This window comes from Fundulus heteroclitus, chromosome 12, assembly GCF_011125445.2.
Source record: "Fundulus heteroclitus isolate FHET01 chromosome 12, MU-UCD_Fhet_4.1, whole genome shotgun sequence".
Taxonomy (NCBI): domain Eukaryota; kingdom Metazoa; phylum Chordata; class Actinopteri; order Cyprinodontiformes; family Fundulidae; genus Fundulus; species Fundulus heteroclitus.
Window position 1 is genome coordinate 1,958,586 of NC_046372.1, and position 143,039 is coordinate 2,101,624.

At 40.3% G+C, this 143,039-nt stretch overlaps 7 protein-coding genes and 1 long non-coding RNA gene across 21 annotated transcripts in view; 3 read left to right on the plus strand and 5 right to left on the minus strand.

The window, feature by feature from the left end:
- Positions 1–1,073: 1,073 nt before the first annotated feature.
- Positions 1,074–18,737, minus strand: trpv4 (transient receptor potential cation channel, subfamily V, member 4). The gene is made up of 17 exons (XM_036143668.1): positions 18,445–18,737; positions 17,478–17,560; positions 15,507–15,964; positions 14,330–14,505; positions 11,194–11,346; positions 10,412–10,552; positions 8,143–8,441; positions 6,437–6,616; positions 6,192–6,350; positions 5,137–5,229; positions 4,950–5,023; positions 4,513–4,678; positions 4,365–4,431; positions 3,957–4,252; positions 3,020–3,147; positions 2,310–2,431; positions 1,074–2,203 (listed from the first exon to the last, which is right to left on the minus strand). Exons 2-17 carry the CDS (start codon positions 17,484–17,486, stop codon positions 2,103–2,105), a joined length of 2,622 nt encoding a protein of 873 aa, XP_035999561.1. The 5' UTR covers positions 17,487–17,560; positions 18,445–18,737; the 3' UTR covers positions 1,074–2,102.
- A 4,388-nt stretch (positions 18,738–23,125) lies between these two features.
- Positions 23,126–28,208, minus strand: gltpa (glycolipid transfer protein a). Its single transcript, XM_012863483.3, has 5 exons — positions 27,995–28,208; positions 24,211–24,269; positions 23,996–24,129; positions 23,738–23,888; positions 23,126–23,658 (listed from the first exon to the last, which is right to left on the minus strand). Exons 1-5 carry the CDS (start codon positions 28,095–28,097, stop codon positions 23,476–23,478), a joined length of 630 nt encoding a protein of 209 aa, XP_012718937.1. The 5' UTR covers positions 28,098–28,208; the 3' UTR covers positions 23,126–23,475.
- A 1,279-nt stretch (positions 28,209–29,487) lies between these two features.
- Positions 29,488–38,063, plus strand: LOC105926937 (trichoplein, keratin filament binding). Its single transcript, XM_012863482.3, has 13 exons — positions 29,488–29,590; positions 29,944–30,138; positions 32,500–32,710; positions 32,788–32,844; positions 33,177–33,245; positions 33,537–33,710; positions 35,299–35,411; positions 35,490–35,556; positions 35,641–35,813; positions 36,752–36,833; positions 36,936–37,121; positions 37,211–37,354; positions 37,443–38,063. The coding sequence occupies exons 2-13, from the start codon at positions 29,948–29,950 to the stop codon at positions 37,473–37,475; spliced, it is 1,500 nt and encodes a 499-aa protein (XP_012718936.2). The 5' UTR covers positions 29,488–29,590; positions 29,944–29,947; the 3' UTR covers positions 37,476–38,063.
- A 676-nt stretch (positions 38,064–38,739) lies between these two features.
- git2a (G protein-coupled receptor kinase interacting ArfGAP 2a) lies at positions 38,740–63,874 on the minus strand. Of its 10 annotated transcripts, none has more exons than XM_021316958.2 (22): positions 63,494–63,874; positions 58,032–58,165; positions 57,754–57,869; positions 55,485–55,590; positions 54,553–54,639; positions 54,297–54,427; positions 54,090–54,184; positions 51,080–51,125; positions 50,748–50,753; positions 50,616–50,667; positions 50,464–50,536; positions 50,265–50,362; positions 50,076–50,187; positions 48,170–48,288; positions 47,916–48,065; positions 45,287–45,535; positions 44,465–44,551; positions 42,068–42,150; positions 41,740–41,931; positions 41,383–41,514; positions 40,905–40,968; positions 38,740–40,225 (listed from the first exon to the last, which is right to left on the minus strand). In XM_021316958.2, exons 1-22 carry the CDS (start codon positions 63,543–63,545, stop codon positions 40,013–40,015), a joined length of 2,397 nt encoding a protein of 798 aa, XP_021172633.2. In that variant the 5' UTR covers positions 63,546–63,874; the 3' UTR covers positions 38,740–40,012. The 10 variants fall into 10 exon arrangements, with proteins under 10 accessions (XP_021172633.2, XP_021172638.2, XP_021172635.2 ...); XM_021316962.2 differs by having other exon boundaries at positions 40,104–40,225; positions 41,354–41,514; XM_021316963.2 differs by lacking the exon at positions 45,287–45,535.
- Positions 63,875–69,701: 5,827 nt separating this feature from the next.
- On the plus strand, positions 69,702–82,404 carry ankrd13a (ankyrin repeat domain 13A). Of its 2 annotated transcripts, none has more exons than XM_036143669.1 (15): positions 69,702–70,258; positions 73,835–73,970; positions 74,235–74,359; positions 74,448–74,493; positions 74,676–74,819; positions 74,920–75,109; positions 76,295–76,361; positions 76,445–76,526; positions 76,605–76,666; positions 76,760–76,890; positions 77,003–77,160; positions 77,271–77,384; positions 77,473–77,642; positions 77,768–77,832; positions 81,229–82,404. In XM_036143669.1, exons 1-15 carry the CDS (start codon positions 70,151–70,153, stop codon positions 81,425–81,427), a joined length of 1,797 nt encoding a protein of 598 aa, XP_035999562.1. In that variant the 5' UTR covers positions 69,702–70,150; the 3' UTR covers positions 81,428–82,404. The 2 variants fall into 2 exon arrangements, with proteins under 2 accessions (XP_035999562.1, XP_012718997.2); XM_012863543.3 differs by having other exon boundaries at positions 69,704–70,258; positions 77,271–77,391; positions 77,482–77,642; positions 81,229–81,351.
- A 1,842-nt stretch (positions 82,405–84,246) lies between these two features.
- LOC118564759 lies at positions 84,247–86,826 on the minus strand. The gene is made up of 2 exons (XR_004932027.1): positions 86,576–86,826; positions 84,247–86,488 (listed from the first exon to the last, which is right to left on the minus strand). It is a non-coding gene; the product is annotated as an uncharacterized LOC118564759 (long non-coding RNA).
- Positions 86,827–96,626: 9,800 nt separating this feature from the next.
- Positions 96,627–108,697, minus strand: slc6a4b (solute carrier family 6 member 4b). The gene is made up of 13 exons (XM_036143672.1): positions 108,457–108,697; positions 107,588–107,722; positions 107,209–107,428; positions 106,906–107,044; positions 105,686–105,820; positions 104,539–104,642; positions 102,531–102,658; positions 102,235–102,347; positions 101,293–101,424; positions 100,992–101,091; positions 100,791–100,891; positions 98,848–99,015; positions 96,627–98,761 (listed from the first exon to the last, which is right to left on the minus strand). Exons 1-13 carry the CDS (start codon positions 108,656–108,658, stop codon positions 98,651–98,653), a joined length of 1,788 nt encoding a protein of 595 aa, XP_035999565.1. The 5' UTR covers positions 108,659–108,697; the 3' UTR covers positions 96,627–98,650.
- Positions 108,698–118,616: 9,919 nt separating this feature from the next.
- sgsm1a (small G protein signaling modulator 1a) overlaps positions 118,617–143,039 on the plus strand; it is a 39,583-nt gene continuing 15,160 nt past the window's right edge. For 3 of the 4 annotated variants that reach the window (XM_021316956.2, XM_012863588.3, XM_021316957.2), the window contains exons 1-11: positions 118,617–118,709; positions 118,831–118,874; positions 130,397–130,472; positions 137,338–137,500; positions 137,712–137,864; positions 137,962–138,029; positions 139,239–139,384; positions 139,735–139,872; positions 141,549–141,673; positions 142,258–142,325; positions 142,452–142,615. In XM_021316956.2, the coding sequence (XP_021172631.2) occupies positions 118,691–118,709; positions 118,831–118,874; positions 130,397–130,472; positions 137,338–137,500; positions 137,712–137,864; positions 137,962–138,029; positions 139,239–139,384; positions 139,735–139,872; positions 141,549–141,673; positions 142,258–142,325; positions 142,452–142,615 (1,164 nt within the window). In that variant the 5' untranslated portion in view covers positions 118,617–118,690. The remainder of the gene's footprint in view (positions 118,710–118,830; positions 118,875–130,396; positions 130,473–137,337; positions 137,501–137,711; positions 137,865–137,961; positions 138,030–139,238; positions 139,385–139,734; positions 139,873–141,548; positions 141,674–142,257; positions 142,326–142,451; positions 142,616–143,039) is intronic. The other variant, XM_036143673.1, reaches the window with a different exon arrangement.

The following is a 143,039-nucleotide window of genomic DNA, read 5'->3' on the forward strand; positions in this document are numbered from 1 at the left end:
AAATTTCGCAAATTTAGTTGTGTATATTTCAAAATTTTTCTCATTATGTATGCAGATTTATGCAGTTGTTTTCTTATATCGCTGATTTAAAATTAGATTTACTGTTGATTTTATACGTACAGTAGGTACTAACGATGGCAGATTCCTCATCTGTGCAGAAGCAAATAAAGAGTCAGCTTCATGGTTTATAAAATCCATCACTGTTTACTGTACTGAGCAGCAATGTCAAAATGAGACACAAACATATAGACATGTCGGAGAAATGTACAGATCTGTGTCCTTAGACGGTAGTAAATCTTTAAAAAAAAACTAAATACATGTCACGTTGCACAATGATGCATATTTAGCCCTGCATGTAGTTAATGCACATTAAGGAAAATGGGAAAAATGCTGCTCAAGGCACAACGCCAACTGAGATGAAAACACTGCAGCAAATTGGGGGGAAGTATACAATGGTACGGACTAAGAGTTGATTATGCAAATACCGCAGCTGCAAAGGAACAATAACTCTGCAAATTCAAAGACAAGCCACGACACGAAGGGCTATTGTCTTGATTTGCATATTTGCTTGACAACTATAACCTGCCCGTGTTGTTCAGGATGACGTCTTTGTTTTCATGTAATAATGCACACATCAGAAATTGGCATAGTGCATTGTTTCAGCTCAAATGACAGCTGTTCTGCCCGAGCTGCCAGTTCAAGCCTGCGCCTTTCATAGGAGTGTACTTCAATAATACAATATAAAAATGGTTTTAAAAAAAAAAAGCAGGTATGCTGCATAAAATAGATATATCCTATTTATATTTACTGAAACCTCCCGCCGACAAAACATTCTAGGTAGCATGCAGAGAACAACCTCAAAGCTAAAGTTTTTAATATAACGTAGGCCAAGCCGCATCTGTTTGCAGCCTCCATCTTTGCTAAATAACGCTCTTGGAAAAAAAATTATCTCGCAGTGTGCTTATAGCTGCAAAAAAATGTTATACAAATGTGCTAATGCAGTGATAATCTGTTTATGCTTTCAGTTATTAAAAAAAGCTATAAAGTTGTTTACTTTCAGAATACAAAAACGCTGAACTGATCTGATTTCCCTGAGTGATCGCCCACTGATGTCAGATATGCAGGGCTGTACAGAACATTACGTATTTAGGGTTGTTCTCCTCCCTACAGGGTTTAAAAAAAATGAATCAGCAAACTGTAGCTCATCTTCTTAGTCTTACAGCAAAAAATGTATGTACAATATCTCAGAGTTTCTTTTCCCTTATAACTGCATGTTCAATTTCCATCTGCAGGATGGACAGATGGAATAAAATGTATATATAAAATATATATATTAAATATATTACTCTCCATTCTTCCTATGAACTTCTGGCATGATTTATGTGCAAACTGGGAGACTTTCTGATCCAAATATCCCCTGAGGTTTAAAGGGGACACATCATGCTTTTCAGTTCTTCCTTTTTACATTTAAATCATTCAGTTGTGGGCTATATAAAGTGGAACTGCAATCCTTTGGTCTGAATTCCTGATTAATTTAGCTCCAAAGGCCCCTCTTTTTCCCCTGTTCTGAGATGCGTCTTAGAGCAACTTGTTTTGCTGCGGCTCATTCAATCTAAAGGAGGCACTTGACACCCCGCCCCCTCCAGGTCGCAGAGCGCTCCACTCCACCCCATTCGACCATTTATGTAGGATGCTGGGGGACGGTGTAATGAACGACTGAACACTTATCCACTTGTAGCTTTGGCATCCTTCAGCTTGGACTACTAAATCACTCAAAGAAGTAAAAATTGTGGCTTCACAAAACTAGTAAGATGGAAATCCATGACCATGTTTAGCAGTTCTGCAGCAAACGTTATGGCGTAATTGTTCAAAAACATAATAGAAAACAGTGAAACCTGAACGGTTTGGAAACTATGCCCCAAACAGAATATAAAGATATCTACGCAGCACTTGGACAGACTACATTCAGCTTTTCTGCCCTCCTAGAGACTAAGTACATAAAATGTTTTTTTATGGTTTAAAAAAGTAGATTTTGCTATGTTATTAGCTGGTGGCTTTGAGGTGTCTCCTTATTCTAAGAGTTAACGTGTCCTCTTCAGGCTTCAGTGTCTTGGCGTCAGTGGCTCCATCTCCACCACTAGATCATTAGAACGAGGACTTCTACTTAACTCCACCGCCCGCGGGACAACAGTGGACCAGCGATCTGAGGGGAAAAGAAAGATAAAATCTTTCATTTGTAGGTGGTCTACATGAATGGAAACTGTCATACTTTATGTGAATGCATTAAATCACAGCCGTAAAGATCTCACCTCTCCTCAGGCCTCTGGCGCTTTGTCGCAGCCCGTTGGTTTGGCTCGTCTCAGTCTTGCCTGGATCCTCGCTGATTATTGCCAGGTTCTGATTCCAGTGGCACCAGTTCACCTCGTCCACCCTGTCGGGACAACACACCCTTCTGACTGACAACAATCTATTCTGTAGTAGACCAACAAAAAAGTAGAGCATAAGTTCAAAGTAGAAAGTAAATGGGAAAAAAAGATGGAAGAATTTGCACTTTGTCACAAGCCATGTAGGGGAAACAGATGCTTTGGTCAAATGAAACCAAAATCTGATTTTTGGTGCAACGTGAACTCTATGTGTGCAAAGTGAAGCATAGTGTATCACAGTATCATGCTGTGGGGATGTTTTCCTCAGCAGGAACAGGAAGCTGGAGTTGATGAAACGATGCCAAGGGTAACCCTGTAAGAAACCTTGATACGGGGGTAGTTCAGTTTTATTGGGGTAGTTTAGATAGCAGCACATTTATGTGTTAGAATGGTCAGGTCACAGTCCAGACACAAGCCTGTGTTTCTTTTTAGATTTTCATTTTTAAAAATGTTCCTACCACATCACAATTTGGAGCTTATTGTGTTTATCTGACATAAAATCTCCAGAAAATACATTTATAAAAACTGTAGCGACAAAATCCATTGAAAAGCGTGAAAACTTTAGCAAGTTTTGAACGTGGGTATGGACTTAATACCTGAAACACCATCGTCGATCTGGTGACCCATCCACGTTCTTCCCCACGGTCACCATCTCTCCAGCTCGAAAAGACTTACGAAGACACACTGGGAATGAACGCTCAATGTCCAAGATAGTCGTTGCCCACTGTGGGTAAAGCATTTAAACACCTCAGCTGAAGAAACATGTCAGTAACAGGAATTCGGTCTAATAAATTTGACATATTTTCCTATGTCATCACAGTGACCTTTGTAAAATTTGCTGGCTTTGTTTTTTTTTTTTCAGTTTTTGCATTAAATTGCGCTCTGGTAATAAATTGAAATACTCCCTGTTAAATCAATAATAGAATTTAAAATTCTCCTTTTCACGTATAAAGCCCTTAATAATCAAGCTACATCATATATCAGAGCTCTGATTACCCTGGATCCACCATTATCATTTAACATAGAAAGTATTCCTGGATCAATGTGTGCTTCTGTGCTTTTTTGTCTCTGCTCTGTCTTCTGTAACCCCCAGTCATCGAGGCAGATGATCGTTCATACTGAGCCTGGTTCTGCTGGAGGTGTTCCTCCCTGTTAATGGGGAGTTTTCCTCTCCACTGTCGCTTCATGCTTGCTCAGTATGAGGGATTGCTGCAAAGTCATCAACAATGCAGACGACTGTCTACTGTGGCTCTGCGCTCTTTCAGGAGGAGTGAATGCTGCTTGTCAAGACTCGATGCAATCTACTGGGTTTTCTTAGATAGGCATTTTACTTTGTCAAGTGCCTTGAGATGACGTGTATCATGAACTGGCGCTATATAAAAAAAATTTAATTGAATGGAACTTTGTCGACAGGAACTGTAGTTTTCATTTGAATCTAGTCGGAAACACGGCAGGATTCCTCTTTTCAGAGTCAATCTAACATTTGCAAAAGTAAAAAGAAGGTTTTGTTAAAATAAAGGCATGCTTTGTCACCTGAAGCTTCCAGATCTTCTTGCTCTCCTTGGACACCTGCCCCACCGTCTCCCCCATCAAAGCAATCAACATGTTGAGTAGCAGCACAAAGGTCAGGATGATATAGGTGACTAAGAGGATGAGAAAGACTCCAGGATATAGAGCACTGTGGATCATGTCCAAATCTCCCATCCCGATGGTCAGTTTGAACAGGTCCAGAAGGAAAATGCTGAAAGTGTCGGGCTTCCTGCAGCTTGGGTACGTGGGACACTCCCCAACACATTCTGTAGGACAAACTGGCAACAGGGACACCAAGGCTGCAGGATGGAAACAGAAAAAGCTGCTTTATATGTCTGTCCAGAAATATGAGGCTGCAAAGCTGTTAGCATGAAGCGTGAATGGAAAGTGGGGGTCTAGATCTTAGCTCACCTGAAGCATACCCGATCATGAAGAGCACATAGACCAGCAGGAATCTGAAAAGGTCTTTAAAAAGAATCTACGAAGCAAAAAACAAGAGCCGGTAAGTAATCAACCAGATACAGAGTGTTTGGACAGGTTCCAGTGTTTATTATCTGACCTTCTGTATCATGATGCTGTAGGTACCAGTGAGCTTCAGGCCTCTGGTAAAGTAAAGCGTGTTCATCCAACCCAGGACGAGTGCAAACACCATCACAGAGACGTATGCCTTAATGCCAGACAGGTAGAGAGCAGCAGTGACTATAATCAGGACAGCGTAGATTAAGCTGCAGAAGCAAGGGGAAAAGGCTTGTCAGTGTATAAATTGTGACTGTAGGAAGCCGTGGCTTGTGAAAATATCAAATATCACAGCTGATGATTCAAATCAACACGAGTCAAAGTGATGCCAGACACCCTCAAATATATAAAAGTACCCAAATACCAAGAAGTCTTGAGTAAATCATTGGATGACTTAATTAAAAGAATATTAAATTGGCCTTGGGTAAAACTCTTCAAGAGACACAAGATAAGATGCAAAGAAGGAGGAAGGTGACTCACAACAGCAGCTGAAAGGATCCATCAAAGACTAAAGATTTCACCTCAGGACATTTTTTCAGGAAGACATTCTTAACCTGCAAAGATGGAGAAATAAACCGGCGAAACATTTCATCAGCGAGGCTCTGTTACAGGTAGGATCAAGGTCTGACACAGTAATGCAGAGAATAAATAAGGTATGGTAACTTACATTTGTGAGGAAAAAGAAGATCGCCGATGCCAGTGTTACGATCTCCCCTGTCATCCGTAAATAGTCGGAGGAGGTATTGTAGGGGTAAGGAGGCTTCCAAGGTAAAGACGAAAAATAACAATGAATGACGTTTCACAAAGATTATATTCAGTCACTGGTAGGAATCTCTACACAAACCCGTGGGATAAAATTACATTCACACTCACACACGTCTGAAAGTTAAACAGGATAATGAGTGAAAGTCTCTCTTTTCACTAAATGTGTTAACTGATAATGAGTTGAGATTATAGCAGCACTACTACTAAATTGTCATAATACAGGGTCTGTAGCTGGTCAACCTATCTTAGTATTAGTTTGAAACCTTTGTGAAAATACTATTTATTAGTCATTACTTGCAACAGCTTTTTCCTACAACTTCAATATTTATGCAAACTAGCAGCTTATGTATGATATACTGGGGCTCTCAAATGTACACATATATTAAAATGCCAGAAACAAAAAAAGAGTGCAATCATCTGGTTCCCTAAATGGGCACTAAATTAAAATACTTTGTTCAACGATGATTTGATTTAATCCCAGCCTTCAGGCTTTTTCCGCTCATACCTCCCATCGGTTATAATGAAGCTGATGAACATGAAATAATGTTCAGCTGTTGTAGCGAGATTTTGTTTATTTCAACATGGTGGGGTTTAAACATGATAACATAAATGTGGAAATCATTGCTATTTTAATATTGCCCAATTGCAGCAACCTGGTAAAAAAAAAAAAAAAATCTGCCGTGGACGAATTCAAATCAAAACTGCTGGTGAAAATACTTTTATTGTTCTTATTCCCTTGTTTAATTATCTCATCTGCAATGTCTGCAAACTCGTTTTGCAGACATTGCAGAACAAGTTGGAAGCGTCAGGCACAATCTGTTTGACTTTGTTGGCCGGGAGCCCAAGAGGTTGGGAACCCTTAAAACGACCCGTTAATCAACAGGAAGGTCAAAGCAATCCCGATATCTGTGGGAACCCACCACAACGGGTTTAAGACGGATTTAATTTCACACCAACCGTTTCCTGTGTCGGGTGGTAATACGCCACCAAGGTGAAGATGATCATGGAGATGAGGTAGGACACCACACTAATGTAAAAAGTGGCAGCGGCAAACTTCTGCCATTTGGCCCTCAGCAGCTCGTTGATGGGCTCCACAGCCAGCATCTCATGGCGGTTCTGAACAAAAGTGAAGCATGACACACAAAGTGATTCATTTGTTTCCAGATGCATCCAGAATATTCTTGGGGGTTATTTTTTTTTACCTCATTGCGGCTGTTGTAAACTAGAATCTCCAGCACAGATGGTTCCTCTCCACATGTATCCAGCGAGGACAGGTCATAGAGGGAGGAGTACACTGGACCGTAAGCCCAGTCCTTAAATTTACGCGACAAATGACGGACCTCTTCATCTTTGATCTCACGTCGAATGATGTGCTGGAAAACCTGGAGGAATATTGGGAGACTTTGGGATTTAATTTAAATGGCATATATATTTTAGAGCCATAAATCACAATGAACCTTTTAGTAGACAGTTTTATAAAAACACACTTTCCATTATAAACAGCCCTATAAAACAGGAAGCACTTTCATACGTAGATAATTATGCTGTGCATTTAATGGCACTGTCTTAAAGTTAGTCAATCCCCAGGACAGTAGAAAGAAAATTTATTGTTTTCTGGAAAATCAGGGATGTTATGCACAGCCAAATGACAAACTGAAGTCTGGTCACTCACTGGCAACGGAAAAACAAAATAGATACAAATATCATGGTGAAAATGCTGGGGAGCTCTGTGGAAGTTAACAGGTAAACAGATAAAGATAACATACTTTTTTTTCGATCCACTGTATATATGTGGACGCACTGTATATACCTTATGCACCTATTCCTCCTTTTGATTATTGAGCCGATGTGACAAGTGAATTTCTCCACTGTGAGATCAATAAAGTCTATCTTATCTTATTTCTCATCTTCTGCCCAAAAATGTCTCTCTGTTGAAAACACATTTTACTCCAGGATCAGGAATTTGATCTTGAATCCAAAGACCAAATCAAAGAATGCATGATATGAACCAAGAGGACACAACATAAGTTGTGCCATGTCTAGAACAGATAGCCTTGGCAGAGTCAACAGCCAGACCATTGGGGTGACTGTGTTGTTTGTGAGTGTAAAGTTTACTGTCCCTCTCTGTCAGCACCAAATCCATCATCTATAAATATATAGCATCAGTTGGAAGAGAAATCATGGCCAAATTACATTTTGTTGTGGGAAAGACTGCGTTGGAATTGCGTGTCCCCCCCTTAGTGTGACAATATTACACATACATACTAAAGTACAATTAAACCGTCCTATGAAGCAGGTTTACACTGATTATGTGAATAAAACTGAGACTTGCACAATCATTACATGGTTACCAGTATTCTAGTGACACAGTTGTTAAAACAAATGAGAGTGTCTTCATTCTTCACTGCGGTGTACTACAGCCAGACTGGACACACGACAGGGACGTTTTGAATCCTCCCACAGGGTGCCGGTTTGTTAGGTCTCTTTGACAACATTTGTCCTGACTTACTCCTCCTCACTGCATAAATATTCACCATATAAACTCAGATTAAATCAATCAACACTACTCTGTGACTACTTTTGTCATTGCCGTTGTTTTACGGATCAATGCCCAAGTTTGCCATCCAAACGTGCAACGCTCTTCTGCATGTTGCGCCTTGTACTTGTTGGTTTCTTTCACTCTTTTTACACATTTCTTGATTTCAGACATGTAAATGTGTACAACTATTGTCAGTTAAAAGAGTGAACACCACGGAAAAGGAAAAGTTGTAAAAATAAATATATTAGATATTGGTTAAAGGAATTTCACCACTGAAGGACAAAAAGCTTTCTTCTATTCTATTATATTTTCAGTTTAATGACACAAACTGGATGCGTGATGAGCACATCACTCAGTAAATGTATGTACCCCTATTTTGCCAAGTTTGGCAGCCATCATGAGCGGTGACATGCCGTCGTTGTTGAGTATCGTCTCCAGGTTGCAGTCTGGGAAGAGCTTGGCGCACTTAATCAGCAGCAGGTCGTACATCTTTGTGAGGAAACGGGTGTTGTCCTTGGTGTTGTCTGCGATGTGCACGAGCGCGTGCAGCACTGTGTTTCCACGCGAGTCCTGGCGCCGCAGGTCGGCCTTCTTGTGCGGGTTCTCCGTCAGGTAGTGCACTATGTCCGGCTGGTTGGTGCAGGCAGCCAAGGAGAGGGGCAGCTCACCTGAAGGGGAACAGAACAGCTCCTTCAGACTGAACACATTAAAAAAAAACACAAATAGCAGGGTTAATTAAGACCTGTAGCTGGCATCTGTAGTTTTTCACAACGCAGACTAAACACGGATCAGAGATCTGACTTAAATCCCCGGCATGAAAGCTGCACAATTAGCGCCTGTTTTTAGGGAGGGGCGCAGAGGGGCCAGAGTGCCAAAGGCAGCTGCTGAAAATGAGCCGTTGCCATGGGTGACAGATTACTTTGTCACCTCACATAGAAACGCTCCTCTTCATGGATTTGCACGGGTGCATGCAGAGAGTTAGCGTGAGCCTAAATCCCATTAGCCAACAGCTCTGCCAGGTTCCTGTTCACCTCACCGCAAAGCTCCGCAGCAAATTACTCACACTGTGCCCCGGACACGCTGGGATTGGGGAATGACAACCATGCTAAGTGAAAATGGAAATCCTCACCTCTGTGCCGCAAAAAGGAACACGACACCTGATTTTATTCAAAAAAAAGTAATTATTTAAATTTGAGAAGGTTAAGAGATGACCAGAAACTTCAATATGTTTTAGCTTTTTATTTAAAAAAAATAAAGACTGGTCAATTGTGAGCAACAATTGTCAATAAATGTTTTATTTCCACATGAATAAGGAATGAAGCAGCAGATATTTTCCCCAAGGCTCCGTTGTAATGGTTAAAATAAAACCTTCACTGTAGCCAGCAGAGGGCGGCATTGAGTTCAATTCAGTTCATCCCCTCTGATTTCTTTGTCCTCCCTGTGTTTAAAGGTGACATGATGCTTTTCAACTCTTCCTTTTCACATTCAAATCATTCAGTTGTGGTCTATATAAAGTGGAACTGCAATGCTTTGGTCTGAATTCCTCATTAATTTCCCCCTATGCTCCCCCTTTTTGATTCTTATTTTTTGATCTGTCTGAGAGAAACCCATTTTAATGCTGTCTCTTTAAATCGAAAGGAGGCTCTTTATACCCCCCCCCCCCCCTTGCAGTTCTCAGAGCGTCCTAGTTCACCCTGTTCAGACATTTTTGTAGGATGCCGGGAGACGGTGTAATGAACAACTGAACATTTTGACTTATCCACTTGTAGCTTCGGCATCCTTTAGGATTTAAGGAAAACTGGTAAACAGGAAGTCCATGACCTATTTAGCCACTCCTCAGCAAATACTGATGTTATTGTTCAAAAAGCATAATAGAGAACAGAGAAAACTGAACGGCTTAAAAAAGATTACCCAAACAGAATATAAAGAAAACTACACAGCACCTGGACAGACTACAGTCACATTTTCTGCCCTCTTAGAAACTCCAAGTACTCAACAAAATGTATTTAGAGGCTAAAAAAAAAAAAAAGGATTTTGCATGATATGTTCCCTTTAAGGTCAGTGCGGTTCTTACTAGCAAATGAGGATGTTTACTTTTCCAAGCTGCAGAACACAGCTACCTTTTCACTGCATGTCTCACTTGAGCACGTAACACAATGCTCGCCTTTTCACGTGTTTATGGAGCATTTTTCAAAACGAATCCACATACCATACTTCACAAGCATTTGGGAGTGTGGTGGAGTATCCTGTCTGCGTTTCTCTTGTAAGAATCTGCCAGGCTTATGGTTAAAAAAAAAAATAAAAAGAGGGTGGGACTCTGATGTCACTTTGCTTTTCTTTGGCAGCTAAGGTGTCTACCTCTTAAAAAAAAAAAGCTTTCCATGCTTTCATATTTTAGTACTGGCAGCAACTACAGAAAGTAGCTCAAAACAGATGTGAATAAAAACCAAATGTCCCAAAAGGGTACAGGGAGACCAAGAAATGAGACAGGCAAATCACAAGTAAACCACAGGATTACACATATAAAAAGGCAGGAGTAACTTTCCAGAGCTCAGGGAGAGTCAGAATGAAGTGTTGTAAGAATGAAAACACAGATGCACAATAACATCTGCTTCTTGATTGCGAAAGGTTACTTTACCAAAGTAGAAATAGCCCCCCTCATCTTTGGGCTGGAAGAAGCGTCCCCTGGCTTGGGCGTGAACATCTGCTCCCTTCTCCATCAGCAGCTCCACATACTGCTTACAGCGTCGCTCGATGGCGATGTGGAGCGCCGTCTGGCCTGAAGGCAAAACACCGCCCACAAGAGTTACCGCTGTTCAAACTATTTCTTCACATTATGCTAAATTGAAAACACCTAAACAAAGGAAATTTCCAAGACTTGATTACAAAATTCAGTGAGTTTGAATTGTTGATGGGAAATTTTGCAAGAGCAGCTGAGCACGGGAAAGATTTTTTGGCTCCGCATTGCAATTCCTCAGTACGATTGTTAGGAAATTCATGAAGTAGATGGTTAAAGTAAGAGAGAAGACATGTTCACTATTCACTCACTTTATAGTTCAGTTCAAAGGTATTCACGTCCCTTGAGCTATGATGATAATTTTCCAAACATACTTTAGTCAATTTCATTAGAATGTTCTGTGATAAGCCAACAAAAAAAAAATGCATAATTAGTACATACACAAATAAAATTCTGGAAAGTGTATATCTATATTTTTTTAATCTGGCTAAATAAAGGTTTAAGAAAAAAAAAAGAGGCAATACTGAACAGCGAGTTTCTAAAAGAGTTACAACAACAGACGATACCATCTTCAGCTCAGAGCAGCATAACAGTTCATTAACAGCTACGGTCAAATTAATCCGTGGCCTAACCAATGACGTGCTTACATGATAAAATGTTATAGCGTGAGCTCACTTTCTTACCTCTGTAGAAGACATCCCTGAAGGGCGTGTTGATAAACTCTCTGAGGTTTCCCGTCTTCTCTGCGATGTCCACCAGCACCGGGATGGTGTCGTTCCGACCGCCGTAAAGGTTGAGCAGGGCTTTAGGCAGACACGTCTTTCCAGTGGATAGCTCTGCGAGGACAGATTGTGGACAACTATTAGTATTATTTATTTATTCTCCCCCTCCAGAGTAGGGGTCGGATATTGCCAAAGAAGTCACGATTTGATTCGAATCACGATTTTACATGCCACGATCCGATTCTATCACGATGCATCACGATACTTCAATTATTGCGTTGTATCGCGATGCATTGTGATATTTTCACTGAACACTGTTAGAAATAAATACAGCCATTACCAGTGGCTGACTGGCTGTGTATGATCTGGATAGTGTCTTCAATTGATACATAACTGAAAGCAACTGAATTCATACATAGCTGTATTTATTCAAACGACTTTTGGAGGTATTGCCATGAAAACAAATATTACTGTTACTGGAGTGGAAACACTGACAAAAGGTGTTTAGGATTTATAAAAGTTAAAATACCAAAATAAGCATAATCAGTGCTGTTTACATGGCCTCAGTGGTCCTTTAAACGAGTGAAGTTGTATTCCACTTGTTTTTGGCTGATGTTCGCCAACCATTCATGCAATTTTATTTATTAATTTTTTTAAATTAATAATCGATACTTGGCATCAAGAATCGATGCAGTAGATCGCGAAAATTAGAATCGCGATGCATCGTCATGACGATTATTTTGCACACTCCTACTCCAGAGTCTTTCCCTGTGAAATCCCTGGTGCCCCAATATCAAGTAACAATCGTAATTCTGGATTGAAGAGAAGAAACAACTCCAGAAACTGAGGGAAGTGGATTAAACACTGTTGGTGTAATGGCTACGAGCAAAAACTCAACCTGGAAGTCAACAGCCATGCCCTGTCCCTCAAACCAGACAGTTAGTATTGTGTAACGGATATCCGTCCCACTGCACTGACAGACCTTGCTCTGCAAAGGAGAAGTCTAAAATACTCCTCCTGTTACAATCTTTGTTAATTTAAATTGGGAAGGGCTACCGGACAACACAGGCAGAGGGGACAGAAAGAGACAGAACAAAAAGGGACAAATGGGCAGTGGGGACAGAACAACAACAGTAAGACAACTTCAAATGCGGCAAGATAAATCAACAATAGATAACTGTCGTTAAGTCAAAACGATGACAAAAAAACAAAAAAAAAAACAGAAACTTCACAGTATAACTACTGAAGGTCATCACAGCCTGCACAGGTACACACGTGCATTGCCTGCACCACTGGCACTCAAGTGCAGTCACGCGTGTGTACGCTGCCATGTACGTGTGCAGGGACATAGAGAAGGTGAGAGGTAAGTCGAGAGATGGCCCGAGGGGCAGAGGCAACATCCCTGTCCCACATGAAAAACGGAAACAAAATCGCTCCTTCAGGATACCCCGCAATCATGTGCAGCGCTCCCCCGGGCCTCACCGGAGGAGACGGGACACACCCACAGGTCCCTGGCCTTCAATTAGGAGGAGGCACAGAGGAGAAGGAGCCCAGACAGGGGCCTGGCGGGAGCATAGCACCAAAACCCCAGACTACTCAGACCACCAGCACGGGTCTCACCGACACCAGAAGTGCCAAGATGTATGGGTGCAATTAAGATTGGGAAGCAGTGGGTTGACGGCAAAGTTGCAAGGGGAGCCAGAGCGCTGACTACAGCCAGTGCCCCTCGATCAGCCCTCCCACCCAAGATCTATGCTGAAAAAAGATGTGATGTATTGGGGCAGGGAGGCCCCTTATCAGGGAAAGCGCTATTCCCTCCATTTAATATTATTTGAATCGTATTTCAGAATTATATACACACCATATAGTCTTTTTCCTCCCCTCTTCTCATGCTTATTTCACATGAGTTATCTGTGCATGCCCAGTTTTTTTGCCTGTTACTTTGTCACAGCGCTACCAATGGGCCCTGCATACCTACTACAGCTGTCTCAGTTGCACTGCGTGTGGATGCACCTTTTTTCTTAATCGTTTATGAAGATTTAACCGTGTTCGTCTCTGTGTCGACTTGGCCTAAAACATGCAAATTCTGGCAGTAAACATTCTTCTTTTTGCTTTGGTTCTGATTAGCATTGTCACTCCGGTCCTCACAGGTGTCCACACGCGTCTTCACCCAAACATTTATGACAGCAGAATTAGAGAGGCATGATGTGTAGCCATTAACATCAGTATCGGCCGATGTTAGTCGATTGTTAACATATGGTGTCAGGCCGATAAGCCAAACTTGTCCGATATTAGCAACCAACGTTTATTTCCATTCAGCTGTCCTTTGTGTCTGTGTTGGGAGGGGGTTGGTCATGTGATTCCTGGATAGGAAGCGAGACGTCTTCAAACTACGGAAAACAAGTCCAGTTGCTTTGTTTTTTACTTTTTTTGGAATGACCATGACCTGGATGACTGAGAATCTTCACCAGCAGATCCAACATATGCATTAATTCTCTTTTTTAATACATACATACAAATATTGGTTATTGTACATATCATTATTAATATCAGATATCAATTATTTTCCCAGGATTTTTTTTTAATTTTTTTTGGGGGGGGGGGTACAATAGAAATTACCTTTATTGTCCGTCATTGGGGAGATTCACATGTCCCAGCAGCAAAGTGGAATGTAAATGGCAGCATGTACATACACACAGATGAAAATATAAACCAAAAAATAGGAATAAAAGACCGTGCGGTAAGGACAAAAGGGGAACTTAAGAAAAACAAAGCAAAAAAAAACGTCACCTTTAGCTGCCAGCCGCTTAGCTATATTTATCTCCATGAGGATGTCAGCAGTTTGCTGTGATTTCTCTCCCCACCATGATACAAGCCTGAGAAAACTCCTCAGACACACACACAGCAAGCTTTTATTTGGCCTGACTTCAGCGTGACAAAGGTTGACATCGCTCCACCTTCCCCCTCTCACATCCTCAGAGCAAACTAAGCACGGGCAGAGAATCCCAGCAGACCACAGTTCAAGAGTTTAAGGGGAATGACAGGGTCACTTTTAGAGCAGATTGTGAAGAAAGGGTTGGATCACAACAGGACTCACCTCTGAACTCCTCATCTGTTAACCTCTTCTCTTGACTTTGCAGGTACTCCAGCAGACCCTCGAGGGCCTGTGGGTCTCCGCGGGACACACAGTCAAACAGCACGAAGCGAGTGAATATTTTCAGCACTTTTGGCGGGTCGCTGCTCTGACTGTCATCGCACGACGTCTCGGTTTTACTGAAAGCAGAACACAGAACACAGGCGGATGTTTCTTCTAGGGCTGGGCGATATGGATTAAAAAATAAATCTCCGATTTTATCATACCAAATCCGATTAATGGATTTTTTCCTCCTTTTTGTTTCATAAAAAGAAATTAAAGAAATTATTTTAAAACCTTGCTTTTTATGTCAAGCATTTCGTCAGGGAGTTGACCTGAATTCAAAGTGCAACTAAAAACAAGCTGTGAAACATGCTTGTAAAACAAGATGGCAGCCGTGCCATTATAAACAATAAAAATATAACAAAACATTTGCTGCTAGTGGTATTACACATTGAGCTAAGAACAGGCTTCACTGCACCTGTGAACTTCAAACTAAGTAAAAAAAAAAGGAAATATGTAAATTAAGTACCTTGTATTATGGTAAAAAAAAGTTTCTACTTAACAATATTTTGACAATACATTTGCCTAAACATATATTCAGCATCACATGCTGTTCTCTTCATGGAAACCCAATGAGTGTATTGACAAAATAAAATCCAGATTTTCCAAAAATGAAATCTTAAAGAATTGTAAATTCGAATTAATCGATTAAATCGATTTATCGCCCGGCCCTAGTTTCTTCACGTTTAGATGTTTCGCTGTTAGATGACACTGCTAATGGAGAGGTTCCTCTTTAGAGTCTGGAGCTTTATTTACTGTTCATTGATAGAAATGGTGAACTAAATGGGTTTGGGTCAGACAAGTAACGCCTCAGTGCTCTGATAAATGCACCTCTGTGTGTACGGTGAAGGTGTGCCGACCGGGAAAAGGACATTAGCCTAAATATGACCTCAACGACTGCAGAGGGTCCAACAACATGCCGACTGTTAGGTCAAAGAACGGACTGAAGGCTTACTGTGTGCGTGCACACTGACGGCATTTTTCCAATTTGCGCAGCTTACGCGCGTCTAGAAGATCAAGCAATAAAAGAAAACACACACATGGAAACAAGCCGGTGGAGCAGTGGGGATCTCCTCACCCTCTAGGGAGTTTTTTCCTGCGTTTCTTCTGGTTGCTTGAGCTTCCGTAGGTGCCGTAGTCAAAGAGGGAGTCCATGGGTGCTTTTTTAGGTCCCGGCACATTTGACTCGTATATGGTGGTTTCCAGCAGGTCCATCGGGTTGGAAATGCCCTTCTTGAAGGCACCTTGGAACTTCATTCTCAGGTTCTGTCTGCTGTCGGAGGGATGGCCGGGCTGAGCGCTGGGCTGAGCCTGCTCCAGAGCAGCATCCAGACTCGTGTCCTGAGCCGACTGGGAGCCATCGTCGCTCTCAAACAGGTGCGAGAGCTCCGACAATGGGAAGGCTGCATCGTTTTCAGCCTGAGCAGCCACGCCATCTCCAGCGTCCTCAGAGGGAGCAGATCTGACAGGAGGAGCGCCGATGGTGTCCGTCTTGGACAAGACGAGGTGGCACCTTCTCAGCAGAGCAGAGCGACCCTGAAAGGGCAGCAGGGACAAAAATGTTGGGGGGGGGGGGGGGGGGGCAGTTTGACCAGAAATACAAGTAAAGGCTGCTTTTTAGTTTTTGTCACTCACAACTCAAATGGGTGAGTGAGAAAATGTCGGACACGATTGTCCTGGATCTCGGCTGTTCTGGCTTAATTAAAAACTCATCATCAAATGTTTTATATTAAATGTACTAATATAAACAAAAAATAATAAAAACAGCTATGTGGGACTTTGTATTTATTACCTTGCTAACTGTTCACACTGCTTGCACTTTCTCATGTTTTATATTTTGTTACATAAACAAATATGTAACAATGCATTCTATCGGGAATTTTATAGACAGACTAACAGGCATAACTGTGATGTGGAAGAACAATAAACATTTTTCTAAATTTTTAGGAATCAAAATGAAAAATCTGGCATGCATTTGTATTTAATCTAATGTTTCTCAGACAGGTTTTGCCAGGACTTTGACTGGACCTTGCTAACAATTATATGTCACTATCTGAACCCTTCCATTGTAACCCTGCCTGTATATTTAGGGGTGCTGTGTGAGTCTCTTCCAGTGTGTAACATAATTTCTTGCAGGATTGCCCAGTAATTAGCTCCATCAATCTAATTTCTTATCTAGTCCAAAACGCCCCCCATGTTCCTGGAGAAGAAGAGCAGAAAATTGTGGTGATGCTGCCACCACAATTTTCTGCCATGGGGATGCTTTGTTTAGGGTGTTGTATAGCTTTAGCTTTTTGTCACACAAAAGAATCTGAATGCATTTCAAAAGCTAAATTTTAGTCTCTGAACAGAGAACCGTCTCCCACTTTTTGCTGTGTTCCCTTCAAAGCTAGTAGCAAATTCAAAAGGGACTTCTTGTGTTTTCTTTCAACATTAGCCTCATTCGTGTCACTTTCCCATAAACATCAAATGTGTGGAGATCACAACTAACAGCTATGAAGTCAGACTGCCACCTGAGCTGTAGATCTCTGCAGCTCATCCAGAGTTACCACATGTCTCTGGGCTGCTTCTTTTCATTCATGCTTTTCTTGCTTCTGTTCCACTACTTTATCCCTGACCTGTCTGATGTGTTCTTTGGTCTTCTCGATGCCGTTTCCTCACTAATGTTCTCTAAGAAACCTCTGAATGCTTCACAGGCCATCTGGAGTTATACTGAGGCTAATTTACACACAGATGGACTCTGTTTACCAGTTTGGGGACTTCTAAAACCAGCTACACTGGATCTTATTTATAGGTAAATGGGGCTGACTACAAAAGCATGACACACTTTTTTTATGTATGCTTTTATTTCTAAAGATATTTCTAAAAACATGAACTGTTTTCCATTTCTATTCCATTTAATATACACTTTTTTTTTTAATATGCTGAACGAATTTGTTCCTCTTTCAAAAAAGCACAAATAAATTAATGAATGACTGGGTCTGTGGAATCATTTAACAAAGTCTGAATAATATTGAAACAAAAGTTAAAACTATGAATTCTTCTGTACCTCATTCATCCCTTTTTTTCACGATGGTTTGCAAAATTGCACCTCAGGAGAAACTGGCAGTGAGGCTGCAGCTCATGGGCGATCTGCAAAACGGAAAAAGAAACCAGTTTGTAGACAAAGACGCACACACAAAAGAAATGTTTATTTGTGAGGAGACGGATTCTAAGGGAATTTTGTTGTAAACAACCAGAACACGTGGAAAAGTGGACAAAGACTCATGCTGAAACCATGGAGGCCGGGCCCCTGCATGTTTGCGTTGGTCACAATGATCACACCATCTACGTCCTTAACACAAGATAGCCAGAAATACTTCTTTCATTATAGGACACCAGTAACATCACCTCAGCAAACACTGGTGAACTTTCCTTCGAGCAAGCATATCTAAGCTGACCTCAGCAACAAACGAGTAACACAAACAGCTCTGGGGTCCCACAAAGGAAGAGCAATGACTCACGACCCCCTCTGACATCAGGGATTAGAATGCCTTTGCACTCCAGCAGGCATCTGATAGTAAAAATAAAGACATAGGCTTAGAAGAAGAGGGTGTCGTGGCTGTTTGGAAGATCAGGAGAATTGTGTTTTTAACATTTTAGAGTGATGGATGTGGCATTAATACACAATAACTTCACACAGAACCCATATATTACCAACTTGTTGGGTCCAGGAAAGGGAAATCCACAGTGAAAAGTTTCCAAACTGGGATTCATCCTAACGTTTCCTGACACTGCTGATGTTATTATCCTTAGACATTATAGTTTTTATTGTGCTTTACGGTTCAAATAAACACATAAAAACCAAACATTTCATTAAAAAAGTGAAGGAAACAACATAATAGTCATACTTATAAGATTGGGGTCTGAAGAGGATTCACAGATTCTACTTATACACTAATGTGGAGTCAATATTAACTATTTCCACAAACCTTTCTATGTGAAAAGCATGTTTGAAACAATTAATAGTCACTTACCCTGCTTCAGTCGGTTGATCCATGTTCCTTTCTCCTCAAAGCACTCACGCTGCTTTGCCTCACAGCTTAAAACTCCTCTGACTTATTTCCTCTCCCCTGTCCACCGCTCCCAGTCCGTCTCTCTGTTGCTTCTAATGCGCCTCCAGCCAAATGTTTCAGCTTAAACCACAGAGCTGCCTCCGCTTCGTGAGTCCGACCACAGCAGAGCTCCACTGAACAACGGATACTTTCACTGGGTCTGGGTGGGACGGCCCCTGGACACCAACCACACCTTTGCCTCATCGCAGCCACCGCGGAAGTACAATGTGCAATACCAGTCACCGCCGCTAGGGGCGGACTCCAGCGCCACACAACAAAAGCAGCCAGGTGTCATCCTTGGAAAACCTCAGCTTATTCCTGGAAACACAAAGACAAGTTGGGGCAGTTGAAAATAAAGGGAAACGTTGTGGCAACAGGATCCCCTTGTTCATTTCTTCTTTTTTAATGGTAAAATTGTTAACAGTTTTTGTTTTTTCCACTTTTAGCAAGACCGCTTTAGTCAATGATTGTTTGTCCTTACTTAAAATTAAAAGGATAGGTTATTTACCAGCTACAGATACACCCCAGAAAATTAGAATGTCATCGCAAAGTTAATTAATTCAGCATTTTAAAAAGTGCTTCCTCCCACAGTCCAAAACAATGACTGGTTAATTTGTCTTTAAATTGCCCTTAAGTGTAAGTGTGTGCGTGCATGGCTGTTTATCCTGTGTGTCACTGTGTTGCCATGCGATGCACTGGCGGATCTGTCCAGGGTGTACCCCACAGACATCATATAAGTAGACGCGTCATAGGGCGCAGGTTCGCACGTCAATGTCACCGCCATATTGTATGTGGCAGAAAAAAGTTGAGTTCTGTTATTGTGAATGTGGATCAGAGAAGATGCCTCATTCCCGTGCTGCAATAAATACATACCAGTGTTGTATAGTAATGAAGTAAAAATACTTCACTACTGTACTTAAGTATATTTTGGAGTACTTTATACTTTTCTCGAGTATACATTTTTTTGATTACTTTTACTTTTACTTCACTATATTTCTGAACTTAATTGCATACTTTTACTTCAATACATTTTCAATGTTTGGTTTAGTTACTCGTTACAAAAAGAGAGAGAGAGACTTATGCATGCAAGTGTTTTGTCCCCACCTACTAATTGACTTGCCTGGGCTTGTTCATCACCACCAACAGGATAAGATGCTGGTTCAGTGGTAAAGCAGGTTAAGTTAACCTTGTGGTATAGGTAAAGCATCTAATAGTAGAGTCCTAATTTTCTTAACTAAATGATACCTGCAGCAGGTGTATCTATTAGCAGGTTTACCACTTCCTGTAGGTTGGCTGGACCTGGTTTATCACTTAACCATGTTCTTAGTATACACCCCCTGGTCTAAATTTTGCCTGCACTTGGTTATGTACAATTTTAAAGCGCATAGCACTGACCTTACTTGAAGAAGGAAAACCGAAAGCTTACATAAAGGTTGTATTTTCTGTTTAAACTTGGTTTAAATTTCTCCTGCACTGTTTATATTATTTAAAGTGAATTTGACTTTCTAAGTTTACCAAAATCTAAAAATTCTAACTGCATTTGCTTTGTTTTACTTTTTACTTATACTTTTCATTACATTACTTAAGCACATCTATTTTTACAGTAATTTTCATACTTAAGTAGAAGACATTTCAGATACTTTAAGACTTTAACTCAAGTAACATTTCAGTCAGTGACTTGGACTTTTACCAAAGTCATATTTTAGAGAGGTACTTATACTTTTACTTGACTCTGAGATTTCAGTACTTTATACAACACTGATACATACACACACACACACACACACACACACACACACACACACACACACACACACACACACACATATATATATATATATATATATATATATATATATATATATATATATATATATATATTTGTGTGTGTATATGTTATGAGGATCGATTTGTTAAATCTAAACATTGTTGTCTTCATTATTTCATAAACCCATGTCACTTGTGAACCTTTAGGAACAGACTTTTGGGTGAGTATTAAAAAGGTAAAATTAATAAAATGAGAGAAAAAAGTCCTAGGTCAATAAAGTAAAAATAAACAAACAAACACAAAAGTGATAATGTTGTGATAAAAACGTCATATTATGAGAATTAAGGGGGAACATTTCCAGAATAAACACAGTTTGCAGAATTATTTCACTCCTGGAGTAATAGGGCCAGGTTAGATTATTTTAAATATTTTTATTCTTTAGGAGAATAAATTCAGGAGAATGAAGCTAAAGGGATGTGAAAATAAACTTGTAATATTACAAAAAAAAAATACCACGAATACAAAGTATATTCAGAGATTAAAGTCCCTCTGATACTGTTTAAGTGACTGAGTAACTGCAGATTTGCCACATTTAAGATGGCGGACGCTCTGACGCATCGCAGCATAGGCAGAACCCGCCCAATGACGCGTCTACTCTTATATTATGTCTATGGTGTACCCCACCTCACACCCAAGGGCCATTGGAGAAGGGCACCAGCCCCCCTGCAGCCCTGCAAGGACAAGCGGGTAGAGAAAATGGATGAAATGTGAAACCTTTCACATCATTTAGATACTCATAAGTCTTAGTTTCAGTGAATTTCGATGGCTGTTGATTCCAGCTCAGAAGAAAACATGATTAGAAAAAAGTTTTTAATGCATAAACGTTATATTACACAAAAACGAAGAGGACTGCTTACTTGACAGATGTCTACCACCCGACAGCCATTGACACCTTCCACTGTCATTACTAAAGAAGACAACAACAATTATTGGATGTTTAGTGGAAGGAAAAAAACAAAAACGAACATGCAGCATAATGTCAGTCTTGAGAGGATTGTGAAGCAAAGATTCACAGATTCACAAGGCTTTGCACTGCAGCTGGAGTTAGAAATGCAAAAGCCGCCACAATGAGACGTATCCAGGACCTGCTGTCACATCCCCCGTGTCAAACCTGTCTTGAACCTGAGGTGTAATAAGTATCTTACTTTGGCACAAAAAAAAAACTGGGCTTTTATTTCAATATTCTTCAAGTTTTTAAGATCTGCCTACAATTCTTCCATCTCAGTGTATCATCGGTGAAAAACCACCAGCAGAGCAAATAGGGATTGTAGTTTCAGATACTTTTTTTTATCACCTGTCAAGATCAGAGAATGAAGAAGTCTAAGCAAGGTGTGGCAGATAAGCTTGCCTGGACCCTAAAGGGGAAATCTGTGGTAATACACAAAAGAAAAAAAAAAAACAGGCTCCACCAGAGACCAGAATAAAAGACCAGTTATTTCCTGATAGTTCCCAAGATCTTTAAGCTAAGATACCAGTATCATTCTCCTTAGGTTTGGGGGTTTGAATTGTGCTTGTTTATGCACATTGTGCTCTTTTCAATTTTGCTATTTGCTATTTATTTTGTTAATTTGATTTTTGGTTGATGGTTGTGGTTTTTCTCTGCATCATGCTGAAAAATGAAACAGGAAGAAGTGGTTTCACAAATATTGACATGTTTCTCACCTATTAGCCACAGGATGAAGTGGTCTGCAAGCAGGGTGTGGCAGGCTAACAGGTTCCTCCAGAGACTCAAATCAAAAACCAGTTATTTCCCGATGGTTCCTAGGATTTCAGAGGAACTTCATGGTAAAAATATGAACCTACTTATACCACTGACCCCTACAGTGTGTGCGCAAGGCTTTGTTTGGTTTGGCAGCTTCCTTTTAAAGAGAGAATTTCCTAAAAATCTAACTGAATGTTAGATTTTTAGGAAATGTATTATGAGTATTATGTATTATGAGTTGAGAATATAAACAGCATGACTGCAGAGCGGGCTAAACTAGCAGTCATTTTATTTTAAATGATTGCAGGAACAACATCATGTGCGCAGCATTAGACAGTGCACCGTGTTTTTACCAGTTGCATAGTTCTGCAGCTACAAACAAATAAAACAAATTTTATTGGGATTTCACTTAATACAACAACACAGTAATGTATAACTGTGAAGCAAAATGAGAATAACTGATTTTTTTGTTCTCAAACAAATCTGAAAACTATGGCCGACATGTGTAGGCCTAATTATCTTCTTGAGTCAAGAATCCCTAAGGTTTTGCGTATCTGAAGCTTGACCCTTTTACTCATTCTGCTATGAAAAAAAAAAAAACTTTATCCTGAAAGAGTGTGTGAGGAAAGCTGTCCAGCTACATAAATGCATTCTTAGGTAGATAACTGGATACTTCTAAAGCATGAATGTGCCTTGCATTGTGAATTGCATATCTGCTTGTGTGATCTGGGTTTTTTCCCTGCTGAAAATCTGCCTCAGTCTTGAGTCTGTTGCAGCTTTATGCAGGCTTTATTCCAGGATTGCCTTGTATTTAGCTCCATGCATCTTCCATTACCTCTGAATCAGTCTCTGCTGGGGAATATCCTCCCCACAGCATGATGCTATCACCACCATGTTTCATAGTGAAGGTGGTGCATTCATGGTGTTGTGCAGCGTTAGTTTCCCGCCCTCCGTGGTGTTTAGCATGTGTGTAGTTTGTGGAAGTAAAGTGTCAAAAATACGACAACTGAAGGCAACAAAGGGGGCGGGGCCACTTTATTGAGATATGCTGTTTGCTTCGGACAAAAATGGTGATTAACAATTGAGTGACATTCCTTAAAAAGAGCTCTATGAAATCCACCCGAAGACGGAACATGACAAAAACCAAACACTGCACAGAACATTAGGATGATGGTTTCATTGATTTGCACTTTTGTGAGGATTATTTATAACCATAAAATACTATAAGAGGGTTTGAAGTCTTCCATTGTATAGGGCATGGATGCTTTTATCAAAGTATCAAATAAATAGGGGACAGGAAAACCAAACAGCGGAGATTAAAATATTTTTAAATTAAACATAATAAAAAAAAAAATGTATTCCCTCTGCGACAATCAGATAACTTAAAAGCCACCATGCAGCTGTCCGATGAAGAGTCCCGTCGTCACACCTTGTAATCAAGATCAGCATTCATTCTATTAAATATGTCATAAACAGCATCCACAGTAGCAGAGAAGTTGATGAGGAATTTCCTGATTTTCTCCAAGCATTCTTCCTCCTTGACGTCCCGACCTTTGGAGAGCGCCTTCAGGAAATCTGACTTGTAGGGAGCAGCATACAGAGCTGCCTAAAAGAGGGAAAGTTGTTTTTAGGCACAGCGTCGTGCATCTGATTCACACATAGAAAACTCCTGCTTCCTAACTGACCTTGAAGAGCTGCTGAACAAACCAACCATGATACTTTCTGAGGGCCATTTCATAAGCTTTGGTGATATTTACTCGGATGAGGTTGGGGTTGCTGTCGTCCTTTTCTCCATTCACCAGGCTCTGTAGAAACACTTGGATAAATCTGAGGCCCCTGGTGAAACAGAAACATTGCACAAGGGATTATGGACTACTGAAGGGGGAATAAAGACAAATCAGTTCAAGTCATGCAAAACTGAAAAAGTGTAAAAATCATGAGACCTTTTGAGCCACATGAGTGCTAACGTTGCTCCAACTTTGGGCCATTCACTTCCATGCATTTCCTTCTCTGCCTCTAAAATCATCTGAATTGTCTTGTAGCGTCCAGGGTTGGTATCATAAACGGCCTTAATTTTCTGTCAGTTGTAAACAGTACGCATCGTTTTAATTGCACTGTGAATATTCATTGCAAAATGAAACTCATAAATCATACTCACTGTGATGTTACCGGACATATCAGCTTTTATTGGTGCAAAAATAGCAGAGCCGAGGCAGTCTGAGGAAAAAGTGAGACGGATTTAAAGACTATTGGAAAAAATGAAGGCAAGTTTTTCCATGTAATTTTTTGGTTACCAAAAATGCTGCTTTTAACGTGCAAAAAGAAGATAAGTATATTGCCAAATTGTCATCATGAAAAAATGGATTTATGTTGCATGTGATTTGTCTCGGGAGCTTTAGTTTAGTGTAATAAAATTAGTAAGATTTATGAATTGTTTAGGAGTTTTTAACTATCGTCCAAGATGATAAAAATTTATTTCTGTCTGCTTTATGTATTTAAATACACATAAACCATCAGAAGAGCTAATAAATGGTTTCTACCTGCTGCTACAAAACCAACATTGTTTCAGAACCCGGGTCGGACCGCAGGGCTGTTTATTCATGCTCCTGACTGAATTTGTCATTGGAAAAATTATTTGTGTGTGAACTTAGCATGAACAATCCTAACTTCCTATCATGAATGGAGAACTATAAACTATTTGACAACACTTTAATTCACCAAAATGACAATTCCTTCATGATGTTGATGGATGAGAAGAGATAGAAGCCGAAGAAAATCTGGACAAGCAGACAAGGTAAGCCAAGGGTTACAAATTAAAGATTTGTTTCAATTGTCACTTTTGTGTTTAATGTTTACTAAATGAGAACATTTGCCGTATTAGTAGCCACCGTCGCAATTCTACTACACTACACTTTAAGGCTCAATGCCCCAAAAAACTTACTTTACCTGATTCCTCTCTTCCTGACCTGCTTTATATTTTTTAGAGGAGCCGGAGCTCTTTGTCAGTAAAGTTTCAACATTGTGAATTGTGCGGAATGAGATCTGGGATAGTCTTCTACTAAAAGAATATCCAACCTTCTGAGAACATGTTTCAACACAATGACAACCCGCCTCTCAAAAATTACATTATGCAGCTCTGCGCACACATGCAAGTCACTTGTGCCTTGAGAGCCAAAGCACCCCAGTAATACTATCAGTTTGTACCACCACCGAATATTTCACCATTGCCTAGAACCACCAGGGTGGATCAGGACAGTGAATACTCTCACTTTAGCTAGTTTAGCAGATGCTATTTTTATTTCCACTTCAGGAATCCTAAAACGTAACCAATTAAGCTACAGACTGGAGAATGATGTTGCTTAGACCTTTTATGAACATGCCTCTCTCCTAACCTCTGGAAGATCCCCTGATCTTGGCACACATGTAGTGATAAGAAGAGGCTTTAACAAATGTAATACTATCTTCAATACAGTGCAAAGCAGACAAAGTCTTTATTTGAATCGTCTTGTTGTTGAAAAGTGCTTCATAAATAAACCTGACCTGCCTTGCCTTGTTTGTCATTTCAACATGAAAGTTTCTGGTTTTATACATTCAATGAAAAATGATCTTTTCTTTTCATAAATATGACTGTATGACTTAGTTGTGCCTAATTTGAAACATCTTTTCTGTAAGTTAGTTCCTTAAAATTAGACTTTGCGAGATACTGAAACCTTAGAGTCACACGATACAGAGTGACCCGTGCATCATTATGTACCCCTATTATACTAGCCTCGTGAGACCATCCTGATCTCGCGAGCTTTCAAGGTTTCACTCGCAGATCAGTCTGGCTACCCTCCGTTAAAGAAAATTTGGAGCCGTTCACCAAACGAACGTCCAATCAGCGTTGGCTTTGAGGCAGGTTGAGGTGTGACGCAATGAGGAGCGTCAGTTCAGTCTAAAGAACATGGCGGCTTCAGCCGACGAAACTAGCGTTAGCGTGGCTATCGAGCAAGTTTTATCGGAATTACAGAGTATTTCTTTGCTGAGCTAACGAGCCTTTACCTGCAGCAGCAAGAGTAGCTTGGCTTGTGGTTGTGTTTTCGTCGTCGCTCTGTTACGAGCGACGACGAATCTGATTGGTTTATTTGGCCCGTCTATCACCAACATAGGCCAATCAGCTAACTAGTATTTTCGCCCCTTCCCAAAATTACTTCAACGGAAGGTTTCCAGATGGATATGCGGAGCAAATCTATCTGGCGGAGTCAGGTAACTATTATACATTACACTAAATAAAATCCATAAATAGCTTGTAGATCTCCTCTAATCAGGAAACAGAGCCCACTTGTGTGTAATTTAATCTCCGTGTGAACGTACCTGTTCTGTGAAGGCCTCAGAGGTTTGTTAGAGAATATTAGAGACCAAACAGCCTCACAAAGACAAAAGGAGCACAGCAGACATGCCAGGGAGAAAGTTGTGAAGATTATAGCAGGGTTGGGTTACAGAACAATAACCTACGCTATTCTAAGCTGTCCACCTAAAATTACAAGTAGGACAAAGAGAGCATACATCAGAAATAAAGCCAATAGGCTCATGGTAACTCTGGAGGAGCTGCAGAGATCCTCAGGTCAACGGGGCAGCTATTGGTTGTGCACTCCAAATATGTGGTCTTTATGACAGAGTGGCAAAATATAAGCATTAAGAAAAATATTTAAGACGTCCCTTTTGCATTATGTTGGAACAAGGTGGCATGGCAAGGTGAGGCCAAACATTTTAAAGTTTTTGGTTTCTACCATGATAAAATATGAAAAAAGGGGTATGAATACTTTTGTTTTGTGTATTTCACTTTTGCTCCTGCAGATCTGGGCTTCGACGATGGGATTATGAAAGGTTTGTTGACCGTCCGACCCCTAACAGTTCCTAGATGACCTGCTGACACATCACCTCTTCCAACCCGTGAGCTGTTGGTGGGAACTACTCATGACAAAGTGTCATCCATTGTATATTTATGTGTCACATCAACGCAACACTGATCTAGTTTCAGAGATATCCTCAGCGTGTATCTACTACATTTCCGTGCCTCATCACATATTGAAAACTTTTGACTAAATAAACATTCTATTGATTTAAATTATTCTTGAGAGATTAGCTAAAACCATCATGATTAGGACTAGTTGGGCAAAACTAAAGGAACAGTTAGAAATGTAATTGAGCACGATCCTAACACCCAAGTCTAATTAGACAGACACCTGTGTAAATTTGTCCTCACAGTCTGCCAGACCTTGATAGACTGTAGGAAAGTTGGCCCAGACATTTCTAGGACAGGAAAGAAAAAAAAACAATGGGGACGAGGAGGAAAGAGTTTAATAGCGGCGTTGGACTTGTTTCATCTCAAGGGTTTCACGTGGCAATTTCAATGGAGGGACTTCGGCATATTAATACAGAATGAAGTCGCACAAAGATGCACTGCTGCTCCGTGCCACTGATGAATGGGCGAGAGCAACTCAACACCGCTCTAATCAATTTTCACAACTCAAAATCCAGGCCAGTGGGTTAAATTATGCATGCTGGAGGACTGTGGACAGCTTGATGGAGAGAAACACGATCCAAAACAGATTATAAATTGGAAAGAGAAACATTCTGGATGTAAACTTTGGGGATTTGTAACAACAGATTTGAACTCAGCAGGTTGTGTGGCTTCTAATCAATGTTTTTTTCAAATAAGCAAGAGCTGATAAAAGTACTGATATTGACAAAAATCTTGCTTTTCCTGTTAAATCCATTAAGCAGGTAGCGAAGATTACAGATTTATAAATCTATTTACCTACTATGTATTGTTATTTAAATTCTGTTGTAGAAATCAAATGCAATAAGCCATACTTATATGTAATGAAAGTACTGCGTTTCATGCAATTTTTCTTCTAAGAAAGTTCTATGGCAAACCGAGTAAATAGAACCTAACTTACCAAAGAAAGGGGGAAGGTAGGACACGGCCTCCAGAAACGGCCTTGTTTCCACCTGCCTGTCAGCTGGCAGCTGTCTAAATTGGTGCTCCATCAGCAGAGCCATCTCTTTAGTCTGACTGTTAGCTTTGAAATGAAAGCAAAAGGCTGCCAAACTCCCCACTGCAGATTCACAGAGACACCAGGAGAACGAAAATCAACACACACACATCTACAAACACACTCACACACACAAACTCAGGTTACCTGCAATGAGTCCAGGTCATGGAGGGACATCCAGCTGCTGGCCTGCTCATGTGATCAGTTGGTGACTAATAGATTTGGGCCATTCAGACGCACCATAATGCAAAGAAACTTTTCTTCGTGTACAATACTTTGTGAAAGTGTTGAGTCATAACTCATTACTTTATATGTTGCTGAATCGAGGCTTTCTTGTGATTTTTTAAGCAATCTTGATAACATTTAAAGCAGAACTAATAAAATTATGTTTTTTTCCCTTTAGACTAAATAGCTAAGTGGAAGGAAAAGGGTAAATAGTTACCAAAAATCTGACAAAGTGTGATTGCATTTGCATTCAGCAACTTTTGACGTCCCTAAATAACAGACCAATCAGACACCTTAAGAAATCCCCTTATTATTATCTAGAATACACCGGTGTGTTATTTAAACTCAACATAAAGAACAATGTTCTATAAAGTCCTTCAAAGGTTTGTTGAAGAACATTAGTGAATATGCAGCATTGTCGGGAGCATCATGTTGTGGAGACATGTAGATTTTGTAATTTAAACGACAACCAATTGTTCCATTGTTGAAGAACGTTATAAGAAATCCAGTCTGGAAAATGTTGAAGGTGCTCAGTTCAGAAGAGCCCGTAACTGAACGTATTGACATACTTGTAAGATGTTCTGTGTGTTGGGTATTTAATACCAAACATCACCCCAAACACACCTTCCCTACTATGAAACACAGTGCAGGCATCATGCTTTGGAGATGTTGTTTTTATGGAAGGGGCAAGAAAGCTGGTCAAAGATGAGGGGAAGATGGAAGAATGCAAAAGACTTAAAACTGTGGTGGAGGTACACTTTCCAGCAGGACAACAACAACAACCCTGCGCATAGAGGCTAATCTACATTGGAATGAAAAAAGTTCAGACTATTCTAGAATTTAAAACAAAATCTAATTTTGTTTGAAAATTTGGAGTTCTTTCCATCCTATCTTCCTTCCTTACTATATGTTTTACTTGATAATCATAGCTGTTAACTGGATTGCCCTTGCCAACCTGCCCCCTCCCAATAAAATTTAAAAAGTTATATATATATATATATATATATATATATATATATATATATATATATATATATATATATATATATATATATATATATATATATATATATATATATATATATTGTTCAAGTAATTCGGATAACTTTAGTCAGCTCCTGACTTCAGGGGTCATGAAAATCGTCTCGCGTTTGCTTGGGGCGGACAATTTTGGTCCTTGGCGCTCTCCGTAGTACAGGAAGTGTTTTGGTAACTAGGGAAACCTGAGCGGTTGGATGGAATAAAGGCGGAGGGACGTCAAAAAGTTTTGTGAAGGTTTGGAGGTTTATTTGAGTACCGAAAATGTTATATAAAGTGTTTATTAAGAAACGTGCAAAACCTATCAGCTTCGGGCTGATATAATGATTAACAAAGTGTTTGAATCAGTCGGTGTGTGAATCCATCCGTCGGTGATGTGTAGAAACAACACACGGACTTTGCCTGCAGTCCTCTGCAGGGAGCTGGAAGGTTCCCAGTTCATTCAAACTTAAGTGAACGCGTAGTTCATTATTTTTGTATCCCATGAAGCTCATCTGCTAAACGTAACCTCATATTCCTCCCTTGTCCTTTAATTTCCCCGCTTCCTGACCATCTGTGCTTTGCCTTTTCCTCTTTATATCGTGTTTCAGACCGATGGCTCTTCCGACTTTCTCGGCCCGTGGCCCCAGTCGGTCGCGGATGCTAGCCGAGCAGCTGGCCCGGCAGCGGGAGCAGGAGGCTCGGTGGCGCCAGCAATGGGAGATGCATGCTCGGTACTTCAGGGAGCAGGGCGTCCGCAGCCAGAGGCAGGCGGCGTGGAGCTCCGGTCACTCCTTCCGCCAGAGGTAAGGGGCCTGAGGCAGGGCATCCCTGCGGAGCAACGACCCCCCCACCCCCGCAGCATGAAAACACAAGAACTGGCATCTAAATGATCCTTCACAGATGGATCAGTTACAGTGCATTGATTCATACCACATTCTGTCACTTTACATCTACAGGCCACAAAGTACATTTTCTGGGATGCTTTGTGACAGACTAACACACAGCAGTGCGTGATAGTAAAGTAGAAGGAAAATGAGGGTTTTTACCTTTATAAGATCTGTTCTGAATAGTGTGGCGTGCAGTTTTTTTTTTCAGCCAGAACCGCAGTTCACTGCGATGGCACATGGAGGTCTTCTAGGTTATGCCTGTAGCAGCTTTAGACATCTGGAGATTAAACCTTCTTTGCAAAAAAGAAAAGAGAAAAAAAAGCTCATCTTGTGTCAGATTGGACGCTGTCTGTCGTAGGTCTGGACTTTGACTGGGCCACTCTAAAAGATGAATATGTTTTGATTATTCTGATTCATTGTAGCTGTGGCTCATCCCTGCTGAGGAAGCATGGTAACAAAGCATGATGCTACCACCACCCTGTTTTCAGAGTGAAATGTAGCATTCTTTTCCTGCCGTGCAAAGCATTTTGAGCAGTTCAGAGAGTTTTGAACAGAGGGCTTTACCTCATGTTTGTTGCACCACCTACAGTACCTACAGCAAACTGGACTTCTTATGGCTTTTCCTTAAGCGATGGGTTTGTTCTTGCCACTGTTTCATAAATGCCAGATTTGTGGAATGTGCAAACAATAGTTGTCAGGTTAGATTCCCTCACCTGAGCCATGGATTTCTGCAGCTCCTCCAAAGTTGCCATGGCCCTTCTTCATGGCTTCTTCTGTGATCGATGCTCGCCTCGCCTGCCCTGTCATTTGACATGAACGGCCATGTCTTAGTAGGTCTGCTGGGTCTCTGTGCTCTTTTAAGTTTTAAGATGATGAAATGATCAGTGCTGTGTAATGGCAGTACGACCACATACTAATCTCATTATATTTCATTTGGGAATGAAATACTGATCGTTTCCCCAACGGTAAGCTTCTGTATGACTACATCAACAATTTGTCTTGTGAATAAGCCCCTTACTTCTCCGTTTTGTCTGTGTTTCAAGCTATTTTACTTTATACTGTTCATTACTTATGTTTATCAATTTATGTATTCACTTATTTATTGGAAGTTTCACACGTCTGCGTATACTTCAATCTTAGTTACGGCTCAGTTTGACACACATCCATAAGCGTAAAAGTTTTATAACAAGCCTCAATTTATATTATCATGTATTTTATAGTTGAAAAGAAGTGTTTTGAATTGGAGCCTCCCTGCACTCTATAATCGCTGTAAATAATGCAGTTTATGCGTTGCATTTATGGGTGTGAAGTATTGCCTGTGAAACAGTGATACTGAAGTGGCCGTGGAGAGAGGTCATCCCGACAGGTGGGAACCCTTCAGTGTGATTCCTTATCCTAAATAATCACTCCCTGGCGAACAAGCACACCCAGTCTCTGCCATATTTTCCCACCACGCTTACCTCAGTGACACGTCACGCATCTATCAATCTTTATTTGGTATGTGTGTGTGATTAAAAGCCTCCTGGTCACCAGCTAGCCTGCATAATTGTCCTGCAGCTTTCCTCTTCGGCAGGAGAACTCACTGTTACTGAAGCTACGACAGAGATATTTTCAAAGCGACTGGCACTCATGCTGACAGAACCTCTTGTTGCTCTGAGTACTTCTCTGTTAGATGTTCAAAGCCCCTGGTGTTGTTTTATGACCCAGCCTGCTTTAAACTTCTCCAGATCTTTCTACCAGGCACGTCTGCTGTGTCTCTTGGGTCTCCATGATGCTTATTTGTTCACTAACACTCACATGTATTCTAATCGTAGATTAAATTTCACACAAGTGGACTATTTACTGATTAGGTGACGCCAGAAGGCAGTTGACTGAACAGGATTCATTTACAGATATCAGAGTGACTGGGGCTAAATACAAATAGACACAACAGTTTTCTGAGTTTTATTCATATATATATATATATATATATATATATATATATATATATATATATATATATATATATATATATATATATATATATATATATATACTAGCTGTCATTTTCTTTCCACTTTACAATGATGCATTCACTTGTCAATCACATAAAATCCCAATAAAATACAATACAATACAATGTAACTTAGAACATGTAGAAATGTGGGAAAGCGAAAATATTACTAGGCAGTGTACATAAAATGTTTAAATAGTTGTCCTTAATGCTGCCTCACTCAGAACAGGAGTTATTTCTGCATACAAAGATGGCAGGATATAAAATAAATTATCTATTGCCAGTATGTCCGCATACCATGAAGAGAGAATGAAGGAGGAAAAGAAAGCCAAGCTTGAGCAGCGCAGAGAACGGCTCAGGGTCATGCTTCAGGAGGAGCGAGACCGTCTGGAGGCAGAACTCAGGGACTTGGTCCCTGATAGGACTGAACTGTTAGGTCAGTGGGAGGAGAAAGCGGAAGCGCTTCGTAAGGCCAGAGAGGAAAGAAGGAAAAAGGTAGGAACTCTGAATAATAGTTTTTCAATGAAAGGTGAACATAGTATTGGGCTGTAGTCTGCCTTCTGTGCTCTCAGGTTGCACAGGAACTCCTGAAAGAGCACTGGAAGAAAAACAGCCCAGACCTGCGTGAGGTAGGCGTGCTTAAACTATTCATGCAAAAGTGACTAAAATCACCTCAAAGACTGACAGGTGGGGGCATAATTAATGGCTTCAAAGATCTTGTAACCACGGTGTGTGTGTGTGTGTGCGCGGCGAGCCCAGCAAGTGGAGAAAACGGACACTTTTCGTTTTAGATGTCCATCCGATCCTGAAACGTTATCCCCCGTGTGATGCACAGATTCCATGACTTCTGTCTCCCCAAGTCCAAAGCTTTAGAGAGTAAAACAGCCTGGTGTTCCTGTCCTCAACGGGCCTGGGTTAGTGGCGCCTCTGTCCCGACTTCACTGTTTCAATGTGTCTGCAGGTCGAGTCAGCATTGCACAAAGATCACGTCGTCAACCAGTGGCAGGAGCAGATATCCGAGAAGAAAGAGGTTTGGCAGATCCGTCAGATAAAATATCCCAAATTGTCTTCATGTGTTTAAAGAACCCATTTTCTACAATCCAGCGATGCCACATAAAGGCGACCAGTCATTTAATTAGTCCGTTTCTGTTTACCTCATCATTTATTTATGGCACAATCCATTTTTAATTGAGGAGCACTTATGCAGTCTGTGAGCACAGTATCATGTCTGAGATCTACTCAGGTTAAATCCCCTCAACACGGCACATAATTAAGAAAGTTTGACACTTGCTGTGAGTGACGAGCCTTATCAAACATGCAGAAAGGAGCGTGTGAGCGGGAGGAGACGACGCGCTTTGAAAACGAGTATGAGAGGAGTCGAAAAGAAGCACTGGAGAGGATGAGGCAGGCGGAGGAGAGGAGGAGAGAAGAGGAGCGGAAGAGGGCCGAAGAGCTCCGGAAACAGATGGAAGAGCTGAAAATGAGGGAGGAGGAGGTATGTGGGACTTCAAAAACCTTCAGTTAGGAACCATAACCCTTTAAATATCCAGTTCTTTATAGAGAGACTTTCACAATTTAATGTCTAATCTTATTTCTTTTCTATCTCTGGAAAGGAATCTGGCCTAGTTGCAACCAAAAACAAATAATATTCTAATATGTGGTGACTTGGTGAGGAAAAAGTTTGTACACCCTAATAGCTGTTGCTGATACAACATTGTCATGTTGCATCAGTTCTTCTTCAGAATTAAGTTGTTTTTTTTTCACAGATTGTCTCAGTTTCCCCAAACCCCCATCTGATACACTGTGAAAATTCATGTTGGTTTCTATGGTGACGAGCTAGCCAGGTCCTGCTGCAGCAAAGGTTCCCCAAACCGGGACACGTCTGTCTTTGCTGCATCGCTAGAATGATGTAATCGGATAACACCAAACATGTTCTCTCCTCTGGTGTCCAAATGACTCCATTTTACATTCACTTGTCCAAAGAAAACTCTGGTCTCGGTCCACATTCTCTCTGGTAAACTTTGATCGGCTCTTTGTGTTTTCCTTGGAGAACAAGAAATACAGTTCTTTCACAAGTCCTTCACCTATAGGCTGTTTTCTAAAAGTGAAATAACTGATTTCAAACGCTTTTCAAATCCATTAGTAGTCTCTTAAACTACTACAGTCTTCTTTCTGATGGCCTCAGGCACCTCTTTGGATCTTATTACGGTGTTCACACCAAACCATGTTTAGGTCAGGGGTCCCAAACCTCTCCATGCCCTGGCCCCTAAGCAGCTTTGGCTTCTGGCCAGGGAGCCACTTTGCAAACTCACAAACAATGCTACAAAATATGTAAGGAAAAATCTTCTTTTTGAAGCCTTTTCTTACATTTATTCATTATTCAATGACTTGTTTTAGCATTAGAATATTAACTGTGTTTTCAACACTATTATATTCCAACCGAGTAACAAACCTTTCAACAAACTGTTAAGAACAGAAACAAAATAAATCAAGCCTCTTTCAAATGTGTGCGTCACGTTTGATGCCTGTCACTGCCATGCGCACATCACTGCCCAACCGTAAACATGTTTAAAGTTTTTTTCTTTTTAGTACCTTCAAAGTACAAAAGCCAGACTCATACAGGTTGTTGCAAAAGGGGGAATGTATTATTTCCAGTGTGCTGTGAGCTAAGGCGGCAGAGGAAGAGCCTCAAAGTTCAGTTAAATCCTCTGAGTTAATCATCTCAGTATGATATATTATTTACAAGTTATATTTTATAATAATGAATTGAAAATCGTTAGATTTTATCTCCTATCTTTGCATTTTTTCTTATTTTCCCTTTCTGATTTTCTGAGGCACCCCTAGCACCTCCTCTAAAACAGCTTTAGGGTTTAAACTAGAGAAACGTAAAAAATGTAGAGTAATGGCGTTTATCATCATGTTTACCTGACGTGATACTGCTTTGTGTAGTTTCAGCCTTTTTAAAATTGGATTGTTAAGTCTATATGTCCATAAGTCCGTGGTAAAGTGTCCCGATTTCCCATGAGAGTATTTCTTCCGCGTAAAAACCTGTTTTCATAAGCTGTGTAATTTCTGTCCTCGAGGCCACGCGTCTAAAAAAGGAGCAGGAGGCGCTGCTGGTCAAGCGGTGGGAGCTGGAAAAGATGGAGGAGGAAAGGAAGAAGGCAGAGGAAAGGCAAAGGAAACGGGAAATTGGGTAGGATAACCAATCACAACTCCTGCTATAGGTCATACATTTGAAGTATGCGGCTCATTGGTTTTTTGGTTCCACCAGCCACTTCCTGGTCCGTCAGTATCGCGCTCAGCTGAAGAGGAGAGCCCAGCAAGTCCAGGAGGAACTGGTAAATCTGCTTTGCCTGCAGCCTGCTTACTGAAGTAAATCTTGTGGTTTCATGGTTTTTCTTGGAAACCTTTGTGAACCCAAGGAGGTCGACTGCAAGATTCTGGCCGCCTTGCTGGAGGAAAAGGAGGATGAAGAGCAGCTGCAGACGTTGAGAAGAGAACGAGCGGTTGCAGACGCCGCCTGGATGAAGCAAGTGATAGAAGAGCAGCTCGAGCTGGAGCGCAGGAGGGAGGCCGAGTTTGACGTCCTGCACAGGTCAGTGTCGAGACTCTAAACACCGAGGGAGGATTCATGAAGCAGCACATCCATCAGGTCCTGCTAGTAGGAGATATTTTCACAGATCTTTGCATCAGCCATGGAGTTGTGCTCTCCATGGCCACAAATGCAGCAGATGTAGAAGTGATTAAAATGGAGAGAAATGCCTTATTGTCTTATTTTAATTAAAAGAGAACCTGATGAGGTACTCCTCAAAACCTGTAAGAAAAACATCTCCCTGGAGGATTTTCTAAGTCAGTAATTCAAAAACTGCAGATTGTAGCAGACAGTGATTCATCCATGCATAAAAAGCATTGATCAAAGCAGAACATTTACCATATTATTAAACTATTGCATATGGTGTGTATAAATAAGTTCTAAATTTCTAATTTTTTGTCAAATAAAAAAAGAAAACAAACATCTGTGAATGAATACATGCTGTTAAAGACATCTAATGAGAGGAAAAAGGGTTTCTAGTGTGGGGTTCACCTCACCCTACCTCCCCTGCTGTTCCCCATATGTCCAGCAGAGGGGGACAAGGAGTCCTCGGTGTCCTTTACATGTTGTGCAGCTCTTGTTTACACACGGAGTTCTGTTTATTTAACACAGCAGATGAATAGCTCTACACCCATGTTTGGATTTTCTTTTTTTTCTTTTCTAAAGTGACAACAGGATCAAAATAATTTCACAGAAACTTATTTGCAAATGGACCAGGCAGACCTCACAAAAAGAGAGGATTAACTTTACCTTGTGGGAATCAAATTTCATGTTTTTTGTGAAGCCAGCTGTGCAGCACGTAGCTTTTGTTGTTTTCCTCCCAAGTACCACCAGTTTATAGCAATCTGTGTAGCACAAACAGCACTAATCTTCCACAATATGAAGCTGCAGGAATCTCCATGCAATTTACATGCAAACTAATGTTTGACGTATATATTCAGAGAAGAAGCTCAGCGTGTATGGGAGAAACGGGAGGCCCAATGGGAGAAGGAGAAGAAGGCCAGAGAGCGACTCATGCATGAGGTAAAATTGTCCTGAGTCACTTAAGACTTTGAACAAAAGTAAAAAAAAAAAAAAAAAAAAGAGTTATAAAAAGTACTGTTTTTTTTTTTTTTACTCTGTAAGGTGCTTGTTGGGAGGCAGCAGCAACTGGAGCTAAAAATGCTGAAAAACCGGGAAGCTCAAGAGGAATCGCTGAAGAGGCGGGAGGAGCTGATCCAGGAGCTGGAGCTGGAGAGGAAGCTTAGACGTCTGGAAAAAGAGACGGACGAGGGCCGTAGGACAGCAAGGATGCAAGAGCTGAGGACCCAGGTTGGAGCAAACTGCACAATACTAGTTGGTTCTAATAACAGATTTGTACCTAAGCCGTTTGTTGAGTTGAGTTTCTGCGTTCAATGTAGGTGGAACAGAAGCACCAAGAGCAGCGGGAAGAGCATCGCAGAGCACTGCAGGAGGAAGAGGAGGAAAGGAAGGCTCTGGAAGTTCAAGAGGAAGACCTGAAGGCTGAGATGCAGAAGATGGCTGAGAAAGGTTACCAAGAAAAGGTAAATAAAAAAACAAAACAAAAAAAATAGAAGACTCGTTCAAAGTGATAAACTTTAAAATTACATCCAAACATCGTGTGTATTTCAGATTCACAGCAGACCTCGATCAGCCTGGACATAACCAACATGGAAGGTGTTTATTAACCTGTAGGAGGATCACCTCATCGACGTCTAACAATGGAAAATTCACCATGAATCAAAAGCTCTTCAGATGAAGCTACATTCTGTTCCAGTGCAGCTCTTCTAATGGCTCACCGTAACGGTGTTTAGATTCAGCACCAAACAGTAACTCTTTCAGTGGAGTGCATGCAGGGACCTACATGAGCTGACAATCCCCGCTAAAACCCTATTTTGACAGGATGTTGTTTTTGTTGTTTTGCACCAGGGACTTTTAGTTTCGTAATCAAATCAAGGACCATCCAAATGGTCACCAAGGAGATAAACAGATTCAGCTCTAAATCTGTTTGAGGATGCTTTTAGATATTAAAACAAAACGCAAATCTTTCTTTTTGTGCCTTTTCAAAGGATAAAAAAATATATTGATTGCAGCAAGCCCAATATGTTGTGCCATGATGAACTTTGTGTTTTGTTCCTGTATGTTCATATTGTTCTTCGTTTTGCACTTTTAGATTTCCTCAGGTAGGATAGATTTTCTATGCTGAATTTGTAGACCTCAAATAAAATAATTGCAACCAAACAAGTGGGACATTTGTGCAAAAAAAACGTTAGAACAAGTCAAGATAAAACCACCACAGGTTTGATAGTTTTACATATAAATAATGTTTATTTAAAAAATAATCTTTTTTTTTTTTAACTTCCTTCCAGCTGGGAGGCTGCATCTCATACATCCCTGCACTTCAGCCGAGCGCAGGAAGGGACGTTACTTGGAAGAGATTTCAATATGAAAATGGATTCGATAACACTTTGGGAAGATGAACAGCGGGTTGCTCAGCAATACAGCAAACATCTAGCTCTAGCCCATGAGTTGCACTTTAAGAACAAAAGCAGCAGAAGGGGTACAGAGCCAAACACGCGTGATATGCGACGCTAAGCTGAACGAAGCAGCTGCAAGACAACAAGGAGCTGGTTGCATGAAACCGAGCTGATCTAGCTTTATTCACAGAGATCTTTGTGCTGTTGACAGAAAACGGCGCGGCCCTCACTGACCAGACAGACGGGCACGGATATAAGCAGCTCCAGTAATGAACTGCAGACACGGCTACGCTCGGAAAGCTGATAAAACCTAGAAATAACTGAAGCAAACATTAATATTGCAGAGCTATAAAAAATGTGTCAGAACATTAGTTCTGAACTATGGATGGTTAATTAAATGGTTATTTATATTGAATAGTTATTATATACAGGATTCCTGGACGGTCTTTTTTTTTGTTTTTCCATTAAAATGTCTGATTATGCTTCAGCCATGGGACTCAAGTCACAATAATGTCGGGTTTTTCTTCACATCCCACATCAAGTCTTGAGTTTATCATTTTAGTCTTGGCTGTTTTGGAAACCGCTTTCATCTCCACGTTGACGTTCGGTAGATGGACATTAGGAACTGGAGTGCTTGCTGGAAGTTTGACACCATAAATGTATCAGGAAAAAAACAACAAAGAAGTTTGGTTTCTTTAAAGTCTGTGTTTTCCATATTTAAAAATGCATATTTTAGAACCATAACACCTGGGACATCTTCAAAAAAGGAAACATGATGAAATCAGATTATATCCATGGGTTTTCACAGCAGATCAGTAATTTAAAACACACTTTTCTGAAATAAATAAAACCATATGAGATATGCCCAATAGAAGCAAGGCACTAATATATATGGATGTCCAGTCTGAAAATCTCTTAATGTGATCACAGAATACGGCTTTCTTGACAGAAACACCATTTTAAGCAGACTATGATTAATGGCTGAGTCACAGCACTTTGGCTACAAAGATCATCTTTGAAGAAAACACGCGTGAGCTGTATGGCAGTAAATACTGTTGAATATTGATTTCTGCTTATCCGCCATAACCTTCTTTTTTTTGTGGGTCTTGTTTCGAAGCATAACGTTTAACAACGTGATTTTTTATTTTTTTTTATCACTACTTAGCTGTACCAGCAATGAGTCTGAGACAAAAAATGTTTTGTATTTTTCACAGTAGAATTATATCTTCTGTAATTTTATGTTGAACTTTAAAAAATGTATACAGTTAAAATCAGACCAAGAAATCTTAATCTGGAAAAGTACAGAGTTATAGAAATGTGTAGGAACCCTGAATATAGCAACAAACGTGGTTTTGGACAGCTATTGTTGATCTCTTTCAGCATGCAGTCTAATGTGCTTTCATCTTCTTCTTTTTTAAGCTACTTTGAGCTGAGTAAACATGTTTTACTCACTAATAGAGTAATACACATGTGCTTGCTGGAAATTGCTACCTTAAGAGAAATTGTGCTACTACAATACCTAGATATAGCAACATTGCATTTAATTTTACTCCCCCCTGACACTCTTGCCTTTAGATATAGCCACTGTTGTTTATAAATAGAAAAAAAAACACACATGCATATACCACAATACATTAAAAATAATGTTTTTTTTTAAAAAAAAACAATCACTGAAAATATAGGAACAATACTGAGATGTTGGCTTTGGAGCATGTTAAGTGCAGTTTAGTTAGTGTTCTCCTTGGTTGTGATGGTGACGAGCTGCTTGGCGGCTTTGGCGATGTCGTAAGCACACTGGATGACCTGCTGGGTGACGAGCTGCACGTCCGGCCCCGAGCAGCCGTCCAAAGGCACAGCCTTCCGGCATTCGTTCTGCAGCCGGCAGGCGCTGGCGGTCAGCAGGCGCAGAGAGCCTCTCACCGTCTCTGAACGTGGCTTCTGCACGGGAACGCACAAAGAGGCACGCCGTCAGGTTTGCTACTAGAAACAGGGGATGACGCAAAACACAAGGTGGACAACTCTCCATAGTGCGGTTCAGAGGCCTACTCTCACTGGTGTGCATCTCATTAATGCTGGGCCTTTCATGATGCATTCTTTTTTTTTTTTGGAGGGTGAACTAAAAAAGCAAAATACAGCTTCAATGAGAAATAAGAATTGATGTGAGGAAATTTTTCTTTACCGAACCGTGGATTAAAGAAAATCACCCTAAATTCAAACCTGGACACCCAGTTATTGTTTTTTTTTTTTTTTTTTTTTTTTACCCACACAGGTGAGAAACTGTTTATTTGTAGTGTTTGCACTCAGGGATTCTCACAAAAAGAGAGCTTGAAAACTCGCATACTCCTTCACACGGGTGAGAAAGCATTTATTTGTAGTGTTTGCAGTCAAGGATTTTCACAAAAAGAGCATCTAAAGACTCACATGTGCGTTCACACAGGGGAAAAACCATTTACTAGTTATTGTTTTTAAACTCCGTAGCAACTGTAGGTTGTATCATATTTCCAGCCCCACAAATTAGGAGTGAAACGTATCGTTAAACTACGATGGTGTTCAAGCTGATGATGAATGAAGGTAGTCATTTCTGACAGGAACCGTAAACACGAGAGTGTTATCAAACCTTTGGGAAGAGGGCAGCCATTTCTGTTACAGCCACATGGATCCTTTCTGAGCAGGGGAGAAAGCTGTGACAGGGGAGAAATATATTTTTATGAGTTTAACACGGGCATGTTCACGTTACGTTTAAGTAAACCATTACACAAACTTCTAATAATACTAATCCTGAACAGATATCAAGGTATAAGGTAACAGTTTCACAGTAACATGCCGTATTAGAAACAACCGACCACACAGCAAAAACGTCAACCTGGAAAATGAAATAGCGTCAGTCCAAAGCTGCTCCACGATTTAACTTACCTTTAGTTTATTTATTTATTTTTTACATAAAACAATTCAAAGTCAGACCACTACCCCATGCAGAGGCACAGCCAAGAAAAACCGAGCTTGTTAGCAGGTGAAGCACGGCAAGAGGGAAGAAACGGTGTGAGGGAGAGGAAAATCAAACTGTGCCTGGGAGGCAGGGACAGAAGCCAGAGTACCAGGAGGTGGGGTCAGGGGACCGCAGGCTGAGGGGCTGAAGGGGAGAGGGGGCCTTCTCGGCCCACGGCACCAGAGTGCTGAAGCATCCCAGGCTGTGACGGAGTCGTCGGACCCCCTCGCGCTCGCTCGGTCTACGCACGGGTGGGCGAAGGACGGGGAAGCCAAAGAATATTGCAACAGGTGAGCACGGATGGAGGTGGGATGAGCGGGAAGAGACGTTGGCAGGAAGAAGTGGACAAAAGGCTTAAAAATAACAAACTGTAACAGACTAATGATCAATGGAGGAGGAAATCAGGTTTGAAATGGATGCAAGGACATGAAGGCTGAGAATGAGATGCGTTCTCCTTCAGGCTCACCTGTCCTGTTTGTTGTCCTGAGCCGCTCGAAGGAGCTCCTGAATGTTCTTGGTGATCTGCTCCGTTTTGCGGATGACGTCCTCCGTGCTCGGAAGCGTGGGGTCCGCCTCCATCTCCAGGTCATCCAGCTCGGGGATGGAGCTGCCCTCTCCCAGCCAGCCGCCGCTCCTCAGCCTCCCCCTCCTGGCGAAGCTGCAGAAGGAAAAGCCAGAGTAAAAAAAGACAAGCAGCACCTGAAGGGAGCGCCAAAACATGTCACCAGACAAAAAAAAAAAAAAAAAAAAGGGGGCAAGAGTGTGATTTGCTGGCATAAACGTTGACGTCTTACCCAGAATCCTCCATCTCAGAGTCATTGAAAGCGTTGTCATAGTCGCTCTCTGGTACGCTGCTTTGCTTTTCCAGCTTAGAGGTCTGGAGGGAAATTTAGCAGCAAAAATAAAACGACCAGTAAGGGCTTTTAATCTCTCCTGTTCAGTGTTCAATAAAACATTCTAGATGTAAAACCTTTGTCTGCCGAGCATGTGCAGCGCTCGCCATAAAACGCTTTGCACATGAATAAAAAAGAAGAGCAAAGCTGAGAGCTGAATGGAACAGGCCAACTAAGCTATGAAGCCAGTGCACCAAATTTATACAATACAGGCAAAACAATAATAAAAAGGTATAGGGAAGAAGAATATTATTGAAGTTCAGAAGGTTTGTTCAGACCGGTGGTCAAGGCAAAGGTTCATGTGTGTCTGGAGGATTGTGGATTCCTGAGGGGAAGGTTAAACCAGCCAAAGAAAAAAAGCAGTTAGCAGTTATTTACATGTGGCAAGAAATATCCTGTTAAAAAAATAAATAAAAACCACAAGATCCCAGCTTAATGTTTGTCTAAACAGTTCAGAAAGGCTTTTAATGTTCCCAAGCAACAAACTCCCTTTTAGCCAAATTATATTTTTTTTCTGTACAGATTTTAGCGCATTATGTGCTTTATTCTCATTACTTTGGCTGTTTTAATGTGTTTAAAGTTAGATTAAATGAAAACGCTATGAGGCAAGAAACCTTTCGTCTTCGCAGCATTTTTTTTTCTTTCTACTTTGGACTCATGAAATGTTGAGACTGACAAGTACAGTCATGCCTCACAGGCCTGTTGAGCATTTTCCTGAGCTGCAGAGCTCCGTGTTTAGGAATCCAGATCTAAATCTGACTTAGAATGAAGTCCAGCTAATCTTGCCTCAGAAAACTTCAGAGATGAGATTAATATCTTTTCTGCCTTCACAAGACAAACCTTTTTTTTCTTTTTTGCAAATATTTTCAGTTACAGGATCAAACTAAACTAAGCTTAAATATATATTTTTTAAATTAAACAGGAAGTAAACATAAAACATATTTACTTATATTTGGTAAAATACACAATTTCCATTCGTTTTGCTTCAGTTTAAAGTGTAAAATTTAGCTTTTCAAAAGAAAAAAAAAAAGCAGCCGCTGCAGCTCATCTTACAGCTCAAGGTTAAGCAGCCAAAAATCACAGCTGGTCTTTACAAATCCTTGCAAAAAATTCACACACATTGGATTTTATTTCATTTTTAATTCCTATATTAAATTTTGCCACAATACATTAGGAAACTTCACTGTATTTTATTGGGATTGTACGCGATCAACCAACAGAAAGTAATGCATAACTGTAAAGCTAAACGAAGAGGATACAGTTCTAAATTTCACAAATCTCAAAAGTGTGGCCTTCATTTGTATTCAGACCCCTTTACTCTGTTACCCTTGAATAAAATCCAAGAATGTCAAAAGTCACCTCGTTAAAGGGACAAATAGTTATAGTGACAAGAAGGAAAGCCAGCAGAAATATAATTTAAAGTTTGCCAAAAGCCATGATGTGGACAGAGCAAACAGGGGGAGAGAAGGTGGGCTTGTCAGAAGACATTTTCTTCCCAAACACTAAACATTTGTGTGGTGAAAGACTAAAACCAAACACCACCCTAAACACAGAACCCCCTAAGATTAAACACGGTGGCGCCTGAATCATGCTGTGTGGATCCAGAGAAGCCTAGCAGTGTTGATTAGACGGAGGATGGAGCTGAATTCAGGATGATCTGGTAGGGGCTGTAAAATTTGTCTGACTGGCACAGAGGTTCATCTTCCAGCAGGAAAACGACCCTAAAGCCAGAGCTTCACTGAAATGGTTCTGTGCAAAGAATATTTGTGCATTAGAACGGTCCAGTCAAGGTCCAGGCCTGAATGTGTAAAAGTCTGTAGAAAGAAAACATTTATGTTCACTGATCTAATCTGAGTTTATTATCCAGATGAGCAAACCTGGCAGATGTTTACCCATAATCCCTTACAGCTGTTATGGCACCAACAGGAGGTTCTATAGAAATATAGTAAGTAGAGGGGGACTGAATACAGATGCATCACACTCCTCAGATTTTATCTGAAAACTCTTATTTTCCTTCCCCTTTACATTTACGCACTAATTTGTGAGGACTCTTCCGCTTAAAAGTCTAAGGATGTTGAGTAGGAGTGAAGACGCGGCTGAAAGCTATGCCTTTCTGCTTGTTAACAGCGCACTGAGGATGATGCTGATGACGGCAGCCAGCGGGAGGTCGGCTCATGCAGCGGGGCGGATAGATGGCAGGAGAACACAGGAGGCTGGAGGAGGAGGGACAGATAGAACGGATCCAAGTGGATCGGCTCGGTCCCACCAGGATGCGGGCCGAGCGCAGATGTACTTAACCTTTTGAGAAGTGTCGTCCTTGGACCAAGACAGGGTGGATGGAAATGAGGGAAGGGATGAAGAGGTCACAAATGCACCCCTTTCTGTCTAAAGACAGAGGTTAAATCATATTTCAATGGAAAAGCGTCAGATAAGAATAAATAAATAAATGAATGGAGATGGACATGTCCCCTGATAGATTAAGTTTACTGCTGATTATGATAAAAATGGCTGGGCAAAATGTGAAGAGCTCATGAACATTAAATATAAATCTGGGATTTAATGTGATTAAAAGGTTAATCTTGAAGGAACCATCTGTGGTTCATTTGTGAAGCTCTTTGCAAAGATCTTGCTTGAACTGCATGAGCTTTAAACACATGAAGAGGTTAGAAGCCAGTTCATTAAAAGAAAAGTCTCACATTTAACCTCAAAGTGTCTGTGCGTGTATGTGTGGGTGGGTGTGAGCATCATGCATTACAAAACACAGTGTTTATACAGGAACTTTAATGCAAATCAACATGAAACAGTACAAAAAGTCAATGCTAATCCTTTTTTACTCGCCCGAATACAGTTTATCCAAACAAAGCAGCAATCCAGCAAACCGAGACAACACGAACTAGATCCTCAACTGGACACAATGAAATGAGACAGATGTGTGGCGTCGACCGCTTTAACGGATCTCTGTCGTCTTTGACGAGGAGACCAAATACTCCGTGGCAAATCGGCTCAAACGAAAACGCAAACTGAATGCAGACAAGGCGGGGAAACGAGGGGGGGAAAGACACAGGAAGTGAGCAGTGGAGAGGAAGCTGCAAAGGAGAGCAGGGAAGAGGTCTTACTTACATGAGATGGAAAGGGTTGCAGGCTGGGGAGACCCTCCTCTGGGTAAGGAGTTTCCCCTTTGGAAAGATAGGGCTTCAGGCCTGAGCCGGTCTCATACATAGACATGGGCCGACTGGCCCGCGCAGACTGCCGGCGTTTCAGGGCTGAGGGGCTGGACGGGTCAGGGTAGTCTGTACCGCTGGGGGTCTGATAGACATTTGTTGTGACCTGCCGCCTGAGAGAGGTGTTCTCGCTTTGCAGAGATTGCAGCTGGAAGAGACGGTCAGCAGGAGACTAAGAGGCGCTCTCAGCAAGGCAAGCTCTGCTCCCTGTTACCTGTTCTGTAAAGCTACCCCCCATCTTATGCTACAGTTTCTACACATTTTATATTAAACTTGATCCCACTAACGTTTTAATATGGAATTAATTAAGCAGATCAGTTCCTAGTCACTGTAAAGCCAAATCAATGGGCATCGTTATAAAAGAGAACTTAACCTTGGTCTTAAAATGCGAAGCAAGTCATAAGCAAGCGAGAGACTGTTGCACAAAGATGCAGCTACTAACCGGCCTCTCAACAGATGGATTTCGTTCCGCAGAGCTCCACACGGCTCCCCACATCCATCTGGAATCGCTGCCATTGGGAGGGGTTTCAATACCACATAAAAATGGACGAGCCAATCAGGAATGCTGGGCGGGATTTTCATAGATGTGACGGATCAGAAGTGACTGTTTGGATTCAGACAACTATGGCGTCTCGCAGCGAGGAAGCAAGCGGTGACATTGATGCTGCTATTTCATCAGCGTTGTCCAATCTACCGAATATTAATTCTTAAAAAGAACGCCAGAGAACGGCTTTGACGGCTTTTGTTAGTGGGAACGATGTTTTCGGTTTTGATGGGAGTGGTTGAAGTAGCATGTCTGTAAAGATGACCGACAAGTGGTTTATCCAATCATATGCAAGGATTTTTGATCAGGCCCCTCCGTCTAAAATACATGCCCCAATGGAGCGATCCCAGATGGATGCGTGGAGCAATGCGGAAACGAAATCCATGTGGCCAGAGTCAGGTTATGCAGCTACAGAACAGACAGATCGACTGGAGAATCATAAAAAGAGGCTCAGGGGAAAACATCAATGCAGCAGTTTGCATTCAACAAAAGGAGGGAAGGGAAGATTTGGTAGGAGAAAAGGGGACAAGGTCTCTGATTTAAGTTCAGAGAGCTGAATGACAAAAAAAAAAAAAAAATTCTTTTCTCCTTACACATTATGATATGCCCATTAAAACATGTTATAAGCAGTAACAGGTTGGCATGAACAGCCCTTTACCTAAACGTGGACCCCCACTGCTACCCTCCACAGAAGGAGAATAAAACAAGAAGCCCGAGTACAGGTTCATCTCAATAAATCAGATTATCATTGATTATCATTATATATTCCAGTGTTCATTTCTGGTACTATGATGAGGTTACAGCTATGGTCTTCTAACGGGGAGCACATTCACAACAAAAACTGCTGACTTGACGGTTGTCCAGCTACTTCCAAAGAAGATGACTGTTCAGAGAAAGCTTTATCCAAGCATTTACTATTATTCAAGTTTAGTGGAAGGGAATTGGTGGACAAGCAGCAGGGATAACCATAACCTTGTTGGAGGTGTGCTTAGGGGAGAGTCACGAGGTCTGGACCGCAGCTAAGGTTAAAGTCCACCATGCACAGATGTATCCAGGACCTCGTGGTAAAGCCACTCCTGATCCTGACGTCAGATGGGTCTTAATAGGGACCAAACTGTTGCTTAGGGGTCCAAAATCCTCTATTCAGGTGAAATTAAAGTTTGCATTTCATTTCTAAAAATCAAGGCCAGCATCTGGAGGAAGAGTGACATTTCCACAGTAACTAAAATAACCCTTTAAAATATTCTAATTCATTGAGATCTGTACATCCTAAAAAGGATCAACTAACAAAGAAGTCTTAAAAACAGGCTCTAGAAAAGACTAATCCATTTGTTGTCAGTGAACAACAGGACAGGTGTAACTCTACCGTGGCTCAGAGGATTATTTTCCGTGTGACTGATCACTGCCAAGCAGAACGATCAGAGCAAGTTTGTTTGACCAGTACCTTTCAGTCAAATATAACCAATTAGAGAAAAAAAAACAGCTGCCAAAAGAAATAAGCTACAACAGTTTTGCAATAAAAAAAAATAAAAACACATGTGATGAAGCACGCACACAAACATACATACATACATACATATCAGTTAGTCACTATTGTATCATAAAAATTTAAATCCAGGGTCATCATGTCATGCTTTTGTTTTTACAACATGCTTGTTAGTAACATTAATAAACACTTTCACTCCAACTTATACATAACAAAAATATTATCCAATATTAAATGGGGAAAAAAAGATGCATACATTTCTTATTAGAAGTAAAAAAAAAAAAAAAACAAGTGGAAAAAATGAAAAGTTTCCATTTTTCAATGAAGTTCTGAAACGTCCTGGTCAAAAAGAAGGCAGATCGCTCCGATTTCGTTGACTCTGATCACCTGGTGACCCTGGCCACCAGAGGGCGCCCTTTGCCATCCGCACCCTCCCTCCCAGCCAGGCCCCGCCCTCCCCGGGGGTTAGTGATCTTATTGGTGGGGCGAGGTGGATACCTTTTTCTGCATCAGCCTCAGCTCGTCGTTCAGATTGTCGTTGGCTTTCAGCAGCTGCTGGATCTTAGCTTCAGAGGCAGAGAGTGCGTTTTTCACCTCCATGTATTCATGCATAGTTATAGGGCCGTCGGAAAGGTCAGAGTCCAGGCTCTGTGGAGGAAACTGGTTGAAAGAGACAAAAACCACCAACGAGGAGAATCTGTCCTTTGAAAAATGAAAATAAAAATTAAGTTGTGAATTTAACAACCGATCACCTTGGTTCTGTCTCCTTTGCTTGAAGGGAGCTCTTGATCTGTATCTTCGTCGGACGCCACGCTGTCATAATCGCTGCTGTGCCTGACTGCCACGCCCTTTAATATGAGTTCAACGTTGTCTGCAACGAACAGCATCAATACGGGTTGTTTTCAGTGTTTGGCTGTTTGGCACAGCATTCAGAAGTCTCCAGAAACTTCTCACGTTTTTGTCATTCTACAAAACCACAATCTTCAACATAACTTTTTAACGTGACAGACCAGGACAAAGACGTAGCTGATTAAAAAGTAGAAGGACAATAATTGATGCTATTTAGACCGTTCAGTCAATACTCTGCAGAACCAGCTGCAATTTCTACCAGCCTTGCACATCTACTATGCAATATAGCTCAAGGTCAGTAAGAATTACATGGAGAGCCGTCTATGAACCTCAGATGTTTATTTTTTTTCTACAGACGCGCAGCGGAAATGACTGGACTTTGACTAGGCCATTCTAAAAGAAGAATGTGTTTTGGTATAAACCGTTCTATTGGAGCTCTGGCTATACGTTTAGGGTTGCTGTGTTTAGCGCTACCTTCCCATCAACTCTGACCAGCTTCTCAGTACCAAACCAAAAAAAAAAAAATCTCCACAGCATAATACTGCTACCACCCTGCTTCACATGGGAGACAGAGGCGCTTTCCAACACACATAGCGGTTTATATGTAGGCAAAACGTGCATGCCGCGTCCCCTAGATGAGTGATCGCAAACCCCTGGGCCGTACAGCGGTACCAGTCCGTGGGTCATTTTGTTCCCGGGCCTCACAGAGAGAATAAATAACCAATATTATTTACATTTTATTATTTTATAAGAAGCCTTCAGTGAAGAACTGATCCTGCCTGCCACTAAAGACCTTTCCCATGAACCTCCAGGAGAGACGCAGGCCTAAAATTGTTTGTTGAAATGAGAAAAAGTCAAACTACGCAGTAGACTGAACACAAGCAACGCATTTCTGGTGTCATTGTCTCCCACCAACCCTAAACGGACCGCCTCATTGCTGAGAAACCAGCACAGGGCTCCCACTGAGTCGGCATTATAGTGAGTTGTATTATTCACGCACTTTATATTTGTGAATATTTACATTATTAGATTTAGGAAATGCCCGTTCTTATGCCGGTTGTCTATTTAGATTTTGTCGTATTTATCCGCCACACCTTCTGACATTAAACTAGTCTGTGGCGCTAAAAAGGTGGGGGACAACCGCCCTCCGCCCTACATGGGTTGTGGCAAACTGTAAACGGGACTTCTAGAGTTATTTTTCTTCCATAATGACCAGAAGGGTTGATAATAACGTTGTTATTATATGTTATTGTATTGTGGATTTATGCACAGGTGAGCTGCGCTTCCCTTGCTGGTTCTTTTAGTTTAGTTGAACTTTTAGACTATCAAGGCTTGGGATTTAGTTTTATTCCCAATTCTATATTAAACTTGTCCATAACTGGGTCCCTGAGCTGTCAGCTACGTACATCGTGATGCTGTTTGCTCACTAACGTGTTGCAAAAAGCCTCTGATGCCGCCACAGTACATCTGTGACTGAATTACACATTCAGCGAGTCCAACAAGTTTATTGATCACAGTTGAAGAGGTTACAGTTTTATTCATGGGTATCAGAATAAAGGGGTACTAAATACAAAACAGACTTTACAGATTTTTTTCTTAAATTAATGAATATGCATCCTGCTCCTTACACATCACAATAACACACTATGTTGTGTTGGACTTTCACATGAAATTCCAACACAACACAACTGAAGTTTGTGGGTTGTAATGCGACAAAATGTGTTGATGTTCAGGCGGTAAATACATCTGTAGTTCTCTGTGCATTAATGTCAGCAGGACTCTGGATAAAAACAAGAGGAGCAAACCAACCTTTTGGGCTGCACACTGAATTCCCTTGTTGTCTGCGCTTGGCGTCACTTAATATATCGATGACTAGAGTCGCAAACTCGTGTGCGTTGAACCTGGCGAGCTTCTGTCGACCCTGGAAGAAAACAAGGCGAGTAGCAGAGCAGAACCCGGTTTACAGAACATGCAGGGAGCTTTGCACAGATGACTTGCCTGGTTTCTTGTTGACGAGTATTCTGGATTTACAGGAAGGAAGGGGACCAGAGTGGTCTCCGTCACCAGGGTGCTGTGATTCTGCGTAGCCAACCATACTGCGAACAACGCGACGCAGATGACAGGGGTGAGTAAAGCCGCAGCTTTCTGAAAGCAGGTCTAAGGACTGACGCGCTGATAACGCTCGATCCTCCTTTACCTGCGTCCGTCTCCCGTCTGTCCACTTCGTCATACACGTCCATGGCCAGCTCTTCAAATAAGTGATTGCTGAGCTGCATGAAGGCAAGAAAGGCACGTTTAGCCTTAGGAGGCTGAAAGAATACAATCTCTACTGGTAAGCGAAGCACTTACCGACTGTAGTTTTCTCTTTGCTGCTTTTGCGAGTTCTGTTAAATCTGGACTGCTGCAATGACAAAAACACAGCTTATAATTTTATGCAAACAACTTACACCCCCCTCCCCTCTCCCCCCGAGTTATACTTACACGTTTCTGCTCCATCAAGACAGCAAGTGAAAAGGGTCAAACATGTCATTTAAATTTAACTCAAAGAGCAAACATTCTGCAGAGCAGTTTTCTGACCGGGGGAAATTTAGAGCATTTATTTGCAGCTCTTTCAAGGACAATTGTGTTATTTGCTACGACTACAGAGAACTTGGGTATGTCAGTGACTACTGTGGGCCTGTTCGCTCTAAAAACTAGATTAAACAGACAGCTGAGAGCGAGTCAGCAGAAGGCAGGAAGAAAAAGCTACAGGCACAAAGAAGCTGCAGACTGCTCTGCATCAATGTCCTTTAAGATGCATGAGTTGACCTTACCTGTCAGCCATCTGGGGGACGATGAAGTGCTCGCCACTTTTATGATCTAAACAGACCAAAGGGAGAGTCGGGGATTTATATGACATAACCGTTTTTAACAATAATTGCAAAAGGAGTCGGTCCATGCACGTTTTGGTGGTTGGATCTTCTTCCCAGAAACCATTAATTAAAGACATCATATAGGTGGTTGATTGATTTTTCTTCTAAAATACAATATATTAGGGTTTCCCCCACCGTAGCTTTACTCGCTCCTCCGCCAGGCTAAGCACCGTTTGTTTATTTTAAATGCCTCGATGTTTGAGAGCAAGATATAATGGTCAGTTAAGTTCCCGTCTGGGAGAAAACCTCCCGGTCCAAATAAGCTAACTGTTGTTAGCATTATTCTTTACTAGTCCATTTTTATCTGTATACATTATACCAGTAATGGTATTAGGTGGAAGGTAGCAATGGTCCACTTTTATCATTACACCGAACAGAATTTATTTACATCCTGCTCTAATTTCCACTATAATCCAAAATAGTTTCAGAAGAAATTGGAGCACAAAATAAGTTCCATAAAAGGAAATACCTCCAAGAATAAGCCACCAAATTCAAACTACCGTATATAATTGACTTTAGTGTCAACAAGATATCCCACAAAATATGGAAGCTTTGAAGTTATAGATTGTAACAGTAGGCCTGTAAATAAAATATTTACCCACTCATTTATATGTTTATCTAGTGTATGCATCTGTGAAAAATTAAAGTAGTTTCTATCAACCACACTAAAACTTTTGCACCTAAAAAAAGAAAAAAAAAAGAAAAAAAAGAAACCACTTCTCTAAACAAAAGAGCCAAACGCACTTGTTCTGCTGAAACTGGATCTGACAAACTCCTGGCTGATCATGTTTATATGCAGCTTGTCCAGTTTTACTTTATGGACATTACAGACAACTACATAGTGGAGTCTTTGTTGGGACATGGTACAGCCAAGTCTTTAATCCATGCAGCTCTCAGCTCCACATGAAGACATGGGCAGCACCATCAAAATCCCGATCAGAACCTGATAGAACAAGCCCGGCACCTCCACATCCTGTGCAGTCTCCACCCTGCTGATACACGGGCATTCACTGCGAAAGAGGGGCAACTTCACACTGAGAAACTCTGTTCAGCTCAGGGTCCTGATCTAGTTCCCAAAGAGGAACAACAATGTTTTGTATATTAAAAAAAATTACCAATCAAAACAAAATCTTTGACTTTAAAAGAAATTAGTTATGTGCATAATCGACAAAGAGATTATATTTAATCGAATTGTTGCTTCTTTTTTTTTTTTACATTTATTTTAAACCCAAAGTGTAAAAATCTCATCCATGATGTTGTAGTTCAGATTAGCAAAATTCCCAATTTTTTGTTTTTTTTCCTGCCTCTGTTTTAGCTGCCTTGAAGAGAAAAACCAAACCAAATGTTTTACTCTGCTCATTTCATTTTCACCACAAACAAGAAAAAAATGTAAGTATTTCTATTGTAATATTTTATATCTTAAAATGAAGACCTAATAGCCCCTTGTTTTGTTTTTTTATTTTATTGCGGACTTCTGACAGGAGAATTTTAGCTGGAAATTGGATTTTCTTGTCTGTGGTGAACACAGTTTTGACAAGACCTCAAGGCACATGGAAAACGGGTCTGAGGGAACTACGGGGAACTTAGAAGGGCCTGAGATACCGGATCAAGTTCATAACTTGAATGTAAAGAACTAACTAAGGTCTGTAGGGTCCATCACCTGTCGGGATGTCTGTGGGCTCTGAATGAGGACACCAGCCATAACTTCACGTTATAACAGTATAAAAGGGGCAGGATGGCTGCCCTTGGCACACTTGTGGATGGTAGTTTGCAGTATCAGAGTATGAGAAATGGGGCAATTGTAATGTAGTAAACTCCCCATTAAACAGAAATATATCACAGTTGGCCTTTGCGTTGGATATCAAAGAAGAAACGCAATTATAAAAGTACTTCTCTGAAAACAAAAAAGGCCTTTAGAGTCACACCAACTTAAAAATAGGAAGCACTTTTATATGTGTATGTGACGCAAGCCTGTCTCTCGCCAAGGCTGTGGACAGAATGCACCGTTTTCTTGACAAAGGGACTTTTTTTTTTTTTTTAACCAGAACATGACTGTGTAGCTGCTTATTGGTGACACAGATAAACAATGGAGTGAGCGCTTTGTTAAGAAGATCATCTGTGGGTGAGCTCCATAGAGGTAGACAGAGGGAGAGGTGAGGATAGATTTGTCCTTAACGACACTAAAAAATCCCTTTGTTAAAAAACACCCATTTTGAAACCATTGGAGTCTTAGATTTTAGAGAATCAAACAACCTGAAGGGCTAGGAGACAGCCTGGTTAATGACATGGCTGCAGATAGCCACACCAGAAGGGCACCGCACTGGAAAACTGAAGCAGACCAAAAAAATGTTGTCTACCAAAATACGGCCAGAATTCTAGATTTTCACAGTTTTTCTCACATGCGGCCTTCGTTTGTCATTGTGGTAAATTACAGACAGGCTGCCTTCCAACTCCTGGGTAGGGTGCCGGTTTGTTAGGTCTCCAAGCCAATGTACTCAGACAACCACTCTCTGGACTTCCTCCTCCTCCTCACAGGGCTAATCACCAAATAACTCATTTTATAAACTCAAATTGGGGCTGCAAAGTTTGCCATCACTACTCTTTTCTAGCACGGCCAATGCGTTGTGCTTTGGTACCTTTTGGTTGCATGCTCAGCTGTCTTGTGCTCGTTTTGTTTCTTAGATATTTGTCGAAATCGTAAAATAAATTAATATAAACTACAGCAAACTACAAGCTTGAATAGACCTGAAGAGGAAAAAAAACAAAAACATCCTTTTGCTCAATAAATCCCTCATTACTAGTTTCTGATCAGAATACCCAGGTACCAAACGTGCACAGACCGTTAACCTTGATCTCCAATTAAGCAAAAATCACAAATAACCCTCTATTACACATCCCTGCCACTGGTTACCTGGTTTTCTGCCACATAAATAAAACGCCAGTCGATCAGTGAGCTCATACTGAATCTCCACCAGCCGGTCGGCCATGTCATAGTGACCAGCTTCTCTGAAAAGCACAACAGTAACAAAAATGATTCAAATGCATGCATCCAGGAATGCCATGAAAAGACCAAAAAAAAAAAGATATAAATAAACTGGTAATAAGTGAGAAGATTCACCTTGCATAGTCAATGGGAGTTTTGCCATTGCTGTCTAGAGCTCCAGGATCAGCCCCATAAACAGCCAGCAGTTCAGCCTGAGATACTTGACCTGCCTTCGCAGCTACATGCAAAGGAGTGTTTCCTTTTTCCTGGAGGAGACGTTTGATTAGCAAAAAAAACAAAACAAAACAACAACACCACGCAGAGTAGGGAAAAAAAAACACAAAAATATACAGAAAAATATATATTTTTTTGTAGAAAACATGAGTCTTACTGGATGAAAAAAATTTGCTTGTGCTCCCAGGGACAGCAGCCTCAAACAAGTCTCAAGATTTGCTGCGCGCACACTGGAGTGAAGTTGCTGAAAAATAATTATTGCTGTGAGCTAAACTAAACATACAAGATAAAGCCTAAAAAAAAACGTAATACTTCAGAATCATCCACTGTTCTTGGCACCTCTGGTAAAGATACTTGCAAAAAACATTTAAATGAATTACAACTTTAGCAACTTCATTGGCTGCAGTTCCTCCTTTACCATCTGTGTGAGGTAAGATAAACTGATCAGACTTCTGTGTCAAAGTTCCTGCTTTTAACCTTTTGGTTATTAATTGCCTCCAGACATTTTGTACCACTACTAACTTTAAGGCCACAATTAAAACCTGTTTTTGTTATAAGGTCATATTTTGAACTTGCCTTTTATGTATTTGATTCTGTTTCTATAATGTTGCTTTTATGTGCAGCACTTTGGTCACCTCGTGTGTTGTAAAGGGCTATATAAATAAAAGCTGATAGATTGATCAATCTGACCCTGCCTTACATGAGTGGCATGTTCTCTCACCTTTCCCCTTTTGATGAGTGGCTACGAAAACAAGGTCTCTGTATCAGGTTAATATTTATACCCCAGAGAAACAGGAAGTCATGGATTACTGAATAGAATCTCATAACACTCTCCTCAACTCTAAAACATAAAGTAAAAATTTAAAAAGGTTTTATTTGCTTTGTAGGAATTAGGAATTACAATAAATGTAGCCCGGGCGATTTTGTTAAAACTGTTTCACATGTGATATTTGTCCCCACTGAATAAACACACTAAAAAAAGGTTTGGTTTTTCAGTGTAAAATCATCTTGCTGCAGTCAAAAATGATTTTGAAGGCTTTAATAGATGCTTTACTATGGCTGCCAGTGGAGTGTGCCGTTTCTCCTTACCTTGCTTAAATCCTTTGCTGTAGAGCTGTCATCGTCACGGCACGGCATACGATGGACAAACGCCAGCATCTGATATTTGGCTCTAATAAACTCTGATTTGTTTGGGCTTTTGAAACACAAACAGAAGATGAATGAGAACACAATTTTTTTTTTTACTATTGTCATTATTACCATCATTAACATCCTGACTTTTCCCCATAAGGGGAAAAAAAAAAAGTAAAAGGCTCATCTTATATTGATACATTTCAATGTTGATCTTTTCATTTTTGCCACAGACAGCATTTTTGCTTTTCTCCTTATTTGCTCAGATCATTTTCACTTCTTTGCCATTTTGTACTTTTAACGTTCTGATCGTTTTGTACCCAACTTTTTGGGGTCCTAAACCACAAGGAGGTCATTTTGTATCCATCTGGACGGCCATGGTTTAAATCGTTTTTTTTCCTTCCTATATTCTACTCATTGTTTATTATGGGGATGCGTCTGTTTGTTTGTTTTGTTAATCAAATGACTTCTTTTTGGATTGCTGATTAATCTATATTCTGTAACAAATTTTCCTTTTAAAAATGAAACCTTCTTGAACTTCTTTTAAACAATAAATTATTTCAGTTTTTGCAATTAACAAAATAATGAAAACAAAGAGTTGCACTAATTATATTATTTGAATTATATGTTTATAGCAGTATCTTCAGCATGACATGAAACAAAACGAGCCTTTCTTAATACAAAATAAAAACAACCTAAATATTCAGAAGGTCAAATATGATGAGACAGAGGTGGAAATAAAAATGAGATTTGGCCTCTGTTCATGCATAAAGAAATCTGAATACTTAATTTTAAAACGTTATAATGGAGAATGGCTACAACGAGATTAAAATATCTTGTGATGACTATTATATTGATAAATATTGTGATGAATAAATGTGTTGTGATGAATGCCTATTTTCTTCTGCCCTCTCTTTCTGTTGTTTCCATCACTCTGGGACCTCTAGCATCTTGAACATGCCATTTGTGTCCGAGGTGGCCATCTGTTGCTATAAGGCTCTGTCCAACTGACCAAATATTACATTAGCATGAAAAATGCATATTCATAACACTTGGAATTTATTAGCCTACAATTACTGCCCTCCAAACAAATCTTTTCAATATGAATATTGCAATGAATTTACAAATTTATATTTACCAATATCTCTTAACTATGTATAATATTTATGAGTCAATCTGATTTAAAATGAGTTAATTTAGACATAGATCTAAATAAATCACGCTTGCTATCAGATAAATGTGTAGATGCGATACCGTAGCTGAATATTGGCACGACTATATCGATTTAGCCTGGTCGGCCAGACTGACTGAGGGGAGCAAGTCAGTCGGGTAAGGCTCCATACGCTCAGGTCTAAAACAGACCGGAACAATCACAGCGCAGGAGGCGGGACTTTACCATGCGCCACTATCAGCGGCAGAATTACCCATAATGCAGCAGCACTTTTCTGTAACCATAACAGTGAAGATACATATGGTGATTTTTGTAGCTTGGTGCCTTGGAAAATTAAGAAAATTAAGAAAGTGAATGTGAGTACGGTCTTGGCTCATCAGGCCAACATCGATTACAAACAGAAATCAGTTTCCTGATATTTATTTTTTCCACCATTTTTTGGCTAGCTTTAACAACACATATGGCACGCATCAAGGGCACAAACTGACAAAAAAATATATAATTGGCATGTACATAGATACAAGGCTCTTAAAATGTGAGATCCAACTAAATATTACATCGAAGCAGTTGTTTGAGCTGAGTGCATCAGCAAAACTCTTTTAGCAAATTGCATAAACAGCTACTGCTGTTTGTGCAATTTGGAGAAACATAGTAAGAACTTGTAAAAAAAGATCCTAAGAAAGAGAAATTCAGAAAAAATGCAAAAGAAAATTATTACTGCAGCAAATTTCTATCAGCAGGATCTATAAGCTGATAGCCAACACTGAAGGGACCCAATCTGTCATACGTCATAATAGTCAAGCGTTTCTAATGATCGGAACCTAAATGAATGGAAATAGGATTCAATACAACGTAAGAAAGAAATACAATTAAATAAAATTGGCAGAGAAATTTGAGGTTTTTATGGACTACAAAATAGAGGAACAGATTGGCAAAGAGGCAAACTGAACCAGAGCCACCATTGCTGTACTTAAAAAAGTGCTTCATTAATAAAGAAAAAAGCAACAAAAAAAATAAATAAATAAAAAATAATAATAAATAAATAAATAAACTTACTGAAGTTTGTCTTGAGGACTGGCTTTACGTTTTCCACTCATCACAACAGATGCAGGGTCCAGAAGGGAGTGCTCCCATATTGAATTTGCACCGTTGTTGTATAACGTTTGCACCATCTAGACGAAATAAAACAATCATAACTGCTTAAACTGTGTCCCATTAAATGAAAAAAAAAAAACAGTGTAACATCAAGGCAGTCCAGGCCCAAACTGCTTGGTCTGCAGAACGTAGCAAACATGGCATCTATTAGTGTTCGCTCTCTGAAGAGGCTCATTAACCTGAAGCTGCGTTGGAGGCCACGGGGAATGCGTCAGGTGACGGACTTGGGAGCTGTGCCTGCCGAGACTTCGATGAACACTGCAGCACTCGTCGCAAATCAGCACCCCTCTGTTCACGGAGGCCCAGCGAGGCTCTGGAAAACAGGAGAGCCCGAGTCAGAGCGCCTGCAGTCATGCTGCACGAGCAACCTTTCAGAAGCAGACTGCTGAAAATCTTTGATCCAAAAAATAAATAAAAATAAGGGGAAAACAGAAAAAAAAGAGATTCAAACCTGCTTATTTTAACAAAGTGCCCATATCAAGCGGTCATAACATTAGAATAACACTGAAAGAGTTCTTTCATTTTGTCAGATCATAAACCCATTTGACTGCAGGATAAAGAGATCCTGAATAAATACAAAAAGCATTTTTTAAAAAAAGATGATTTCATTTATAAAGGTATTGCATCTTCCTTGGTGTCCTTTACCAGAATACAGCGATTGATGTTTGAAGCAACGTGACATATTGGCCATTGATCCCCTTAACAAGCAGGGGCCTCAGTGTTGCGTTCAGGAACGGTGCAGAGCAGCAACAGCCTGGCACCTCCTCCTCATGCAGGCCGTCAGCTTGGCCCCGCGCTGCTGTGGTCTGGCACACCGTTCCTCAGCCAGAACCTGTCACCAGGAGGCCAATGTGGTTGTGTTGGCATCTCTGACGCATACAGCCTGCTGGGTGTTCGACGGGGGTTGAGGTCAGGACCGCAGACGACCCATTTCATCTGCTCCACGCCCAAACTGAGGACGTAGTCTCAGATAAATCCCTCCCCCACCAAATCTGGGTGCCGACACCATTCAGTCTATAAACGGTGCAGACGTGGGATTACAACTTGATGTTACAGAACATCTCTCTGCACTGAGACCGCCTCCTCTGGTGACGAGCCTCCTTTTTGAAGAAGATGTCGGCCCACACCATCACACTGCCTCCACCGAAAGCCGCTCAGCACTGGCAGAGGGGGATGTGGCGAGTTTTACGCAGGTCTAACCCATACAATCAACTCTGCTGTCCAGCCCACAAATGCATTTTCCTCACAAATGCAGGACCATGTAAGGCAAACGTACCCGCTTTTAAAAAGGTGTAAACTTTATTGACAACATGCATCGTTACAGCAAAAAATGATAAACTTGAACAAACACCGACCTCCTAACATTGTGTGCTAAGGGGAGAGTCATTACGCACAGAAGTTATAGATTTCTGTAAACCGTGATGGTGGTGGCTTACAGCCAAAGCAGGAATGTCATGTTAAAGCCATAGTGTGGCATAGCCAGTCACAGGGAGGGCTGCCGCCTTGACAGCTGTCCAGCAGATCGCCATTAACACCCTCTGCAAAAGGTCACGGCTTAAAGAGGTTAGCTGCCCACGGGCTGCTTTATGCAGGCGGAATAATAGAGGTCTGAGCGGAAGGAAAAAAGGTGCACTTGTTGATTTAAGATGAATACAGACGAGCTGAAGGCTGCCATTAAAGTCAAGTCCAGTTTGTTTGTGTAGCAGATTCCAGCAGCAAGACGGTTTAAAGCGCTTTGCGTCATGAAAACATAAAAACATCATAAACACGTTGAGACGGTCACCGGTTGTGAGACCAGTAACAAACATTAAACTTTAGCACGTGAAAACATCCATACACATCCAATATGTTGGTCAGAGTTATTATGGGCTGAGAACAACCCTAAAAAAGTGGATTTTCAGTCTTCATTTAAAGGAACTCGGTGTTTTGGCTGTTTTCAGTTTCCTGGAAGTTTGTTCCAGGTTTGCGGAGCATAGAAGCTGAATGCTGCGTCTCCATGTTTGGTTCTGATTCTGGGTATCGAGGAAACCGAGGCCTACGTCGGACCTCATCGGTGCACTGGGCTGGATCCATCCAGCGCTGCACTGATGCAGTAGTTCGTGCAAAAGGAGCAACAACCAAGTGCATGGATGTAGTTCCCATCAGCCCCACATTTCTGTAGCAATGCGTCTTATAAACTACTGTAACTTTTTCAGGAACTGAGTTTTGGATTTAATTTGCTGAGTGTAATGGAGCCATGTCATTCAAGTTTAATTCAGTTGATGCAATTAAGAATTTGGGTAATATTTGAACTCATTGAGACATGCATGAGTTTTTGTGTTCACAATTTACACCTGCAAAGGTAATCAAAGTAAAAACAAAAACAGATTGTTGCAATAGTTTCATCTGAAGCGCTGAATGCTGAAGCGAGGCCGTGCAGCGTGTCAAAGGTTTGCAGACAGGAAGTGAGGACCAGCAGTTAGAAGTGGAAGCACCCTCTGAAAGAGCAGCTTCCTCTTTGACGGCCGCGTTAAGACAAAAGAGAAACGAGAAACAGCAGCGCGCCGTGTATGAAACTAAGTACAGTTCGTCACCAGATACGTGTGTGAAATGAGTCCGTCTGGAACCCCAAACTGCACCGAGTTCAGATGTACAGAGTTCAGCCCTGCCGCGGGCTAAACGCCGACGCACACGGAGCGTGTGGCTTTGTGAAAGGGGCAGACGAGGAGGACCGTAAAAAAGCAGCAGCTGAGGGGTAGGAGCAACAGCTGCTGGGGTTGCTGGTCGGATTCTGTCTCCTGGGTCCCCCCCCCTCCCCATTTCTCCACTTAACAACCCTCCACAGGGACTTGCTGACATGCCTCCTTCATGCTTTTCTCAACAAGAGCAGCTAAACTTAATGCCACATCCTCTTGAAGCTCTAAAAATATTAACACCCAACAACTGGTACCGGCCATATGTTGGGGCAGCTGCTGAGAAATCCCCCCCACCCCGCCCCGCCCCACCCTGGGTTAACTAATCTGAGTGACAAGATGACGGACGAGCTCCTGCATACTTTGCAAACTTGCTCATTTAGCAATAAAGAAGAAAAAAATAGTTGACATAGGATAAAGCGTTTGTCAATAATAATAATAAAAAAAAAAAAAAAAAAAAAAAAAAAAAAAAAAGGGAAGCTGCATGTGTAATTTTCTTCCAGTAACCCGAACGGTCATCAAACTCTTCGAACAATAAAAAGAACTGTTCTGCAGCAACAGTATGCAGCCAATGCGCTCGGCATCCTGTTTTGCTTCCTGTGCCCGCTGAAAAACATCGCGTCACTTCTTTTTCCTTTAAATGGCACTTGTGAAAAGTATCCGAGACACAATGCAGCCATTATTTGTTCCGCTTTCACAGGCCCATTAGGGCGTGGAAAGCTCCCTCCAAGCTTCTCCCGGCCGGGCCCATAAATTACTTCAACAGGCAGATCTCTGGAAGAAGACGAAGGTATTTGTCTCATACTGGAGAGTCTCGTTGAATAACAATCTTGATTAAAAAAAATACAAAAAAAAAAAAAAAAAAAACAACAACATGGTTTTAATGAACGGTGTTCGTTCAGTTTGCCACAGGGATTAAATGTCACCTTTTAGATAACTGGTCGGCGTCTAGACTGTAGTGAGACATTCAGGTAGGTTTGTTACTATAAGCAAGGCTACTTCCTGTTTTAGTCCCTTGGACGGTGATCATCACACTACTGGCTGAACTGTCCAATCAAAACAGCTTTTTATTCGCTGCTGCAGTTTCCAGAATTCCTTGTGATAACATCTACATACCCAGAAAACCACTTATCTTTATTTATTTAGATCTTTTATTTTATTTTTGTCATTCTTGTTATATAGCCAGTGTTTTATTGTTGAAGCTTGGGTCCAAACAAACTGATTTGCCTAAAGAAGAGGAGAACCTATTAAATGAACCAAATCGTCTGTAAATTACAGGTCAGGTAAATGGTATTTATTCTAACCACTAAAAAGAGCAACGACGTCAGATTAAAAGATACGGTCATTTCAAGGTAATGTCAAAAAACAATGTAAATTAAAGATTTTCTTTGTCATTTTAGATCACAGACAATCAGAGGCTTCAATGTAAACAGAGAGACCAAAAAAAACAAACTTATTTTCAGCTTTTACAAAAGCTGCAGCTGTCTTAGCTGACTTAGCTCTGGGCCTACACGCGTCATCTTGGGATCATTTGAAATTTCCTCCAATGACCGTTCAGACTAAACAGTTTATTCTGACACCCAAGTATCAGAACAAAATTTTGTATCACAGCTGAGATAGCAGTAACTTTAGAAACCTTTTCAAATCTTAGTACCCCTTGATCCCATTGACCTGCCCACTAAACTGTAATCTGATTTATTTCTAGGGAGACAAACTCTGACTGATGAAGAGTGAGAGGCTCAGGCTAGGGATAGCACAGTTACCGCTTTTCATGATTACCATGAAAGTTTTACAGAACAAAATGCACCAAGTGAGAAATATAGCTTTATTTGGACTTCATAACAAGACAAGGAAGCCTTTTTGAAGAAGTAAACGTCATTGCCAAGTGCAGAAGCATCTGCCCCTGGCACCCTAGCAGAATATGCAAAGAAAATGGTACTAATTTCTCATATGTCTTGGAACAAAGGCTCTTTTGCCAAGGTTCTGTTTATACTCAATAATCAGAGCCTAAATGATGCACAGATTTATGCTCTGAGCATACAGACTACACACAGACAGCAGATGGACAACACCAGAACTTGCTGCAAACCTTCAGAATGTATATGCATAAATAAACGGCACTCTAAACTTAAAAAAAGCAGATTTTGAAGATAAACAAAAGAGCTCACAGTCGTCTCTGCTGATACACAATACCTAGAAAGCATTAAATTAAGGTCAGGCCAGTCAAAGTATTTCAAATGTTGAGCTCTAGACCTTGAATGCAGTCAAGATTCCTAATACCACAAAAATAAAAAATAAAATAAAAAACCTGTGGATATATAGGTTGTGTCTGAACTGAAGACTGCACCCATTTAACAAAGGGCAGTTGTCAATTGTTTTAAAATATACAATTACTTAATTCTGCTACAATGACTACAACTAGCAATAATAACATTGTAATGCTTGTTTAACTCTTACTGCTGCAACTTCAGCCTGCAATGAGACGGTTTACATCAAATTAAACACGTGAATAAAACCATGATATCATTAATAATGACTGTAAATGTTGAACAAACTCATGCAGATAAAACGTCCTTAGATCGTCACATCAGTAGCGATGCTGGTGGTGGGGATTCATTTTTATTATCAGTAAGTGTATACATCAACAAATAGACTAAACTGTACCAAAAGTGACTTTTAAATGAAAGGACGCGGTTTTGATTGAAAGGAATCATGGCACAGTTAAAAACATCACAACGCTTGAATTCAAAACTACACTGGAAATGCAATAACGCTATAATAAAAAAATAAGCACAAATCATTAAAAATATCCGTACATATGACATGCGGGAACTATTAAGCAGAAGAAGAAAGCGCCGCGGGGTGCCGGTGGTAATGAAACCCGATGCATTATAATGTATAAAGCAGAAGTGTGCAGATAAATGCCCTTAAAGCCCAGGGCGCCCCTCCCTCACGGTGAACGAGCTTACCTGGGACGCCGCAATCGGCGCACGACTCGGCGTTTCGCAGGCGTTTAGACATCCTTAAATCTGGAGGAAATCCCTTCTACAAGGCGCAGGGCATTAAACCCGTCACCATAATCACTGGTTGCGCTGCAGGAAGACGCCTTCCGCGTTAGCTACACTTAGCTAATATACATTAAAAAAAAAAAAAAAAGAAAAAACAACCACGAGCTGCTGCGTTATTTATCTGCGGCTAGCCGTGGAGTTTGCGTCACAACCATGACAGCGTTAGACGTGAAGATTTAAATGAAGCTTCTCGCCTGCATTGCAGCTGACCGGGCACCCACCTGCCTCGGTAACTAGCCTGTGCCCATTTGTGAGTTTATGCCCCAGTTCTTCTTCTTCGTGTCTTTGTTGGAGCATTGCAAACAACTTGAAGGTGCATACCGCCACCTACTGTACAAGAGTGTGTAGCTCTTCTTCTTCTTCTATAAGTTTTATTGACATTCTGTACTTTAATAATGATAGAATAATTTTTACTATTATCTACTAAGTTCATTGCATGTATTATGTATATACTCTTTACTACTAAGAAGTTTTAAGGTTTTATTAAAGTGTATTCTATATGCCCAATCTCTCATTACTTTAGTTTATTGTTCATTAGGTTTTTTGTGTTAATCATATATTTGCTGGAATATATAGACCAGTGGTTACTATTTCATTTTACTATGTATGTGTATTGATTTACTCTCTCTCTCTTATCGTTGCAGAAAGCCTGCAGAAAGCAGAGAAATATGTTGTGACGATAATAAGTATTTTTCTAAATATGTCTGAAACTGTTATGAACTGTATTCAGCCATCTGGAGTGCTCATGTATAAATGTACTGTGTGGACTGCTTAGTATTATCTCTGTGTTCCTAAGGTCACAGAGTGTTTTTCTTATCCCTACCCCTTGGCTTGACAAATGTAACTAGGGTTTCCCTAATAAAAGCAAGGAGGGGACAGAGTGGCTTCAGAGCGAGTTTGGAGATCTGTATTAAGCATCTCAGCTCCTCTCCTTGCAAGATTTATGAAAACTAACCTCATTGTTGTCTCTCCTTCTTGTGTTGTTAATGAATGTTGTAGGTGTTTGAACCTGACAAATAAAAAAAGAAATATTCAAAAAGCAGCTACTTTTGTGTCTTTTAAATAGTTAACTGTTACTTTAACTATATTATGTGACTCAGGCTTACTTAATATATTAATCATTTGTAATGGTTTTCTTATTGCCCTTCTCATTGCCTCTCTTTTACTTGCGCATTTCTACATTCTACTAAAACATATTCAACACTTTCCATATCCACACAATATGTACAAATGCACCCTGAGGGGTGTATCCCTATAATTTCTAACTCACCAATCCTCAGTCTAGTCATTGATCACACCACATCGTCATGTAATCACCTCCTGTTGTAGTTTAAATAAATGCCTTCCTTTCCCCTCTGTATGCCATCTTTCCTGCCATATTTTAATTATGTTATTTTCTAATAATTACTATAATTTCTATTTTACTTAATGGAATTCAATTTCACTTGCCTTAATTGCTTCTTTGGCCAACCTTCCATTACCCTCATCCCCGTATGTGCCGGAACCAAGGCGAATTGGATATACATTTTTTGTTGATTTATATTATAATGCAACAAACTTTGTTGACTTGCTAAGTGTGTAGCTCTAAATGGTCCACCTACTATATACTAGTTTTAAATTTAGTATTATGTAAAAAAAATAAATAAAAACAATGCGTCATTAATAACCCTAATTTCCTCCATATCCCCGTCTGTCCCTAACATTCCTTTTAAACTCCCTTCTCTCTGTGTTTCCCTAATTACTTTCCCCCTCCTCTCTCTGTCGGTATTTATAGCAGTTCTTCCAGAGTTTCTTTTTCCACACAACCTTCACATATATCATTATTCATTTAATAAAAACTAATTTAAGCATGTATGATCTACTCTTAGTCTAATCAAAATCACGTCTTCCCTTCTGCTTCTTTTTCCATAATTATTACAGATTCTTGAATTCAGTATAGTTTTTGCCCGTTCTCACCTTCATTCCATCTTTTTTGCCAAACTTCTGTCTCTTTCCTTTTTAATTATTGATTTACGTCCTCCTTTCCCAAATCTCCTGTTTATCTCCTTTATCTCCTTCCCCAATGCCTTTTTAGCAGGCTTATCTAATTTCCTCTTACCCCTTCATGAGCTGGTATCCAAAACTGAATGCCTATTCCACACCTTCAAGGACAAGATCTTTTCTGTAGTTACCTTTTGATTGAATACTTTCTATTACTGCTTTTGAATCTGAGCATATCACCACCCTATCCGGTTTAACCTCCTCCACCCATTGCAAACTGCTAGTTATTGCTACCATTTCTGCTGTGTAAAGGTCCGTTAATCTTTTACAGATACGTAATTGAAACTCTGTAATGTATTTACCTGTTCCAACATTTGCCATAAAATTTTTAGAACCCTTTGTATAAGTTTTAAAATAACTATAAAAAATGTGTAATGTATAAACTAGTTGTAAACTGACTTTGTTAAATTTCCTGTCTCTTTTCATTTCAGGTACTTTCATGTCAACTTTTGTTTCTGGAAACAACTATGGTGGCACAGCACCAACTGGTTTATTATTAGAGAATTTCTTATCGTCTAACTCCTACATTTTTGCCCGTTCATTTCATGTCCATCCAAAAATGTTTCTTTTATATTTGGAGTATTCCCAACTGTTTTTTAATATGCTTGTTGCTGGGTTTTCTTGTCCACTACATTGAGGTCTTATCCAGTAAGAAAGTGATATTTTGACTTTGAATTTCCAGAGGAGTCTCTCTAGACTCTACTAAAATAGCATTAATGGGGATGATCTTCGTTGCTGCACTAGATACTCGTAATGCCCTGTATTGTAATATAATTGTAATGTTGATTTTGCCACTGCTCCATAGATCATACATCCATAGTCTAATGCTGATCTCATTAGAGCCCTGTAAATATTCAATAGTGAATGCTTATCAGCCCCACAGCCACGGCTTTCATGAGGTTTATTAATTCCCTGCATTTGGTTTCTAACTGCTTCATATGCGTTTTGCATGTGTTCAAACTATCTAGCCATAATCCTAGATATTTGAATCATGTTCCTCTTTTTAAAGGCTGATCATATAATGTTATTTCTCCTGATTTAAGCTTTCTTTTATTTGTGAAAATCATGTAGCAGGATTTATTTACTGATAATTTGAATCCCCATTCATAATACCATTTTATATTATATTAACTGCTCTCTTTATATTTCCTAAGCAGTACAGGGCTTATTGCACTTCCTTGCGGAGTGTCGTTTTCTCCTTTAAAAACTTTTGAATATTCATCTCAAACTTTAACTCTTATTTTCCTATCTGTAAAGAAACTTGCCATCTTGTACATTCTCCCACCTATTCCTGTCACGATTTGGAATTTGTGTTAGTGTAGTTTTGTACTTTTCTTTACTTTATTAGTTTATCAGTCTGTGTTCACCAAGCATTTAGTTCAGCTCTGTTCACCTGCCAGCAATCTGCCAGCTCACTTCCTCCTGCTCCTCACCACTCGTCTCAAGCAGGATCGCCTTGTGTGATGTACGCTATAGCCTGCCTCACCTTCCACTATTCAACACTCTCAATAAACCTTTCAATCGTAACTCTGTGTCTGGTTGAATATCGGGTTCACCTGCAGTAACCATTACAATTCCCATATTTTCCAAATATCAGTAAACCTTCCCTTCACACTGAGTTGTACAATTTTTCTATGTCAAAAAATAGTGCAATAAACAACTCTCTTACTTTTAGTTATTTTTCTGTATCATTACTAACTCTCACAAGTGCATCCACTACTGACCTACCTGTTCTGAATCCATGCTGATAGATACTGAATAGCTGCCTCTGTTTAATAATGAACACCAATCTATTATTTACTAAAAATTTCTCCATCCATTTACACAAGTGGGTTGTTGTCTGTAATTGTTCTGGTGAGTCTTTCCCTATAGCTTAAAAAATGGGAGTATTGTTACCCTTTTCAATTTATTTGGACCTGTACCTTCTCTCCACATTTTATTTAAAGGTTGTAGCAAAAATTTTAATATTGCTTCAGGAAGCTTTCAAAACATGGCATAATATAGGCCATATATCATCTACTGGAGCAGAGTATCCTGAATCTTTTATTACCGTTTTTTTTTTTTTCATACTTATAGCTTCACCTAATGCTGACAAAGACCTACCTTTTTCTATTAAATATAACTAAATTCTTTGACTTTTTGAAGCCTGTGTGTATTTCTTTGATGTTCCAAATGCCTCACCCAGAACATCTGGCTTATCTTTATTTAACACCACAATTTCCTGACCGCTAACCAGTGCTGGCATTCTAACTTGAATTCTTTTCCTACTCATCTTTTTAAACATTGACCAAACATTTTGTAATTTAATTGCTACTCCCAAGGAAGAGCAGTAATTTCTTCTAATTTTTAATTGTCTTATGAGCCTCTGCCCTTTGCCTCTGATGTTCCTGTTATATATTTCTGTAATGTTTTAAATGCTTTATTTTGCTCTTTAACGACTCTACTGCAATCCTCATTCCATTATGGTACCATCTTTGTATTTCCTTTCATTCTTGCTTTCGGTATACGAAGTTGTCCAGCATTTAATATACGTTCCAGAACCTGCTTAGTGCATTCATCAATATTTCCCCTTTAATGTTACTAAGTAACTTGTCTTTTCAGAAACTGTTTTAAAGTTTTGCCATTTAGCTTTATTAAAGCACCATCTTGTTAATTTGAATTCACCTTGTCTAAATAAATGATCAGTAATAACTGTTTACTATAACTATTTACTTTTTCATTTATGTGATTTGTGTTGCTTTGTATGTTTCAAGAATGCTGTTGTATACATATTTTATTTCATGTTTTTCAGTATGTTTGCTGATGTACTTCTGGAGTATCTGTTGAATAACATTTGCCTATATCCTATCATATTGTTATATGCACGCACAGTCAAAGGACTGACTAAACATGTTATACCCTTGTAACAGTGACTGGGAGAAATAGGATATTACCAACAAAGCATAAATATCCTATCTTATATTAACAACAATATAAATTGTTTTTAGCCTGACTCGTAACTGCAGTCGACTTTTAACTAGCTGTGAACATCATATGGTAAAAAATAATATCAAGCTATTAATATTAAAGATAAACTTACATTAAGTAATGTGTTTTTTTAGGAGGTTATTTATAGTGTTCATCATACTACTGACCCCAGGTACACACCAAACAGCAGGGGTAGCTGTTGTCAAAATTTAGAAGGCCTGTATTTTCTGGACAACAAAAGCTATGGCTTTTCTTTCGCACCCCATAAGGAGCGCGCCTCACTGTTTAATAAGCACTGTTTTAATCCATCCATCCCCATTCAGTATACGGTTTATGCAGACTCTGTATTTGAAGTCTATGTTCTGTCAAAAAAAAAAAAAAAAAAAAAAAAAAGAAGAAGAAGAAAAAAGAAGAAAAAATAAAAAATAAAATCTAAAATAATTACTGGATTAAATTTATAGTAAACATCTGGATTTATGTTTTTGAAAGTGAGCTAAACTGTGTTTAGAACGGTGGACAGCGGAATCTATAAGCGTTTGGAGTAATATGAAACATTTTATATTATTATTATTTTTATTATTATTATTATTATTATTATTATTATTATTATTATTATTATTAACAACTTATATAATACAAAAACTCTCGAAGATGATACGTCAACAAGCAAAAGAAAGACAAAAGTGAAACCTATAATAACAACATAACATAATTAAAAGTGAAAATGGGTAGGGCTAGAGCAATTTCACAATTGTTGTAATTTTGAACACTAAACACAAAATACCAACATGGGAGCGTAACTAGCAAAAAGAGGGAAATGTTTTTATGATTTTTTTTTTTACAGATATGTTAGATTTCTGACGGGATAAGCAGGAGTTGCTGCGCACGCTCTTCCTCTCCCCTGAAACGTCAGCGCTCCGGCGGACGCCCAAACTTCAGTGGGAAAATAAGGACATTATTTATAGTATAAAAACACTCAAGTTATAGTTATATTGTAAAAAAAAAATTAAGCAATATTTGAATCTTTATTTGTGGTTTCAGGGGATATTCATTTATTTACGGCTCAGTTTCCGGAAGCCTGCGCTCGAACCCCCCCGTGCTGACGAACACAGTGGTTCAGTCCAAACTGGAACCGTCTATTATTTTCGGTAAAGACGCTTCGCGGCTGATAAAACGGTTTCTGCGTTACTTCGACGACAGCCGGATATTTCCTGACAATTACACCGACTACAGCTTTAAAGTCGGCTCCTGCTAAGTTGGACCGGGACGGTACAGTCGGTACCGTGAGGGTTTTCTCCCCGGGTAGGACACCCCTGTCGCTGTTGCTAGGCGCCGCCGCTCCTCCTGGCACTTCCTTGTTCGAAAGTTTTATTTGGAGGAAGGCTCGGGGGGCAGAAGTTTGGTCACTGGACTGGGTGTCAGCGGGGGTTAGAGCGCCGGAGCTATGGCGCACATCCAGCTGTGATTAGCGTGTAGCCGTAGCCGCCCGCTTCGTTAATGGACGAACTAACCAGAGGCTCGCAGCAGTGAACGGTCTCCAGAAAGAGGAAGATGTCCGCGGCTAGCATTAGCGAAGACATCCGAGGGAAGTTCCCGCTTCACGCCGCGGTGTGGGAGAATGACTACAGGAAGCTGGAAGAGCAGATCCGACTGCAACAGGTTCGTACGGCACAGCGAGTTGGCTGCTAGCGCCATTGAATGAGAGCAAAGCAGGGGGCTAGCTGCTCGCTCGGTGAGTGTTCAGCCCCGGTGCAGCAGGCCAGAGGTGCTGCAGATGCTCTGCCGCGGCTCACTGAAGTTACCCGGTGGCTGATCGGCTGAATCACAACAGTAACTCACTTAGGATAGGAAGGAACAGCAGGTGCGTCTCCATAAGGCTCCGGCTGAAAGGTGAACCTCTGTCTGGAGTATAGTTCACCGTTCTTGATTTAAAGAGTCAGATGTGTTGCTAATGGCTAAGTGCACACGTTCAACTTCTCCCTTATGCAATCCCAGTGTTTTTTTTTATTTATTTACTCCATCATCCTGTTAACTGACTTCTGCTTTTGTCTTTTTGACTCGAGCATCAATTATCTTTAACATTTAAAGTTTTGCTAATGACTATCTGCACACCTTTCAACTCCTCAAGGAAGCATGTTGCCTGATCCATTCATGCAAATGCACAGCAAGTTACTCTCTGTTCTCTAAAGTGACTGACTACTATCTGTCCTTTTTTTTTTTTTTTTTTTTTTTTTTTTTTTTTGACTGGAACATTTCAATCTTACCAGGTGGTGAGGATGTGTTGTCGGTGCATTCAAGTGTTTGAACATTATTATGTTATGGTTTTATCTGTGTGAGTTCTGAGCCGCTGTCTGACCAGAATGACGCTAAATATTGTTGAATTTAAAAATTAATCTCTCTTATAGGTGTATTACACAAAGAGGGATGTATTTATTGTTGTTCATTTTGACGATAATGGCTTACAGCTTGTGGAAACTTTAAAATTCAGTCTCACACAAGTAGGACGCCACCCACAACCTATTAGTTTTGGTTACAGTTATGGGCCACAAAGTTATGGCCCAGCTGTCATTGCTAAAGGTTAGTGGCTCCCAGAATGATTTACCCAGTGTTTTTGTATTTTTTTTTTTTTTGGGGAAAGTTGAGTGGAAGGAAAAACTGCCGTTTAAAAGAAATAAAAAAAAAAAGTAAAGGGTTAACTTTTGTTCTTGACTGCAGCTGTAGTCAGTAGTTTATTTATACTAAGACACTCCAGTGATGTTTTTAAGAAGCGACTCTTTAAGAAGTGTTGGACTCAATGGTCCAAGATGACAAGAAAAATTTAATTTCAATTGTAAACTAAGGTCCCAGTGTCCGGAGGAAGAGTGGAGAGGTTCACCTTCCCAGTTGCTTGGAGAGTCATTTCGTCTACTGCTGTTGATGCGCTGTGTTTTATCAAGTTCAAACCCAGTTCCCTTCCAGGAAATGTTAGAGCACTGCATTTTCCCCTCTCCTGACAAGCTTTATGGAAATGCAGATTTTATTTAATTTTTTCCCCTAGCAGGACTTTGCACCTGACCTCACCTCTTCTCTTAAAGTGCCACAACCTGCTTTAATGAGCATGGTATCGCTGTTCTGAGTTGGCCAGTAAAGTGGCCTGATCTAAACCTCATACAGAATTGATTTAGTATTGCCAAGAAGACGACGAGATACACCAGAGCCAGAATCCAGACATGCTGAAGCAAGCAGGGCTTCCTAAACACCTCAGCAGAGCCTCCATGCCAAACGTCACCGTTAGCGGTTAATGCAAAATATGCATGCGACGTAAAGTAGCTGCACACACTTTTCAACGTGGCAACATTTCTATATTAAAATTCTTTTTCTTTTTTTTGTTCTTATGTAATATTAAACATTTCTAAATAACTGCACTTTAGGTTTTTGCTACAATTGTCCAACTTAACAGAAATAAAAAGTTGAAATGTATTGCTCTATATTCTGTTTAGTATCCAGGCTTTTTTTCTTTTTTGAATCGAATTTCTGAAATGAACTTTTCTAAGATATTTATTGAGATGCACCGTATTGCAGTCGTGACGTTGTTTTTCCATGTTTTTCTTTTGTTTTACGTGTTGTTTTACAGTGACATTTTGATCCCAGGACTAGCAAAAATAAAAAAGAAGAAGGCCATGTTTGCCAGCTGATACCAGGCAGCTTCTCAAGGACAGCTTAGAAGAAAGCTGGCAGCTTAATCTCCATCGTTGTCAAAACATTAAATACAAAAGAGAACTTTTTTGTTTTGTTACTAGTCAAACAAACCAAGAGTCTGTAAAGAGAAAAATGTGTGAAAAAAATGTAGTTCATTGACATGAGGATTGTTTCTACTTGATTATGTCCAGTCAAAAAAAGGCTTATAGTATCAATATCTTTTTTTATTATCTTTTAATTAATGATAAAGGAAATAGGTTTAATCCAGAAGCGGTTTATTACACTTGAATCTAAATTTCTTGATAAATATTTAAAGGTGATGACATCAAGGTTTTTTTTTTTTGTTTGTTTGTTTTTTTAACTTTTTACTTTCCTTGCGTTATACTGTTTGTTTTGAAGCTGGACTTCTCTTTTATTTTACCATTAAAGGGGCAAATGACAAAGACAAGATGCTGACAAGACTTCAGAAATATGAGATTTTAGGAAAAAGGTGATTAAAAGATGAGTCCAGCCAAAAGCCTACATGTCATATAGTAGGATAAAGAGAGCACTGATAATGATTTTGTGCACACGTGCGTCTGATTCATAAAGAAAATCTAACAATCATATTATATTGTAGTATAGAAGTATAATTTGTTTTTTCTGTATGGTGCCCACTTCATCTCACAATCTCAAAAGGCTAAAAACAGGCAAGCAAAAATATTATTATTAATAATAGTAATAATAATATAATAATAATAATAATTTTAAATAAAACTTAAAGATAAAATGTAACACTATTGCTCCTTCATAACTAATACGATTAATATTAATTTTAGAATTATAAATGTTATTAACAATAATAGTAACAACGCTTTGAGCAATCAGCACTGTAGTGGAGATGGCCAGAAATTATTTAGTATGATTATATTTGTTTACAGAAATATATAAAAAAATCTGTAAATTAGAAAATTCAATATGGTAAGAATTCAATAAATTAAAAGTTAATTTATTTCAGTAACTCAACTCATTAAGTGAAACACGTTATGCACATACAGACCGATGAAGCCATTGTTTCTGTTTAATTATAATGCTTTTCTACGTATAACTGATGAAAACGCGACGTGAAATTTCATAGAATAGTGAATCAGACCAGTAAAAAAAAAAATTATGATACAGAAATATGGGCTCAATGAAAAGTTTGTATAATACCTCCTTTTTAAAGGTTATTTTCAAAATGCTACAAATGAGGCTCGTCGGAGCGCATGCTCTACTTGGTGAAAATGATTGTTTATATTCGTCTTTTAATGAAGCCGCTGCTACCGAGGCTGTCTGGAGGCTGGGAGTCGATGTAGGACCGTCGTTTCACAGAAGGACTTTAGCACTACCAACCAGTTATTACACGTCAATTATGTAGTGACTCGTATAAAAACAAATGTATTGCTTGTGTAACGGGTGCACATCCGTATAATTATCAGCCAGCGCCTGAATTAAAGGGTGTCACTCAGTTACATGTGGCCTGCTGGGTATTGCGCTGCAGACTTGTGACGTTTACTGTGTGCGTTTGTGTTTTCTCAGAATGACATCGAGGCCGTTGACCCCAGGGGCCGGACCCCGCTGCACCTGGCCGTGTCGCTGGGACACCTGGAGTTGGTGAGAGTCCTCCTGAGACACGGCGCCTCGGTGACTAAAGAAAATGCCAACGACTGGACAGGTTAGCCCGCTAAATCCAAACCAAAAAAAAACTGCGTCATTTCTCGGACGTGGGCTTTTCACCTCAGCTTCTTGGGTGTTTTTCCTCTTCTAAGTCCCCCGCTCGTCTGCCGCTAATGGGCTTTCTTGTAGATGCTGAACTCATTCCCGCAGTTACTGTAAAACAGTCCGCCATCAGCATTGCCGAGGTTTTCTCTAATGGAGAGCTGCGGTGGCGGCGGGACAGGTGCTGAGACTTTTAACACGCCTTGTGGTTTGCATGCAGTGCTGCAGGAAGCCGTCAGCACCGGAGACCCGGAGATGGTTCAGTTAGTGCTTCAGCGCAGAGACTACCTCAAAGCCTCCACTGCTCTGGGAGGAGTGCCTGAGCTGCTGTTGAAGATCAAGGAGGTTTGTCTTTGTGTTTTTTTTTTTGTTTTTTTTTTCTACATCTAGAAACATAGAGAATAAAAATTACCACGCTTTAATTTCTCCCCAGTCTCCAGACTTCTACATGGAAATGAAGTGGGAATTCACCAGCTGGAGTAAGTGTTTTTTTTGTTTGTTTTTTAATCAGTTAGCCAAATTTTCCCAGATGCTCGGGCAGCCGTAGCTCTTTGCATACAGCTTTGATCAGGTCAGGCAGGCTCAACGACATGCCTGCCTCTGCCGTGTCTGTTTATCTAACAGCGACGTTCTTCCCGCTGTCTGTGTCGCCGCTGCACAGTCCCTCTTCTGTCGCGGATTTGCCCGAGCGACGTTTGTCGCATCTGGAAGAGCGGCGCCTCCCTGCGAGTGGACGCCACCCTCCTGGGCTTCGACAACATGACGTGGATCCGAGGCCGCCGCAGCTACATCTTCAAGGGAGACGGTGTGTGTGTGTTTTTTTTTTTTTTTTTTTTAAAAAGTCCTTCGTTTTGAAATGTGCCCCCGTTCGTTACGCGTTACAAACAATCCGTGTCTTTCCACAGATGCCCACGCCGAGCTGATGGAGGTGAACCACGACGACGGCGTGGTCGACACGGAGCGCTTCAACATATCCCAGGAAATGGAGGAGGTCACGTTGGAGTCCATGCAGCCAGCGGAACAGGAAGTTGCCAAAAGGTTGACGACCCCTATTGTCAACACCTACCTGGACACAAAGGACATTGCCTTTGAAAGGTAAGCAGGTTTTGTTTCTTTGTGGCTGTTGTCACTCACAACACAAATTAATCTGATGGGATTTTTTTAATCATCCCAGTTTAATTGTCAACCCCAAACCAGGGCTGATCTTAGCCCACCCTAATGCTAACAATTTCTAGTATCTCCGTAGCATTTAACTGTCTAATCTATGTGGGAAACGACCCGAATGAGTCGATGTGTCGGATCCTTATCCTATGATGGGAAAGGAGTTCAGTTTTGTCAGACAAAAGCTGCCAACAGAGCCTTGCTAAACTATTCGTGCTCTCTAAGCTTTTCCACGTTTTGTCACATTACAACCACAAACATCCTGATAAACCCCCACAGCATGATGCTGCCACCACCGTATGGCCAAAGTCGCTTGTATGTGGGCCAGAGAGATTGATTTTGGTCTCATCTGACCAGAGCATCTTCGCCCATGTTTCCTCTGTCAGCTACAGGGCTCTTAGCCAACAAGACTTCCCGTGCTTTATCTGTCAGCAGTGCTTTTATTCTTACAACTCATCCGTAAGCCTAGATATGTGGAGTGCATGACTAATAGTTATCCCACCTGAGCTGTGAGTTTCTGATGCTCCTCCAGAGCCACAGTGGGGCCTCCTGGCTGCTTCCCTGCTTGATGCTCTGCTCACCAGACCTGTCCGTTTCAGGGGCCCACATCTCAGCAGGGTTGCATCTGTGTCCTAGATGCTGTAACATGAGCTGTTTTATCGCCTAGCCACAACTTTATCCCTGGGTCTTCATGACTTAGTTTATTTTCTGATGCTCTTAGGCAAACCTTTACAGAACTGGATTTATACTGAGGTCTCATATGTGGGTGGACTCCATCTACCGATTACATGACTGTGTGTGGCACTGGATTTTGTTTCGAGGTAGCAGAGTAAAGATTGAAAAAAAACTTTCTGCTATTTTTAATCAGGCAGTATTTTTGTGTTTGTCCACCACATGATATTCCAGGAGAAACACGTTGAAGTGTTCAGTTGCTATGTGGCAGAAATGCAGAAAGCATCCAGGGGTTAGACATGATGAAGGCGCTGCACCATCACAACCTTTTATTAGTTTGTCAGCGTCTGAGAAAGGTCGTTCTAAGATGACATGAATATTATCCGTGATGTTTCCTTATTTTCTCAAATTGCTTCCCCCCCCCCCCCCCCCCCCCCCATCCGATAGATGTAAATCTGGAATTTTGGGCTGGAGAACTGACAAGACCGAAGTCATCAATGGATTTGAATCAAAGGTTTGAAAATGAAATTTCCCCAAGCACCTGCGCTGCTGGAATACCGACGGCATTCAGTTCACGTTCGTTCTTTTTTCCTTCAGGTTTTCAGCGTGAACAACGTAAACGTGGTCATCAGGACGAGGACGGAGCATTTGACAGATGAGGAGAAAGCCAGGATCAAAAGTAGGCCGACAGCGTTTCCTGTACGTCGTCTTTGTTCCCCCAGACTCATAAACTGACACATCACTTCTCTATCCGAAGGTGAAAGGAATGTTTTAGAGTCTTTGCTGGGGACCGTGGAGCAGCACATTAGTGCCCAGGGGGTAAGATGTGCATTTCAACATCCATTCATAATCAACCCATTTGCTTCGCCCACAGTTAATGGCTCATTTTAGAACGGTTGCTTCGATTTGCAGAACTTAACTCTGGAGTTTGCCACAGCCACAAACCCCACCGCAATCACTCCAGAGGAATATTTTAATCCCGACTTCGACCTGGGTAACAGAGACATCGGCCGTCCCATTGAACTGACTATTCGAACACAGAAGTAAAATAAAGTTTCTGTTTTTAGTTTTTTTTTTTTTTCTTTGGTTTGTGCCTTCTTCATCAGTTAGGGAGCATCATTCGATGAATGCCTTCTGTAATATTGATCCAAATAGGTTCAAAGGAACACTGTGGATGAGCGAGGAGCATCCTCTGTCTCTGGTGGAGCAGGTGACCCCCATCATTGACCTCATGGCTCGAACCAGTTCCCATTTTGCACGATTAAGAGACTTTGTAGCCCTTAAGTTTCCCCCCGGATTTCCAGTTAAAATAGGTACAAGTCAATGCCTGTGAATTTTATTTGTTTTTTTTTCTACTAAATAAGATTTTAATTTTTAAAGAGACACCACGTTTCTTTGTTTTTCTTCTTCTTCTTCTTCTCAGAGATTCCCCTTTTTCATGTGCTGAATGCCAGGATTACATTTGGTAATGTGAACAAATGTCGCACCGAAGAGGAGGCAGCAGCCACGCCAACGTCCTCAGAAGGAGAGCGAAGAAGCCACAGGTAGCGACGCGTCCAGAACATATCATAAAAAACAAACTCCATGTGTCTACATCCTGAGCATCTTGTCCCCCCTCCCCCCCCTCCCAACAGCACAAACTCCGTTTCAAGTATGTCCCTCGGTGTTCGAGGTGCCTCCGACTTACCAGCGCAGAGGGGCCAGCCGCCACGCGCCCATGTCCAACAACGACGACGAGCTTCTGCAGTACGCCATCCATCAGAGCCTGCTCGACTCGCAGAGAGGCTCCGGCCAGGTCACAGCACTCCTGGGCTCTACTGCACAGAAAAACTAGTTCCTCATATTTTCCGGTTATTATTTATTTATTATTTTTTCAAACGTTTCTGTTATCCTCCTTTCTCTTTTTTTGTGTGCTTGTAGGAGGAGAGCTGGGATGACGCTAATGGAGAATTTCCCCAAGCAGTGACTGGCAGCCAGAGTGATCGGTAGGTCCAGAAAAAAAACATCGCCTTTCAAAAGCATGCGTGCATTGTTTTTAGAAAAAAAGTAGGGCTGTGTTAAGAAAATCAGTTATCTAATTCTGAATCGACTCTCATATTAATTTCTAAAGATCGATTCGTATAACCTTAAATCGATTTAAAACAATATATATATATATATATTAGGGCTGGGCAACGATTAAAATATTTAATCGCGATTAATCGCACTGATTAATCGCGATTAATCGCATTGTATTTACAAACTCCAAAAATGAATTCAAAAGTAGTGTAAAGAGCACTTTTATTTTAATGTTCTGCTGCCATATGAACAAAAGTGTTGTAACATTTGTAGCACTTATCAGTAACACATATTTAGTGTAAAGCTCAACTTAAACATGTAAAACAAAAAATAGCAATAATAATAAATTAAAGCTTATTGCCACTGACAGGGAATTCTCTTTATGGGGAAAAAATCTACCAAAAACAGGCAATTTCTGAGGTAACCGCAAGGAGCAGCATTATCATTTTATGTTCAATACCAAAGTTTAACTTGGCAGTGGTTCCAACTAACTTGTTTCTGTCATATTCCATGCTGGAAGAACTTTAAACTGAAATGCTTGCTAACTCGATATGCTTGCGTTTATTTGACGTTGACACGCGTTTTTTTGTTGTTGCTTTCTCGCGTGCATATAGTGAATAGCAGGGGGAAAACAGGCAAAAATACATGGATACTTTGAAACGAGAAGCGACTTCACCGACGGCGTCTAAGCAGACCCCCCCCCCGCTCCGCTCCGCACAAAACTTGTTCCGGCCGCCAACTCACCGCCTCGCCTCGCCTAAAGCCGGGCGTACACTGTACGAGTTTTTCAGTCGTGGTACTTATATACATCTCAAACTGTGCGGCGGAACCGCGGGGTTTAAAAGTTCACCGCTCACGATCTGTGTGGCGCGACGCTCGGACGAGACTGGACTGCTCACACTGTACGTCGTGTCCCCTCTGGGACCGCTCACTGTGGTGGCAGAGGCAGGCGAGCGACGGTAGGTGACAGGGACCCAGAGCAGGGTTTCGAGCCCAGCTCTGGCGAGGCCCGCAGGAGGCACCGGGCGTCGGGGGAACGCACCGGCGGCCGCGCGGCACGGCAGGTCGCCCACCCACCCCCCCCCTGCCGCCGAAACAGGCGGCGGACCGCGGAGGAGTGCCGAAACAGGGGGCCAGCGCGGACCGCGCAGGAGTGCTGAAACAGGCGGCGGACCGCGGAGGAGTGCCGAAACAGGCAGCCAGCGCGTTGCCGCCCTCCCCAATGCCCCCGCGAGCGGGCCGGGCGGAGGTCGCTTCAGGGACGCCCGCTTCCCTCCCTCCGCTGGCGGGGACGTAGAGGAGGGGAGGGCGCCCCCTCGTAGCTCTGCTTGAACAGCAGGATGCGCTCACAAAAACCTCACGACAGCCGACTGAATTTCAAACATGTTTGATTTTCACGATCGTCCGATTCCTGATCGGGAGGTAGTCGTGAGAAGCCAGTCCCCCCTCCTCCCCCCGTCTACGATCAAGCTGAAATTCAGCCCGATTCAAAAAATGCTCGCACGACTGAAGAATCGGCCCGAAAAGGGGAAAAACTCGTACAGTGTACGCCCGGCTTAAGCTCGCTCGCGGTACCTGCGGGAAACACCGCCTTCCGCATGTCAGCTGTGTTTTTTTCCGGCCAGCACCTTTCTTCCTCTTTGAATCTGAGGCTGGGCTGACAGCGAGGTTATTGGCGCATTATCGCCACCTACTGTTCTGATTCAAACCCCTACACCGCAGCAACAGACCTTCACAAAATAAAAGCATGTGACCAACATGCGTTAACGCGCGTTAAAGAAAATATCGCCGTTAATAGTCTAATGAGTTAACGCGAAATTAACGCGTTAACTTGCCCAGCCCTAATATATATATATATATATATATATATATATATATATATATATATATATATATATATATATATATATATATATATATAATAATTTTCCACTGTGAACGTATGTCCGGCTCACACTCCACTCCGGGAGATGAATTTTAATGTCATATTTTTTTTTTTAAATGCACCAGGTTAGTGTCCCTTTGGGATTAAGAAAGTATTTTTTAATAGAATAGAAATAGCAGCTGTAGATGTCTCTGGTGTCTGTTTTCTACCCTGGATCTGGTTGGGTTTTCTGGCCCTTAGCGTGTTTGTGGAAGCCAGTTGTCTCAACATTGAGGGAGTAGGTTTGGTCCTTACAGCCGCCACTAACCATCATTACTTTGTTAATTTGCCGTCATAATGCTAATATCAATATGTTGCATGACTACATGGTCATGTAATTTAGGTAACAGCTAAAAAAAAAATGTAATGCCAGCAATCCAATGTAAGATCGAACCAAATCTATGCTAAATCTTGAGAATCTGAATCTTCTTGAAATTTGAATCGACGCCCAGCCCTACAAATAAAGGTTGGAAAACTGTGGCATGCATTTGCATTCAGCCGCCTCTGCTCTGGTACCCCTAAATAAAATCCAGCGGTGTTGCAACGTGAGTAATGTAATCTCCGCTGTTCTGTGAAGGCATCAGAGGGTAGAGATGAATAATGAACAAAAGAGCGCTGTGGAGAAGTTTAAAGCAGAGTATGGGTATTAAAAAAACTGTAGAGACTTTGTACATATCACAGAGCACTAGTCAACCCATCGTCTGAAAATGGTTGGAAATCCACCAGACATAAAGGGACACGGCAAACGTGTGGGGAAAAATGTGCTTTGGTTAGATCAGACCAAAAGTGAGTTTTTGGGTCTACAAGCAAAATGCTGTCTGTGGCAAAAACTAGCGCTGCGCTTCACTCCGAGCACACCGTCCCCCATGGGGAAACACGGTGGTGGGAGTATAATGCTGGGTGGATGGTAGCAAGGAAGATCTGATGGGAAGATAAATGGAGCATAAGAAAACCTGTTAGTGCTGCAAGATTATTTGTTTTTACTAAGAAAATGACAAACTTTCAGGCACTACATGCTTAAAGATGGAAGAGATGTACAGTGAAGACTTTTTTTTGTCCTTAACTGCAACAAAGGGTGGCTCTACAAAACATTCACTCAAATCTATCCCTTTAAATGTGTGTAAACCCCCCCCCCCCCCCCCCCCCCCCCCCCAAAAAAAAACATTTCTGCATTCCCTTCCACTTAATTAGGCTTTACTTTGTCTCATTAAAACCTGGATAAGTTCCAGAGTTGAAGGGACGGGGTTTTACTCAGCAAGCTTTTGCTCTTTTTGCACGCTTCTCTATCTTCACGGTCAGCTGTGAATAGACGCCCCTGTCACCCACGTGGTGGGCGTCGACCAAAGCAGCAGCAGCTCTGTGACGGATCTCACGTCAGTTTCTTTCACTGTCGTTCCAGAAGTGTCCCGGAGGGGGTGCTGGTGGAGTTTGGAGACGGCGTCAGCCCCGCCACCCCTCCGTCCGCTTCCAGCACCGACTCGGAGCTCCGCCTGGCCATGGAGCTCTCTGCTCGAGCTCAAGAGGAGGAGGAGAGGATGAGGAAGCAGGAGGAGGAGGAGCTGGAGCGCATTTTGCAGCTGTCGCTCACTGAGAAGTGAAAAGGAGGGAATTTTAAAGCGACTTTCCTGGAACCAGAAGCAACCACCACACCTCAGATGTTTTTCCTTCCTAACCTCTCTCTCTCTCTAAATCCACCTATGCAACCACTGATTTTCATTTTTACTGTAACGGACTTGGCCGCCTACGGCCAACAAAAATCTCCCTTATTTTCCAAAACATATTTTTGATAAGAACGTACATTTGCCTATATTCCTGTGTGGGCGTCTGCTCACGTCTCGCTTGATTCAGACTGTTGAGGTCATCCGGAGTTTATTTTATTAAATTGTTTTCAGCTTCAGACTCACAGCAGCTCTCACAGGTATTATTTGTGTTATTTAGTTCAGAATAGGGATAGTAAGATTCTTGAGGTAGCTTCAAATGGTTTTTGGCGTTCAGATGTCACACTTTTAAGTCACAAAAATCTTTTTTTTTCTTTTTCATTTCTCAACATGTAATTGCTGACTTTTATTTTGAAAGCTTCGCACATCCGATGGCTTCGAGCGCTGCAGACTTAAAGCTGCACGTTTTTAGTATTATTGCAAAGTCTTCCCACAACGTCACCATTTACTAAAATCTTGGGCTCATCAAACAAGAAAAATCTCAGGGTTCCAACTTTATGGGCTTTTTTTTTTTAGGGTGTGGATTTATTTATGAGTTTCAGAGCTATTGTATCCTGGGAAATGCTTATGATGCAAAAAGGTACTACTCGTGCATATTACGCTATGCTAAAACACGAAAGAATGGTGGGTTTATAGAGCCATTCCTGAATGCTTTTTGACTTAATTGTGAATGTACAGGCCTGCAGGTGGTTTTAAACAGAAGCACGTTGCCAAAGGAGATGTTTTTTTGGTTTTTTTTAAAACTGAACCACATGGTGACAAATCGGTGCTGCAGCCAGGCCCAAACTTCACTTGAGGTAATATAAAAAAAACAAAAAACTTATTTTTGTAACCTGTCACTGAGCAGCTTCACCTCTCTTCAAATAAAAAGAAGAAAAAACAACAAATGCCGTAGCAGAGACCGGTCTTACCTGTGAGTCGAGCTGTCGGACGCCACTGTAGCAGAGTTTACCTTCTCCAGCCACGAACAGCCGAAGACGTCACACGACGACTCCAGCATGATTAGCCGTAGCAGCGGCAGCATGTGCCAAGGATCGCTTTGCTGGGAAAAAATTGCCTGTGAGGTCAAGGTGCCACTAAGACTCAAAATTTCTGTTTAAACGTTTGTTTTTTAGGATTCCTCTTTAAACTCTGATGAAAACGCTTCATTTGTACCAGAGTAACACAAATTAACCACTATAGTTGATTTCACTGACAGCCAACTACTTTTTAAATTAATTTTTTTTTATATATAAAGGTGCCCATTGTTGCTATGGCTCCATTAGGAGTTTGAACTCAACAACTGGCTGTAATGGATCAGCTGCCAAACCAGTGAGCATTCAACTTTGTGAAGGCTAGCTAAAGTTAATATAATGCAGATCTTTGCGATGCAACGTTTGAGTAAAGCTGTTTTTTTGTGTTTTTTTTTTTTTTAATGGTTAAAAAAAAAAGAGAGAATGTCTAAAAATGTTCTAAAATAAAAGCACTTTATTTCCATGAGGACTAAACATGTTGTTCAAGTGTGTTCTTTCCCAAGTTAGCTGCTTTAAAACAGACTATTTATTTTTTCTCCATGAGGTTCTGTCTTACAAAATGCTCAGTCTAAATCTGATCAGTGGTGTAAAGTACAGATCCTTGCAGCAATATTCCCTTGAGCACTTTCACATTAAGTCTCTCTACTACAACAGATTTTAGGCAATTTGACGTGAAAGCCCAGGACAGTGTGACGTGGATTTGAATTCAGTAATCTTTTTTTAATACATCCCAAAATCAAATTCAGTGCAGTGAAGTGCCCTCAGAAGTCCCCTAACTAGTAAGCAGAGTCCACTTGTTTGTAACTTAGTATAAATCCAGATGTTCTGTGAGAGACTGACAGGTTTGTTGGAGAACGTCTGACAACAAACTGCATCATGAAGCCTGGGAGAGACATCTGTGGAGAACCTTAGTTAATGAGGCAATATCTCAGGCCTGGCGAAGAGACCGTTGGTCTTAGATGCAAAAGATTTGCCCGTGATAACACTGGTGGAGATGCAGACATCCACAGCTCAGGTGGGAGAACTATAATTGTGCATTCCACAGATCTGGCCTTTATAGCAGAGTGGCAAGAACTGAACATCTTGGAGCGGTACCAAGGACCCTAAACATACAACTAGAACTAAAGTTCTATGGTTTATATCTGGGATCTTCCAACTCCAGTCCTGTAGAGCTGCTATCCTGCAACTTCTAGATGCTTCCCCGCTCCAACGCAACTGGGTGAAATGAACGACTCCTTACCAGGCCTGTGAATGACAGTATGCTGATTCAGGAGTGTTGGAGCAGGGATGCATGTACAGAGTGCAGGATAGTAGCTCTGGAGGACAGGAACTGGCACGCCTGGTTTAGCCCAGTCAACATCCAGACCTAAATATAATTGAAAATCTAAGGCTAAACCTTGTAAGCTGGTGTTCACAGATGCTCTCCATCTTTAAAAAAAGATGAAGTTTCAAACCTGCAGAAAAATGCCCCAACACAGTTGAATATAAAGTGTGCTGCTAGACAGTTTTAAGAGTATTATGATTTTCCCTTCGTAGTTATAAAGACTACTTTGTATCACGTAACATCCCAGTAAAGCTCATTTACGTTGGTGGTCATAGTGTGAAAAAATGTGGGCAAGTTTCAAAGTTTTAAAAGCCACAAATTAGTGTAGATATTTGGAAAGATGGTTAAAGCAATGACTGTTCTGAAGGTTTTTCCTCCAACATTTATTTTCTCAGTGCACAGTCTCACAAGATCCGCTACATGTGATTTTTACAGTTTAATAAGTAATGAAAACATTTCCGCATGGTGCGCCACGGAGAATCGGCTCAAAAATCAAAGGGCATCAACTATTTGCAGAACCTTCTCGGCTCTGTCGTGGCAAATTAAAGAAAAAGAAAGCGATCTAACTATAAATCAATGTGAAAACATGTAATTCTCTGATTTTCAGATATGTTTTTTTGTGTGGGAGTTTATAGGATCATATTTTAAGCTTTAAATAACTGGATAACGGATAAAGTCTGGAAAATATTGTTCTATACCTCTTCAGAACTCGGGGAATAGCTTAAAAAATAAATAAATAAATCCACACTTTTCTAGACTTTTATTCATGAACCAAATTAAGAACTTTAGTGGAAGGAAAATGCAACCCGTTCCATTCACAGTTGCCAATCAACCCAGTTGTCATAATGTCCATTCAGGGTTGAGATGACCTTTATTCTAACTAGTCCCATAAACACATATTCCAATCCAATTTCTTTGAATGCACAAAGTAACAAAGGCTTTTATTAGCAAACGGATGACAGAAGCCCTTATCAGGTCAAAGTTAGGGTGGTACTAAGGTGTTGCAAAATGATGGTTTTAAAACCTACTCCTATGGTTCTGACACCTCTTAATAAGACACCAGAGAAAAAAAGTATTAGAGTGAGATTTTCTCATGCTGTGTGAAGCATGCCCCTCCCCCACGTGTTGCTGTGCTATGCCGGTCAGCTGGCGAGAAGAAGGCTCTCTAAGGTTTCCCCTTGCTTACAACAAAGACAAATTTGGCTGTTTGGAAATGATTCCTGACTGTCATGGTGCGCTATTCCGGGTAAACTAGCTGAATGGTGAATGTTTTGTGCCACCAAGCCTCAAAAATGCCACTGAATAAAGTATATTCTCTCAATATGAACGTAATAAATGAACATAAATAAATCCCAAAATGTTATTATAGCTGTAACAGACAATATGTTACATCGTGTGTTTGTTCAGCAGCAGGAGAGGCTCTCACTGAGGCCCATGCCTGGTTAGTGTTTTTGAGAGCCGACCACAGTTTTCTCAATAGGACTGACATCTGGAGAGTTCTTTGACCACCAGTCCAAATCTTCAACATCATAAATTGTGAGCCACTTTGTTGTTACTTCTTCCGTGTGGCACGGTGCTCTGTCGTGCTAAAATACACTGATCATCATCACCAAAGTGTGCCTGCATTGTTGAAGACGCTGCTCCTAGAGGACGTGTTTATACCAGTCTTCATTCATGGAGGTCCCTTGGCAGAACAGGGAGTGGTGCCCACTCCTTTGAATGAGAAGCAACCCCACACATGGATAGTATCAGGATCTGTCATGGCTGGCAACATATGTAACTCAAGGCAACGCTCCCCTTTTCCTCTCTGGACAATTAATACTCCAGATACTGTACACCTGATGAGTACATCAGAGAAAGCAGCTCAGCACCAGTCCAGTGCTGTCCACTCTGCACTTCCTGCAGTAATCCGGTCTGTCCTTCATGGTTTCCTTGCATAAAATATCCTCCTTTGCAGCCAAACATGCCTCAAGGCCTTTCCCCAACGGTCTGCGGCTCATAGTCCGTGCAAAGGTGTCCATTCACACCTGCTGCCAATTTTGAGGAAGCTCTGCGCTGGTGGCACCACCAACCTGTAGGGCACTCTGAAGGAGAAGACCGCCCTGACCCTCGGTTGATAATCTTGGATGTTCTGAAGCTTTCTCTACGGCAGTAGAGCCTGTCCACTTGAACGTCTTGATAGCGTGGAAAACTATTCTTTCAGGTGCAACATTCTTGGCAGCAATTTCCTTGCATGTGAGCCCGTGTTGTTGCAGAGCGACAAGGCTTCCCGCATTCCTCAGAAGTAACCATCATTAAAACTGGCAGATACTGATCTTGGGTACATAAACTTTCCTCTTTATCACAATCTGCAAATGAGTGCATGTGGTGGATTCTTTTTAGCTGTTCGGTCGCGGCATGTTTTGCCAAGGCCGCGTTTTGGCCGCAAGGTGTCGCTGCTGATTGTTGCCCGGCTCTGCTGCCCCCTGCTGGTCTCTACTCGCAATGCGGTTTCTGTCGGTAGATTTTCGGTCCGGTTTCAGCGACGAACCAGAGGTTTGTAGACACAAACAGCCATGATGATCATCAGCAGCAGCAGAACAGCGAGGACGCTCCCCAACGTGACTGTGGAGGAGCAGAGATCAGCATCCAAACGCCACAACAACCCCCCCTCCCCGTGATGGTGCAATGATCAATATTAGGGCGGCTCACCTAGGTTCTGCTTCTGCAGGACCACATAAGGCCTCTCAGTCAGGCTGGAGTCGTCCTGGGCGCTGATGATCGCACTAAAGCACAATAATACAGTGAGCGGGATGAGTTGCAACATCATGATGCTCATGGATGGAGGAGAAGGAGGATGATGATGATGAGGAGGAGAGACGTTCTTCTTCCGCTTCATCAGGGTCCTAAAGCCACTGCATCGTAGGCTACTGGTATTTGTCGTGGGGAAAAAAAATGGACGCCCCAAATATTTTTTTCAAAAATAAGATTCACATCTCTTTTTTTTAATCGCAGCAAAATAAAATGGTCACGTTTGATTTTAAAATCAAATAATTACACATTAAAACACTGATACTGTAGCTGGTAGTACTTTTACCTTGCAGCCAGGCCTGGGTTCAAATCCCAGCCTATAGGGCCTTTAGGCATGGAGTTTGCATGTTCTCCCTGTGCAATTGTTGTGTTCTTTCTACTTTACTGTTAGGCTTCTCTAAATTGCCTTGCGGTGTGTGTGACCACCACTCGCCCAGACCCAAATATAGTGTTTCCCTTTCAGGTGGAAATAACTGCAGTGAGACAATCCTCCGGTCTCTGACAGCCTGTGGGAAAGTTTGCTCCACTCCTCAGCTGTGAGGGGTTTGAGGAGTTTATGCAAAAAAAAAAAAAAAAACTTGTGAAATTAAAAAACAGATGAAATTAATTCAAATTACAGAAAAAATACCCATAAATGAAATTCATTTCTACACAGTCCAAATGTAGTGTTGAATATGTTTTGCAGACTTTCCTGCACAGCTCAGCTTCACGATGAAGCTTGGACTTTGGGTCGCTGTGTGAAGTGGGTGGAATGGGCACCTTTAATACCAGTGCACTGTCTAACCTCAGGCTTTTACAGATGTGATCGGACTTGCTGATGAGATGAGGTCCTGGGATGGACTTGAAAGAGGGCGTGTTTTCTTTTTGATCCGGACTGTATTTGTGTGTCTTTTTTCCATTAAAAGGACCATAAAACGTGTGGTCCCCTTTATATCAGACATCTATTTGCAAGCAATCAAAGGGAAATAATTGTTTCATATAAGCTGCTTTGACTTTTTCGTAGATTAGATACATTAACACGTTTTTCCTTAAACTTCAACAGTAATCGTAAGTGCACAAATGTCACCTAAGTACGATTTCCAACAGTTTATAAAACATTAGCATTAGTATTTTTCTATACTCATAGTTGAAAGCCATCTTAAGAATATGATGTAAGATATTTATTTTTCAACCCATCTCAGGTGTATGTTCTTGTGTTCCCCTCCTGGTCTTTCTTAGGCATCCTGAGGCTTTTATCGCACTGACTTAACCCCTCTCAAATTCTTGATAATTCGATAAACGGTTGCTTTTGGGTGTAATCTTTGTTGCAGCAGCATGACATGACATGCTGTGGGAAGACGATGCAAGATCGTTTTACAGAATGGAGGAAGAGGAGGAAGAGGAGGAGGACGGGGTGAGTTTCCGAGTCCTAAAGCCGCTGGTTTACTGTAGGGGGAAGATATCGATTACTGTCTCATTGTTTTAGATTTTATATGTTGTTTTTTTTTCCTAATCTGCTTGTTTCAAAGTAAGATGTGAACAAAAATCATCAGCATAACTATTCAACATTTGACTCCAAACACGTTTTCTTGAAAGAATTGCAAATGTATAAAATACTTTGTAGCCTAAATCCCAAAGTTATTTTGTTCCTGTTTTCAGGGACCTGGAAAAGTAAAACGTTTGTTACACTTCTATTGAGCTTCACAAGTTTTTTTTTTTTTTTTTTTTAAATATGTTTAAACATAAATGGTTGCAGGTTAAATTTTAATTTTAATCCCATTCATCCAGTAATTTCAACTGTGATTAAAAAACAACAAATGTCTTAAACGAAAGCATTGAAATAAGCTATTTGGTCATTTTTTGACCAGGTTTCTTTTGCCGGTGTTACATATTAAATAAAAACAACTTGGTATCATGATAGGACACTTTCAGCATCTTAGAAGTTGCTTTTATAAACATCCGTTGTAATCTATGGAGGTTACTGAGCACTTTTCATGAACTTTCCTGAAATGTGCTGAGTACTATCTGTGCTATTTTGTGCCTCTGCTCTGTCTTCTCTAACCCCCAGTCAATCATGGCAGATGGCCGATCACATTGAGCCTGGTTCTGCTGGAGCTTTCTTCCTGTTAAAGGGGAGTTTTCCTCTCCACTGTCGCTTCATGCATGCTCGTAATAAGGGATTGCTGCAAAGCCATCAACAACGCAGGCGACTTGCTCACTGTGGCTACACACTCTTTCAGGAGGAGTGAATGCTGCTTGTCAAGACTCAACACAGGAAACATTTGACCAATCTGGATTATTTTGATTGAACTGACTTTGAGAAGTGCCTTGAGATTACACCTGTTGTAAATTGGGGGCATATAAACTGATTTAGTTCAACTGGTACTTTTCTGAAGCTTTCTCTGAGCTCAGAGATTTGTTTCCTGAATATTGCCGGGTACTTTCAGGAACTGGGCTGGCTAAGAAAAAGGAACTCGCTGGGAACTTATCAGAAGCTAAGAAATTGACCGATACTTTCTTGCAGTTTTCAGAATATTCCCTGGGCAATTTTAAGACCTGGTCCGTATTGTGACCCAACCAGATGATGGGTTAACCTGGGGGTTACTTCCTCGGGACTGACTGGGCTCCATCATGAACACAGCTGTATCACTAGGTGACATATTAATGGGTAGTTTCCCCTAAAGTACCCGGCACTTTACAGAATAAGATCAAGGAAAGTTCCCAAAAGAACCTGGTAAGTTCTGGAAAAGTGTGGGCTGAGTTACGCAGTTCTGACACCTGCTGCCATATTCTGCTTTGGCAATGGTAAACTAAGAATACAGAATATTTATTCATTTGAGAATCACACCAATCTGGTGATGGAATACAGGTTTATTAACTATATATTTTTGTAATGTTCCAGAGGTAAAGGCACAATTTGCTAAATGAATCACTCAATCCTCCTTACTTCCGTAATCTGTAAATCACTCACCAAACCTTAATGAAAGGCTAAGAAACTCTACAAATAGGTGCACATAAAAGAAGAAACAGGATTATTTTCGGCAGCTTTACTAATGACAGCTTTACAGCGACAGAAATAAGACCATAAAAATACCCTGTGGCATCATTTACCTTTCACTGTCGAGATCAGATAGAAAAAAAGACTTGTAGACATTTCGACGTTCACGGACGACAGAAAACGTCAGCTCTTTAGTTTGACGCTGGATTATAAACTGCTCCCAAACTCCAGGTAATGCTGATTAACCTGATGTGGCTAAAAACGGCTATTAGTCTAATAGCCGCAAAACTCAAACCAACACAACAAGCGCCGATCGCCCGACAAAATACGCAAGTCCGAGTGAGTAGGGTCGGCCCTTTCCAGGGTTTTCCCCCTTCTCAGATCACAGTTACAGCTCGTCTGTCGCTCTACAACTCAAAAACTAGTAATACGGCTACGATCAACATAAAAACAAAGGGTTTACGCGGAGAAAGAAGAGTCTGAAGAGTGGATCTTTAAAAGAACCGCTATAAATGCGAAGCAGATATGGTGGATATACCCACTGTCAATTTACTCTTCAGCTTCTTTTCAAATCTCCAACAAGTGTTTTGGGTTTATTCAGCAGCAGTAGTGTTATTTATTTATTTATTTTTTGCACAAACATGGCTACTTGTGATTTTGTTCGGTGTGATCGATTAAAGACAGACGGGAAGCTCAAAAACCCACCTACAGACTTGAAAACTCTAACCACTTTTTTAATGTTAGCCGTTCCCAGCTGGATTCTCCAGAGAAACCTTTCAGGCGACGCTGCTTTCTCATCCAGTCGCTCGTCACAATCCTTTCTACTTCTGCAGACTGATTTTGTCTCCAAAAGGAAAGCTTTATGTTCTGATTTGATGATGATGTGTGTCACATTTTATTTATGTTTTTTTTTTTTTACCATCACCAAGCTTGAAGCTCTGATATCGATGCATTTTCTCCGTTCAGGACCAGATGCTGTGAAAGAACAATTAGAAACATTGCATAGCTGACAAGAAGAAAAAACAAACAGTAAAGGAGACAGAAAAACACAGGCTTGGCTAGTTTGTGTGAGAAAAAGCCACCAGAATCGCCACAGACGAGCAGTGAGCGGGACACCTTGTAGCGATTTCAAAATTCACAAGGCTGACCCCGTTTCTTCACAACTTCTGCAATCCTTTCTGGCATGCTAGATATAAACTTCTGGACCAGATCTCGGCTTACGGTCAGCCATTCCTGTCTGATCAGGGTTTGGAGCTGATCCAAGTTTGTCGGCTTCTGCTTGTCCACTTGCTTTTTGAGGAACGACCACAGGTTCTCCATGGGATTGAGATCCGGAGAGTTTGCGGGCCACAGGTCCAACACCTCCACCTCGTGATCTCTGAGCCACTTGGTTACCCCCGCTGCCCTGTGGCACGGCGCCCCGTCCTGCTGGAAAAAGCACTTCTCGTCGTCGAACTGCTCCTGGATCGTTGGGAGGAGCTGCTCCTGGAGGACGCTTTGATACCACTCTTCGTTCATGGAGGTGTCCCTGGGCAGAACCGTGAGCGAGCCCACCCCCTTGGACGAGAAGCAGCCCCACACCCGGACTCGGTCGGGATCCGCCCCGGCCGGCGGCCCGCAGGCCTCCTGGGAGGCCTCGTCTTTTCTTCTCGCCAGTCCCTTTCCGGACGCTGCAAACAACCGAAAGGAGGACACCTCGGAGAAGATGACTCTGCACCAGTCCTCGGCGGTCCAGTCCACGTACTTCTGGCAGAACTCCAGTCTGCCCCGGACCGTCTCCTCTGACAGGGGCGGCTTCTTGGCGGCCCTCTTCTGCCTCCCTCCACCGGCGGATGCGCTCACGCCCCCCTGCTGCAGGCGCTGAGCGAGCTCTGCCCCGGCGCTCTTGCCGGACAGCTTGGGACGCTCGACGCAGTGCAGGACCCGCTTCACCGTGGACAGAGACACTTGCATTCCCGCGGTTTCCAGCTCCTGCCAGATCTGAACCTTGGTGGTGCCCGGGTTGTCCTTGAACATCTTCACCAGCTTCAGCTCGTCCGAGTGGGAGAGCTTGGGCCTTCGCCCCGAGCGCGGCAACGTGCTGACGCACCCGAACAGGTCGTACTTGCGTATAATTGATTGAACAGATGATTTGGGAATCTGTAGCTCTTTAGAAATGGCTCCTAGAGACTTCCCTGACTTGTGTAAATCTACTATTCTCCTTCTCACGTCCTCACTGAGCTCCTTGGACTTCCCCATTGCTCTGAGTGTTAGTTAACCAAAGGGCTGCTCTCAAAGGGATCCTTTTTCCACGCAGGACGAGAGAAACTGTCTGATTGTTGCGGTTTTTGCATATGATGAGAGAAAGTATGAGCTGCATGCACCAGGCGTCTGTCTGGACCAGGCTTTGCAGGCTTTGCAGGCGGCGGCCCAGAGGTGCTGCCCTCAGCAGGCGTCTGGACACGTTGCAGGCGTGACTTTGCACCGGAAGAACCGCGAGCTGCCCGGGGACCCAGTTTCTTCTAGTGCAAAGGTTTCGGTCCAGTTTCAGCGACGAGCCACGGGTTTGTAGACACATACGGCCATGATGAGGAGGATGAGGATGATGATGAGCAGCAGCAGCAGCAGCAGGACAGCGAGGACGCTCCCCGGCGTTACTGCGGAGGAGCAAAACACAGGCAGAGATCAGCAGCAGCACCTTAAAACACTCCTCCTAGGATGCATTCACTCCTTCCTGCACAGCAGAGCTGAACATGGCGATGTTACAGTAAAAACGGAACAAAAGAACAAAACGCGAGCAGCGGCCCCACGGCTGGTAAGAGTCCCAGCCCCCGTGCTGGGTTCCCGGCTAGACAACCCGGCTCACCTCGGTTCTGCTTCGGCCTCTTGGTCCGGCTGGAGGCGTCCTGGTCGCTGGTTATCTCAGTCTAAAACATAACATGACAGTCAGCCTGTGGGATGAGCTGCAGGATCATGTTACAGGATGGAGGAGGAGGAGGAGGCTGGGAGGCGTTTCTCCTTCCGCCTCCTCTGGGTCCTAGAGCCGCTGGGTTTCCTGCGCTGAGCAGGGGCGCCACCAAGTGGAGGCTGGGAGGAAATGCCACAACAGCGACGAGTCAGTCGTTTTCTGTACTCTATAATTTAAAATAGTGATTTGAAAGGAAAAGTGACTCCAGTAAATACACGCTACAAGCAGCGGGTCACCAAGGTTTACTTTGTTTTGATGAAGGAGTCCGAATATGAATCAGAACCAGAAGAATATGGAGTAGAGCCGCGTAATGTCAGGTTTTCCAATAAATAAATAAATAATATCCAAGATAAATTGCCATTTGGGCAGTCTTATGACGGGTTATATCCGTAATTCATGATGCTAAACAGCAGTGACTTGTTTTAAGGTCAAAACGTTTTTTGTTTTTTTTTATGTGGAGTTGAGGACGGTGCAAACTTCAAAATGGTGTGAACTTGACTGATGGACGGAGGCGGTTGATGCCAATGGGCTCTTTTAAAAAACATCTTTAAGAGAGAGGTTTCCACGTAAAAAAATTTTTTTTTAAATCCTCAAAAAATGGAAATGGTTGGGTACAATGCAGAATATTCATCAATTATTAACCTCACGTTCTGCTTTAATTTTATTTCGATAGTAAATAGGATCAAAAACATCCAGGGAATTTTATCTACAAAAAGACGTGGGCACACACATTCATAACTCTTAGCCACAGAAAGCTGAAAAAATAAAATTTTCCAAAAGAAACGTGGGCTATTACATGTGTTTCTAATGTCAGGACAAAGGTTAGACCTAGACATTTTGAGCTGCTGTTTAGGGCCCCCAAACCAGTAGGGTTCTCCCATAAATGGTTGAATTCAACATAAATTAGAATTTTTTTTTTTTTTTTCAGAATGAGAATACTATTAAAATTTAGTTGATGGTTCCAGCAGAGATAAATTAAAATATCATTGTCAGCTTAGTGTTAAAATTTACCATTTAAAGAAAAAGTAAAAGTGTAATGCACATTGTTTGACTGTTTTCTTACCATAGCTACAATCTAATGCAACAAATGTAATCTGTTCATTGTGACACAGCCCAATTTGTTTACAAATACATCTTAGCAAATAATAACCAGTTATCCCTGATTGCCTTTGAACTCGATTAAACATGGTCCCATCTCCTGGATTACTCCAAATTTACGCTGAAAAGCTGTTTGAGTGGCCCCCAAATCTAGTTCTGCTAAAGGCCCCATTCAACCTTGGGCCACCCCTGGGTGCAACAGCCCTGATTTTAGAATTGAAGGATATGACTCATTTGACTTTGACTCCTTTGTTGCTTTGATTAAAATTGTTTATGTTTGGTTTATTGTTCAGCCTGAAAAGTAAAAAAAAAATAAAAAATCAGAAAACTATTTTAATAATGATGTTTTGTGTATGTGAGAGTTACCAGAAGAGGTGATCCTCAAACTGTTATTTTGAGTTACCACAAGATGACTATGATGGTAAATCCCGTTTTTTGCTTGTAACTGCAAATCATCTGGCCTAGTGTGTGTGAGATACATCCACATAGATGAATAAATATCATAAATAAAATGTCCCCAGTGAATAAGGTAAATAATAGATTTAGCTGCCTCAGTTATTCTTTCACACCATGCAATTTACATGCTTGAAAAGATAAAGGATGATCTGATTTTCTTTGCCATCATTCTGCAATTAAATAAAATATGGAATTTTGTTGATGTACAAATTGATCATTATTTATTTACCAAACGAAATATAACAAGTAGAAAGTCCTGAGATCTGCTGTGGCATATTTCCTGTTTTTTAATCTTTGAAATATCAAAGACCAATGAAGAAGGGACCTACGGGTCAAGCTCCTTGGGATACCAATAACATCATCTCTCTGCATGTCACCTTTTGTCTTTTAATATAAAACCATAATGAACATAATGAAATGTCACTCACGGTGGACATAGCTGCATAAATAATAACATTGTAACAAGAAAGCACGCAATTATTACATAAAGTCAATGGTCTGCTGTTAATTGGACAAATGAAGACACCGGCACATTTTCGGCTAATTGGCATCGGTTTCGACTTGATTAACCAAGGAGGTGCATCTGATTGGATTAATGAGGTAAACAGGAGAATGCACCCATAACATATTTAAACTTATCTTGAGGATATGAAAATATAAAGTCACTGTCTTTTCTCATTCAATCCTGATGTACCATTCATTCAGAAAGTATCCATATCCTTTCAGTTTTTCCATATGTTGTCATATTATAACCACAAACATCCGAGTATTTTATGGGTAGCGTAAGTGATAGGACAGAATAAAGTTGTGCATAATTGCAAAGTGTAAGAAAAAGGATACATGTTTTCTAAAAAGCTGAAGGGTGTGTCCAAACTCACCCGGCTCACTGTGCCAGCCTCCACCTTACAGAGGATCACAAACTTCCAGACTAACAGGTTAGGCTGGGGAACTTCACATTCAGCACCCAGACTATTGGCACTGGCAAGCGCGTTGTAACTCTGGAGGGGCTGCAGATATCCACAGCTCAGGTGGGAGAATCCATCAGCAGGACAACTACAAGTAATGCACTCCATCCACAACTCTGGCTTTATGGAAGAGTATGAAAGCAATGGATGAAACAGTCTGTTGCAAACCATGTAAGGTACACAGCAAATATGGAAGACGAGACCACAAGTGAGACCACAATCTAAGTTTTTACAAGCAAAACACTGAAAACTGCCTATTTTCCCAAAGCAACATCTCCACTGTAAAACATAGTGGTGAGAGTATCATGCTGAGGGTATGCTTTTTGTCTGGCATGGATTTAGAAGCTGCATAGAGCTAGCAGAGAGGAAGATAGATTTAAGCTTTGCTAACAGATGAGAAAGGTAGATTTTCTCTCAGATTAGACATGTAAATTAGAACTTTATTAGAAAAATAGCAGCTTGTAAAAAAGTTTGAAAACCACTTCCTTTTTTTTCTTTCACCCAATAATTACACATTACTTTGTGTTAATTTATCGCAAGAAATCTCAATGAAATACCCTGAAGTTTGAGGCTATAATGTGACAAAATATAGAAATGTTACATACTTTGAAATGCGCAGTACGTACATCAGAAAGACTAAATTAAACAAATTGGTGTAATTGGCATCTTGAATAAATTAATGCATGAATGATGGATGCCAGAAATTAAACCAAATCTATACCATTTTAAAGAGCTGCCAAAAAATATAAGAACATCTCTGTGCATTTAGCTAAATCAACAATCAACTATTTTGATCATTTGCAACTGAAGATATTTCTGAGGATAGCTCTGATTTTATCAGCCATAAATTCCTGCATTATCTTTTTGATGTGTATTTCCTATCATATCACGTCTCCTACAGAACTTCAGAAGTATTAGTACCAACCTCTTCCTATAATCTGTGGCTGTCTGTGTCATTTGGAGAAGCCGGCTCTGTATTTAGTGGCGTCTCTTTCATGTCTCCACTGCGCTTGCCTGTCCTCTACTTCAATAGTGTCTCTGACATAAAAGGGCTTTAATCTGCTCCCCATCCTTCAGCCAACAAGCAGCTCACACGTCCCGAACTCTAAAGATGTTCAGATCTGTTTGTTCTTGAAGTGATAGGCCCTGATGTAGAGATGATTCGGCTGAAGAGTTAAATGTTCGCAGAGAGAACGGGATTATGGTGGCGTGACTGTCTGGAGAGAAGTATCTAAAGTTTCCTACTGCTCTGACGGCTTGCTGTTTCTTAACAAGAATATCTTTTAAACAGGTGAACAGACACAAGGGAGACTCAACAGGCTCTTTGCAGACGTCACAAAGGTCTGTCCGCCTTACAAAAGAGAAACCACAATCTTGGTTTGTATTCAACATAAACGGTAAAAGCTGGCAACAGCGGTGCTGCGGAAGAGTTTTCTTTGTTTATCCTGATCTGCAAGCTTAAATGAATGAAAGGAACCACACGGACAGAGTCAGGTATTAGAATCACTTTTTACACATTTTGCAGAAACCATGTCGGGGAGGACGCAACAATCATCACATAAGTCTCTGGGTAAAGCTTTTAAAATAACAGTTGTGACTAAAACATAATATATCTGTTTATACACATCTGAACAGTCTTTAGAGTAAAAACTTTTTTTTATGGAGAGGCACAATATCATTACCACCTTTACTATTTTAGCCCACATGTTCAGCTTAAGGCAAAACAGTCCGACTGGAGTCAAAGGACACTATTAGCACACTTTCTTATGATTTTAGGAATGATCAACTCTAACATTAAATAAAGCTTCTTCTTTCATGCTATGGTGAAATAAAAATCCTGCTTTTAAATGAGACAACAGCATAACATTTCAAGGTCAAATTATTAAAAATTAATAGGACAGTTTCTCGTTTTCTGTCTTGTTCATTTGGGTTGTGTGGGGTATTTACATGTTTTTTGGGAATAAATTTAACAACAGTCTTTAAATCCTAATAAAGAATTATACTACTGAGCCAGAACATTAAATAAAAGTCCTTAATTAAACACCTGGCAACCTTGTTTGGGCCCTGCCGCTTTGAACCCAAAAGTAAATGTAGCATTTGTTCCCCAGAGATTAGTTTAGATTAAATTAGTCTGAAAAAAAAAACTGCTGGCATGCCCTTTAAATGCTTGGGATGCAGACGTACCTTCATTAAACTTTCACAAAGTAGAGAAAACACTGGAGGAAGTGCTCCCTAGCTACACAAATTAATATTACAATTAAATAATAAAAGTTTTACTGTCCTTGGCAAAGTCTGATGTAGGCGCAGCACAATGAATTAGAATATATCTGAACAGTAAATACATTTCAATAATATATTACATGTTTGTTGCATACAGAGTGATATATTTCAATCTTGTATTTCTGTACTTTAATCATTATGGCTTGCAGATCATAAAACTCCAAAAATCTGTTTCTAATTAAATTAGAATGTCATATAAGTCCAATTAAAAGACAATTTCTAACACAGATATATTGCTTTATGATCCAAAAAATAATGGAGAAGACTGAAGACTTGACAACTGACCTATCCAGGATCTAGACTTTAACCATCACGTTCATTGTGTTAACTCTCCTCACCACTCCTGAATCAGAGATGATGTCAGGAGTGTCTTTTCTTGGCTGGACAGTAGCTCAAAAATTATTTTTTAATTATGCTTTGAAATCAAGGTCCAAGAATCTAGAGGAGGAGTAGAAAGGCACAGGATCCAAGTTGCCTGAGATCCAGTGTGATGTTTTCCACAGTCAGTGCTGATTTTCAGAGCCATGTCTTCTGCTGGGGTTGGTCCTCTGTGCTTTCTGAAGTCTAAAGGCAGCAAAGTCGTACACTACTACATTTTAGAGCTAACTGCAAATCTACCAAGAAATATTAGAGCGCTTTAGGGTTCAATGGGCTGTGATTACAGCAACCTGGGTGAATTAGGCTGCTATCCTCCATGCCGTGCTGAATGGATGCAATAATTAATGCAAAAGGTACAAGTATTAGGAGCATATACTCAGTATTTAGATGTGCTTTTCAGTAATCCTGCATTACTGAAGTAAAATCCTTTTTTTAATCGATCTTATGTAGAGATCTAGTCTTCTGAGAAACTGAAATTTGGGTTTATATTACCTGTAAGCAATAATCCTCAAAATAAAGAAAAGAAATAAATGCTTGAAATATCACACTCTCTATGAAATACATCTATTTTTGAATTTCACTTTTTTAATTAAATTACTGATATAAATCAAGTCTTCAATAATTTTGTTCTGAATCATTCTAGTTGAGATGCAGCTACATTAATAATAGAAATAAAAATCTGAGTCACACAAACGGAGCAAAGATATAACTATTGCTATCTCAGATCCTCAAATGTAGCAGCATTCAACTTTTTATCCAGTCAGCTGTGGAAGCCAACTGACATGTTGAACATCCCCACGAGGAGAACAGTCATGATGACAGGTCACGTTGGGATTCAATCACAAATGACTTGAAACTGCGGTTTAGAGAGGACTTCACAAGCACACAGAGGTGTTCATGTCTTTCTGTGACACGGCGGCCATGTTCAGGCTGTCAGGATGGATGTCTGGGATGGTCCTCTCCGGTCTCAGACACACAGCCAGTCTCTGTGGGAAACCAGGCGGTGGTCAGAGGTACGACAGAGGTCCTAAAAGTCAACACACGCATTTTTTAAAAAAAAAAATCCACAAACCTGTTTGAGAGAACCAGGGGTCCACACCAGCTTGTAGACCATGTAGATGGGGATCCACATGAAGGATGATAAGCCGATGATGTAGCCGACCGTGATGCTCCAGTCTGGATACTTGTAGTCAAACAGCGTGAGGGGAGGTGTTTTCAGTAGAGAGCTCACTATGATATACTGAGAAGAGTAGAGACAAATTAAATTAAATTTTATTTATATAGCTCCAATTCATGAAACATGTCATCTCAAGGCACTTTCCAAAGTCAAATTCAATCAGATTATACATATTGGTCAAAAATGTCCTATTTAAAGGAACCAGTTGATTGATTCAAAGTCCCGACAAGCAGCATTCACTCCTGGAGAAGCGTAGAGCCACAGGGAGAGTCGTCTGCATTGTTGATGGCTTTGCAGCAATCCCTCATACTGAGCAAGCATGAAGCGACAGCGGAAAGAAAAACTCCCCTTTAACAGGAAGGAAAACCTCCAGCAGAACCGGGCTCAGTATGAACGGTCATCTGCTTCGACCGACTGGGGGTTACAGAAGACAGAGCAGAGACACAACAAGAGAGAAAAACAAGCACAGAAGCACACATTGATCCAGTAATCTGTTCTACATTAGATGGTAGTAGCGGGTGAGCCGTCTTCTCTGGATGATGTCACAGTTAACAGAACGACAGACCAGGTGTACCTACTATGAAGATAAAAATGACAGGGAACAAAAAGTTAAAAGCTGAAAAAATTATACTTTCACTTTGGAAATTGCCTGTGCAACATTGTGCAAAAGCTTTAAATTGTGCTGTGCAATGTTTTTGCTTGTAATTGTTTAAAGCTGTGTTTGTGAATGGTTCCTAAGGCAATCTGATGGTTTCGATACGTTTTTCTTTGGACTTTGCATGCTTTTTATGCATTTCCTGTCCAATTTTTGCATCTAATCACAACTGCATATTGTGAGTGAAGTCAAAGTTTAACTGAAATGGCACATTTCATGCACAAAAGCAACACAATGTGCTTTCCAGCTAAAGACAAAAAACTGAAATAAAAATGTGAATGCAAAAACAAATTTCTAACATTAACCAAGATGATTAAAATGACAAATATGCGAATTTAACTAAATTACCATTGCCTATGGACCTGATTAATCTTGTAGGAGAACATCATATTGACATAGCTCCTATAAACTGAGGAGCAAGGTCATTGCTTTGTACATAGATAATATGGCTTTACAATCGATTCTGCTTTTTACAGGGAACCAGTGCAAAGTTTAGAAAATCAGAGTAATATGTTCAGATCTTTTCGTGCCTGTTAGAATACAGGCAGTTGCATTTTGGATTAATTGTATGAATTGAAGATAATTACAATAGTCCAGCCAACATGTGACAAATGCTTTTTGTTGTTACATTCTTCAATAAAAAACGGCAGAACCCCACTGAGGTTTGTGGTTGTAATGTGACAGAATCTGGAAAACATCAAAGGGTACGAATATTTGTGCCAGGCACTGCAAACGTCATTTGTTAAAGTATAAGTAATATACACAAGGTAAGCAAAAAGAAAGATGAATGTAAACAAGATAGAGATAACAAACTAAAAGTAGAGCACGAACAGTGACATTTGTTTAGATGTAGAAAATGTTTCGAGGAAGGCATTTTCAACAGGGAAGAGTTTAATCTACAGGGGGATTTAGCTGTTTGGTTTCTTCAAAGGCTGCAGGTCCACGGAGCATTTGATCCTACATCCAGCTTTCACTCATATCTTATCTGCTGCAGCACACTTATCTCTGGATCTCCTCAAGAGGCAATGCTTGTTTATCATTTCATCCCTTCAAAAGGAACCCATGCTATTGTGTTCTCATTTTGCAGATCCAAAAGTATATGCTAATGTTGCAGGAATTTAGATTTACCCTTTGGGTTGTTAGTGTAGCTACAACTGAGGATGTTTTTGTCTTCCTCTCTTACCGCCAGAAACGCAGGACTTATGGCGACCCAGCACACTCTCCAGAAGAGTCCTGGGGCTTGGCCGAGCATTGCCTGGATATCATTGCTAAATCTTTTGATCCCTGAAAGCAAACACAACACATAGGGTGTTACTGTGTTTCTCACAGTCAATTAACAGGGAAAAGACACAGAGGATATGTAAAAAAAAATTTATGTTTGTACCATAGAACCAGGAAACTGCAATAGCTTCAAGGAAACCCACTGCAATGATGGAGCATCCCACTCCAAACTCTTCCAGCAGCTTCACCACATAGGCGCCACCCTATGTTAATATTAAAGTTATGAGTTATACCAAGAGTCAGCATTTTATTTTGACTGTCATCATTTGGGAAACCGGGATTAAAATTTCAAGTTCAACAAAGAACACCTGGATCTGCCTTGATTTTACTAAAGCAAAGAGCGCGAACAGTCATTTTGAGTAACGAGTAGACAAAACCTGTTCAGAAACGCAAAGAAAACTCACATTTGTAAGGGTGCTCAGAGAGCCCAAAAAACAGACGACCACCAAGCCCAAAACGAAGAGCTCACGTCTGTGAGAGAAATATTCTGGGTACTCATCCAGCACAGCCGTGATGATGGCTTCTAGCCCTCCAAACTAAAACTCACACAAAGATTAATATTAGAACATTCATAAATCAGAGTTACCTACAAGAAACAAATAGCCTTGTAAAATTCTTCAAACCCCTTTATATTGGGTTTTTACCTGTAAGGTGGCAGAAAAATGATACGTGGTTTTTAAAAAGATTTTACTAATTAAAATCTGAGAAGTGTGGCAGTAATATGCATTCAGGCCCCATTACTCCAATACCCATAAATAAATCCCCTGCAGCCACTTGTCTTCAGTAGTTAGCTAATTAGTAAACAATATCCAACTGTGTGTAATTTAATCTCATTTAAACGTTGTGCATGTAAATCCAAAGCCTCAGAGGTTTATTAGAGAAGATTAGTTAACAAACAGCATCATGAAGACCCAGGAACACAGCAGACATGTAAATCTGCAGAAGGCATTATGGGTAGCAGAGTAAAGGAAGCTCAGTGCCAATGCACATCACACTTTCATGATTGTTTTGGAGAAATTTAAATTGAAAAACTATGTATCGTTTTCCTTGCACATCATTCTGTATCATTTCCTTCTGATGCACAATTACATACTAATTCATGCTGGTCTATCACATAAAATTCTGATTAAATATCTTAAAGTTTGTGGCTCAAGGAATACTTCTATAAGAAACTGCAAGTTTAGCAAACATCAGTATACTTGAAGGCAATGCATACGAGTCCCTTCTTAGTAAGAGGTGCTGTTACTACATGTCAGTCATAGCGGGTGATCCAGACTTTTATTGTCAGTCCTTTGTTGCACAAAGTTTCTATAATACATTAATATGCAACTTTACAGATTTCATACCGTGCTGTCGAGTCCGAGTGTGATCATCATCACAAAAAAAATGATTGCAAAAAATGTGGACCCCATCATGTTTGCAATTGCTTCTGGGTATGTGATGAAGAGTAGACTTGGCCCTGAAATTCAAATAATAATAATAATAATAATAATAATAATAATAATAATAATAATAATAATAATAATAATAATAATAATAATAATAATAATAAATGGGATCAGGGTAGGATTTAGTAAATTCTAAATGGTCAGTATTACATTTTCAGTCAGCTGATTTGATTGTAATTTATTTACTTTCTTACCTTTATCTTTGGCCACATCCTCAACCTCTACCTTTCTCATCTCTGCCATGTAGCCCAGCACAGTGAAGATTACAAAGCCCGACACAAAGCTGGTCAGACAGTTCACCAAACTGGTAACAATGGCATCACTGTTGAGGAAGAACACAACTCAAATACACTCAGAGTCAAAATTACAGCTGCTTTCCTCAGATGATATTACATCCTGGTTTGATTTCCATCGGAGACATAAACTGTTGGATTTCTACAGCTTTAATCGTTCTTCACAGTCGCTAAAACCCATATCTGGCATCAGAGTTTATGAGAGATTGCAAAAGCAGTCTTTTTCTGCGGCGGTTCTTTACATGACAAAGCAGTATTTAGATGCACATCCCAAAAGAGGAAAATTGTAAAAAAAAAAAAAAAAAAAAAAAAAAATATATATATATATATATATATATATATATATATATATATATATATATATATATATATATAGTCATTGCTTCATGGCATAATGAAAATAAAAAGCAAAACATTTACAAAATTAAACATTTCAATGGAAGAACTGAATAATTTAAAGGGGCCTTGTCACATATTTTGACCATAAAAAGAAACCGCAAAAAAACATATAGTCATCTTCAAATGAGTAAAACAATATACACCAAGCGTTCATCCTAATGGTGTTTACTTAGTCCTTCTTGAGACTGAAAAAAACGTTGCACTGGGCACGATCAGCAGACATTGTTGTGATATCTGCCGGCAGTACCGCAGAACTGTCAGAAAGCAAGATGTTGACAATTAAGCTACTGTAAAAGCCAAAAGGCCATCCTGCAATGCCTCGCAGTAAGTTCGATCACTCAGAGCTGTCGCTCTGAGTGATCGAAGACGCACCCGGTCTACAGCGTTAGGGTTACTTTCTTTTTGAACCTCCGCTGGGCGTTGCTGAATCGCTCGGCTCGGTTGCTTCTCCTTGTTTATTCATTGTACGCATGCGCAATATTGCACCTCCAGTCACAAGGTCTTATTGTGGTAAATATACACAGAAGGGCTTTGTTTACTAACAAACAGAGCGAAAAAAGGTAAAACACAGAAATAAACTATAATAAAAGAAATTGTGCAGACATTTGTAAAGTCATAGTACGTGACGAGGCCCCTTTAAGTAATGAAATGTTAAAGTTACACATGATATAGTTATTTAATTAGTTCAAGGTTGGTTGCTGCAGTTGACCAGGAAATGATTTGAACTCCCACATCCTGACATCTGATTGGTCAACCTGCTCAGAAACTTAATTTCAGACCAATTATTTTGACCAAGGCAGCATTAGCCTTGTCTACTGATTTTATCTGGCTTACAGATACAGCAGCTGACCTTAGAATAATTGACTCAAGGCAGATTATTTTAAATTTGTATGTGTAAATAAAGCAACCCCATCTATTACTGTGATATATGGAACTAAAGATGTATATGTTTGTTTTTAATTTTATTTAATTGTTGACACATTTAATTAGGCTTTTGAGAATGTATTATTTTGTTGCAAAATTGTGGCACTTCTGGAGCTCCACAATAAAATAAATGTTCACTGGCTTCTTATTTGCTCTGTCTAAAATGAAACAAACCCAAAGGTGTGTTTTTTACTATAGTGGACACAAACCTAAATAAATCCATTATATTACTACTCTTTGAAGAGGTAGATTATATATTTAAATTAATAGCTTCCAGAGGAAGTTACTTGCCCTCTAATGTGGCATCTGGTTAAAAATATGCTGGTTCTGTTGCTTTACTCTGCTGCACTAGTCAAATTTGCATACACCCTCTTGTATTTCACCAGACCTTTGTTAAATTTCACAGAAGCTCACATCAAACATGTAAATTTATTGTGTGCTGATGACCTTTAAATGTTCATACCTGAAGCACGACGTGCATCAGTTTTAACTTTATACAGAGACCACCTACTTTTTTCAAAGCTGTAAAACACAGATTTAGATGAATCAGAGGTTTTAACGGTCCATGGACTATAAGGAGGCGTACCGATAGCAGTTGTTTGTAAAAGGGTTGTAGCTGGAAAGTGCCAAGAGGACCCCGAACCCTGGACCCAGAGAAAAGAAGATCTGAGCTGCTGCATCCACCCACACCTGAAAAACAGATGCAAAGACTTTTCAACCCTACCTTGAATCTGCAGTCTGGGATGCTGCAGCTTGCAATTTTTTAGACATTGAAATTCCTTTAAATTTTATTTCAAAGTGTTTGAAATAGTGTCTCATCAATAAAGTTCCTATTTCTCTGCATTGTGTGCTTGGTCAGTGTAATTCTGTGTAAACAGGAAGATGTGTCTGTCGGAGGAAGGTCGAGCTGCTGCACAGCTGTATGCAGGGAGATCTGAAGAGCATTCGGCGGTAAAAAGAGGAGAACAGCGTTGGATATCCGCGAGGGAGAGAGAAAGGGGGGAGCCTTTGTTAATGGGCAGAAAATCTAAACTAATTATGCATCTTATTATCCTGCTCTGTGGCTTATTTATGCATCTCATTTCATCTCATCCATATTCGCTTCCAAACAAAGCGTTCGCACAGGTTCAGTGGAACACAGCAGCGAGCCGGATGAAGGAGAGGACTTTCCACAGATGTAAGAGATATATAGGCAGCTTGTCAAGAGGCTGGTATTTATTAAAGCACTGTGTCCAAAGGATTTGTTTAAAAGCCCTCAAACCTAAAGCTGTTTACATTGCGAATTGTAAAAGAAAAGAAAACATGTAGAGAAGTAAAATGAAATAGGGATGGTTGGTAGACGAGCAGTTGTTAATGCAAGTTCTTATGTTACCCACTGTTTAAGTTCATGCACAGGTGTCATATCCAGCTTTAGATAAGAAATTGTTCTTTATCTGTCCTGTCTGGCTTAATAAAATAGAGAATAACTTAAAATGCATTTTCAACTACTTTAATGAAACACAGATGCCAAAAAATAAGAGAAAATAAACTATCTCGCATGTCTTTTTAGATCTTGAGTCTGCTAATCACCTGAAGTCTTATAGGACAAAACATTTATTTTACAATTAGGTGAGGGTTTTAAATTGATGAGTTGGGGTAATAAGCAATCTAACAGAAGAAATGGGAAAAAGTCTCTTGCTGTACCTATTTGTGTGAATATATTTAGGCTCAGCGTTTAACTTTGAACAACTCACACTGGTCTCCAGCAGCTTGTTCCACTGTGGTTTCAGATAAAACACCACACCTCTCCAGGCTCCTGGCAGAGTTGCACCTCGAATCAGCAGGATAAAAAGCACAATGTAAGGCAAGGTGGCGGTGACCCACACAACCTGATGGAGAGGCAAGAAAATAATAAACAGAGTGAGGAACACAGAGATGTGATACAAAAAAGGTATTTATTGGAATAATTCAATTCAAAAAGTGAAACTTGAATAATATAGATATTAATTACACATAATTGTGGATAATAGCTAATGAAAACACAAAATTCTGTTTCTGACAACATTATAAAGTTATATAAGAACAATAGAAGAAGGATGTTGCACATTATGCGCACTAAATATTTGATGAATTACAACATCCTCCCAGCACGGCTAGAGGAGATCAGCCTCTTTGGGTGCTTTAGATTTAAGTCAGTTTGCTTGTCACCTTGGTCTTTGAGCCAGTTATTGGTACCTTTAGCAGTGTGTGCTGGTACCAAATCCTGCAGAAAAAAAAAATCAGCACATCCATAAAGCTTGTCAGCAGAAAAAAACTCTAAAATATCCAGGCAGATGGCTGTGTTAACCTCGGACTTCAGAAAACCCAGAGGACCATCACCAGCAGATGACATGGCACCCAGATCACCACTGACTGTAGAAACCCCACGTTGGACTTCCAGCAGCTTTTATTCTGTGCCTCTCTGCTAATCCTCCAGATTCTGAGGCCATGCTTTTCAAATAAAATGAAAAGTTTACTTTCATCTGAAGAAGATGTTGGACCACTGAGTCATGGTAAAGTCCTTTTCTCCTTAGTCCAGGTAAGAGACTTCTCATATTGCCTCTGGTTCAGGAGTGGTTTAACACAAGTACGGCAAATAGTTGTTGTCAACATCCTGGATATGTATATATGTGGTGAAACTTGAAGAACTGACTTTAGCTGCAATTCACACTAAGTCAGTCTCCCCCAAACTATCCCTGCTGCTAATGCGTATTTTCTTCTACTGTGTTTTTCCTTCCACCAAACTTTCCATGTGTATGCTTGGATACTGCCAGATTCTTTGGCAACCAAATTTCTGTAATACCTTTTTCCCCGTGGGCACAATAAAACCATGATCATTGTAATGAGCAGAAATGTATAGTTGAAATGTATCTATGAAATGTGAGTTTCACTTTCTGAACTGAGGTGGACCTGTATGAGAGTAAAGGTTTTCTACCTTCCCTGAAGTTCTCACACCCTTCCAGAGGCTGAAGTAAACTATAGTGAAGATAAGAAAGAGGCAAAGCATCAGCTGCCAGCGAACACCCCCGACATCTCTCAGCCCTGAGGACTTGTGGATCTCAAGAACGTTCCTCCTGTTGAAAGAAAGCCCATGTCTCATCAAGTTGTCAACAAACAAGGCAAGACGGATTTTGAGTTTAAAAATAACCAGCTTGGCAACATTTGTGAGGACTGTTACAGTAAAAGCTATTTATACTTGCCCATGTGGTTTCTGTTACTCACACTTACATGCACTTACGTGTAAAATTCCTCTGCCGGAGATCTGGAGGAATTTGTCCAAGTCACGTTATCCACGCCAAAGTAGTTGGTGCAGTCGGGGGTGTTCCAGACGTTATCACAGTTTGTCCAGGGGAGGATGCTGGAGAAGGAGGAGTAGAAGTAGAAGAGGGCCCAGGCGATGATGGTGTTGTAGTAGAAGGACACGTACAGAGCGATGACACAGATGGCATATCCTATTCCTGAAAGAGGAAGTCACACCTCACATAATGCCCCCACTTATAGCTGTGCTGTGTAAATCCTGTGCAGTGAATAAGTATGAGAAGGGTTCAATCAAAGCCACTTTTTTTATTTACCTTATCTGAATATGCGTGTTAAACCTGCCCATTGTTTGGCCTTACCTTTGAAAATCGGACAGATGTGTTTCCATATGGATATGGCTCCAGTTCTGTGGAACTGCCCCAGTGCCAGCTCCATGTAAAACAGCGGCACGCCACCGAAGATCGCCATCAAAATGTAGGGGATGAGGAAAGCACCTGGACAAACGGAAAAATAAACAACAAAGAAAGAAAGGAAGAAAGAAAGACAGAAAACAAGGAAAGAAACAAAGAAAGAAAGAAAGACAGAAAACAAGGAAAGAAACAAAGAAAGAATGGATGAACAAAATGTATAAGCACATTATGAACTTCCTTGATAAAAAATGATGTCATTGACGCATAACAAATTTTAAAAGTAATACCTTTAAGTGTATTTTTACAGTCTTATGTCTCATTTCAAGATATTTTAATGACATTAAAAATTTCTGGTCGTTTAAAATGATTGCTCTAGATATATACACCTCCTTGCAAGTGCATCGAGCTTTTTTTCTTTTTTATTAAATACAAATTTAACATTTCAAAAGTGGAGAAAACAACACAGACAGATAAAAAGTGAACGTTTTTTTCTCTCTCCTTCACATCAGGCGCCTGCCTGCATTAACACCATGGACAGTTCCTCCCATCAGTTTGTTTCTGAGTAATAATAATAGGATTTTAATCGATTAGTAAACTTTGTTTTATTTTCTGATATACATGTATTATTATAATAATAATAATAATAATAATAATAATAATAATAATAATAATAATAATAATAATAATAATAATAATAATTATTATTATTATTATTATTATTATTATTATTATTATTATTATTATTTGAAAAAAGTATCTGATTTAGCTAAAGTACTTTAAATAACCTGGAGGAAAAAATAACATCCCAAAATACTTACCACCACCGTTTTGATAACAAATGTAAGGAAATCTCCAAACGTTCCCCAAATCCACGGCAAATCCGATGACAGACAGGAGAAAGTCCATTTTTTTGCTCCATTTGTCCCGGGAGTCCGTCTGGGTGACGGCTGGCACCGCCGCGGCGTTGTTGGCGCTGTAGCCGGAGTTCGGGGAGCCGTGCTGGGGCAGCGTGCCGGCCATGACCGCTGAGTGCAGTGCGGGGCAGCGGACTGTTGGAAGTCGGGGAGAGGAGCCGCTCCAGGGGAGAGGGCGACGTTGCTCCTGAACCCGCTGACAAGGCCGAGTGGGAGGAGTTGGTGGAGCCGCCGAGGAGACGTGGACCTACCTGTTGATCGACTAAACAAAACTCTTTAGTTTCTGAAAGGTGCGTTAAATTAAAATGGTCAGAATAAAGTGGACCATCTGAGTCAGGGTCACCATTTCTCTACAATAAAACATGATTCAGTTGGCTTTACACATAATGTTTCCGCTCAGCTTATCTTATTTACAGTGCATTTCAAAGGTAGAGGGAAATATACATGGTATTCACTTTTATTTAAATTTTATTGTATAATAAAAACATGGAAAATATGGATTCAATGCTTTGAGGAACTATTGTTTAAGGCAATTACACATTTTATATTTTTTAGATGTGCTTTTTCCAGGTTTAAATCAGAAAAACTGGATGGAGAACCTCTGTGTGAACAGCAATTTTTGCAATCAAGAGAAATTATTGCATTTGATCTAAACCGCCGTCATGTAGCCCTGGCTAGATTTCAGGGGATTTATCCGTATGGAAGGTGAACGTACTGTACACCCCAGTCTCAGGTGTTTTGCACCTGGGATTAAGCTCAGGTGCAAAACTGTAAGAAGCTCCACCTGTCTTCCCTTTAGCTCTTAGCAGGTTTCCCCTCCCTGTGGACAGACATCCCCAAAGCTTGATGCTGAGAAGGTGTTTCAGAACGATGTGAAATTTAAAAAAAAAATTTTTTTGATTTTACATTTATTTAAACAGGAAGGCACCATTGTGATAAAAAATGTCTTTGTTTTTTTCAAGAGAGATCAATCTAATTTTCCTCCACATTGATATTATATGACCAGAGTACCTATTTGCTTTTACCCCTACATAGTTTGTGGCAAACTGCAAAAAGGACATGTTTTTTTTAAAAAAAAACAACAGCTTTCTTCTGGGCACTTGATGTTTGCTGATTTGTGAAGTGTTAAAACAACTAATGGTTGTCCTGTCAACAGATTTTCTCTCCTGAGGTGTGAATTCCTGCAGCTCCTCCAGAGTTATCATGCACACCTTGTTAGGTGTGCATTTTTTACCACGAGCGTTTTTGATTTTCAGAGGATGGCTTGAGCTGTGAGATGTTCAACAAACCTAACAGGCCTTTGCACAGCAGCTGTATTTATATTGCAATTACTTCACGCAGAGTTTGACTCTGTTAAGTAATTAGCTGATTTCAAACTGCAGAGGGCTGCATTGAGTTTTGCTGAAAGGGAAAAGCGAAGCACACTTTTCAGATATGTCTCTGTGCAGATTGATTCCTAGTACTTCACAATTATGCGCTGCTTTACATTGCTCCATTACACAAAATCCCCGAAAAAAACACGCTGAATTATTTTTTTTATGGAACTGTTTTTCTCTTGACTGAACTTTATAAGTAAATTTGAAATTGGTAAATCACAAAACAAAGGAAAATATGGGATGCACAGTGAAACAAGTCCACTGGAAACAAGAGGATGACTGCATTTGAAATTAGTGAGCCGGTGAGAGCACCTTAAACTATCCTGATCCTCTGCTAAAAAACCTCTATCTAATCCCAGCTGTTAAACCTGATAAAATGACCCTTTCAGCTATGAGTAGACAAAAGGACTACTAACTGGATACTGTGGGAGCAGCAATCGTGTGTGAGCAGGAAGTAGCTGAGAGAAAATGGATATGCAGCATGAGATAGGAGCAGAAGACTCCAGCATCATTTGGAAAATTATCACATAAAAGCCCAAGTGGTAGCCAAACTGTCTGGGGTTGGTGTCACGTGACTCAGGCTGTCTGCCTCCCTCACCTGAAGTCGGGATATTATGAAATCATGCAGATGGTTTGCTTTTAAACTGCTGATGCTCTAATTTAATGCCAAATCATGTAAATCCAAGAAAGGGAAAAGTTCGTTGGGAGTTCTGCCTGTCTGCAAAAAGGATCGAGTAAACAACCAGGTGAGGAGAAAAAAAAGAAAACAATGTTGGTTGTGCAGCCAAAATGCAGGGGGTCCTGAGGGCCATCAGCATCACAACATTTTAACTCTAAAGCTTTTATCGCTGGCCTTCTGAAACACACTCTCTTGTCAGTCTGTGTTGGCATACACTGCAGAAGAACATCAGATTGACAGGAGCTTGTATCACACGCCCTGCTGCCTGCTGGAGCCCGTCGACTCTAATCACACACGGACAGGTGCATGTTGGCCCCTGCCCCCCCACCGCTCACTGACAGGCTGGACACAGCACTGCTGGATTTTTAGAAGTGTGGTGAGATAATCTGAAATACTTTTCAAATATTTTTTGCTATGGTAATAAAAGTCTTTTCTTCGTTACACACCCAGTATATTTTACTTTTACCTCTTACTAAATACCTTTTTTAATTGTTTCAGCGTTATTATTATTATTTTAGTTTTGTTAGTTTGACATATTTTTGGCAATGTGATTAAGGCATAAAGAAAACATGGCAAAGAGGCTCATCATGACAGTTTTTCTGTTCTGTCCTTCCAATCTCTATTTTTCTGACACTATGACACTCTTTCATGTTTTTGACTCTTTTTACATAGACTTCTGGAGGGTTATATTCTGTTTGACTGCACACTGTTTAGTTCAGTTTATTTATTTAGTTGATCAGGAACAATTTACAGACAAAGGTTAAACTGTAACAGAGTAAAGATGCACTGCCTTGGATTCTAGCTTCATGGTTAATTTCTACCTCCAGCCCCATGGCAGTTGAGAAGAAAAAAAATGTGATAAATAAGATGTTAGTACAGAAACAGTAGCTAAAATTAATTTAAGATTATGTTGATAAAATACCATCCATAATTCGATGTAATGAAACATATATTCAATGTTATTCATAAAATACATAAACATTCATCCAGGTGACAAATACATCTTAAAATATGTATAATGATCACATAACTGGTTTCTTAAAATCAATTTTTCCCCAAAAAAAATTCAACTCGATTCAGTTTATTTATATAGCGGCAGTGTACAACAGGGGGTGGTACCTTTTACATTACCATAACTATGCAGACGACACACAGCTCTACATCACCATGTTACCAGGTGGCTATGAACCCATTCAAGCACTGAGTAAATGCCTGCAGGGAATCAATGCATGCATGTGCCAACATTTGAACTGAATAAAAACAAAACTGAAGTAATAATGTTTGTACCAATCGATGAGCGATCAAGAGTTAGCACACAGTTTCAGCTAGTAACCACTGATCAGGCCTGAAATCTGGGTGCAGTGATGGACTCGGACCTGAACTTTCAAAGGCATCTAAAGACAATAACAAAGTTGGCTCTCTTTCACCCTGAAGAACATTTCCAGGATTAAAGGACAAATGTATCAACAGGATCTGGAAAAACTAATCCATGCATTTATTTTTAGTAGAATTTATTATTGCAACGGTGTTTTCACAGGCCTGCCTAAAAAGTGGATCAGACAGCTGCAGCTGATCCAGAACGCTGCTGCCCGTGTCCTCACTAATACTAAGAAAGTAGAGCACATCACCCCAGTTCTAAAGTCCTTACACTGGCTCCCTGTATCTCAGAGAATAGACTTTAAAATACTTCTGTTAGTCTATAAATCCCTGAATGGCTTAGCACCTAAACACATCACAGACTTGTTATCAGAGTATCAACCCTTCAGACCACTAAGGTCTTCTGGTTCAAATCTACTCTGCATACCCAGAACCAGAACCAGAACCAGGTATGGAGAAGCAGCATTTAGTTCCTATGCTCCACTTAACTGGAACAAACTCCCAGTAAACTGTAAAAGTGCAGAAACCCTGAGTTCCTTTAAACCAAGTTTAAAAACCATTTTGTTCATAGTAGTTTTTAAATGTTAATGCTGAAGTTTGTAGTCCAACATGTCATATATCTTGATGACTTCAAAACATGGATGACTGCTTTTAAATTCAGACAGAAGTTGTAATTTCTGGACCAGAGTCCCCTAAAAAATAAACTTCTTCATCAATCACTTAATCTGAATGCCGTTAAACTGACCTCTGGAATTAAAAAGCTTTGGTGTTATTTTTAACCAGGGCATGTCATTTAAATCCCATATTAAACAGGTTTCCTTTTTTTCACCTCTGGGGTATTGCCAAAATTAGAAATATTTTGTAAACTAGTCCATGCATTTGTTACTTCAAGGCTGGACTATTGTATTTCTTTACTATCAGGAAGTCCACAAAATGCAGTTTGAAGCCTTCAGCTGATCCTAAATGCTGCAGCAAGAGTTCTGATGAAAATCAACAAGAGGGATTATATTTCTCCAATTTTAGCTTCCCTTCATTGGCTTCCTGTTAAATCAAGAATATAATTTAAAATTCTTCTTCTAACTTATAAAGCCCTTAATAATCAAGCTCCATCATAAATCAGAGATCTGATTACCCCGTATGTTCCTAACAGAGCACTTCACTCTCAGACTGCAGGTCTGCTGGTGGTTCCTAGAGTCTCTAAAAGTAGAATGGGAGGCAGATCCTTTAGCTATCAGGCTCCTCTCCTGTGGAACCAACTCCCAGTTTTGGTCCGTGAGGCAGACACCCTGTCTACTTTTAAGACTAATCTTAAAACTTTTCTTTTTGACAAAGCTTATAGTTAGAGTGGCTTAGGTTACCCTGAGCTATAGTTGTGCTGCTATTGGCTTAGGCTACTAGAGGACATGAGGGTCTATTTTTCTCACTCTGCTGAGTTCCCCTTCTGTTCTCCCATTTGCGTTGTTTGTTGTTATGTCAACTCTTAACTTTATGTTCTCTCTGTCTTTTTTCTCTTCATAGAAGGTACACCTGGTCTGGCATTCTGTTAGCTGTGACATGATCAAGGGGAGACAGAGACCTTATAACTTAAAAAGGATTCCTGGATCAATGTGTGCTTTTTTTGTCTCTGCTCTGTTTTCTGTAACCCCCAGTCATCAAGGCAGATGTCTGTTCACACTGAGCCTGGTACTGCTGGAGGTTTTCCTCCCTGTTAAAGGGGAGTTTTTCTCTCCACTGTTGCTTTAATATGAGGGATTGCTGCAAAGCCATTGACAATGCAGATGGCTGTCCACTGTGGCTCTACGCTCTTTCTGGCGGAGTGAACGCTGCTTGTCAAGACTCAATCAAATCTACTGGCTTTCCTTAGATAGGAAACCTTTTGACCAATCTGTATAATTTGATTGAATTTGACTTTATAAAGTGCCTTAAGATTACATGTGTTGTGAGTTGGCACTATATAAATAAAATGCAATTGAACTGAATTGATCAGAAAAACACATGGAAAGAATCTAACAAAAACAATACAAAATGTATAAAGAATGAACTAAGAACCCAATCCACAAATGAACTAAAATGGCAGCAACCACAGAATATAAACAGGAAAAAGTCAGAAACATAAAGAAACCCAAACTCAGAGAATCTTCTTTTGACATTTTTGTCTCTGTGTAATGTTATATTTATTCCCCAGGGAAAAGGAAGCATTTGACTGCTGATTAAGTGTTTCTGTTCAATACTGTAAATTACAATGAAAGGTGGAGTTCAGTTATCTTTAACCATTGTCTATTGACATTGAAATACCGAGGATTGGCAATAATTGTGACACCATTGATCTGGTTAAACTATTTTTTTTTTGTTCAGTCTGATCTTTGTTTCCTTCTAAATCTGTTTAAATTAAATACTGGATTGTTTCTGTGAAATCATGCTGCTGAAATAAAAGATGAAAATCTTCACCTAAGATGATTGTGAAACAAAATATTCTAGAAAATGTGTAAATTCATTATCATTGTGTTTCACTTCACTCAGGCCTCAAATATCACTTTAGAATAAGATAGTCAATTGAAACAAAAAAGAAAGAACTTGATGACCCTGGTTATTTCATTATTGTAACAATGTCACATAACTTTTACTAAAAAAAATTTTGATCAGCTCATTATAAATAAATTTGCCTTTGACATAAAAAATGTCAAGGTGTTTATCTATTAATAAAAACCCAAATCTTCCAAAAATATGTATTATATTAAAATATATACTATATTTATTTTTTAAAAATAATTATTTTTGAGAAGCATTTATCTCTGAACATATTTACTCATGTGTACAGGCTGAAACATCATTTTAGCGTGCATAGTAGCTATCATTTGTATAATTTTCAAAAAAAGTTTGTCTCTGTATAGCTGTTTCCTGATTTAAAGTAACATTGATTGCGCCAAGAACTAAGAAAAAAGTAATTCCTCTCTAGAGAACGTACCCATATATGAAAACTGGATTCCTACACAGGAGTTCATGGGAGCTGGACTAAGAGTCTGCATGCACACAAACACAGGGAGACTGATGATGCATTGATTACTGATGCAGAGGTCCTGCTATTACATTTAAACAGAAAAGCTATTACCCCCAATTATCTACAGCCAGTGCAAAGTGTCATCCCAGAGAGGGAATCCTGAGTTAAGGATGATTACGAGGTCAACAGAGGGAAAGAGGGCTCCGGCATCATTGCTCTCGGTCTGTCATGCTGCGTTATCTCTCTGTCTTTTCACCACCTGATTCACCTGACAGCTCAGACCTGCAGGCTGAACTGGACCGACCACCCCAAGACATCACACTGGAGTTCGTTGGAGCTTATAGCAGCTCTTCTTGCCCAGATTCTTACTCAGACAGGGCTTTACTGAAGATGCTCTCACTCATATGCTGCACACAGGCATGAAAGATGTTAATTAAGACTGAAAAACTGCAAACCGTTTGGATTCATGGGAACGTGTTGAAGGATTGGGCATGAGAACTGATTTGACGCTATTGCCACCTTCTGGACAGTAGTTCAATAACCACAGAAGGACACTAGTTTGCAGTATGTTCACAAAATCAATATGCTCCAATTTGATTGAGCTTTCTGCACCGTGTCAGGTCTTTTGATGGTCATGAATGAAAGGTTAGAGAGTGCAGCCAAAGTCCAAAAACATTCAAAAATCCAGGAAAGTTTTTGTTCCAGACCACATTAAAATCTATATGAAGTTTGTCTCACTGTAAGCAATATAAATTTGAGGTTTAAAAGCTTTTGTACAAAATTGCAAATAAATAAATAAAGTAAAATACAGAATATATGGCTTTGGAGTAATGTTTTGCTTTGAAAAAATATTTATTTTATTTCTTAGTGTGATGGGGAGATCCTTATCGGCTATGTGACTTCCCTGGCCTGTCTTGGGACACAGAGCTGAGGCATAAAGCAAAGTTCCTCAGATCACATACGGCACATGTTCTGACATGGATCATGACCAAAGCAATGAGATCCTGGGTACAAGGATGCTGAGATTAGCTACTTCATTCATTTTTATTTCATTTTTATAGATGGTGTGAGGAGCTTCAGACATGCTGCTCTGCAATGAATGGAATCGACTGAAATGGATCAAGTATCTAATCAAGTTGCCTTACCTCCTGTTGCAGGTTCTGCAGACATGTCCCCTTCGAAATAGACCCCAACGCAGACCCAAGATTCAATGGAGGAACTATTTGACTAATCCTTTAAAGCATGTATAACTAATTTCGAGTGTTGCTGGGGAGGAGGATTTCTTTACCTTCTGGTATTTGAGTCAGAATTCCTAAAACTGGAGCTTTTTAAGCATTTTTTTTTTCAAATCATGTTAGAAATAATCAGTTATTTCTTCTTCCTCTTACTGATTGCCAACAAGCCTCATAACTGGTTTATCTAACATTGACCACAAGATGGCGCTGAGACTATTTTAGAGAGAATTCAGCTTTCCTCATTTGGATTAGAACTATTTCTCCATCAAGTGCACTACTTGTATAAAGCTGTGACTGGTTTAGTGATTAAGTTATGATTAATATAGCCCTTACTATTCGTAACAAACATCACTCTTTATGTTTAACTACTGTACACCCTGATTAAACCAAATGATAGAATAGTTAACTAATTTATTGGGTGAATCAGTTTCCATAGCATTTATATTGTTGTTTTTTTTTTGTTTGTTTATCAATATTTCAGTGCAGAAATTGTCTATTATTTGCATTTAACAGCTAAAAACAGTTGAATAAATGAGTTAAAATCCAAACCAATTGCGTTCATGTATTTACTAAATTAGATTTTTTTATTCTAATTATTAAGATGTTTTGACCTCATCTACTAAAAAGAAACTTAAAGAGAAAATGTTTGTGATTAGAGCTTAAAATGATTGAGCTATACTGATAAACCTTTGAAATCTGTTCCAACTTGTTATTGTAAACCTTATTCCAGATAACCAGAGCTAAGATCTGTACCATTGACTGCCTGGGAGGCAGATTGTTATAGTCTTGACATTAGCATCGACAATGCTTTAATAGTTAAAGCTGGATATAATGTTAAATTCACGTACACAGAAACCTTCTCAACTATAGGTCTCTGACTGTTCCTTATGATAGGTTGAAATGGTATATGATCAAGCAAGTGGAACAAGATGTCGCTGCACATTAGACAGGCTTCTTCTCTGTCTCATTTCAAATCTCTTATTAAAACCCAACTCTTCTCCTTGGCTTTTATTACCATGTAGAGTGTTGATTTTTATGGATATACAGGCATATTTTTATTGTGTGCAGGCAGTGCCTTTTATTTTTACTTTATTTTTTTAATTTTACTGCTTTTGTATTTCTATTGTCTACTTCATCTTTTATTGTTTTTTTTTATTATGTCATATATTCAGTGTGATTTATTTTGTTGTGCCGCCCTTTGAAAACCTTGTGTTTGTTAAAATTGTCCAATATAAATAAAGTGGATTGGATTGCAATCCATAGACATATCAATCTTACTATTTCATATTGACTTGACTCAACAGCACAAAACAACAAATGAGCATTAAGGTGTCTGAACTAAAATGATTAGATTCAATGTTCTCAAACTGTGGTGCAAGCACCACTGGTGTTACATGAATTTCTTATATTGATACTGATAACAGATTTTGGTATTCATTTTCAGTTAACTGTAACGTAATGATGATTAACAACAGAAAGAAAGTACTGAAAAGAGTTGTGCAGTCAGGGCAATTTGGAAAACCTGTTTTAAATTAAAGCAAATAGAAACTGGGGAACATGCCCTGAAGCTGCAAACTTGGATCTGGTAATCACATCCAATCCAACTGAACCATTTCCCGCCTCCAACTGGAGTATGTAGACAGTGACCAGGCTAATGAACAGAAGCAAAACAAGCTGCATTTTTCAGCTTTTTGTGCCTTCAATCACTTTAGCAACATTTTAAATAAATGAGATTGCATTGCATTGTGTATGCGTTAACAATTAAGTTAAGATATTGTTTATGACAAATGTGCAAACATGCATCTTGAACCAATTCAGACGCAAGGCAGCCATATTGGATTTTAAGGACTGGATTGCTTGGTAAGAAACTCTTGACTTTTCCACATAAAATTCCAAATCTAGGAAACCTTTTAGTTAATTTCTCCAGTAATGGAAGTCAAAATGGAAAAACTTATAAATATTGTTTGAGTAATCTTGCTGTTCCCCCTCCCCCCTGTGTGAAAAAAAACCAAAAAAATCATGTTCAGTGGTGCTACTGCATTAACACGTGTATCAGAGTGGCTCTCTTTGGAAGAGTTAATCTTTTGTCAGTCTGTACTTGTTATATACAACTTGGAAACTCATAAATTACACTGTTTTCTAAATCATTATTTTTTTTTTTTTTTTGCCAGCTAAAATGAATCATTGTTGGAAACTCAACTGTATTTTTAAACATTTTAATGGCTGATATTTTTTTGTGAAACTCAAAATTCACCCTATCATTATCATTGGTGTGTAGACATTTGCACACAAAGGCTACTAAATACACAGCGTTTGGAGCTGGGCTCACTGACCGCGCTGTTAATTGGCGTTTCGCTCAGCCAATGGCAGCGCAGGAAAGGGGTGCGTTCAGCAGAGGAGGAGTCGTGAGCTCCATCTGGGGTGACACGCAGCTACAGGGAGCGGTGCTGCGCGCACACTGGAGGCAGGATCCATGGCAACAATCATGGCAGGTGGGGGGAAAAAAGGATCTACATTTATATTTATCAAGCATAAATAGATTGTTTATAATGGATGGACACGGATACGTATTCAAAAAAATTTATCCACCATGCCTTCTTTGCTTTGTTTTAGAAGCAGAGACCCGCCAGAAGCTGCTGCGCACCGTCAAAAAGGAGGTGGGTGTTTTCACTTCAGCCGGAGAATGGTTTCGGAAAGACTGTCTTATAGGGTTTATTGTTCAAACTGCACTCATTCAAACTTTCACAGCGACTAGTCTGTGGCAGCCCATGGCTCACATCTCTGTTTTGGGCACCGTTCTGACATCTGACTGTGCGTGGATTAAACATGTCTGATCTGCAAGGTTTGTTTGAATGTTTAGAAGAAAAAAAAAAACAACAACTGTTAAATTCTATACTGAAAATATGAATCATTATTAATAGATCTGTGATGGGCTATTGTTGTTACTGTTAGTTTGCTGCAGCTCAGAGGGAAGAAACAACACAAAGGAAGCAGATGCTGGCACTCGCAGCAAAGGAGATCATTAGCCTTGTGACAGACCATTTGCTTGTTTTATTTGGATACAGTGGTGTGTGTGTGTGTGTGTGTGTGTGTGTGTGTGTGTGTGTGTGTGTGTGTGTGTGTGTGTGTGTGTGTGTGTGTGTGTGTGTGTGTGTGTGTGAGAGAGAGAGAGAGAGAGAGAGAGAGAGAGAGAGAGAGAGAGAGAGAGAGAGAGAGACTCCTAATTAATTTTACTGTGGTCAGTTAAAGCAAACATGAAGGCAGCTGCAATAATTTGATGATCTGGGTTTCCTCCCAAACACTGAGAAGCAGATGTTGATTTAAATATTATAAACTTTAGTTGACCTGACATTTAACCCATAATAACAGATCCTTTATAGATTAGTTATCCTTGCAGATGATTAGAGAGCTTTTATCCAATCTAGGCTCTATCTGTGGGCAAAGAGCTGTGTTTTTTTTTCCACAAGGCACTGGAACATATTTGTGAACGCTTATAACCTTAAAGCTTGTCTTTTTTTGTCCAAATCAAAGCAAACTGAGGATGATGATGTGACGCAAATCTCTTTGCATCAGCACATATATAAAGAGAAGTTTAGACAAAGACTCATCTAATATCTGTTTTATAAGTCTTTCTTTATCTTTAACACACCTGCAGCAGAGACTGCGAGATCAAAGCAGTTTCAAAGCAGCAAAATACGTCTTTCATTGAATCTGCTTTGTGTTAGCCCACATGCAGGGAGACCTGCAGGTTTTTGAGTGCCAAGTGTGGAAGTGGCAAATCCTTTTAATTGTACCAGTGAAAGCGTCAGTAAAAAACTAAACTTACACACTTTGCATGCATGTTACTCAAAGTATTCCAATGTTTTTAAACGTTACAATTTCAAAACACAAAATTAATTTCTGTCTTATTGTGTCTATGTTTGAGGCCGGGAGAAAGTGCTGGACTTTCCATGGGCTTTTTTACCGGCTGTTTAAAGCATAGAGTAGCAGCCGTGCACCTGTCCTACTTCAGGTGGCTGAAAGAAAGCTACAACAATATTCTCCTGCTTTAAAGAAAATCAGCTGATTAAAAATATTTCCAGGTTTGGTAAACCCAGACAGTCATGACAGTATAACACTGCCTTAAGGTAACACTGGTTTAAAACTACAGTTCGCAATTTCTATTTAGCATATTTGTTAACATGCCAACTGTGCTGCACAATAAGCTTGTTTTCTATAAAACTACCACTGAATTCTATTATGTATCAAACAAAACACACATTATTGATAGCAGTATCATCATTGTACAAATTGAAACATCAGATAATCTTGCAATATAGAATAATTACTGTTTTTCTGTTTAAAATCAAAGAAAATACATGATGTTTAACATTTCTGTTTTAAGTTTTTGGATAAAGATTGTGGTCCTGTTAAAATATAAGGTTTTAATAAAATATTAAGCTCATCCCTTAGTCTGCATGGACCTTTCTATGCTTTGTAGAGATTGTGACTCAAACTAGTGAAACATACAAGTCACATTTTCTTAAAAATGTAACTTGTATGTTTCACTTGTATGTTTGATATTGATATTTTATTAACTTAATATGGCGATACAATTTTACAAGCCAGTCTTACTTGCGCAACTCGATTAAGTTAAATGGATATTTTTATTTACTCTGGTTTAAATTGGATGTTTCAGGTCTTAGAAATTTTGGTGAAACATTAACTTTGCCAGTTGTTTCTGCTAATGCTAAAGCTTACCCGAGTTGGGCAATTTCTTCTCATAAACATTTAGGAAATACAATAAATAATAACAGTTTTATGAGTTTCTAAATTATTTTTGTTTAAATATAATTCTGTATGAGAAATGTCCACAGCCTTTTTAAGAGGGGTCAGCTATGCAGCCTTACAGCCACCGCCTCTGTGAAACATTATCTTTTGCAGCTAATTAGCTAGAGCTGATGCAGCACTGGTGGTTTTTTCCTCAGAAACGTTTAGAAAATCTGTTTCTGTGTCAGTAGCTGTTTTAATTTGACATATTTTCCATAAACAAATAGGAGAATCTGATAGTCTCCATAAACTTAGAGCTTCTCATTGAAACCAAATCCTAATTTAAGAAAATCCTTTTTGTTTTACTAGCTGTAACAAACCAGCTGAATTTAAACTAGAAGATTAACAAATGAATATGCTGTAAAACATGTGATGTCTGTTCTTGGCACCACCAGATTCAGGCCGGTAAGATGTGCTGATTTTTATTGTGCCAACTACAAGTGGCAACGCTGTCCTGTTAATGTATTATTGTCCGTTATATGCACCTAAATAAAGAAGGAATTATGTTCTATTCACAAATAGAAACTTTAGAGTACGATGTTTGCCTTTAGTGTAATATGTTAAAATGGTAATATGTATAGAAATGCATAAATTATAGAAATTCCACTATAAGTGTATTCCTGCAATGTTCAGTTGGAAATTCAGACTTCACTGTGACTCAGTTGTCCATTATCCTTATGTGTTGATTATTGATTTATTAATTTTTTATTTTTGCTTTGATTGTTCATGAGACTTAATTTTTTCCAGCATTAGCATTCATGAACCAAAAATAACCACCACCAATTCTGGAGCTTCCCAACCTTATCTACACTGTCCGACTGGGATTTTGTGTTTCTTTTTGTTTGTTTGTTTTTATCTCAAGAAAAGTTTTCCATTGAGCAAAAGTAAAAAAAATAATGAAATAAATTGAGGCGAAAACTAAAGGCAGTTTTATTTATACGCTGATTCTTACACACAGCCTTTTTTCTGAACAGAAGCATCCAAACCTCCTTTTCTTTATCGCTTTGCTCTTTGCTAAATAGCCTAAAAGTTATCTTTTTCAGGCTTGATTAATTGCTGATTTTAATTTCTGCCGAACAAAGACCTAAAAACGACATCCTGTCACTAAAAACCGAAAGGCTTTGATCTGAATTGTCTTCCTTTCCATCCTGTTTGCAGTCTTATCTTTGGATGCCAGACACTTCCTCTGATTAAACACTGAACGTGATTAGCTTCCCTCACAGTGGCTCTTTTCAGTTCTTACTCTCTTGCTCTGTTTGCGTATGGCTAAAACCTTGTGCAGAGTGATCGGGTCGGTGGATGGACCAGCATCATTGTGTTTTTTTGTGAGTCCGCTCACTTTGAGCCCGAATGGCTGCACGATATTAGGAAAACATGACACTGGAAGATAACTGTAGAAAATTGTGATGACAATTTGGATTATGGTCTACCCAACTTTTCCTCACTACCCTGTTTATTTTACATCATCACAATCTATTTAAGTCGAGCACATAAATGAGAAAGTGCACATAATTGGCCAGATATATAATTAGAAAGCAGAGTTTGAATTCCATAAATTTGAAATAGTTCAGCTAGCCAAATATTGGTTCCAAATTATTATGTTTTTGATATTAGATACGTTGGTAGTGAGTTAAGTATTTTGACTTGATGTATTATTCAGGTCTACTCCTTGTGAAGAACAGAATGAATGTGGGCAATTCAAATCACCTTTTGCCTGTTTTATAAAAAAGAGATCCTGGATTTTGTTGACTTGCCATTCAAATAGGGCTATGAATATTTGCTTAGGTCTATGTATCAAATCAAATTGACATACAATATATAAATAAAAGCAATTGTAGCAATCATACAAATCCTATTTAAATTTGGAAATTGCCTTGAGATGACATGATTCATGAATTGGTGCTATATAAATAAAATTGAATTGAATTGAATTGAATTATTTAGTTAAAGAAATCTTAATAAAAAATAAGTTCCACAAATCTCATTAAGCCTATGTGATGATGACATTAGCCGTTTTACAGACTACTCATGCTGAAACAATATTTTCAGCATTTGTTTTCCTTGATTTAAAAAAAATATATTTGATTTAAATAGTTGACTTTAAATGTTGACACTAAAAATTGTGAAAGTAGTCCTCCTTAGCATCTCATATTTATTTATTTACCAGGAAAGTGGTAAACAATTTTTTTTTTAAAAAGCCAGAAAACCAGTCGCTTTACAGTACGATGTAAATTACTGTGGATTTGCATGAATGTATCAGACAAACATTCCCTGAGAAGTTCAAAAGTGTGCAAATAGTCATTAGCCAAAAATTTTAAATGCTTGAGTCAATTTATGTTTAAGTCAAAAAACACAGGCAGCAGTCAGTTTACAGGATGATATAAAATACTGGGCTATTGCATGAATTCATTAGACAGACGTTCCCAGACAAGTTAAAGTGTGCAATTAGCGATTAGGAAACATTTTAATGTTGAAGTTAAACAACTGTGCAATTTGCATGGATGTCCAAACAAACGCTCCCTGAGAAACTAAATATGGTAGTTTATTTGATTCATTGCATGAGGCAATAGACCTTGCAGCTTTGGTAAAGAAGAAGCTTTGAAGTCTGTTAGTTTTTGACTTAATGTTTCTGAATCGATTACCTGATGGAAGTGGGACATACAGTACACTGGTGGGTGGCATCTGTGGGAATATGTCTGGCTCTTTTCTGGACTCTTGCTGCATAAACTGTGTCTAGATCTGGTAGACGGCATCCCACAATCCCCTGTGCTGTCCTTACCACCCATGCTGAATCCTTCCTCTCCTGTGGCATGCAGCTCCCATGTCGCACTGTCACACTGAGACACAAGATGCTTTCAATTGTAGCTCTATAAAAGTTTATGAGTGGCTGAGCAGAAAGTCCAGTCCGTTTCAGTTTCCTGAGTCGTTGTTGGGCCTTCTTCACCAGGTGGGAGGCGTTCACAGTCCAGGAGAGGTCAGAGGAAATGGGAATGCCCAAGAACCTGATGCTGTCAACACACTCCACCACCTCCCCGTGTATGTAGAGAGGAGCGTGTTCAGTTCTCCAGGACCTGCTGTAGTCCGCTATAACCTCCTTGCTGGTGTTCAGGATGAGAATGTTCCTGGAGCAACACTGTGTCAGATTGTGGACCTCCTCTCTGAAGTGGATCTCATTATTGCTGAGAGCCACCACAGTGAAATGAGACCCACCACAGTGGTGTCATCCACAAACCTTTTATGGGACAATGTAACAAGCAAAATAACAGGCTACAGGTAGTTTCCGCACATAAGCGTTGAAAAATACATTTATATGCTGCACTTTAATGCTGATACTTTATTGTGACTCTTTAAAACAAGTTTTAAACAGAATATAAGCTAGAAACTCTATAGTTATTGCTGTTTCAAGGTAATTTAATTTTATTATTAAATCTCCTGAGAGGAAACATTTTTGCAACTATTAGATTTCGAGAAACCTAAAGTCTAACTAAAATGTTTTTTCCTTGTTTTGCTAAGTATAACAAACTAGCTCAAATGAAGTATGATAAATTATGAATTAATGTTAATTGAAGCGGATGAGTTTTTAAACTGATATATTGGTTCATGTCTTATGAGTTACATTGCTCGGTGCGGGCTGTACCATATGGTGTCTCTATGCCGCGTGTTTACGCTCTGCCTCTATCCAGCTGTTTTTTTGCCACCAGGCTGCTCAGACGTACCTGGATGTGGGCCATTATGCAGAGAGCCGAGCCTGTCTGTAAAAGCAGAATTACCTTCCTGGCAGAAAATTAGTGTGAATGCAAACCCCTATTTACCTGGGCTTCAGTACGCAGCAACCTCGCTCAATGCGCCTGTGCCGCTGTGTCACACTCTGCCTTTTCCATATGTCATGCTTTAACAAACACAAATGCACACCTGTGTTTGCTGAAGGAGTGAGTGAAAGACAGCAGCGACCTTTCCTTTCCTGCTTCCTGTGAACTGTTTTCGTTCTTTCTTCTAGGCTTGAACAGATTTTTCCATGTCCCATTGGTGTATTGATGGACAACGTTACAGTAATGCAGGGTTGATTATTTAATTCCAAGGGAACAAGCTCAGGGACATATTACTTCCATCATGCACACAGATAGAGATTATGACGTGAAGACCGTGATACTGTTTTTGAGCCGAGGTGAATATATTTATACCGAAGCTTTTGGAACAGATGAATCTGTATTAGCTGCTTCCTTGAGAGAAAATCCTAATGTGTGGTCGTGATTTTGAAATGACAAACAGCCATAAGCCAGCCTTGATTGCAAAATTAAAAAGTTCAAACCAGCGTGTGCAAAAGAAAGAAAAAAAAAACCATGATAGCAAACTGATGCATCGGTTTTACATAAGTAACAGTCGTGACTTAGGTTTTTCATTTTTTTTCCATCACTTGCTCCCTTCATTCTTCACCGACCACACAGACGATGAATAATGGAGGGTGGATGTTAGTAAATTAGTTTTTCTCTCTGGCTGTTATTCCTTGCTGTTGCAGGATGTAATTGAAGTGCTCAGTAGATCTTTTATCAGTAAAGCGGTTTGCTTCAAGACAGTGATTAGTTAGAGCTGCTTTATCCGGCTTTGCTGCCGCGGGTCTCGCCAAAATATCGCCGAGCTGTAAAAAAAAAAAAAAAAAAAAATCACGTGAAAACTTAACTTTAAACTGGTGGATTTCTGCTTTACTGATGAGTTGGTGTTATTGGCAACTGCAGATGGGGAGTTGTCAGTGATGAATTGAGGTTGTTGGTTTTTTTTTCTTGCATCTTTTTTGGATGGAGAGTTCCACTTCGAGACTCGTGACATCTCCATAGAAACCCTCAGGTTGCCAGCGCACAGACGCGTTGCGAGACTTATTCCTCAGAGGGCTGATCAGTAGCCTAGATGAGAAGGATGAGCAGACACAAGTGAGCAAATCAATCAACTTTCTTTCTGTCAGGTGTACTCAGGAAGGGAAGCCAAGGGAACTAAGTCCCCTGTGTCCTACATGTTTGTCTCGGTGTCTGTGCATTCTTTTTTTAGTGGTATATTCATGAGCTGAAGCTGCTGGGTGTCTCATCAGACGGCTGCTGTCTCTGCTGTGTTGGCAGCATGAATCATATCTGTTGCAGCTGAAATAAACAATGGCACTGATTGTTTCTAATGACTGCGCTCTAATTAGTCAGCGCCGCATGAATAAGTAAATGTTTTTAAGGAGTGCAGCTTAGGCCAGGTTTGCTTTCCACAAATGTTCTGAAGGGCAGATTTTTTCCCCCCTTTCATTAACTGTGAGATGGCAGACAGTGTTTAATGGGTGGACTATTGTTCATTTGTTTGTTTGTTTTGGACGACACACTTTGCTTTCCAATATAAGTACGGATTTACTCCAAGATAAGATGAGAGGCTTGACTTTATTCACTGTGAGCGAACAGAAAACAGCATATACTATTAAGATATCTGGCTTTAGATAAATATTTGAGCAGTGTTATTAGGTTGATTTTGGGCAAATCACATCACACATTAGTATTTAGCATACAAAAATTATCTACATTCATATCCAATAAATCTGAATATAAGTGCCGATGATGCCTGTTTGTCAGAATTAAAAATATTTTCTGGAGATAGCAACCTTTAAGCAGGTATTAAACACATTTTTTGTTATTTCTTAAGGCCACATATCTGTACTAAAATGTTTGTTCATTGGTCTGATGTAATATTCTAAATGTAAAGGAGCAATAAGTGAAATGTCATTTTTGTTAGTGAGGAACTAAAAAGGTTTCTTTTTAGATGGGATATGGTATAACGTCACTCATTATCTCTCTGTGTTGTTTTCCAGTCTCTTGTTTACATAGCCGGGTCGGCCGGCAGCGTGTGCACATGCACGTGGACGTGAATGCACGTGCACGTGAACAGCTCCCACTCAGGGCTTAGCCCCTCCCTGCCAATAAAATACCACCGTAGGAGCAAAATGGCAGAGAGCACGTCCAGCTGATAGAAACGTTCCCTTGCTTTATAAAGTTATGAGTTACTTACTTCTTCACTAGACATGTTCCTCCAAAAGGTGATGCTGTTTTACTGTGTATTTATTCTTTGCAAATATGTGCATAGGAGGTGACGGGTGAAAAGGGGAGGAGAAAGGGGGGGGGGCGGATTGCAGCTGGAGGGGAGTTAGCAAGAGGCGTGGCTTTTCACATATCTTGTTTTGGTCTAGAGACAGTGCTCAACAGCCCGCCTGGTGGGGAAATTTTACTTATTGCTCCTTTAAATGTCATGTTTTTATCAGCTTTAAGCAGAAAATCCTCATAATTAAAAGGAATAAAGGCTTGGACACATCAGGCTGTGTGTAATTAAGCTATATAACACGTTTCCCATTATAAATCGAGTTACTGAAATTAATGAGCATTTCAGTAATATTCTAATTTATTTAATTTAACTGTAGAAATGCCTGCTAGTACCGCTGTGAGAGATGCTTATTATATGCATGTTTTAAGATACACCATCAGTTACAAAGAAAGCTCACCAAACACAGTGCCTTGCAAAAGCCCATATTTTACATTTTATAATATTGTAGCCTTGTGCTCAAATGTTTTTTTTATTTGTATTATATCTAATATACCAACATTGATTATAAAGTAATTCATTATTGTCTAGTGGAAGGAAAAAGCTTTTCAGACTCTTTAAGAAATACAACTCTTAAAGCGGTAGTGTGCGTTTCTATTAAGTTCCTTTGATTTAAGACAACCACCTGTTGGCGCTGTTACAGCTGCAAACCTTTTGGGCTAGGTCTCTACTAGACTTATACATCTAGAATCTTTGCAAAACAGCTATTTCTCAGTTCGATTTATATGTGGACTTTGACTGGGCCATTCTAGCACATGAAAATGCCCTGTTTTCAGCTCCATCTATCTTCCACCAACACTGCCCAGCTTCTCTGTCCCTGTTGAAAAAAATAAATCTCTACCGCATGATGCCGCCATCAGCATTTTCAGCTGTGCAGCATTGATTTTCCTCCATAACTTTTTGCTTGCAGGTCAGTTTTGCTATGTATGGCTTTTGGCAAATTATAAATTCAATAGTTTTTTTTTTTTTCTTGCCACTAAAAACCAGTGCCTGTATTGACAAAGATTCTCAGCATCCTCTCAGAGGGCTCCTATCTTAGCCTAAAAATCTATCTAGGGCTTTTAGCTTCAGAGTGAATCCGATCACTGCTGAGAGCGACTCTGAGTAAGGAGATGACAGAAGTTTTTATCTTAGAGAGGAGGTGTGCTTGACCCCGTTGTTAGGTGTGACACTGTCTTTTACGAGCTGTGATTGGTCGATGGTACAAGGGGGAAAAAAGCAATATAAATTTGCTCCTTGTAATCAAAGAAGAGAAATTAACCCATTTGACTGGATTAAGAAATGTGTGACATGACTTAGCAAAATTAAATCATTTCTCACACAGCACCAAAATGGTAGGACGTACAATATTAATTTGAGTATTTACATCCTCATCATCATTTTGATTTGCTTTATGTTTACTGGTTATTCTACTACTTCATCTATTGATATTAATGTGCTCTCAGCGGTCAGCATTTTACTGGGGCTGCCTGCTCCGCTGACATAAAATGGAGAAAAATAGAGAATAGGGTGTTGAAAGGTAAATTGGTCCCTGGATCACGGTGCATATAGGCGGCGTGTGAAGCACAGATCAATGCATCTCTTTCTCTGCACGTCTTGGTGCTTCTGTGCACCAGCCTGGAAAGTGAGAAGTGCTCCGTGCAGCAATCAAAAGCCAGAGAGGAGAAGGCGTCACACAAACAAAGTTCATATGAACATATAGTCGATTGACCATCATCTACAATATAGAAAATGCTTTCCTACTTCTTTTATCTTCTCTACAGCATGCATTTATGTATATTTTCTCTAACTTTTTCCATCTCTTCTAAAAAAGAAATGTTATTGAGGGCAATAGTGTAAATACTATAAAAATCCTCTGTACTATATTCGTCAAACAATGTGAACATTTAGGCCAAATTAATATATTTGCCATTTCCGTGTCTGGTTTGAATGTTTCTTATTCTATCGTGCCCAAAACTGACCATTAAAATGCAGCTTTGCATATTTTAAGTAGCTTGTCGGGACATATTAGCTCTGATAGTCAACTGTTTGTGATCTAAATGCTCCACTTTGCTTCCAGTTTCCGGCTGACCTAATATGACTGAATCAAGAAGTGCCATTTAACAGGAGAGTGCTGAAGTGTTCCTGTTGGCTGTCGCCGTCTTTGCGTATTTGGCTCAGCTTTTATGTCTGCACCTGCATCAACGTGGAGAACGTGCTAATTCTGAAAACTGCTCTGTGGGTTTTCACCTTGCTCTGACTCGTGATGATTATGGGCAGAAAAAAAAAAGAAACGTTTCCTCTCTCAGGAAATAAATAATGTTTTCAGGTTTTTTTAACAAGCAGTAAAATAATGAGAACTTTTATTGTGTGTTTTTAATGATTATAAGTTATATTTATTTTGGATTTCAGTTTAGTTTTTTGTCTATTGGGCTAACAGGGCTTTATGAAGCACATTATATCCATGAATGCCCTCACAAAGAGAGCCATGTCCAGCATGGAGAGATCGTGTTTGTTGACGATGAGCCTGGCGGTGTAATGTGCTCTTTGTGGACAGACTAATTTCAGCAGGAAATTACAGCTCAGCTATCTGCGTGGCAGTGTCTGGAGGTTGATATTCCCCCGTCCAGATTGCAGAGCAGTGCCCACACCGGGCCACGTCTCCATAGTCACCACAGGGGCTGATTCACCGCTCGCCTGAACCCGTGGTGCGCGGCAGTTGTCAGGTCAGCGGGGAGAAGGACACACCACAGGGACAACAAAGCCAAACTAATGGGTGTTTCCCTGTAGGCGCGTGCATCTGATGTGCATCCTATTTTTTTTTTTTATTAGAAGATCTGAAGATGCTATCTGCTTTGTAATCTGCGACAGAATCATCTATTCCCGCAGAGGGTTGGTAATTGCTCAGATATAGGGGGTCTGTGATGTATGAGCTACCCTCCTCTAGCACCAAATGATCCTCCGTTTCCCAGAGGTCCTTGGGACAAGAGTCGATGACTCATCCTGTTCAGCACTTTGTTTGAAAGCACTTGATAACTAAAGTTATTATTATTATTGTTATTATTATAACTGAACATGCTGTTGCTTTGAGTTTTTTCTCCTTCTAACTTTTGACGCTGAACTCTTACATTCATGTTTTCTCCTGGTTATTCGCTCAGCTCAAGTATTTTTGTCACTTAGTCTGATCCTCCGCTAAAAGCCCCTCTCAGACTGTTTGTGTTCAGTGTGTCATAGTAATAAATGAGTCATCCAGCGCCTCCTCTTTCATTGACAGGTGAAGCAGATTATGGAGGAAGCTGTCACCAGGAAATTTGTTCATGAAGATAGCAGCCATATCGTGTCCTTCTGTAGTAAGTATTCTAAATCCCTTAACTTTACCGTCATTGTTTTTCAATTGAATAGAAAACGTCTGTGACACTGAAAATATGTGGCAATTTCTTTAATTTATTTATGTCAGCTCTTAATCTTGGAGATATATTTATAATTAGCCTCCCTTGGGATAAAAGCAGGTAAAGGATGAAGAGATTTCAGCGGATAAAGCCACATCGTGTAGCTCAAGTCCTGGATCCACATCTCTGTGTGGTGGCTTGCATGAATCTCTTCCAAACATTTGAATGAGCTTTGTTTCACAATAATTTTAGGGCTGCAGTCAGTGTTTTTGCTTTTTCTACCACACTTTGTCCTTCCACTCAACTTTTATTAACATGCTGGAATACAGCACTCTGAGCACAGGCAGTTTCTTTAGCAATTCCTTTGACTGTGTGCTGACCGCTGTCTTAAAAGTAGCTGGTCATGAGAAATACCATAATTAAATTTCATCTTTTAAATTTAATTGTAGAAAAAATAATGTTTTTGATGAGATACAAATGTATTAAGATGTGTCTATATGCCCCGTCATGAGCTTTCTGTGGCTTTTAGCATCTTAGATACTGTAATATGTTTCAGGTTTGGCCATCTAACAGGCTGAATATCTTATTGACGTACAAAATGTGTGTTCAACACACTTGGAATGTGTTAGCCAACAAATATCACATTCCAAATACGTCTTTGGATATCAATATTGTACAATCTGATATGAAAATATTATCAAGATATATTCTGCAGACCTACTGTAGGTCATCAGCTTTTGGGTAACACTTGTTTGGGTGTCGATGTCAGGTCTTTGCGGGCTTTTTATGTTTCTGGAAACATGACTGTCTGTGCTGTGCAACGTCTTTGGGTCGGGCTTGACAAATCTATATCTTTCCTACTGTGGCCTGTTTAAATAGCACCACACAAAGGCTCTTTCATCGCAGAGCTACCTTTTTGAAGGCTGACTTTCTGCAATAATCATTGCAATTTTGGATAGAACTTTTTAGAAGGCCATTAAAAATGATATGAACAAAAAGATACAAGTCCAATCAAATTAGATTTTACATAATAAAAGCTAATTTGTGCATCTCTGTCACATTGAGTAGAAAAACGTCCCTGAATTAATATTTGAGAAGCTACATTTAAATGGATTATAACTAAAAGATATTGCACATTATGAATGCGGTAATTTATCAACTATAATTATTGCTCCCACTTCTAAAATCAAAGCACCATGGGAAACACCCTGCCCACATACAGACACTCGCACTCGGACCAGAGGAATAACTAGAAATCTGAGATATTTGCAGATTTGCAGCGTGAACAAAATAAATCTCACCTCACACAAAGCATGATATTTTTTTTTTTACTTGGTGAAAGCCATGTCTGCAAACAAGTGACTTTTTTCAAGTCATGAAGTGAGACACTTCCAAACCCGATAAAGTGTGAGAGAAGCCACACACCCTGTCTTGACATGGAGTCGGGTCAACGTGTGGTGATATGATGCAAACAAACGAGTGGTCGTCATGGTGTTGCCTTTTAAATGTGGGCCAAGAGACGCACCTGTAGGACCCGTCAGATTTCTGTGGGCTGACAGCTTGTCACGGTGTGTAAAGCTGCTGTATTTACTGACACAGATTCAAGAAGATGTGGGTAACTTATGGTCTGTTGGTTTACCAACTATACTGTGTTGTACTAAGGCCACAAAGGGGAACATTTAAAATTCAAAAATAAAAGTAAAAGTGCTACGAAAGTGCTAAGTCCAGTGCTCCTTAGACTATTACATAGGATCTCCACATAATGAGGCTTATATACAGTCCTTTCAGATCTCACAGTGTGTCAAGCATTCGCACCTCTGCCTGAAAACCTGTTATACCCGTTTAAGATTAACATCGTTCCCTTCCAATAATCATCTTACACCAAATCCTTCTTCGGTAGTTTAATTTCCCTGTGAGGAAGTGATGAAAATTACTTCTTTTTTTTTTAAAGAATCCTTTGGTGAAAGTCCTGTTTTACTCACGTTTACCGTATGATGTGCTTCGTGTGCTTCCATTAGTGCTTTCATGTTGCCGCGTCAACAGGTTTCTTGCCCTGCAGTGTGGACATTATCATTTGGATAGAGGCGTCCATGTCCTCTGCTAAAATAATTGCTGGGCATCAGTAAAAAAAAAAAAGAAAAAAAAGAAAGAAAATGGCCTTCCCGTCTCTCTGCCATGTTTTCAAAGCTTCCTCCACCTCTTGACTCGCTGTGTGATCCAACTTTTAGCCCCTGCAGTTTTTCAGCCATAGTCATTTCAGAGATGAGAGCGAGTGAAAGATGGTGAGCTCGGTTAGCTCACTGGGGAGCCATTAACCTCCTCGATCATGGCTGCTTGTGAGAGCTGCCTACTACGAGCCTGAATGAAATGTAAATGCTGGATGGGAAATGTGTCAGAGCTCTGCTGCTGACCGAGTTGAACCCTAATTTTCATTAAGGTTATTTGTTTCCATCAGTCAATAATTATATTTCCTAAATGTCTTAGCGTGCTTGTTTATTTGATGACAGTAACATATTTTGCTTTTGCGAACGTTCCTAAAAAAAAGTATATCATACAAATTGCACTTTTGATTACGGTCAGAAAGGAACTGCTATTCTCTAGGATAGGTGTCTGATTATTATGAAAATAATGAACTTTATTTTTACAAGAATGGTACAGTTATACACGGCTCTGGTGCAGAGAGTGCAGGTGATGTGCTGCACAGAGAGTTTTTTTCAAGACCATTCAAATTAATTTTCCACATATATAATGTGACCTTTATGCTGCACCCTCCAATTGAAGGCAACAAATAAAATGTAAAATAAGTGCAGGGTTGCATAAGTGTTTAGATTAGATTAGATTCAACTTTATTGTCATTACACAGGTACAGGTACAAGGCAACAAAATGCAGTTTAGGTCTAACCAGAAGTGCAATAGCAGCAAGTGCAGGATAAACAATGGTTCCATATGTACAGGACATGGATTATTACTGAATAAATATGGAGACGTGTAATATTATAGACAGAATTTTACTGATCGATTTGTCCTGTGAGTATAATATATAGATAATCAGTATTGTGAACTAAATTTACAGCTGGATATGTACCGAATATAATATACAGGTGGATATTACAGGTGGAATAGAGTTTTACAGATATGTACAAAAGCATAATATACGGATGATTGTTATTATCACAGAGTTTACACGTACTATGAATATATGTACAGGTGGCTATTACTATAGGCAGAATTGTGAGCATGATATACAGGTAGCTATTACTATAAAATGAATAAATAAAGTTTGGACAGAAGCTATTTAAATTAAAGTATAGTGGAAGGTAATTACACCCTTAAGCTAAAATAGCTCCTTTATAGGAGTCTATCAGCAAGCCACATTTTCACATTTTGCCAATATTTGCCCACTTTGCCTTTTGAAGGTTCTGCAAACCTATCAGATTACCGACATCACAGAGTCAACGGATTTAGTTCTGGACCTTGGCTAACCCATTCCTAAACTTACACTTGTATCACATGCAATCATTCTTATGATGAACTGGATGTGAGCAAACTCAATCTCACTGGGATGCTGAGAAATGAAGGCTTTGGGTCAAAATTCACTGGTATTTGTTCATGATTTCATTCACCTTGACAGAAACCATGAGGCTGGCCCACCACCATGTTTCCCTGTGGCTTTGCTGTTCTATTAGTTTTATACGGTGTTGCCTCTATGCCAGACTTTCCTAATGGAAATGTTGCCCAAAAGTTCTAGTTTGATTCCTTCAGACAAGAATCCACAAGGCATTGGGAGATTATTTAACACAAGGCTGGATGTTTCCTTTAGAAAAAAAAAAAAAGGTTATGACTTGCATCTCTATCCATCTAGTTCAGACATATGGAGAGTACTGAAGATTGCTGGAACATGTGGAACAGAACCAGTATGTTGTATAAACTACTGCTGCTCCTTTAAGCCTCTGGTATACTTTCACACGGCTTTACTTCAGGTAATCAGATCCTCTATAAATGACAGCGGGAGGGATGTCACAAAGCCTGAATGCTGAAGCAGAATCAAAAGCTACCTTTACAGATAATTCATTTAAAAGTGTACACACTTACAAAGGCAGGTTATTGCATTCTTTATTTATTTATAACTCTCTCCTAATAGCCTTGCATAACTTAGAGTTGAATTATACTGGAAAGAAGCCACAAGTTATTTTTCATGGTCTCATCTATCTACCTCACAAAAACCTGCTACACTTGTACAGCATGCAGATGGTTTTTCGGGAGGCGTGTTTGGGAATACAGCATCTAGAAGCCAGGTTTAGATCATACAGGACCTGTTTCCAGCAGAAATTGTGTAACTACATCAGATCTTTTTATAGCGAGATGCTGCGCTGTTGTCTTGGTGGCTGTTCTGAGTGAACGTCGCTCAGCTATATGTCGCTGACAACAGTCTGGTACACTCTCAGTTGCCACAGATACAGGATGATTAAAGACAGTTTACTGAATTAGCTCTTTTCTGTCAGGTGGGTACTGATCCTGCTCACGTGTTGTGTTTGTTCCCTTTCGCATTCAGCTACAGTCTGGGAGAGTTAACGTTAATGTCTTTGTTCGTTTTAGTTCATAAGCTGACACTCTTGCATCTGAAAAACATTAAAAGGTGTCCACCTCACAGACCCCTGCATTTAGCTTAGCTATTCATAGTGTTTCTTTTCAGGGCAAAAGCAGAGACTGACTCCCAGAATGGTCTTCAGTTGTCGGTAGATGGACAGATTTGAAAAAGCAGCAGGCGTTTGTACGTCTGCCATCCGAGAGCACTTATAGAGGATGATGAGGGAGGAACAAGGCTGAACTATAATTCCAGACCTTTTAATAAGGCTCATTGTTCTAACATTTACCTTGCTGCTCCTATAATAATGTGATACGAGGATGGAGGGGAGGGACGGGGGAAGAAAAAAAAAAATACAGAAATGAAGACTTGGGCGGAAAAGAGCGACAGGATGTAAGAAGGAGTTGTTTGCTGAAGCGGTGACGGTGGAAAGAGGCAGGTCGTGATCCTCGCAAGTTGCCTCTGCCTCTTCCTCACACTCGTCTCCCCCCCCCCCCCCCCCCCATAGCTCCGTCACTCCATCAGCGAGGGTTGCCATGGTAACCCCATCCTTTTCCCCCTGACCCCATGTGAGCAGAGCTGCAGGATTAGTCTTGACAGAAAATTCAAATGTCAACACAGCGCCAGGCCCTGCCACGTCGACTTGGGGAGGAGGCGGGGCTCGGTCTACGTCACGTTGAAGTGAAGCGCGTCAACGTTGTCTTCAGCTGGCGTCTCAGTTCACTGGGATTTATAATGAGCGATGCTGTGTAGCAAGGTTGTTATATTTTGATATTATGATGGTGGTTCCCTCTTGGTGTGTTCGATTATGGGGGAAAAAACACGTATCATAATTACAGTAACTTTTGTTGTTAACTATTTATGACATTAACTATTTAGCACAATCACTCATTGAGTTTGGAAATATGTATTTATTGTACCTAAAATATCAAAATCAGACTATAGATGCAGCTCAGTGAATCAGAATGTCATTGAAAAGCTGATTTATTTCAGTGATGCAATTAAACATGTAAAACCCATGGGTTTCTTAAACATAGATTGAAATATTTCTGTTAATTTTTCTGATTTCCTGCTTAATTTAGCTTGTTAAACCCCAAAATTCAGTTTCTCTGAACCGTTGAATATTAGATAATACCAACAGAACGATTTCTAATACAGACAGGTTACTCTTTGGCCTGCTGAATCAGGAGAAGAATGTCAACCAACCAAAAGGTCATTGCTAAAATGTTAGCCATTTGCCAAGTACAGTTCTAAACATATTAATGGAAAGTTGAGTGGAAGGTAAATGTGTGGTAGAATAACGCACAAGTACCCTTGAGAAGACTTTGAAGATATTTCCACTCAAGAGTTTGTTGGAACCTTTAGGGGAGAAGCTAGATTTTAAGTTTAGCTGTGAACCATAATGCTCAAAATCAACAGTTTGAAATGTTTTACTGCATGTGTAATGAATTCATATAGTATAAAGTGCAACAATACTGTAATGGGTATCATGGTGTAAACCAGCGGTTCTCATACCTTTCGTGTCCAGGGACCCCTTTAGCAGCGGTAAAGTTTTTCCAAGAACCCCTTTAGATTCCTCATGCTGATGGTATTTTTTTAAACAGCCTTTTGTACTGTTAAATACATTAGGAATTATGTATGCTTTCAAAAATACATATAAATACACCTAATATTAGAGATTTGGTGGGGATTTGATCCTCATTCTTGATAAAGCCAAACTTAATGTAACTGTTGTCATACTTCCTAATTTTAGCTGATTCGGCTTTGACCTGAAGTGTTACTTAGCTCAACCCCAACGCATCCTCAGCAGCGCCTCCTCAGGCCCGACAACATGCATTTCACGGACAAACCGTGAAATCGTTGTATGTATCTTGTATGTATAATGAAAAATAAAGCATGTTATCTTATAAAAAACACAACGAGTGATCTAATAAATAACCAAAGCTGTATACGCGGAGAGATGGCTACTGAACAGAAACGGTTAGCCTGGTTGGGAATATGGAAGAGCTGCTGAAAAGGTGAACAAGATGAGCAGCTGAGATCTACAGAATATTGCAGGAATCACATCAAAATAATAATAATAATAAAAATAACCATAACATAAATACACAGAGTAACATAACAATAATTTTTTGCGATATTTTGCAGATGGTTTTATGGGCTTGTTTACTTCTCCGCTCCTCCGGCGCACAGTTTTAACACATTACACCTCGATAAAGCAAATGTGTTCTGTCCGCACAGCTGCGGTGGAGGCTTGCGTGCTGCACGGGCTCAAACGGCGAGCGGCTGGCTTTCTGCGCAGCAACAAGATAGCGGCGCTCTTCATGAAGGTGGGCAAAAGCTTCCCGCCCGCCGAGGAGTTTTGCAGGAAGGCCCAGGAGCTGGAGCAGCTCATGGAGACAAAGTGAGAGACACATGCGTCACGGCCTCTTCGCACACATCACAGCAGAATTCAAAGCCTGTTTGATCTATTTTCTGAGGAAGCTTCTTCTTATTTAATAATTAGAAGCGCTCTGGGGCTATGAGTCTTTCATCTTATTTGCACGACGCAGAGAAAATTCAGAACATTCTTTTTGTTTGAAACTTTTTGCTGGATTGTTTTTTTTTTTCTGCAGACGAAGTCAAAGCTTGCAGAGTCAAGACAGTCTTCGTAAGATGCCCCGGCTGCCGACCCTCAACCCTCCTGGGGTCAGGAACCTGTGGATCAGGACGGCTCTGTTTGAGAAAGTTCTGGATAAGATTGTCCTTTTCCTGGTGGAGAACAGCAGGTGTGTCTGAAGGACAAAGGACACTCTGTTCAGGCAGGTCAAAGGGTTCCTGTTCCTCCTTCAAAAAAAAAAAAAAACTTTACTTCTTTTCTTCCAGTAAATACTACGAGAAAGAGGCTATTCTGATGGACCCTGTGGATGGACCGATTCTGGCCTCCCTGTTAGGTAATGAAATGGCAAAAGAAGATATTTTTGTTATTAACTGTAATGTTCTACTATCGGATCGTTATAAACAGGTCAAATATGAGATCAAGTAGAGCAAAATGTTATAGTTGTAGCAGCTCGATGGATACTCTAAATTCTGTTAATGGATTTCCATGTGAAACAATTAGGGACACCTTTTTTTAAATATTTAGTTCTTTATTCAGAAATGCTCACATACTGATGTCTAGTCTATTTTTTTTATCTCTGAAATAAAAAGGGATTTAATTAACGTTCAATGTGACATGATTTAGAGGCTGTTTCAGTTCATCCTACAGCATGAATGATGTCAAGATCTGGGCTTTGACTCAATCCAGAACTTTCCATTTCTTATTTCTCAGCGAGTACTCGGCGGGTTTGCTGATCCAGTTCTGCTTTTTACGCACGGTAAAGCTCCTGCTGCATCAAGGAAACCCCAAACCATGATACGTCGGCCTCAGTGCTTCACATTTTAGTGCAATGCTGAATTTAGTATATGCCAGCATGTCCTGTGTTCTTGTGTACAGATGAGTCAGTTTTATACTCATCTGTTCGAAGAATATTATAGCGGAGGTCTTGGTCCATGTTCTCTGTGCAAAAGCATGATTGAAATCATGGAAAGTCCCGGGCCGAGTCGAAGGCCAGATCCATCCGAGATTCTGTGGGGCGACCTGAAGCGGGCCGAACATGTAAGAAACCTCTCAGACATGTCGCTGCTGAACGCGAGGAGTGGGGAAAGGTTTCCTCAATCCGATGTCAGAGATTGGTAGATGGCTGCCAGAAGAATCTCATTAAAGTTGTTTCAATCAAAGCGGGTAAGACCAGCTATAAGGGATTAGGGTGCATTAACCTTTTCTCTCAGCTGATGCATGTTTATTGCTATCTTTTGTTGAATTAGTGAATAGATTTTAAGCTTTGTAGTTTAAGTCCAATTAAATCACTATCATTTCTGGAGGAAAATTAAAAAAAAGGTTAGACATCAATATGTTGATAAAGAACTGAATGTTTAGTGATCCTAATTCTTTTTCCCGTGCCTTTTTAGTATATCAGAGGATAGATCTTGAACAGACGAGGGAATCTAACGTTTACTTTTAAAACATATGTTCTCCCTGCTCTGTTTTAGTCGGATTGTAACGCTTAGGAGGATCTAAAACTCTTGGCAGACTGTCTCTCCTTGCTGTCTCCTTGTAACAGTTGGACCGTGTGCTTTGGAGTACACAAAGATGAAGACGGCGGATCACTTCTGGACGGACCCGTCTGCCGACGAGTTGGTCCAGCGACACCGCATCCATAGTGGCATCTGCAGGCAGGATTCTCCCACCAAGAGACCCGCGTTGTGTGTGCGTGTGAAATCTCAGAGGTTCTTTTTTTAATCTTCTTATCCACGTGTCAGCTTACACACCGATAGATCAGCGGCGCGAACAGACATATTCACTCCTGAGATGCATTAAGTGAAGCACAGCTCGTCCCTGGAGCTGGAACAGGGAGTATCTCAGGTCTTCACACTTATTCGCCCATTATGCTGTCAGTGAAGCAGGTCAGCTCGGCCCGTCTAACCAGCCGCAGAGCTGGAAAACATTCGGTTCTCTTTGCATATGTGTTCGGAGGAAAACAAGATGCATCAGGGCAGCTACGCCGAGGCACATGAGCACGTAGGTGTGAGTCATCGGTCTGTTTTGTGATCGCACAGATCCAGAAGCGACACTCCAGCAGCAGCATGGATGAGCGCCCTTCGCCTTCCCCGTCAGCCCGAGAATATGTGGAGTCGCTTCATCAGAACAGCAGGGCCACGCTGCTTTTTGGCAAGAACAACGTGCTCGTGCAACCGGTAACGCTCTGAACCCTCAGACACACTGCATGCAGCGTCTTGCAAATGTATTTATACCCCTTGAATCACAGTCTGTGATGTTACCCTGATATGTTGTGTGACAGAGCATCCAGACGTAATGAATAATTGTAAAATGTTAATGTATTTCGCACATAAAAGGCTGAGAAGTGTGGAACCACCTTTTAATGGACTTGAAAAGTAGAAAAGGCACATTCTGGTTTGTCAATTTTTTTAATCTGTGAACATCAATTTTCAAACCAGGCGCCAGATTTGACTGGGCTTTTCTATCTCATGCGTGTACTTTGATCTAAACCACACCGTTGTAGCTCTGGCTGTATGTTTAGAAGCTCTTAATTAGCTCCACCTTCCTGTCAACTCTGACCGGGATCCCTGTCCCTGTTGCGGAAAAGCATCCCTGCAGCACGATGCTGTGGGATGCCGTGTTCGGGGAGACGCACAGTGCCTTTAGGATGTCGGCTAAGAAGTAAGGTTTTGGACTCGTCTGTGTCCGCTGTGTCTCGGCTTGTGGCAAAGTGTAAAGGTCCATTCATACCCTACGTTTGGCCTACACGTCCGTATTTCTGTCCGTGCGTTCTATCCGTTGACTCCTTCATACCTCCGTCCGTTGAGGTGCGCAATAACCAATATTTCCTCTAGGTGGTAGTGCTGGGTGCCAATAATTTGTCATTGATCAAACATGGCGACGGTCCAAGACGTGATTTTGTTTTATTTACTCTATAAGTAAACTTTTTGTTTGTCCCTGTGCCCCGGACACGACACATCATATGTGTGGGTAGTTGCGAACAAGCTCTGCAAGTCGTTCCTCAAATACCGCCATTGTTTAAAGCCCAGAATTACAACCTTCTTCGTGATTTTTTGACATTTTGTACTACAAACTCAATAGCGCCCCCACCTTTTTCCGGTAGTATTGCTCCGTATTGATCCGTTTCGTCCGTAATCGTAAGCTCCCAATTTTCGTGTCAAAGTACGGACGAAATCGACGGTTAGAATGTATGAAACAATCCACACGTATCCGTATCCGTGTTTTACGTGAGGTATGAATGGGCCTTAAGACGGACTTCTTATGACTCTTGGTCAACGATGGCTTTCTTTTTGCTCCTCTTCCCTAAAGGCCGAATTTGTGAATTGCTTGACTAATAGTTGCCCCGTCTACAGATTCTCTGGGCGGTGGATCTCTGCAGCTCCTCCAGAGTTACCATGAGCCTCTTGGCTGCTTCTCTGATTAATGCTCTCCTGTCAGTTCAGGTGGACGGCCATGTCTTCTGAGGTCTGCGGTAGTGCTGCAGTCTGATAGACTGAACATGTCATCTCTCCTTGATTTTCATGCTGCCGTTTGTTCACTAAACCTCTGAGGCCTCCACAGAACAGCTGGATTTACTGAGATTACATTACTCACTGGTAGACTATTAAATTATTAGATGACTAATGAAGAAATTAGTGTCAGTGTAAAGGAGGATGAACGCAAACGCCTGTCCTACTTTGCCCATTTTTATTTGTGAGAAAAATTTAAAACCACCTATGATTTTCCTTCTACTTTACAAATACGGACTGCTTTTGCACGTAACCCCATATAACACAAATACAATATGTTGATGTTCACCATTTTCTTCAGATTTTTATTTACTGAAATTACTTTTATGTTGCCCCTGCTTCAGAGGGATGACATGGAGGCTATCCCAGGTTACCTGTCGCTGCACCAAACTGCTGACATCATGACGTTGAAGTGGACGCCCAATCAGCTCATGAACGGCTCTGTAGCCGACTTGGACTACGAACGCAGGTGCAAAATATTTTAGGAGAAAATATATGATTCTGAAAGTAGCTAATGCATCTGAGAAATCAGCATTTTATAATATCTGTGTTATGTTCTCCTGCTCATACCAAGAATTAATACCATGCTAAGTGCCTTTCCTTTTTTTTAAATCATTTTTTTCACTTGCTGCGGTGTTTTTATAACACTCTCTGTTGCTGAATAATGCAGTGTGCTTGTGCTTGGGGGCTCAGTGTGTCAGAGTTACTGCTGGTGATCTGATGAAGCCCATTTTCAGCTTAGCAGCAGCCAACAGATGGCTTATTGACTGCCACACTGTCAGGGATCTATCAAACTAGCAAAACCATGTTATCCTCTGACATTCGCACATGGTTTCCATCAACAAAAAAATCCATCCTGGCTTGTTTATGTGCCTGCCGCTGGGCTGACAACTGCTTTTTTCTGTAAATGAAACCACAGATCCCCTGAGATTTTCCCCCTTCTTATTTTATTGAACCATCAGTGATTTAGTTGTTTCTTTCATTCAACGTTGAAAACAAAGATTAGAAAACGTCGTAGCTTCAATTACTCCCTTTTTATCTGTTGTTTTTCAGTGTATACTGGGACTATGCCATGACAATCAACTTAGAGGAAATTGTGTATTTACACTGCCATCAACAAGGTATGTGCTTTAATTAGAAATCTGACCCATAATATATTATTTGCAGTACGGTAATTTAGCTGTATATTGATAAACTCTTGTCAGTATGAAGAGCTTGATAGATTCCCATACATCTCTGTCCTGTAGTGGACAGTGGAGGGACGGTGGTCCTAGTCAGTCAGGATGGGATCCAAAGACCTCCACTTCGCTTCCCCAGAGGAGGACATTTGCTCCAGTTCCTGTCTTGTCTGGAAAACGGACTGCTCCCTCATGGACAGCTGGACCCCCCGCTCTGGTCCCAGAGGGGGAAGGTCAGCATATCGCCTATCCACAACACAATACAAATACAGCTGGGGTTGTCACAGGAAGAATAACTACAATGCTACACTAAAGCTAGTCTGATCTACAAAATCGATAAAAATTGATTTTGGGTTTGGAAATGGACCTATTGTCTTATTTAAATAGAGAAATGTGTGCTCAGCTCTCTCTCTCTTTCTCTGCCAGCAAGCATCACAACAACCACCATCACAACAACCATCAACAAGCATCTTTTAAGCCACATTTGTTCAAAACTCTGTTGATTTAATTTCAGTTCAATTCAATTCAATTGCATTTTATGTATATAGCGTCAATTCACAACACGTCATCTCAAGGACATTTACAAAGTCAAATTTAATCAAATCAGGCAAATTGGTCAAAAAGTTTCCTATCTAAAGAAACCCAGCAGATTGCTTC

Bases quoted from the DNA above. Each gene is read 5' to 3' on its own strand.
- trpv4 (XM_036143668.1), bottom strand. The intron at 6,617-8,142 runs GTACATACATTT...ATATTCCTCCAG, and splicing joins CCAAACTTGGCAAAATAGGG to GTTTTCCAGCACATCATTCG. The intron at 2,204-2,309 runs GTGAGATCTTTA...TTTTCCCCTCAG, and splicing joins CGCCAGAGGCCTGAGGAGAG to ATCGCTGGTCCACTGTTGTC.
- LOC105926937 (XM_012863482.3), top strand. From the start codon at position 29,948: ATGGCTCTTCCGACTTTCTCGGCCCGTGGCCCCAGTCGGTCGCGGATG. The intron at 33,711-35,298 runs GTATGTGGGACT...TCTGTCCTCGAG, and splicing joins TGAAAATGAGGGAGGAGGAG to GCCACGCGTCTAAAAAAGGA. The intron at 35,412-35,489 runs GTAGGATAACCA...TGGTTCCACCAG, and splicing joins CAAAGGAAACGGGAAATTGG to CCACTTCCTGGTCCGTCAGT.
- ankrd13a (XM_036143669.1), top strand. From the start codon at position 70,151: ATGTCCGCGGCTAGCATTAGCGAAGACATCCGAGGGAAGTTCCCGCTT. The intron at 75,110-76,294 runs GTAAGCAGGTTT...CCCATCCGATAG, and splicing joins AAGGACATTGCCTTTGAAAG to ATGTAAATCTGGAATTTTGG. The intron at 76,362-76,444 runs GTTTGAAAATGA...TTTTTCCTTCAG, and splicing joins TCAATGGATTTGAATCAAAG to GTTTTCAGCGTGAACAACGT.
- slc6a4b (XM_036143672.1), bottom strand. From the start codon at position 108,658: ATGGCCGGCACGCTGCCCCAGCACGGCTCCCCGAACTCCGGCTACAGC. The intron at 107,429-107,587 runs GTAAGGCCAAAC...TTCCTCTTTCAG, and splicing joins CATCTGTCCGATTTTCAAAG to GAATAGGATATGCCATCTGT. The intron at 102,348-102,530 runs GTAAGAAAGTAA...TTTGAATTTCAG, and splicing joins GGATGTGGCCAAAGATAAAG to GGCCAAGTCTACTCTTCATC.
- git2a (XM_021316958.2), bottom strand. From the start codon at position 63,545: ATGTCTAAACGCCTGCGAAACGCCGAGTCGTGCGCCGATTGCGGCGTC. The intron at 54,428-54,552 runs GTAAGACTCATG...CGTCTCCTCCAG, and splicing joins AAGCAAATTTTTTTCATCCA to GAAAAAGGAAACACTCCTTT. The intron at 42,151-44,464 runs GTTAAGTACATC...ATTTCCCTCCAG, and splicing joins AGGACGACACTTCTCAAAAG to ACCTCTAAGCTGGAAAAGCA.
- gltpa (XM_012863483.3), bottom strand. From the start codon at position 28,097: ATGGCTCTGCTGATGGAGCACCAATTTAGACAGCTGCCAGCTGACAGG. The intron at 24,270-27,994 runs GTAAGTTAGGTT...CTTTTTCCTCAG, and splicing joins CTACCTTCCCCCTTTCTTTG to ACTGCCTCGGCTCTGCTATT. The intron at 23,659-23,737 runs GTCAGTTAGGAA...TCCCTCTTTTAG, and splicing joins TTGTTCAGCAGCTCTTCAAG to GCAGCTCTGTATGCTGCTCC.